Source organism: Melospiza georgiana, chromosome 19, assembly GCF_028018845.1.
Source record: "Melospiza georgiana isolate bMelGeo1 chromosome 19, bMelGeo1.pri, whole genome shotgun sequence".
In the NCBI taxonomy this organism is placed as follows: domain Eukaryota; kingdom Metazoa; phylum Chordata; class Aves; order Passeriformes; family Passerellidae; genus Melospiza; species Melospiza georgiana.
This window is the reverse complement of record NC_080448.1, coordinates 8,142,731-8,263,259: the sequence shown is the minus strand read 5'-3', so window position 1 is coordinate 8,263,259 and position 120,529 is coordinate 8,142,731. Positions and strand designations below refer to the sequence as shown.

Sequence of the window (120,529 nt, the reverse complement as noted above, 5' to 3'; positions counted from 1 at the left end):
CAAATCCTTATGAGCATCAGCAGATGCGAGGGTGAGCCGGTACAAAAGGGAGCTCTGGAGTTTTCCCAAGGAAAGCAGCAGGACAAAGCACAATGGCAGCATTCATCCTGCCTGCAGTGCCATCCTGCCCTCATTGTTCTGCAAAACAAAACAAACCCAAGAGGGACGCGGTCACAAAATGACTTCAAGCGTCAAGAATCGCCCTGCCAGCAGAAAAAAAAAAAAAAAAGAGTGAAAATTGAGAACTATTAATTAAAGAGCATTGAGAAAACCACTCATTAAGAAACGAGTTGCTTGAACTCTAGAAAAGCAAAATTATTGCTCAATTATTGCTCTCAGAGATGGAGAGAGGCCAAGAGGCAGGGAGGAGAAGCTGTCCTGCAGCAACACCAGTGGTCTGAGCTTCTGCAGATGTCCCTGTTCTGAGCGTAGTTTATCATTTATATTTATCTCCTGATAATTCTCTCGTCAGCAACTGCTTTTCTGAGCTCTACTTCTGCTCTATAAACTCACAATGTTAGCACTTCTTTCATCAGGCAACAGTTACATCCCCTGATGTAAAAGATGTTGAAATGTCTGGTCTTTCACCTCCTTTTTAAGTGAAGAAACTGCCAACAAGCAAATTTTTTATCGTAAATTATCATAACTGTTGACTGTGGTATGCCTTATCATTGCTGCTGAGTGTAGAAATAGCTTCATTAACACAATAATTCATAAATTAATTTAAAAATTAATTTCTCCAAGTAGACAGTGTCTCTAAAGCAAGGTGACTCAGCCCAAGGGTGGGGATGAGCGGGCAGGAGGGACTCTGGCTTCTCTTTTGGGGTGAAAATCACAGAATCACAGAATGGTTGGGAGATCATTCAAGGCAGGGTCACCTGGAGCAGGTGACACAGGAACACATCCAGGTGGGGTTGGAATGTCTCCAGAGAGGAAAACTGCAGGTTCAGAGCTCTACCACCCCAACATAAGAAAATTCTTTCTCATATTGAGGTGAAACTTGTTGTGTTTTAGTTTATTCCTCCTCGTCCTGTTGCTGGGCATCACTAAAAAGAATCCAGGATCATCCCCTTGGTGATGTTTCTATGGATTGATGGGATCTCCTCTTTGCTCCAGAGGAGCCCATGAATCCACAGAAATAAAACCAAATCCGTAACTCTACCGAAGGGCTGAATTCTGAGAAACTTTTGGAGACTCCTTTTCCTCAGAAAACGATTCCCTGAAGGCTGGAACTCTTTCCGTGGCAATTTAGGTGTTTATTGTGCCTCAGGGTGCCACAGGTGCAGGTTTATTGTGCTTTAGGTGTTTATTGTGACCGACCGTCCCTCACAGATTTAGGTGTTTATTGTGACCGATTGTCCCTCACAGATTTAGGTGTTTATTGTGACCGATGGTCCCTCACAGATTTAGATATTTATGATTGTGACCGATTGTCCCTCACAGATTTAAGTGTTTATTGTGACCGATGCTCCCTCACTGGTTTAGGAGTTTATTGCGGCTCAGGATCCCACAAGAGCAAATTTATCGCTATTTAGGTGTTTATTGTCGCTGAAAGTCCCACAAAGACGAGGGTTTAACACTATTTAGGTGTTTATTATGACCGAGGACCCTACAAAGGCGCGCTTAACGCGATTTAAGTATTTATTGTGACCGAGGATCCTACACGCGCGTATTTATCACAATTTAGGTGCTTATTGCGGCTGAAGGTCCGGCAGACGCAGGTCTATCGCTATTTAGACGTTTACTACTACGAACGGACACTAAGCTCGGGTTTAACCGCACTTTAGGTGTTTATTTATTTACTCCCACCGCCGCCATCGCGGCCGCTCCCGCGCGTCGCCTCAGGCGGGCGGAGGGGGCGTGGCCTCCACTCAGGCCCGCCCCGGAAGTGACGCACCCGCGGTGACCTTCAGAGGCGGCGTGCCGGTATCGGACCAGGCCGTGCCGCTCGGGGCTCCCTCCGCTTCCCTCCGCGCCGCCCGGGGCTCCCTCCGCCTCCCGCCGCCATGCCCAGGGGCAGCCGCAGCCGCACGTCCCGCGTGCCGCCCCCCGCCAGGTGAGGACGGCCGGGGGTCCCTCTCCTTCTCCCCTCTCCCCCGCGCAGGCCGCAGTGGCCTGGCCGCCATTGTGGGGGTGGGTGACGCGCCGGGGTGGTGGCAGCGCCCGGCTGGTTTGAGTTGGGCTGGCCGTGGGTTAGCGGAGCGGGGTTGGGCGATTTGGGGGTGGAATTGGGTCTGCTCGGCCGCAGGGACAGGACACCAGCACCGTGGCGATCAACCGCTTTTGGGTCGTGTTGTATTTTTCCCCAAAACAGCCGTGTGAGCAGAAAGACGCCTGTAACCCTGACCACGTCTTGCATAAGACGCTTACCAGAACAGCGAGTTCACTCCTTCAGTGTGTAACAGGGGTGTGTGTAATCCCAGCGTGATCCTTGGGGCCTCCTGTGCAGCACGCTCTCTGACACTGTGTGTCCCTTCCAGCTGGGGATATTCCGTGCCTCACAGGAGGAGCAGCGGGCTCCAGACCCTGCAGCCGTGTGGCCCCTGCCCGGCATGGTTTGGGATCACCATGATGATGATGATGATGATGGAGTGACGTTTCTCTTTGTGTCCCTGCAGCCGTGTGGCCCCTGCCCGGCATGGTTTGGGATCACCACGATGATGATGGAGTGATGTTTCTCTTTGTGTCCCCGCAGCCGGGCGCCCCCGAGGAGAGTCCCGTCTCCAGCTCCGGCTCCTCGGGCCTCTGTCCCCGCAGCGGCTCCGCCTTCGGCCGTGGCGTCCCCGGCCCCGAAGCAGCCGGGGCTGATGGCCCAGATGGCCTCAACTGCGGCCGGGGTGGCCGTGGGCTCGGCTGTGGGACACACCATCGGCCATGCCATCACCGGAGGATTTAGTGGAGGGGGCAGCTCTGAAGCTGCCAGGCCTGATGTCACTTACCAGGTGAGGGGAAGCACGGCTGGACACTGATGGCAGCTCAGCTCTGTGCTGAGGGACTTAATGGAGCCTTATGAGTCACAGCTGGGATGCTTACAGTCTTTATATAATCTCTCTATATATATATAAAACTATATTATATAGAGTATAACTACAGACTGAATCTCCAAGGTAACTCACCATGAGTCATCTTATAAAGAATTCAGAGGGATGTGTGGCAAAGGTGTTGGTGTTATTTTCTACTCTATTCCTCTGATTCAGGCAGGACTTTCATATTTCAGCTCTGATGTTGGGGAGGCCTTTGCTCAGGTGCCATCCAGAGTTACTCAAATGTATCAAAACCACTCAAGTGTTTGTAATTTAAAAAACTGCTCTGAATGTGGCATTCCTCTGCTGGAAAATTGTTTTGTACTTTAGCCCTTCACTTGTTTTCCATTAAAAAAATGAAGGTTTTGACTGAAATGCAGGCAAGAACCCTCAGCAAGCAGTGTGGGGGTGCTTTGGCTTTGTTGGAAGTGTCCTTATGGAGCCATTTGGTGTTTCAGGAGCCCCAGGGTGCTCAGGCTGCCCAGCAGCAAGGTCCTTGCCAGTATGAGATGAAACAATTCCTGGAGTGTGCCCAGAAGCAGACCGACCTCAAGCTGTGTGAGGGCTTCAGTGAGGTGCTCAAGCAGTGCAGGATTTCCAATGGTAAGTACACAGAGCTGGCAGGCAGCTCTTCAATGGGACAATCAGTAAAAATGTCATGGGAATGATGTCCTGGGGCTTTGATGCAGCTGGGGAGTGATGGAGGTGCTCTGAAGTCTGGTAAAGCAGCTGCTGTTCTCTTGGGCTTCATGTTTGGGTCCTGTGGGGTGGAGAGGGGTGAATTCCTGATGCTTGGATTGAAAATGACTGGAAAAGTGGCAGCAGCACATTTGGGGCATTAGCAGAGCTCTGAGGATAACAAAACCATCCTGTCCCAGGAGGAAGGAGGCAGCTGTGCACTAGTGCTGATGTCTGCAGCTCAGCATATCCCAGCAAATGGAACACCCTGACAAATCTGGCCTGTGGCAGGGAAAACACCTTCCATTCAGGAATCCAGAATTTACTGAGATACCTCCTTACCCTTCCATTCAGGAGTCCAAAACTCACTGAGAAAACTGTTTATCCTTCCATTCAGGGATCCAAAACTCACTGAGAAAACTGTTTATCCTTCCATTCAAGAATCCAAAACTCACTGACATTAACTCCTTCCCTTTCAGGTTTGTCCTAAGCCTGTACAAGGCAGCTGCTGGAGATCATCTTGCAAGAACTGACCTATGAATGAAAAACAAAAAGCTTCAGTAATAAAGTTTAAAGCTGCCTGGTATCTTGTTAGTTCATATATTCACACTGTCATCTCTGTGGCTTGACTCCTGCCATAGCTGCCTCTGATGTGATCCAACTTCACAGCCGCAATTTAATTTAGCACAAAATGGAAGAGTGAATAGTTAAGCAGAATGAGCTAACGTGGGCTTTACTGATTGTTGTGTTGAATGTATGTAATGTCTATAAATAAACTTCTCTCTCTAGAAGTACCTTGCTTTGGTTGAGTTTGAGTGCTGGAGTAGAAGGGTGAGGAGGTGAGAATTGATTTTGGCAGGGTGTTCTGCAGGTGTTTCTTTTTGTGCTGTAATAGGGCTGAACCATGAGATGATGGTCCTGTAACCTTCCCTTCTGCCTGGCTCAGGCAAGTTACAAAGCCATGGCAGCTACATGAAAATAATAATTATTTTAAAAGTATTTACTAATGCAAAGTGCAAACCCTCCTTTTCCCATCGGAGGGAGCTGCCACGTCATGCCTTACTCAAATCCTTGGGGCTGATAAATTAAACACCCTCCTGGACATCACTGGAAAAGCCTGGATAAGGAACTGTGGTGGGGAATAACCCTGCTCTGAACAGTGCAGTTGCTGTTAAAAATACTTTCCCTAGCATTACCTGTTTTCCTTGAAATGCTGTTATGCTGATGGATATTCTGCCCATTCCTCAAGCACTTCACATCTTGCTTGCTGTTCTGAAAGTGAAAAGATTTAATCAGTGTTCAGAAGGGAGAGGAGTCACCGCCCACAGTGGGGATGAGGACAGAACTGACAGGAGCAGCTTTTGTGTGCTGATCAAGCTCCCATCTCGTTTCTGGGGTGTTTCACCGTCCTGGTGAAACTGAAATAAAACCAGTGGGTGGTTTGGGCCACTCTGTGATAAGAGGAAATAGCCTGAAGCTGATACAGGGGAAATTCGGTTAGATATTAGGAGGAAAAAAAAAAAAGAGTACTGTTTGGGTGGTCAGGCATTGGAACAGTTTCCCGGAGGAATTGTGGAGGTGTCCCATCCCTGGAGGTGTCCAAGAGGAGCCCGGCCGTGGCGGTGGGTGAGCATAGAGCGGCTCGGTGCTCAGGGTGGCGGCGCTGGGAGAGCACAGAGCGGCTCGGTGCTCAGGCTGGGACCGGCTGCTCTCCAAGCTCCCTCCCGCCGTTCCCATTCCCCGCTCTTCGCTCCCCGGCCGAGCCTCCCCGTGCCCGGGGCGGCCGCAGCTCCCGGCGGCCGCTCAGCAACGCCCCCGGGGAGGAGGAGCCGGGGCCGGCCGTGCTCGGCGGCGGAAGGGTTAAACCGGGGAAGCTCCGGGGCGGCCCCCGGCCCCCCCTTGCCCGTTGCCCGGCCATGCCCGCCCGGCTCCCGCCGCTGCCAAGTCGCGCTGCGCTTTCTCCGGGGCCGGGCGGCGGCGGCCGGCCCTGAGCGCTCGGCTCCCGGCGGCTCCCAGGCCCGGGCCCGGCCCGGCGCTGCCCTCAGCGAGGTGAGGAGCGGGCGGCGCTGAGGGAGGGTTGTGAGGGGGTCCTGCCCCGGGAATCTCCCGTGCTCAGCGTTCTTTGGCTCCGGGTCAGCGCCAGAGGGTCGGGGCTGGGGGAGAGGGGCCGCGTTTCTGCCGGCATGAAAGCTTGCTTTTTCTTGGGCTTTGCGGGTTTATTCCAACTGATATTTGAATATCTTTGTTGTGCTTAGAGATCCTCCCGGCTGCGGGCGGGGGGCGATGCCCAGCGCCTCACCCTCAGCGTTCCTCCCGGCAGAAAATCCCCTCACGACCCCCCTTGCACTCTGCTGATGAACCCAGAGTGTCCCATTAGAGCCCTGCACCTGCTGCTTTTATAATTCCAGGGTATTTTAAACAAATTCCCGGGTTCAGCACACAGATTCCAGGCTTCTCCCGGTAGTGCTCCGTGGATGCTCCCCAGCCCTTCCCCACAACCCCCAGGACCTGGATTTTCAAAAAATAATCAGATTTTGCTTACCCCCCCTTCTCCATCTCAGAGATATTTATTTTCCCTCCTTCCTGGTCCTGCCTCTCCTTTGTGTTTTCAGCTCGGTTTGGCATTACTCACAGTATTTCCAACAACTAAAATTCTGTAAGTTAAGGTTGTGGTTGTTTAGAAATGCTCCAGCCCATGTTAGACATCCCTGGCAGCAGCAGCCAGTCGCCCAAAACACACTTTGGTCCTTAAAACCAGGTCAGGACAGATAACACATTGCTAATGAGATTTAAATGTATTTAGAGCTGCCAGTGCCCTGGCAGAGCTATTGAGAGGAGGGCAAAGGGAAACTCACAGTGCTGGGGATCTCCTGCCCACCTCTGTCCCCTCCCCAGCAACAAACTGTCACCCCAAAGGGACAGTTTTGCTGCCCAGGCTTGTAAAGAACTGCTTTCCATCCCAACTGCCTGGACTCCGTGTATGGGCACAGAAACAAGCTGTATAAAAATCCTTCCAAGCCTGAAATAGGAAAAAGAAATGGGACAAGAGCCTTTCAGGAGTTGTGGAGGCTGCTGGCAGCTGCACAGGAGTGGCTGAGGGAACTCTTTGAGCTGCTGTCCTCAGGCTGGCTCAGCTCCCACTGTCCCCAGTCCCTCTGTCCCCACCTGCACCCTGACCCACCCACCCCCTCTACTGCTTAAAAATAATAAGGAAAAGAAAGAGAAAAACAACAGGGGCAGATTCCAGCTTCCATATTCCACTTGGGTGGTGTTGGTGTGGGGTGCTGTTTCTGGAGGTTGCTGCTGTGAGCTGGGCACAGGGAAGGGGTGAGGTTTTGGGGTGCTGCAGCATTTCCCAAAGCCTTGGCCCCAGCCAGGCTATGAGGGAATCCAGTGGGGTTTCTCCTGTTCCCAGTGGGATGTCTGCAGCATCCCAAGGGCAAAGCTTGGCTTTTCCAAGCAGCAAAACACCTCCTTTGCTTGGTCCAGGATCTTCCTTCTCTTCCTTCCTCCTCAATGTTTTTTCTTCCATAAGGGATTGATGATCCCAGTTCTGGGAGCAGTGTGTGCCCATCCTGGCTTTTTTCCTTGCAGCTCCTTTCTGCCCTTAGACAAGCCCAGAGTGCTGCCCTGACAGGAGCCAGAGATGACCAAGGAAGAAGATCTACCAGACTGGAACTCATCCAAGGAGTTTTATGAAAAATATGAGCCAAAGGAGGTTTTGGGCAGGTAAAGCTTTCTTTTTGGTGAGCGGCTTGTTTTGGTTTCACGTCCCCCAGTGCCACATAGGAACAGTGTTCCCTGGGAATCTGATACAAACAGGGCCCACAGCAGCATGGGGCTAAAAATAGCATGGAACAGCACTTTCCATCAGCTCAAAACCTTCTGTCCCACCGAGACAGGGTGACAGAGCGAGACCCGCTGGTGCATGAAAATCCCAGCCAGCCCAGGTGCCGGTGGCTGGGCAGGCAGGGATGGAACCCCCCTTTTGTCCCTGTTGTCCCTGGCAGGGGGGTGAGCAGCGTGGTCCGGAGGTGCATCCACAAGACCACGAGGCAGGAATATGCTGTGAAGATCATCGACATCACGGCGGGGAACATCTCCCCCAAGGAGGTGCAGGAGCTGCGCGAAGCCACCACCAAGGAGATCGACATCCTCCGCAAGGTCTCGGGCCACCCCAACGTCAGTAAGTCAGGCCTTGAGCATCCCTCAAGGGCAATTTCTGCCCTCTTTGTTCCTCAGGGCAGAGGGGACCCCAAAACCAACCCCCAGGAAGGGATTTTGGGGTGGAATGCCAGGCAACTGCTCAGAGCGTTGTTTGCTGTCCCACCACACACACACCCCAGCAGTGCCCCCCATGTTGTCTCCCAAGCATAACACTTGTGAAGATCAGCTCCTCATTAACTCAATTAGCAATTTCTGCCCTCTTTGTTCCTCAGGGCAGAGGGGGACCCCAAAACCAGTCCCCCGGAAGGATTTTTGGGGTGAAATACCAGGCACCTGCTCAGAGCACTGTTTGCTCTCCTGCCACACATACACCCCAGCAGTGCCCCCCATATTGTCTCCCAAGCACAACGCTTGTGAAGATCAGCTCCTCATTAACTCAATTAGCAGTTTAATCAGATTTTTAGTCCATTGATGGACTCACACTGTGCTCACAGCCCCTGTGCTTTATTACAGTCCAGCTGAAGGACAGCTATGAATCCAGCACCTTCTTCTTCTTGGTGTTTGACCTGTAAGTACCAGCTGGCTCAGCACCCTGGGCCCACTCCCTCTCTGCAGATTTGTCCCAGCTTTTTATGGGGCAAAAATGGCAAGCAGTGGAGGGACAAGCAGCCCTTAAGGTAGAATCAAGCCCCAATTAGTGCAAGCTCATTGCAGCTCTGTTGCCAGCACTGTTTTCCCTCTGTCAGCGGCTCAGCACTGCTCGGGTTTCCCTGTAACCTTTGGTGGGAGCTGTCAGGCATCCCTGAGGGTTATTTATATGCTCAGTGGGACCAGGGTGTCTGCAAAGTCACAATTCCCAATGCCAGGACAGTGCAGTGGATGTCAGAGGAGTGGGATGGCACGGGGAGAGCCCCATCCCTGCCCCATCTTTGATGGTTGGACTTGGTGATCTTAAAGGTCTTTTTCAACCTTAACAGTTGTGTTTCTATCCAAAACTGCCCTCTCCAGGCACAGCCTCTCCTTCTAGCTGATATTGTACTAAAGTATATAAAGGCACTTTTACCCCTTGTTATGAAAGTTCTTTTGGGCTGTTAAGGGTTATAAACCCCTGACTGATCATCCCCAGGGACTCAGGGCCGGTTTGCTGTTGCAGCTCAGCCTCTGCCTGACTCTGTCCCCTCCCTCATGTAGGATGAAGAGAGGGGAGCTCTTTGACTACCTCACTGAGAAAGTCACCTTGAGCGAGAAAGAAACCAGGTAAGGCCAGGTGTGAAAATCACCTTGCAAGAGCAGAGTGTGGTTAGATGGGAGAGCCCAGCACCCTGGGCTGTGTCCCTGTGCACTGTCCCTGTCCCCTCCCCGGGGATGGTGGTGCCAGTGGGTGTTTGGGACAGGGGGTGAGCTGTCCCCATCCCCAGGAAGATCATGCGAGCGCTGCTGGAAGTGATCCAGTACCTGCACTCCATCAACATCGTCCACCGCGACCTGAAGCCGGAGAACATCCTGCTGGATGATGACATGAACATCAAGCTGACAGATTTTGGCTTCTCCTGCCAGCTGAATGAGAATGAGAAGCTCAAAGGTGAGGTGGGGGGATGCTGGGCTGGTGAGTTTTTCCAGCCCCACTCACTCCTTGTCACCAGTCTCACCTGGGGGTGCAGATTGGTGCTGTTTGGCTGCTTTTGCTGTCCTCACACCCAAGTTCTGCCTGCACACAGCCTCCACGCCTCTCTCCTTGCCATGGAAAAGTTGCTGCTCTTTAGGAAAACCTAATCCTAATCCATTCCACTTCTTTTCTCCTCCAGATGATCCCCATTACTTCATCCACTTACTGACCTATTGCTTCCCCCAATTCCTACATGCAAAGAGCCACACACCCATCAACAGGCATCCCCTCCCACAAGCATCTATATAATTTTTTTCCTCACTTTTTAGCCACAATAATTCACAAAAAAAAGTCACCAGTGAGATGCACACAGGTTGCAGTTCCTCCCTGTGAGCACCATCCCTGCAAAGATGCCACCATGGGCTGCCTGGAGGTGTGTGGGAATGGCACCTGGGTTGATGCTCTGCCCTGTGTCCCTGTCCCCACAGAGATCTGTGGCACTCCTGGCTACCTGGCCCCCGAGATCCTGCAGTGCTCCATGGATGATGAGCACCAAGGCTACGGGAAGGAGGTGGATATGTGAGTGAGAAGCTGTTCCTAAACACACACATGTGGTGTTTGAGTGTTTGGAAAGAATGAAATGATGCACCAAAAGCCAATATTGGTGGCTGTGAGGGGCTGTCTGGGTCACCTGGGGGTTCTGGCACAGAGCAGGGAGTGAAGCAGCCTGGGGACAAACCCATCTCCTCACTTTGGGAGAGAAAGCAATACTCTCTGTTCATGGAAGTCAGCTTAGGCTGAGCTCCAAGACATGGGGGTTTTAAACACCTTGTGCAGCCCCTGGGAGAGCAGCCAGCTCAGGGCAGCTCACCAGAGCTCTGCAGGGACTTTGCCACCACCTCTGGTGGCTTCAGGCTGCAATGCACACACCAGGGCATTTCATCCCCTCTCCAGTCTGAGCCACAACACCTGAGCTGTGCATCACCAAACCCCACTCCCTTCCCTAAAAACCTCTGCAAGGGCCAAATTCTCCATCTCAAGGCATCCTCCTGCAGCATCCAGGGAACAACTCCCCACCAGCTCAGCTCAAAGTCCCCTGCAGCTCAGCTCAGCCCCTCAGGCACACGCAGGGCAGTTCCGTGCTGGTTTTCCAGCTGTTTCCAGGTGATGCCAGTTTCCCTGCTGGGATGCAGAACCAGCTGGGTGCCTGGGGAGTGGCACAGGGGGTGCTGGAGGCTCCACAGGTGGAGCACGGGGGTGACCATGTACACCCTGCTGCCCACAGGTGAAGCATGGGGTGATCATGTACACCCTGCTGCCCACAGGTGGAGCTTAGGGTGATCATGTACACCCTGCTGCCCACAGGTGGAGCATGGGGTGATCATGTACACCCTGCTGCCCACAAGTGATCATGTACACCCTGCTGCCCACAGGTGGAGCTTAGGGTGATCATGTACACCCTGCTGCCCACAGGTGGAGCTTAGGGGTGACCCTGCTGCCCACAGGTGGAGCACGGGGGTGATAATGTACACCCTGCTGCCCACAGGTGGAGCTTAGGAGTGATCATGTACACCCTGCTGGCCACAAATGCAGCATGGGGGTGATCATGTACACCCTGCTGCCCACAGGTGGAGCATGGGGTGATCATGTACACCCTGCTGCCCACAAATGGAGCATGGGGGTGATCATGTACACCCTGCTGCCCACAGGTGATCATGTACACCCTGCTGCCCACAGGTGGAGCATGGGGTGATCATGTACACCCTGCTGCCCACAGGTGGAACATGGGGTGATCATGTACACCCTGCTGCCCACAAATGGAGCATGGGGGTGATCATGTACACCCTGCTGCCCACAGGTGATCATGTACACCCTGCTGCCCACAGGTGGAGCATGGGGTGATCATGTACACCCTGCTGCCCACAGGTGGAACATGGGGTGATCATGTACACCCTGCTGCCCACAAATGGAGCATGGGGTGATCATGTACACCCTGCTGCCCACAGGTGGAGCACGGGGGTGATCATGTACACCCTGCTGGCCGGCTCGCCGCCCTTCTGGCACCGCAAGCAGATGCTGATGCTGCGCATGATCATGAACGGCGATTACCAGTTCGGCTCCCCAGAGTGGGATGACCGCTCTGACACCGTCAAGGACTTGGTAGGTGCTGGGGTTGGGAAATCCTGGAGCGCAGGGGGCGTTGCAGAGCCCTGCGATAGCTCAGAGCGAGCGGCTCCCCCTGCAGATCTCGCGGTTCCTGGTGGTGGACCCGCGGCAGCGGTACACGGCGGGCGAGGCGCTGGCACACCCCTTCTTCCAGCAGTACGACGTGGAGGAGGTCCGGCACTTCAGCCCCTTCCGCAAGTTCAAGGTGGGGATGGGGCTGGGAGCTGCAGGAGCCGGCAGTGGGATGGGTTTGGGAGAAACTGGGGGTTGGGTTTTGGGAGGATGCCTGGGCATTCCCTCGCAGGAAGGAGTTAAGGGAGAAGGGAGAAACTGCCTCTCACCTCCAAAAAAAAAACATTGAAAGAGCTGGAGAGTTCGGCCTGGAGAAGAGAAGGCACCAGGGAGACCTTAGAGCCCCTTCCATTGCTTCCAAGAGAGCTGGAGAGGGACTTTGGACAGGAGATGGAGTGACAGGGCAAGGGAGAATGGCTTCAAGAGGGCAGGGTCAGATGGGATAGTGGGGAGAAATTCTTGGCTGTGAGGGTGCTGAGGCCCTGGCAGAGGTTTCCCAGAGAAGCTGTGGCTGCCCCATCCATGGAAGTGTCCAAGGCCAGGCTGGACAGGGCTTGGAGCAACCTGGGATAGGCAAAGACATCCCTGCCCATGGCAGGGAGTGAAATGGGCTTTAAATTCCCTTTTAACTCAAACCATGCTGTGATTCTGTGATTCCCTGGCATGAACTCCTGCCCTTTGCCAGCCCTGCAGGAATTAAACTGTGCCAGGCACTGAGCTCCCTCCTGATTCCCCCACATGAGGTGATGCACTGGGACCACCCCATTGAGGGAATTCCTCTGAATCCCAGGCTGTTGTGGGAGAATTCCCAAAAATCCCAGGCTGCTGTGGGAGAATTTCCCTGAATGCCAGCCTGTTGTGGTAATTCTCTTGAATGCCAGGCTGTTGTGGGAGAAATGCCCTGACTGCCAGGCTGTTGTGGGAATTCCTGGCTGTTGTGGGAGAATTCCTCTGAATCCCAGGCTGTTGTGGGAATTCCCTTGAATCCCACACTGCTCTGGGAGGATTCCCCTGAATCCCAAGCTGCTCTGGGAGGATTCCCCTGAATCCCAAGCTGTTCTGGGAGGATTCCCCTGAATCCCAAGCTGCTCTGGGAGGATTCCTCTGACTGCCAGGCTGTTCTGGGAGGATTCCCCTGAATCCCAAGCTGCTCTGGGAGGATTCCCCTGAATCCCAAGCTGTTCTGGGAGGATTCCCCTGAATTCCAAGCTGTTCTGGGAGGATTCCCCTGAATCCCAAGCTGTTCTGGGAGGATTCCCCTGAATCCCAAGCTGTTCTGGGAGGATTCCCCTGAATCCCAAGCTGCTCTGGGAGGATTCCTCTGACTGCCAGGCTGTTCCCTGTGCCCCAGGTGATCTGCCTGACCGTGCTGGCCTCGGTGAGGATTTACTACCAGTACAGGCAGGTGAAGTCAGTGACCAGGGAGTTGGTGGTCAGGGACCCCTACGCCCTCAAGCCCGTCCGCAAGCTCATCGACGCCTGCGCCTTCCGCACCTACCGCCACTGGGTGAAGAAGGGGGAGGCCCAGAACAGAGCTGCCCTCTTTGAGAACACCTGCAAGGCCATCCTGCTCACCCTGGCCACCGAGGAGGGGCTCTTCTGATCCCTGCCCAGCCCCTGGTTTGGCTCACTGTAAGGCGAGTAAAATCTTGGAAAACAACATGGTGATTTCTGGGGTTTTTAAGTTTTTTTTTCACTTTGCTCACGACTGGTGCAAATACAAACCCGGGAAATAATTTGCTCCTGAGGTGTGTCTCACTGGAGGAATGGGTTTGGAGAAGCCACATTTAACAGAGCCAGAACCAGCTGCAGCTCCCCATGGGGAAGGCTCAGCCCTCAGGCACCTGCAGTGCCTGTTTTGGGACAGTTTGAGGTGGATCCCTGAGCAATGTTCTTGCCCACCCTTGTGGTCGAGGTTCCTGGTCAGGTTTGGTGCAGAGAGAGTTTGTGCTTGTTACAACTCCTGGGAGAGGTGGGGCACTGGTTTGTCACACACATCATTTTGTCAAATGCCAATGAAGGTGCCTTGTTTTGCTTCTGAGAAGGCTCAGCACTGCTCCAGAGCTGGGACTTCCCAAGGGAATGGGGACTGATTATGACTCCCCTTTCCAGGGATGTGCCCCCATCACTTCCCCCCTGGCAGCCCCACCCTGATGGTCACAGAGGGCTCTGGGTGTCTCCTCACTGGGGCTGGAGGTCAGAGCAGCTCTGGCCCAGTCCCACACCTGCACCCCTCTGCTTTACAACAACAGGAGAGCTGCAGCATCTCCCACACCAGAAGGACACTAAAGACAGACCCCCCTTCCTGCCTTCCCAATCACTGCTCCCATCCACACATGCCAGCACTGAAAAGGTTGAAATTATTTTTAATTTTAGAAACAATTGGGGTTTAATGGAAGTGACAGCTGGGGGTTACTGTTCATCTCCACAGGAGAAAATGCCTCAGGTGTTCCCAGGGAGCCCTCAGAGCTCAGCTTTGCTCTGGCTTTTCCAGGCTGGCACAGGAGGGATGTCGGCAGCACAGCGGAAGCTGAGGTTGTCAGAGGCAGAGTCTGGTGTGTTCCCCATCCTCACAGGGAAAAAGAGACCCAAAATCAGGGATCCTTCCTCATTACACATATCCCCAATGTTACAACACTCACAACCCTAACTGACCTGCTAGAACAGCCTAAAAACATCTTCCAATTCCCCTGAATTACTTAGAGAAAAGCATTTAGTTATTAATACCTGCTGGAAAACACATGATTTGAGAAGCATTTAGGAATGGATTTATAGCAGGGGTGGTTTTAGCCATATTTGTAGTGTGCTCTGCCAACTGCTTCTCAAAAAAAATTGTGTAGGAACAAACAAACATCTTTTAAAATAAAACCAACCCAGAGAAAATCCTTGTGCAGCAGCAGCTGGGCTTTGGCCAGACCTACCTGGTGGTAACACGAGCTCTGTGGTTGGCAGAGCCATCTGCAGTGTCAATCCACGAGGCCCCTCTCAGCACCTGCATCTTCTGAGCCCTGGGTGCCCTTCCTGGAGCTGGGAATTCTGATGCTGTCCATTCCCAGGTGTTTCCCAGCAGGTCATAGAGCCCTGAGATGGTTTTGTGTCAGAATTAGAACAGAATTAGGTATACAAGAAATGTAAATTTGGTGTATGGGAGGGGGAACAACGTTCAAAGGATCATTCAAGAGTGTGGTTTAATGGTGAGGCTGAAGAAATTCCTCACTGTATTTCAAACAGTGCACAAGGACAGGGCAGCCAGAAATGTCCTTGGAATTTTTGTTACACCCCACTGAGTTGCAAAGCAACCCAGTTTTAATTAAAAGGAGCTGGTTTGGTGCCTGAAGTGCAGCAGGTGCACCTCAGCCAACTCCAGCCCCAACCATCGATGCTTTCCCTCTACTCCAGACCCCACACATCTAAACTCTGCCCAGCTGCAGGATTTGATAATCAGCATTAACTGAGGGAGCAGCTGCCATCCCCAGAGCAGGGTGAGGGTGCTGTGTACCGTAGCTGTTCTGGGCAGGGAAGGCTGTCACCGGGGAGACGCCGTGGTAGCCGTCCTCAGCCGTGTCCTCCCGAGGGAAATCACCCTGGGGGAACAGAGGTCACTCCCAGCAAAGAACCACCCCAGAAAAACCCCAAACCCTGCTCCTCACAGGGCTGTGCCACACTCCAAGTAAGCAAATAACTCTCTGGTGGCAATTTATGTTGGTCAAGAGAGATCAGCTACCTGAAGTTGTCCCAAGTTCCCTCTTCAAACAAATCTATGTGTGAATTTTTGGAAGCAGTAAAATCCTGCTTTCCCAGGGAGGATGGGCTGAGCCTGCTCCCTCTGAGGGTATTGTTACACCCCCCCAGAAGCTCAGTTTCAGTACCCCCACTGTTTCCCAGGACACCCTCACTCAGTAGCTGAGTGAAACCCCCCCTGAGGACAGCCCAGCATGGACGGGATGATTTTTAGCCCAGCATGGATGGGATGATTTTTAGCCCAGCATAGATGGGATGATTTTTAGCCCAGCATAGATGGGATGATTTTTAGCCCAGCATGGACAGGATGATTTTTAGCCCAGCATGGACGGGATGATTTTTAGCCCAGCATGGACGGGATGATTTTTAGCCCAGCATGGACGGGATGATTTTTAGCCCAGCATGGACGGGATGATTTTTAGCCCAGCATGGATGGGATGATTTTTAGCCCAGCATGGACGGGATGATTTTTAGCCCAGCATAGATGGATGGGATGATTTTTAGCCCAGCATGGACGGGATGATTTTTAGCCCAGCATAGATGGGATGATTTTTAGCCCAGCATGGATGGGATGATTTTTAGGACCTTACCTGCCACAGGTTTGTACGGTTTGCCTGGAACTTGTTTCCCCAGGGGTACATCCTTTCTGCCAGGGAGGAAAAGACACTTGTTAGCCCTGGGTCACTCCAGCCAGGCTTTCAGGATTGTCCTCTTCTACTCAGCTTCAGCTACTGAAGTTTTAATTATTTATTTTATGAATTATTAATATTACCACCCTCTCAGACCAAAAGAGGTGGTTCAAACCCCCTTCAAATCAACATCTGACAACATCCCTGGAGGGAGGGTTGGATCTGGTGGAACCAACAGCACTCCATGCCTGCTTTGGGAAGAGCTCAGAGCTTGTGCTACGTACGCTGCAGTCCTCCCCTGGCAGCAAACTCCCACTCCTCCTCCGACGGGAGCCGCTTCCCCTGCCAGGCACAGAAGGCCTGAGCATCGTTCCAGCTCACGTGCAGCACGGGGTAATCCAGCCTGTCCTTGATGCTGGAGCCAGGGCCTGAGGGCTGGCAGGGATTGAAGCAGACTGGAATTAATTTTATACAGTTTTCATTACAAAGGGAATGAGGGGTGGAAGAGACGAAAGGATGGAAAATGGTTTTTCACTTATTTTTAGTCAATAAGGTTCAGCACACACAACACACGAACTACCAGCATGGGGAGGAGTCACCACACCAGGATTTTACCACACCAGGATTTTACCACAGCAGGATTTTATTACATCCAGATTTTACTACACCAGGATTTTACCATACCAGGATTTTACTCACACCAGGATTTTATCACATCAGGGTTTTACCATACCAGGATTTTACCACACCAGGATTTTATTACATCAAGATTTTACCACACCAGGATTTTACCACACTAGAATTTTTTATTACATCAAGATTTTACCACACCAGGATTTTACCACACCAGGATTTTATCACACCAGGATTTTACCTTTACAAAAGGGCTGCAGAAGGGAAATCACCTTACTACACCAGGATTTTATCACACCAGAATTTTACCATACCAGGATTTTATCACATCAGGATTTTACTCACCTGTCTCCAAAAAGCCTTCTCGATGGGCAGCCACCACGGGGCTGACTGGGGAAAGAAATGACACCAGGATTAAAGGTGAACTGGTGACACCTGGACTGGTGACACCGTCCCACAGCAGGGTGTGTTAGTCAGGAAATGCTGCAGTTTGAGCTGGGCTATCACAGACATTTGGATGGTGCTTTCCCACAGAGCAGAGGCTTTTAAAAGTGAAAACAGATCAAGAGGCTCATGCTGTTCAGTTTTTCTATATTAAAGTTGGATTATTGAAGTACTTTGAAACACATTTTACTTCCTCCCAGCTCCCTGGAGCCCAGACAGACAGCTCACAGAGCATGGAAATAGAGGAGCACATGAATCAACCCCAGCTCAATCCTGCTGAGGTTCAAAAGCAAAACAACCCCAGATTAAAGAAAAACCTCTGAGAACAGCAGGCTCTGCAAAGAGGCAGCTGCTCCTCAGTGGAAAAGCAACACCAAACTCATCATAGGATTCACATTTACCTCCAATTTTTGGGTGACTTTTTTTTTCAGCTCTTCAGATACGAAATCCTCAAAGACAAAGCTCCAGCCAAATGCTTCTGCTTCTGTTTTGTATTTCTTTTCTCTAACAAACTCCCTGGCATAAACACAACATGCTCTGGGTAAGAGTTCTTCAAGCTCTGCCTCACAAATCTGTTCATGCAACGAGTTCGGAGCAAGGCAAAATGTACAAAACTTACAGACCCCCCAGCTCCAGATGGTTTAATTTAGATTTAACAGATAAAACAGTCCAGGGAGCAGCTTTGCACAGATTTGTTAATTTTTATGTCACCTGTGCAGGTAAACTCAGCCTGCACTCAGGTTTCTGTAATTGTGGAGAGAAAAAATCCCTTAAAAGCCAATAAAAGCTGTGGCTGCTGTTGGTGGAATAGAAGAGGGAGAGGGAGAGGGAGAGGGAGAGGGAGAGGGAGAGGGAGAGGGAGAGGGAGAGGGAGAGGAGAGGAGAGGAGAGGAGAGGAGAAGAGAAGAGAAGAGAAGAGAAGAGAAGAGAAGAGAAGAGAAGAGAAGAGAAGAGAAGGACAGGAGGAGGAGGAGAAGAAAAAAGGAAGAGAGGAGGAGAAGAGGAGAAAAAAAGGAAGAGGAGGAGATGAAAAAAAAGAAGAAAAAAAAGAGGAAAGAGAAGGGGGAAAAGGACAAAAAAAAGGAAATAAAAGTGTGCTTGCAAGCTACACCACCACGATGGCTCAGCTTGCACCTGTGACAGTGATTTCCTATTAACAGACACATTTTTTTTCCAATGAGCACCCAAGCATTGGCTTTCAGATTGCCAGGAACCACCTCCAGAACAGCTCGCACCACATCTGGCCCTGCCCTCCCCACAGCCACCCGAGCTCACCTGAAGTCCCTGTTTGTCACCGGGTGTTTGTCCAGAGCAAAGGGCTTCACTGTCACCTCCCTGGCGGGCTCCTCCTCGCCGCTCCTCTGCAGGGACCCCATCTGGAAGGTGCCCCCGGGCAGCTGCACCATGCTCCCATCCTCTGCGAGCGCTGGAAAGGCACAAATTCAGCACAAACTTCATTTTAAAACGCTGGCCAGGCGCAGATACTGACGGGATGTCCCTGCGTGTGCTGGAAGGGGTGCCAGCGATCGATGTCCGCATTTAAAATCCCATTGTCGGGAGGGGAGCGATCCCAGCCTGGGGCAGCAGCAGGGGCTCCGGGAGGCGCTGCCAGGGGGGATTTCGGGGGTGCCATGGGAGGATTTTAGGGGTGTCGGGGGGATGTCGGGGCTCTCACCGCGCTGAGCCCCCAGCACCCCGCAGCACAGCAGCAGCAGCGCCGCCGCTCCCATCCCGGAGCCGCGGAGGAGCCGGGCCCGACCCGGAGGCGCTGCGGGCTCGGGAAGCGCTTCCGGGGCAGCGCTTCTGCAAGAACGGGGATTGCTGTCCCTCCCCGGAGCTAAAACTGCCGAGCACCGGAGCCACAGCAGCCCGTCCATACAAGGGAGGCGTTTTTTGGGTGTTTGAAAGGGTTTTTTTTAAGGTTTTGTGTGTGACAGAGGAAGGAGATTCCTCTTAACACAAAGCACCGCTGGTTTTAGGGAAAATCATTCCATTCCCCTGCCACGAACCCACCGGAAGCTCTGCCCAGACCTCCTCTGGCACTGATTATCCATAAATAACGTAGAAGCATCACTATTAAAAACCCAACCCTTAAAACAGGCCCTTCAGCCCCCCCCCAAGCCATTCTGCAGTGAACTCAGTTTTATTCATAAGCAAGTACAAAACTAGTTAGTGATTGCCTTAATCCAGTTTTTAAAATTTACTGAACAAATTCCAGATCTGATCCCACCCTGTTCCCACAGCAGCAGTAGCAGTAATTTCCCAAGTGCTGAGTAGTAATTTCACAAAATTGCCAAGGGTGGGACTCAGGAGTGCAGCCCCCACTGCAGAAGGTTTAAAAACAGACACCCAAAGCACAGAACAGAACAGTTTATTGGGTAAAAATGGAAAGCAACTGCAGCCACACAGTTCAGTGAAATCAAAAATAAATAACTCCTTTTTAGAGCCAAATCTTTGATTAAGTTGCTGAGATTTTGGGTGGCCGTGTTTTCAAGGGGGCTGCCCCTCATGGCAGAGTGACTCCACCACAGCCAGGACAGGGCCCTGGGCTGGATTCCCTGGAGAAATTCCACAGGGAGCAGCTCCAGCTCAGCCCTTCAGGGAGGACATCCCAGCTCTCATGATTTCATCCACCAGGAGAATGTTGCTGGCAATCACCGTGCTGGAAACAGGGAAACAGCAAAGAAATATTGTTACAATTGCCAAACTCAGCTTCATTTTTGTGCTTCAAGAGATCTTCCTGTACATGGGATCCCCAGTTTTACATCACCTGAACACACACACACAGAGTAATGTCACAAGTGAAATCCTGCCAGCCTTACCATGAATGGAGCAGCTGCTTTTTGACATTGTAATTATCCCAGATTCCAGCTGCTGCAGCCACCATGGGCTCCCCTGCAAGGGAAGTGAAGAGCCTTTAAAAATCTGCTCACACAGAGACTTTCTGCTGGCTGACATCTGATATCCCTCACTGTATCCAACAGTGTGGTTCATCCTCTAAAAACCTCAAATCAGCACACACTGAACTACAGCAGCCTGACTGCCAAGGCTTCTGTGCAGCTTTTTATCAATAAAGATAAATCTTTCTGCACTCAGAGCCCTCTGTGCTTCAGAGCTGAGCCAGGTTCTTACTGGAGCATCAGCCTGTGGCTGAGGGAGTCCTTACCAGTGTTGAGATCAACCCCAGTGAGCTGCCCTGACTCCACGTGCTCTGCCTGGACCTTCACCAGTGTCTCCTGGGGATCATAGCCCGAGTTCTGGGCAAGCACCTGGCACAGAACAGAGGGATTGGTTTCATTTTGCTGATTACAGAGCCCTGCAGCAGAAAAAGCACTGAGTCTGTGTGTGCTTTAAAGCCAATTTATCACCCAGAACTCCTTTTACCTTAGGAATGATGAGCAGAGCATCAGCAAAAGCCTGAACTCCCAGCTGGGCTCTTCCTTTCACGTTGGGTTTGTGTTTCACAAGAGCATTGGCTACTGCCACCTCCAGTGCCCCTGCTCCTGGCACCACACATCCTGCAAGGGAACATCACCTGTTTCAGTTTAAACTGCTCATTTTTAGTGCAGTTTGGTCTCTTCCCTCCATACCCTGCACCTGAACAGGTGAGTAATCAACCACAGAACTATAAAATCACCTCACCCTGAGCTCAGGCTTGGATTGGAGCAGGAACCAAGGGGGCTGATACATAATTCCCTAATTTTGGGATGAGTTTCTACACACCTTCATGCTGATGAACAGGGAGGGCACTCACCATCCTCAATGGCATTTTTGACAGCCCGCAGCCCGTCCCTCACTGCATCCTTGATCTGGGTCAGCGTGTGCTTGTTGGGGCCCCTGATGAGCAGGGTCACCGAGCGGGGGTTCTCACACTTCTCAATGAAGGTGTACTTCTCCTCCCCCTGGGGAAAACAGCATCAGGTTTGCCTGTCAGCCACTTGCTTCACCAATTTGTGTACACAAATTAATCAACTGGATGCTGTCAGGCTGGGTTCTGCATTGACAGCACTTCAAGAAGTGATGAGAAGCAGCAGAACTTTATTTCTGTTTTCTCAGCCTATGACAGGAGCAAACACCCAGGCAGATGTTCACATCCAAGTGGATTTTAAGTGTTTTATTTCACTACTCCAGCTTTACCCTTCCAACCCTTGGTCACTCACCAGGGTGTACTCATAGACAAGCCCTGCGTGTCCCAGGCAGTCAGGAGTGAGATCCTCCACAGAGTTCATGGCAGTGCCACCACAGGCCAGGGTCAGTCTGACAGAGAACAGGCACAGCTCAGCTTTATGTTCAATAAAACCCAAAATCACTGCAGTATTTCAGCATGCAGATCCTAGCTTTGCAACAGTTTGGTTTTGTTCATGGAAGAGCTCTTTAAAAAACTGACTTGTAGAATTAAGGCTCCTCTGTAGGTGTCTGCATTTAAAGCATCCTGAGAGCTCAAACTGCCCTTTCTGCACTTTGTCCAAACTGCCCTGAGTTACACCAGAAGAGCTGCACAGATTGAAGTGGAATTTTTAGTCAAGCCTTTAAAGATGGATTTAAGCCAGACTTGACTGACTGTCTCAGTTTGGAAGAGCAGATTATTGTATCCTCTCCTCTCCCCAAAACTGACCTTTCCATGTTCCTCCTTTTAGCTCTCCTCAAAGCAACAATTCCTTCTTTGGCAAGGGCATCCAAGGAAAATGGGTCAATTCCCTGCAAACAGAAAGGGACCATCAGCATAAGGACAAAGCTAAAATCACCTCCTCTCTCTCTGACACAAGATCTTCCTCAAGGCTCAGAGAAGATCTCAAGTAGGAACTGTACATTATATTCAGAATTATCAGCCTAAATTTAGCTAATTCTGGCATTTCAAATAATTTTTAGTTATTCTCTTCACCTCACCTTCTGGTTGATCACAACAAATCCTTTGTCTGAGTCGCCACAGACTTTTCTTTTCAACTCTATGATTTTGTTGACTCTGTCTTCAATGAACTTTCTTTCTGCTTTCACCAACTTCTCCCTCTCCTCAGCACTTTTGTAGAAGAATCCAGAGCTCACCTCCCTGAAGGGAAAAAAAAAAAAAACCCACAAAAATGCAGTGAGAAAATTTCCTCTCTGCTGTAGAAATAAACTGGAGCATAAGGAATGAGCATAATGAATGTTTCCTCAGTAACATTCTGAAGAAATCAACCCAGAACAAACCAGTCCCTCCAACCCACACTGATGTTCTGCTCTCTGGTTCAGAGCTTTTCCACTTCAAAAAATAAGGCAGATGCTTGAAACTGAGAGAACTGTATTAATGTATTAATGTGTTTGCTCTACAATATCAAACTGTGCCCAAGAAAGGAAGGACTTTCAACCTTTCTGTGATCATACAACAAAATAAAACCCACTGTGAAGCTCTGCCTCTCACAGATTTGCTCACCCTCCACCTTTCCCAAAAGGGCTGCAGAAGGGAAATCACGTTTCCCCTTCAGTCTTGGCTGGTATTTAAGCACATTTTAAATAAAAGTCCTCAGGACAGGAGCATGTGCTGGGTACTCACGTTTTCTCATACTCCAGAGACACATTACAGGTAAGGATAAAAGCATCTTCCACTCTTTTCTTCATGTCAGGATGGCGAGCTCCATGATCCAGCACCAGCCCCCTGATCAGCCTGCAAGGTTAAAAACCCCTCTGGGTGTCCATGGACACAAACACAGGGTTCCATGGAGTGTGAGAGTGGAACTGCCCCAGCCCAAACTGCCTGGGCACTGCTGGCTGATGTGTTCCCCTCCCAAGGGCATGCTCATCCCATCAAAAAGCACACCAGGCACAGTGGGAAAAAGGAATTTGCTCTGGCATGGTGTCTGACTGCACCAGCTATGAGGAAAGCTAGGGCAGAATTCATCCATGCACTGAGGGAAAGGGAAATCCTATGGAATACCCAATCCACAATCCAGTTGCCATTTATCAAATGCTGCTTTGTATTTAACAGATGCCAACCTAAAGCATGATCAAGCCACAGACACTAAGAAAAATGAGTATTTATCCAACATTGTTAAGCCAGCGAGGTTCTTTGCTATTTAATAATTTCATTAAGGAATCAATTCAGTGAGTGAGAAACTTCTGACAGATTTAAGCCAGACTTGACTGATTGTCTCAGTTTGGAAGAGCAGATTATTGTAACCTCTCCCTCATAAAGATATTTATGGCTGAAATTTGTATTTCAACTTTTCAGTGGTAGCTTTAGGACACCCTAAAAAGAAACCAAAACCCCTCAGGCTCCTCAAAGCTCAGGGTCCCATTAAATTGAAGCCCAAGGATCCTCCAGACTTACGTGGTGTCTGTCTCTGATTTGTGCTTCATCTCCATGATTTCCACCATGTACAGGTCAATGGGCTCCCCTGGTTTTCTGACTGTCAGGACAGAATCTACCACAGCCTGCAGAACAGGGGAGGGAAACATCCCAAAATCACCATCAGTCTTCCAAAGTGCAAGTTTACATCTTTCACACTTAAAATTATAATTGCAGCACTTCCACAGCTGGCTCTCTTCACCCACAGAGGCAGAGGTGACAGGGACACTCACCTCTGTCAGGATGTCAGCAAGCTCAGCATGCACTTTAGTCCTGAGGGATGTCCTGGCAACATCAATGAGGGTCTCCCTGTCCATCTCCTTGGACACTTTGACCTGATCCAAAACCTCAAGTGCTTTTTCCTTGGCAATCTCAAATCCTTCTGCTACTATCCTAGGGTGCAAACCCTAAGGCAAGGGAAGAGAGATCATTGGACAATGGAAGATAAAATGGTTCTTTTTGCACAAACAGAACCTGTGCTTTCAACATTCCAAGGAATGGCAAAGCACAGGGAATATGCTGCCCAGGCCATGTGTTCTGTCCTTCTGAATACATGTAAAAGGAATGGAAATCCTTCCAATGCAGAGGAAAAGCACAGATTAATTTAGCACAGACTGAAACCAAGGGAACTACAAAGCACACTTGGGTGTTCGCTGTGCAATATCCACGTTTACCTGCCCTCAGGGAGGAGCTCCTGTCAAACACTCCAGAAGTGTTTTCAGTCCCACAAAACAAAGTAACAGCAGGTATCACCCAAAACCTCAAAAGCTACAGTATCCACAATAAGTGGGTTTGATTTTGAACACGGTTTAAATCCTCTCCTCCAGCTTTTCCCCGTTTTTACAACTTCTCATTTTAAGCAGAACAATGCATTTACGCTCCACTCCTGTTAAACATTTAACAAAAAAAGCCCACTGAAGGTTTTAACTTGCCCACCTATGAAACACTGCACACACACCTCAGAAATATAAAGATCTGCCTGCTTTAGGAGCTCTCCAATGATGAGGACATTCGAGGTGGTGCCATCTCCAGTGATGTCATCTTGTGCTGTTGCTACTTTTGCTATCAAGGAGGCCGTGGGGTGTTGGATTTGCTAGACAAAAATAAGAAGATGAGCAGTTAAGTCGTACAGCAAACGAAAATCCGAGACCAGAAGAACTGAAGAAAGAACTAAGAAAGAACTGAAGGCGATGTTCTGAAGGTTTACCCTAACTGTTTTGCTACTCCTTTGGCTGATTATTTTACTCATTCCGTTTGTATTTTTAACATTATTTTCTTTGCAGTATTGCCTCAACCGGCATTTATTTCTCCACCCTCCTCCCAAGGCGCATTTTGCTTCAATGGATAGGGGTGGCTGGGGCAGGGGGGACGCGATTCCCCCTCACCCAAAGGCGCTCGTCCCTCCCTAAACCCCCTGCTCGGAGCAGCCCCAGCTCACCATTTCCTGCAGCAGCACGTTGCCATCTTTGGTCAGCTTGATGTCTCCGGAGCCCGACACGAGCCTGCGGGCGGCACGGGCGGGTGAGCAGCGCCAACACACGTGTGAGGCCGCGGGCCCGCCCCGCTCCTTCCCCATCCATTCATCCATCCCACCCCGGCCCCAAAACACGTGCGGGGCCGCCCGCTCCTTCCCCATCCCTCCATCCCTGAGCACGGACCCCTCCCGCCTCCGCCTTTGTTCCCCTCCCGGCCCCGCCGCTTCCCCTCACGCCTCCCCTCAGGCCGTGCTCCCCCCCAGCCCCACCCGCGGCGAGAGGCGCGGGGGCTCCCTCACATCTTCATGGTGCCCTTGGGGCCCAGGTTGGTCCTCAGCACGTCCTGCAGCCCGCGGGCCGCGCTGATGTTGACGGCCAGCGCGGCCTGGGCACGGGCCACCTCGGCCTTGGGGTTGAGCGCCTTCACCGCCATGACTGCGCTCCGCTCTGGGCCGCGCCGGCGGGGCGGGGCACTGCGGTCCCGCCTCTTGCCCGCCCCTTCTAGAACAGTCCGGGCTCGCCCATTGGCATTGGCAGCATTTCTATTGGTTAATATGCCTGTCGCTCATCCCGGCTGCTCCCGCCGCCGAGGCGTCCCGGTTTTCATTGGTTCGTTGGCGCGCTAGCCGCGCTCCCATTGGCTGCAGAGCCTGTCGCTCCGCCTGGTCCCGCCCCCCCGTGCGTCTGAGGCGCGGGCGTGGTACCGCCCTCAGAGAGAGTTATGAGGGGAGCGCGGGGCCGGTGTGGGGGTGTCTGAACGGGCGGGGATGGTCGGTGCTTAATCCGCCTTCTGATATCTCGGACACCCCCAGCAACTCCGCAGAACCGTCAGAATAAATAATTAAACCCAGTGATTTCACATTAGACCGATAAAATTAATAGTTAAGTGGCGTGGATTAATAATCAATGGTTCTTGGTTAAATTCGGGATTGAAGTTAATAAAAACGCATTTTCTCATAGCACACAAGCTGATGTATAGGGAGCCGAGCCCTCCATAGCCCCCAGTGCACACCCTCTGCCCGGGGCTTTCCTGGACTGAATCCCTCCGGGGGGTTCTGAGGATGGGGATGGTCCCTCCCAAGGCCATGCAGAGGTTTCTGTCTAGAATAAAACCAGCAATATTATTGCCAAGACAACCTCGGTGGGTGCTGAAACATTTTCCCTACGCAGGCTGTCAGGGCTCACTCCAATATTCGTGTCCTTGGAGTCTGAAATGGAAAGACAAGTGAGTTTCCCCGGAGAAGAGCTGAAGAAGCAGCTCCCGCCATGGTCCCTCACACCCTGCAGGCACCGATTGCACCAGGCTTGAATCCCAAATTGCTCCGTCTGGGCTTGTCCCCTCCAACACCCACACGGCAACACTGGGTGTGACACAACCTCTTCTGATTCCAGGTGTTGCATGAGGCCCCACAATAACCCCCAGGCAGTTCCCTGGGCTCTGCAGCCCAGCTGCTCCAGAGGCTGCTGACCACAGGCACAATAGCCCTGAGGTCAGAATTTTGTCAGAATTTGGTGCAGGGAAGGCAGAGACCTTCCCCAGCCCTCTCCCACCAGGTGTGAAGATGCCCAGAGAAGCTGGAAATGTCCAAGGCCAGGGTGGACCGGGCTTAGAGCAACCTGGGATAGTGGAAAGTGTTCCTGCCCATGGCAGGGGCTGAAACAAGATGCTCTTTAAGTTCCCTTCCAACCAAACCTATGGATTCTATAAAATCCTTCCCTCTCCATCCCACTTTTTGCAGCAGGGGGCTCTGGATGCAGCCCTGGATTGCTCCAGCAGTGCAGTGAGCTGGATGTATTTCCACACCATCTCCAGGAGTAAAGTCTGAGCCTGCTGCTGGGCCCAATTTTGCTGCTTTTGGGGGAGCTTGATGGGAAATGCCAGTGTCAGGTGTCAGGGCAGCCTGGCTGGGCTTGGCTGCAGGCTGTGCCACCTGCTTTGGGTGAGGATCTCAGGTTTCTGGGCAGAATGCCACGGTGTGCTCAAGAGGAGGACTCCCACATGGGGCCTGTCTGTCTCCCTGTGGAGTGGCTGGGCTTTCTCCTCCTCTGTGGTTGCAATCATTAGAAATAAACATTAAACATTGCAAAATGCAGGGAATCACAGTTGTCATTTCAATGTTAGCTCTGGAACTCTGTTAAAATGTTGTCTGCACTTCACTGGGATGCTGAAACCATAACAAAACAAACCACCAAACCTGGCCCAAGGCTGCTGTGCAAATAGCTAAAATGTAATGTCCAGTTAAAACACCCCGATCCCCTGCACTGCCCTGGATTCTGGAACTCCCAGATCAAATATTTTCTAGCTCTTGCTTCTCTGGTTTGTTATTTTTTTGCTTGTTCCTCTCAGGGCTGTTCTCAGCAGAGGGCAGCCTTGTCAAACCCATCCCAGGCTTGTTAAATTTCATGTTTTCCTTGCTGATGCCTATGGAAAGGCAGGAATTGCCCATCCTAAAACATTTGTGGGGGTAGCAGTGGTGTGGGCCAGATTCAGGTTTGTGAGAGGAATTATTTCTGCTGGAAAATAGAGAGAAAATTTAGTTTTGAGATTTTTTTTTTTTTAGGACCAGAAGGGGGAAAAGGGAAAAGCTGCTTTCAAAGACATCCTAATCCTCCATGCAGGTGGTTTCTGCTGGTTTCTTTTCTTTTTTTTTTTTTTTTTTTGTAAAAATGGAGAGGTTCTGTAGTGACATACCAGAGCTGGGTGCTGTGTTTGTATTTTCCTGAGCATCCACCTACAGCTCCCAGGCAGAGCTCTCTGTGTTTCCTTGCTGGCTCACATTCCTCAGGATAGTTATTTTGTGTTATAGTAACATTTCTCACGAGCATCTCCACATTAAAATCCCATTTTGCAGCATTTTTCAGCCATCAAGACAAGCTTTTTTCCCTTTTTTTTTCAGCCTTGGCTGTAGAATTGTTCTAGTTGTTTTTTATGTGTAATGAAAATAAAGGGCAAATGCTTACCAGACTTAAATTGCCCTATGAATTCAATGGATTACACCAGGTTAAAATCAAAATATTTAACTAAATTAAAGCCAACATGTCCATTAAACTAAGCCAAATAAAGGCAACATCCTTCATGAAATATTCAGCAGCAATTCTCTTAGTCAAGCCAGGCACTGCTTATCTTGGCAAAAACCCCTCTGAGATTCTCAGTAAAAGCCATTTTCTTTCATCTTTATCAAGATGGGTTTTCCTTTAACCTTATTCACAGAAATGATTTCTAAATCTGCTTTGAACAACATCCTGTCCTGCCACGATAAAGCTGACAAACAGCACTGGGCTGCTGATCCCTGGCACCAGTTGGGCAGCACAGGGGCTTGGTCCCATCTTCTCCTGACTCAAGAAGCTCCTGAGAGATGATCCTGTCATGTACTGAGAAATTCTGAAAAAGCATAAAGGGAGGAGGGGCACAAAAGGTGATGGGATTTAATTAATAAATGGAATTTTGAGGGGTGACACTGCCAGGATGGCAGGATAGGTCGTGCACAGAGCATGACTGGAGCACCCAGCGGTGCAGAACAGACGGGCAGCAGTCACAGGACTCCTGGCACAAGTGGACAAAAGCAGCTAAGTCAGCTAAATCAGCTTTTCTTGACCTTGAACCAAACAACTCCTGGCCTGGCACTGTCCCATTGTCCAAGCCACGGCAGTGAGCAAGGGAAGCTCTTCCGTGGGATGCCAAAACACAAGCACAGGCAGCTTTGGCAATTTTTCCACAGCTTTTGGGGACACAGCACAGAGCCTTTTCCCACGCCTTTCCCCTTTGCTGCCGAGCTTTTGCCAGCTTTGGATGGGATTTGTGTGTGTAACTTCACTCAGGGATGCACTAACAGCTCAAGCCAAGAGGAGATATTGGAATTTTAAATTCCTGAAAGGCAGCTGTAGTCAGGTGGGGTTGGTCTCTTTTCCCAGGCAGCACTGACAGAAGGAGAGGACACAAGCCTTAAGCTTTACCAAGGAAAATCTGGGTTGGATGTGAGGAAAAAGTTTTTTACAGAAAGGGTGATAATGTTCTGGAATTGCTGCCTGGGGAGGTGGTGGAGTGCCCATCCCTGGGTGTGTTTAAAACAAGCCTGGATGTGGCACTGGGTGCCAGGGTTTAGCTGAGGTGTTGGGGCTGGGTTGGACTCGATGATCTTGAAGGTCTCTTCCAACCTGGTCATTCTGTGAATTCTGGGAATTTTGGGACTGGGGAGGTGGTGGAGTCCCCATCTCTGGATGTGTTTAACAAAGCCTGGATGTGGCACTGGGTGCCAGGGTTTAACAAAGCCTGGATGTGGCACTGGGTGCCAGGGTTTAACAAAGCCTGGATGTGGCACTGGGTGCCAGGGTGTAGCTGAGGTGTTGAGGCTGGGTTGGACTCGATGATCTTGAAGGTCTCTTCCAACCTGGTGATTCTGTGATCGCAGCTCATAAATCCTCCCTTCTCTCCCGAAAACAGGAGATCTCGCTGATTTCAGCCAGGAGAAGCTCCCGATTGCCGCTGCCCTGAGCTGCCCGTGAGGGCCGAGCGAGCCCCCCGCGGCCGCCGCTCCCTGCCCGGCCCGGCCTGGCCGGCTCCTCCCCTGGCCCGGGGCGGTCACACCTCTGCCGCCCTCGCTGGCAGCGAACAGCTTGCCCTGCTCTGCTCCCATGTGTGCGAGCACCTCAAACAAACCCCCCGGGCCGCCTGACTCAGCGCTTTATCAGGGGCCGAGCGGCAAAATGCGGCTGTCGTCCAGCGCAGCCCGTGCGCGGGGTTTGTGCCGCTGAGGGCTCAGCTGATCCCTCCCTGCCAGGCGCAGCCCGGAGCCTCCCGGCGGCAGCAGCAGCCACGGCCGCTTCCCTTCTGTATCCTGTAAGTCACCGGGATCGTGCTTTTCTCGCAGCTCGGAAGGGGTTGGAGTTTGGCTCGCGGCTCCATAACACAAGGGGGGTTTTTCCAGCAGGGAAAACGAGGAGGATCTTGTGCCTTGTGCTGCCCGGCTGGTTTATAAGAGCAGCGTGAATGAATGATGCAATCGGGCACGGGGGGAGCAGCGGCGTTTTGGCAGCAGGGGCGAGAGGGGATTGGAGAGTTACGAGGTGGATGTCAACATCCTACAGGTTCCTTCTGCCCTTTTTCACCTGCTTTTCGCGAGGTGTTTGAATGAGTTCGCTGTGAGGCACTGCTGTGCAGAGAATCGTGCGGAGCTGCGAGCAGCTCATCTCTTGACTCGCAGGCAGCTTTGTGCCACTGCCTTTACAAACCGAGCAGGAGGTTAAAGCAAAACCCAAAATGAAATAGAAAATCCAGGAGGTTTAACAAAAAACCTAAAAAAATGAAGAAAACCCAGGAGATTAAGGACTGATTTTTCCTATTCTCAGCCTGCAAGCTACAGAAAGTTATGTGTGGATGAGTCGAACTTCTAAAACTTATATAAAACACAAACACAATTTGCTTAAATATAACTAATCTGCTTAAATGTATCAGCTTTCCTCTAAAGCTTTCAAGACGTTGCTCATTCTGAGGATGAAAGCTCAGCACAGAAAAGCTTTGCCACTGTATTATTCCCATTTTACAGACACAGGACTGGAAACAATGAGGATTAAGTGGTTTGTTTCAACTCATACCATGGAAACACTCCTGGGAATGTTCTTAGAAGCTGTAGGAGGAAAAGGTCCTGAAAAAAACTTTCAAGAACTATTTTCTCCAAATCCTTTGCTCTGAGCAGCAGTTTCCCTTCAAGGCAAAATAAACAGTTTAATGTGGTTGAACTTCTGTTAATGTTCAATGTTAAATGGGGAAGTGAATCAGAAATTGTTTGCAAACAAGGATATTCCTGAGTGATGGGTAATATTTCATTAAGATTCACTTAATCTTCATTTTTAACAGCAATAAATGTGATCATCATGCAAAGTGGCAGCGTGGCAGCACTTGTGAAAGCTGAAATATGACAACAAGGGAGGTTTAGTCACAATGAGGGGTTTGAGATCTCATCAGAACCTTGCAGCCCCAGAACACCTGCAGTTCTGAGCACCACTCACTGCTCCCATTTGCATTTCCACATTACCTATGGATACAGAGGATGGGGCAGCTTTTCCCCATGAGGCAAGTGCCCTTCTTTGAAGGGACAGCAAACAGAGAGGATTTCAGCTGTTTTCCTTTCCCATGTGCTCTTACATAATTCCCCTGTTTGTGACTCCACCCTGTCTATTATGAAAGAGAGTTATTTATTGTGAAAATATCTTTATTTTTTTTTAACAGCCTAATGAAACATTTCATAGTCTGGAGGCAAGGAGATCTCATGGGAATTCCCCTTTTCCCTTATAATTTTCTTTTTTCTCCATCTTTATCTCAAGTTTCACCCTACCTCTTTCTCTCTCACTCTTTTGTCTTCCTTAGTCACTTCTTTGCCCAGTGTTCTTCTCTTCCCCATATTCTTCTTTCTACCTTTTCCCCATGGTATTTTATATCAGACCTCTTGAAATGTTTGCTGCTTGGATGTTTTTCAGGCTAGGAATTGATTACCTACCTGAAATTCAGTGGCAGGAAGATCAGAGATTCTCTATCAGTGTTTTTCATGTGGAAACAGAACCCATTATTTTGTGGGAATTTCTTCCCATCTCATTAAAACATTTACACTTTAAAGCAATCAGATGCTCTGTATTTGGAATAATTAATATCTGCCACTTATACAGGCCTGGACCACTCTGGAATACAAAATTGCTTTTCCCTGACTGCAGCTGAGATTTGTCCATGGAAGGGTTTTACACAGCTTTAATTCTTTTTGCTGTGATGGTTTTTGCAATTCTTCCCTTCCAGTTTGTCATTTTTAGACAACATAAACCACAGTTTGAAACTATTTTCAAATAGGAATAAAGAGAGGACAGGGTTAATTCCAACTGTGACTCCACAGTAATTCTTCTTTATTTGTCCATCAAAGTGCAAAGTCCAGCACAGCATTCATGCCATCATTGTCAGGGAAAGGAACATGGGAAATGTGGATATCAGAGAGAGAAGGAAATGTGAACATTTCATCACTCCCAGCACACCTGTGGAGAGATAACCTTTTTCTGGGACAGATCAAAGCCTTGCATCCAGACCAAAATTACAGCTTGTCACTGAGCAATCACGTCACAGAGCAGTGTCCCTGTGGTCTTTGTGAGGTCCCCAGGACGAGGGAAGAGATGAATGTGACTCCATGTTCTCAGAGGGCTGATGTATTATTTTATGATATTATATTATTATAGTAAAGAATACAGAAAGGATACAGACAGAAGGCTTAACAAGAATGATAATAAAAACTCGTGACTCAGAGTGTGACACAGCTGGCTGTGATTGGTCATTAAGTAAAAACAATTCACATGAAACCAATCAAACATTGCACCTGTTGGTAAACAAAACAATTCACATGGAACCAATCAAACATGCACCTGTTGGTAAACAGTGTCCAAACCACATTCCAAAGCAGCCAACACAGGAGAAGCAAATCAGATAATGATTGTTTTCATTTTTCTCTGAGCCTTCTCATCTTCCCAGGAGAAGCAATCCTGGTGAAGGGATTTTTCAGAGAATGTGACAGTGACATGTCCCCACACGGTGCCATTGCCTCACAGGGTTACAGAGCAGCCCCAGGTGTGGCAATGGTGGCTTTGCATCAGCAGGGTGGCTGCTGGGACACACGTTGGTGACGCCAATGTCACAGCTGCCCTGGAACACGGCCCTGCTGCCTGGAAATCTGGGAGCTTTCACTGCAAACACCAGCACAGCTCTGCAGCCCAGGGCAAGTCAAGGCTAAAACAAACGTGCAATTCACGTGGCACCTGCCCAGCCAGTGCCAAGGCTGACCTCAGAGCTGGCCTCTGGCCACCAGGCCTCACCTCAGAGCTGGGTGCTGGCAGAGGGAGGTTCTGATGTCCATGAAGTTCTGATGTCCACAAAGTTCTGATGTCCATGAAGTTGTGATGTCCATGAAGTTGTGATGTCCACTTTTCTTTCACATGCTGTGTTGATATCTGATAACTCATTTAATTAATTGTGACTATTATATAACTATTATATATGAAGTTCTGATGTACATGAAGTTCAGATGTCCACTTTTCTTCTATGTGCTGTGCTGATGGCTGATAACTCATTTAACTAATTATGACTATTATATAACTATTATGACTATTATATAGCTATCAGTTACTCATGATAACGAATTTTTCTTACATGTCCGGTGCAGTCTTTGGAGAAAAAGATAAAACCCCACATGGCCTGCAGCAAATAATCCTTTAGTCATGGTCCTAAAGCTGGACTGGGGTTTTATGGTGTGCACCAAGGGCAGGGTTGTGCCAAACTGCAGTTCAGAGGGGCTCTGTAAAGCCCTTTTTTGGGATATCTCCTCTAGTGCCACCACCCCTCAAAGGCAGCAGAATAAAGCCCACAAATGTCCTGTCTGAGCCCCTCATGTCACTCATTGTCCCTTGCTCATTGACCTCTCCTGCTTGTCAGGCAGACACAGCTCCTGGCTGTTCACAGCAGGTTCCACCACTCAGGCTGGGTGGTTCCTTCACACAGATTTCCACCTCCCCACAACAGATTGGAGCATTCTCTTTTATTCCATGCAAAGAGCAGATAAGAGAGGTGTGTGCTCTACATTTGTAGTGATGATGGGAATTTTTCATAAAGCTTTTTGTGTATCCCAACATTCATCACGTCCTGGGAATAAACCCAAAGGTTCTTGTTCCTGCTTTGACCATTAGTGAGAGGAAAACAAAAGATTAAAGGTTATAAAGACACCCATAATTCTTAAGAATGTGCTGTTTGATGGTGTTTTTCCCCTGTCCCAGGAAAAGAACCTGCAGCCCAGATCAATCATACAAGACATGTCCTGAGAGATGTCTGAGAGATTGGAAAAAACAAAAACTTATACAAAAATCTGAGAAGTGAGATAAATAGGCAGGTGTTGTTTGTGTCTAAATTACAGATTAGTAAACAGTAACATCCACACTGAATGAATTCCCCTTTGAAAGCACAAGGAGAGTAGGGATGAGTAAGAAGATATTTAAATCCTTAAGCTTCTGATCTGCAGAAGTGCTCACCATGTTGAAGTGGACAGATCTAACAGGGCAGAAAAGAAACTTTTGTCATTAAAGGGGTAGAAAATGGGACTATTATGGAAAGGGATTAAAATTATTTGTTAGGGACTATTATGGAAAATGTAATGTGTCATAGACATCTTTTATGGAAAATCCTTTCCTTAGGATTTTTCCTCCTGAGAAGCTGAGAGGCCTCAGGAACAAAATGTAAACATTGATTATCTGCTGCTGTGGAATGCAACAGGTGCATCTGTGATTGGTCTCATGTGGTTGTTTGGAATTAATGGCCAATAACAGCTGGCTTGGACTCTCTGTCTGAGACACAAGCCCTTGTTATCATTCTTTCTTTTCCTATTCTTAGCCAGCCTTCTGATGAAATCCTTTCTTCTGTTCTTTTAGTATAGTTTTAATATAATATATATCATAAAATAATAAGTCAAGTCTTCTGAAACATGGAGTCAGATCCTCATCTCTTCCCTCATCCTCAGACCCCTGTGAGCATGGTCACAGTGATGTCTTGATGGTTGAGAGATGTTCTCAAGGGCCAAGGGTTTGATGGGTTTATAAAAGGCTAATCCCCAATGTTAATGGTCCAATCTTTTATTAATGAGGATGTAGGACAGGATCTAAACCTTCCTGATTTAGGGATAACCACTCATTGATAGGTTTAGGATAGTTTGTAATCAATCCTTAGGGCCTGGGTGTCCTGCAGCAACTGCTGTGAGAGATGAGAAACCAAGGTCCCCCTGATCTGAACCAGAGCCCTGCAACCCCACAGAGCTCTTGGCAGCCTGGCGCCTCAGGCAGTGCCAAGGACTGCAACCTTGAACCCACGAAGGGGCTGAGGCAGCAGACAACAAATCAGCAGCAGCCCAGGGCTCCACGGCCCACCTGGAGCACGAGCTGACCATCAGTAGGCAGCAACAGCAGGAGCAAATCAGCAGCTGGGGCAGACCTCCACCACCATTCCCCCCTCAGGGATAAAAGCCCTGAGCCGCCTGCGCTCGGCCCTTCTCGCCCACACCAGAGCAGCAGCACCAATGGCTCAGGAAACAGTGCACTACTCCCACTCAGACAAAGATTTCATCTTGTCCCCTCACAGTAAGAAGACTCCCAAAAGGATGGCATCCCTGATGGAGCTGAAGGAGATCTTCCGCAGCGCCGACGCCGTGTGCTTCGACGTGGACAGCACAGTCATCAGGGAGGAGGGCATCGACGAGCTGGCCAAGTTCTGCGGGGTCGGGGACGCCGTGGCAGAGATGTGAGTGGGGCTGGGGAGCTCAAACAGGGCCAGGCACCGTGAGCCATGGCAGAGATGTGAGTGGGGCTGGGGAGCTCAAACAGGGCCGGGCAGAGTGAGCCATGGCTGGGGAGCTCACACAGGGCCAGGCAGGCAGAGTGAGCCATGGCAGAGATGTGAGTGAGGCTGGGAAGCTCACACAGGGCCAGGCAGAATGAGCCATGGCAGAGATATGAGTAAGGCTGGGGAACTCAAACAGGGCCAGGCACCGTGAGCCATGGCTGGGGAGCTCTCACAGGTCAGGAAAGCAGACTGAGCCATGGCAGAGATGTGAGTAAGGCTGGGGAGATCAAACAGGGACAGGAAGAATGAGCCACGGCTGGGGAGCTCACACAGGGCCAGGCAGAATGAGCCAGGGGTGATGGAGCTGTGAGCATGGATTGGTCTGTGAGCATGGATTTGTCCTTTACAGTAATTTGGTTCTGTTGTAGATGGTTAAAGTTTGTAAAGGGGTGGGGGTAATAAGTGGATGAGGATGGGGTAACAAGTGGGGTAATAAGTGGATGAGGATGGGGTAATAAGTGGGGTAATAAGTGGATGAGGATTGGGGTGATAAGGATGAGGTGACTTGGTTTGCGAATTGTGAGGCTGCCCAACAAAAGTATCCTGGAATTAAATCTCTATTGGTAATTTTCAATTAAATCTCTAGTAGTAATTTTGAATTAAATCTCCATTGGTAATTTTGATAGACTAAGAGCAGCCCTCATCATTAAACTTGGCTAAGCACTACCAAACTTTATTCTGAATGAGAAAACCTTACCATGAGATGGAGGAGAGGGGACAGCACTCCCAACCCATGGCTGAGGCTGGGAAACAGCACAAGCTGAAGCTTTCAGCCAAAGCTCTGTTGGATTCAGCTCAGGAATATGAAGTGTCCCTGATTTGCTGTCTGTCTGTCCCCCAGGACCCGCAGAGCCATGGGTGGCACTGTGACATTCAAGGCAGCTCTCACAGCACGGTTAGGTCTCATCAGGCCCTCCTATGAACAAGTGCAGAAATTAATATCTGACAACCCACCTCAGCTAACTCCAGGAATAAGGTAAGAAGAATTGAATTTTTATTTTTTTTTTTAAGTGTTCAGGAAGCAGATGGAATAAATAAAGCAAATTCAGTGTCATTAGTGATGCTGTAAGGCCACAGGGCTGGTTTGTGTTGCCTTTCCTGCCCCATCTCCATGCTGGGTGTGTGCAGAGCTTGGATCAGGAGCCTGGCTCCATGGCTAGTGGTTAAACATCCATGGAAAAAGAAAAGATTCTTAGATATTAACTGGCACCTTGGCTGCCAAGCTCAGATCCTGGCTGGAGGATTAAATGGCCATGGAAAAGAATCTGTTCAACCTCTGGTTTTTCAGGGGTGATGGGACTGGGAGGAGATTTAATACCTCCCTAAATTTGGTCTATTCTGCAACTCTGTTACCTCTCTGTGACTCTGCTCAGTGCAGTTTGGGGGATCCATTGCTTAGAGCAACCCATTCTGCAGTCCCTCAAAACATTAAAATTAAAGCAAACACACATAAATATGTGTGTATACACATAAATATGTGTATTCATTCATCCTGAGGTTTGGAATGAACATAAACTACTTAAACTGAAAAGCTCTGGGGATTTTTTTCCCTATTCAAATTGTTTCTATCAATTGAAAAGAATTCCTTTACTACAAAATTTGACCATAGCTTCAAGTCTGAAATATTTTTAGCATATAAAAAGAGTTTTTTATGATGCTGTGCTTGTATTTTATCTTTTTTTCTGTAGAAGACAGCTAGAGGTAGCTACAAAGAGAACATTGTTTCCTCAGGATCATGTGATTTTCCTTTTCATTCCTTCTCTTTCTTCCTCCTTTTCATTCCTTCTCTTTCTTCCTCCTTTTCTGTGTCCTGCTTTAAGGCTCTGCTTTGCTTTTCAGTCTTTATTGTTTCTGCTGGTCCTGCCACCCCTTCTCCTTGCTGCAGGCTGATCTTCTGCCTCCAGAGCCAAATCCCAAAACTCTGCACTGCCTTCAAGTCCTGCTGGCATTACTGGAGTCACAAACTTCTTTTTTTCATTCCTTTTCTCTAGCTGCTGCCTTCTTCTAAAGATGGCATTGATGTCCAGCATCTGGTGAACCAACTCTGAGCTAGAAAACATTTGCATTTTGCACTTTTCAGTCCACTTAGCATTTTGGAGCACTGGCTTTGTCTCATCCCCTGCTTTTTGCTGCATTCCAGATGAGAAAAAAAAATAATTGAACTGGATCTGCTCTCACTTGTTCAAGGGAATTAATGTGAAAGTGGAAAGAAAACAGTTTTAGGGAGTGTTTGTTTTTGAGGAATGAAGTGATGGTTTTGTGCAGCTCTTGCCAAACACAGACAGAGAGGGAAAAGCTTTGGGCAGCAGAGATGGAAGGAGCACAGCCCAAACGAAGCTGGAATAGCACAAACACCCCAAATGAAGCTGGAATAGCACAAAGCCTGGCTCAGGGAGGATTTATTTCACCTTTGTCTGTCTGTCCCCAGGGAGCTGGTGAGCAGACTCCACCAACGAGGGGTTCAGGTGTTCCTGGTCTCGGGGGGCTTTCAGAGCATTGTGGAACACGTGGCCCTGCAGCTGAACATCCCCACAGCAAACGTCTTTGCCAACAGGCTCAAGTTCTACTTCAACGGTGAGAGCCCCCTCCAAACTCCTCCCTCTGCTGATCAATGGCACTTTCCTGCTCCAGCTCTCAGATACTGGGCTGCAGGCACTGTCCTGTTACCAATCCATGGAGGAAAATCACAGAACCTTATCAAAAACCAGCTCAGGGCATCTCAGTGTAAGGAATAGAGCCGGAGTTACTTTTTAATTGCAAGCTGTGCCAAAGGTAAAACTGTGCAGCTGCTGAGAGCAGAGTTTCATTTTCTCCTCTCCTCCAAGTTAAAGAGTCCATGACCTGAGGTGCTCTCCCAGCCCTGCCTTTCAGGGGCTTTGGGCCCTGGAGCTGCTCTGGGTGTGAAGCTATGTCCCAGCAGAGCTGGAGGTGCTGAGGTTGTTCTTACTCAGGCTTTCCTACACTCTGCATCATCCTGGGGGCTGCTCTGGGATGTTCACACCAGAGTGGCTGGGAATGGATTGGTAGCACTGCCCACACTGGTTTTCCCTGAAATTGTCTCTATTTTTCTTTGAAACACTTGGGTGAAATCTCAGCCTTAAACTTACTGATTTGGGATGCTGTGAGTTTTACAGGGCTGCATGCACTGAAATCAAGACCACAGGCAGAGATTTTTCCTTCATTTACCAGAAAATATCTGTATTTCCAACTTGTCCCTCCTTTGTTTTCTAGGAGAATATGCAGGATTTGATGAAACACAACCAACAGCTGAATCAGGGGGGAAAGGAAAGGTTATCACTCATCTGAAAGAACAGTTCCATTTCAAGAAGGTGGTTATGATTGGGGATGGAGCTACAGACATGGAAGCCTGCCCTCCTGGAGTGAGTATTGCAGAAATCCTGAATTCCTTCTGAGCAAATCCTTGGGGCAAAGAGAAGAGTGGGGTTTGGATTCTTTAATTAAAAATTAACAGAAAGACAACTTTTATAAATGCTCATGTCTTAGGAGAGATTTTAATTCCAGCTCTCCTTCAGCTCCTTTCCCTACACAAAAGTCTCCCAATACCCCAAAACTGCTCAGGATTTGTTTAATTCTTCCCACCTCAAGGCAAAAAAAAAAAAAAAAAAAAAAAAGGAAAAAAGAGAAAAAAAAAAAAAGTTGCAGTGGAAATTTTAAACCCTGCACTTTCACTGCAGGGGGTTTTGTGAGATGTAGAAATGATGATTGCTCTGGTTAATGATTGAGGACAGGGTTAAAGTTTGCTTTTGGTATCTCTGGGATGAGGCAAACAGAGGTAAGACAAACAGGAGAGGGGTAATTGTGGGATGCTCATGCATAAGCCAATGTTTACCTGCTCTTGAATGCAATTGCATCACATTTACATCAGATTGTTCAGATTTTACTGAGAATCTGGAAGCTACAAGGCACTGAGGAAAATCCCAATAACCAAAATGCTGCAGAATGAATTGTTAATAAATCTGAAAAATGAACATGCAAAGGAAAACAGGGTGGAGATTTTAAAAGCCAATCTTAAAAGCAAATTTAATTACTGAGAGCTCCCTCTTTCCATGCAATAACCCATGTGCCCATCCCTTGTGTTTCTCCAGGATTGCTTCATTGGATTTGGAGGCAATGTGGTCAGAAAGCAAGTGAAGGAGAAAGCCAAGTGGTACATCACCCACTTTGATGAACTGCTAAAGGAGCTGGAAGAGCGATAAATCCTCCTGTAAAATAATCTATTTAACACCTGTAAATCCATTATACAATGCCATTAAACATTTATTTGTTTGCAAACTTGTGGGCTGGAGTTTTTTAATGATTCTGGGGGTTGGGGACCTTCCACTCTGGCACCATGCTGCTCAGATAGGTTGGAATGAAAATGGGGAATATTTTTAATAAAACTTTCCTATGGTGGAAGAAATAAATTATTTACTTCCAAGGGAAGACTAAACATAGAAAATAAAAAGTTAAAAATACCTGAAGAGATTATCTCTTGGTCAATATTGGACATCTGTTGTTTCATCAGTAATGCTTTGTTTATTTTGGGTAACCAAAAAAGAACAAGGTCACAAACAAAAACTTTGCCTAATCAAGAAGAATAACATTATTATTATTATTATTATTATTATTATTATTATTATTATTATTATTATTATTATTATTATTATTATTATTATTATTATTATTATTATTATTTCAGGCTGCAGTAACTTTTACTGCCACAAAAAGAACTTTGCCTAATCAATAATAACAATAATAATGATTATGATTTTAATAATGTAATTCAGGCTGCAGTTTGCAAGTACCTTTCACTGCACAGAATCCCAGCTGCAGGTGAGCAGTGAACAGGTGGAAAACATCCCTAAATATCTCTGATTTCATTAAAATTATGGCCACAGAGAACCTGTGGTGTCATCTGTTACTCAACATCAGTTACTCAACCTGTCTGGGGCAGGAGCTGCAGGGAAATCTGAGATGCAATGTTCACCCCTGGCCAAGAAATATTTTCAGGTGAGGGACTGAGTAGTTCCCATTCTTCATCAAAATGTTCCAATCAAACTCCAAAGTGCTGATTTTGGGAAGTGGTCTCAGTGTTTGTGGAGTGTTTTATTCATTTCCAGCCCACCCCCAGCAGCTATAATGGGATGGGAACGAATTAATCAACATTTAAAGGAAATTCTGGGAGACTTCATTCCCTTCCTCTGCCTCCAGTGTGGATTAACCACCCCTAAACTCTGCTAGAGTTAAGCCTGACCTGTTCTAAGAACTCCTCTGAGCTCCAGCTGATGGATCCTGGTTTTTTCAGGAGTTTCTTCAGTGTCTGATCCAGGAGAACACACCTGGTAAATGCTGACAGCTCTCCTGAGTGTTTTTCACATTGTGGGATTTTCATTTCCCTGACTTGTAAGAATCTCACCTGTGAGGATGTGAAAAGCTTTAGCAATGTTAAAATCCATCACACCTGCCCCTTCCTTCCATCCCCACCACACACAGGAGAAAGATGGGTAAATATGATAGGATTTAATGTAAAAAACATTTAATATCTGCTGAGGTTTTTATCTTCTAAGTCCTTATAAAGAGCCCCAGCATTTTTCCAGAAACTGAAGTGTGGCAATTCACTTTCACCCCACCACAAATTTCAGAAACAGAAACAAGTGATGTCCCTACCCTCCAAAATTTCAGAGTTTTATAATAATCACTGCTTTTCACAATTAGCACTGAATTTCTTTAAGTTATGATGATTAAACCACGAGACAGCTGCTGTCCAGTCATTAAAGCAGCAGCAGCAATTAAAGCAAACACTGGTTCTGTTCATTCTGTGAGGAGATGGGGACAGAGGAGTCACCACAGCCCAGGGTGAGGGCTGCAGCTCTCAGAGATGCTGAAAAATCTTTTTGGCTTGAGGTTACAACAGCATTTAAACAGCAGAGAAGTAGAAGGGTTAAAAGAAAACAAATCCAGAAGCAGACTTGGGATGGTTTTGGAGCAAGGCAGTCATGTAAGAGCCCAAAGAATCTGCAGAGGCTTCAGCAAACCCCACAAAAGCCAAGCAGACAATGCTGGCAGGGCTGCCCACAACTTCTGGGAGTGTTGAAGATGGAAATCCTTCCTGAGGGAAATCCCAGCCAGCTCCCAGGGCAGCTCCTGGACAATCCTGCCTCTGTTCATGCAGGGCTGCACCAGCAGGGCACATCTGAGGAGTTTCTGCTCCCACTTTTCCCCTGTGCAGTCCCACAGTTAGGAAGTGAAGGAGTTTATTTGCTGTTTTTTTTTTTTAATGGAATTAAAACCAGCAAATAAATAAGGAAATAAAAAGGAAAATAAACAAGGAAATAAAAAGGAAATAAGTCTGCCATGGAGCTGATCAGCTGGAGGGCACTGGGGCATGGCTCAGGGCTCAGACAGAGCCCTGGAAATGAAGTTTAACATTCACAGCAGGAGCTGCTGCCACTCGGGGCTCTATGGAAACGTGGGGCAGTGCCAGGGATTTCTCAACAGCTCTTTAGGTCACACTGCCTTGGAAAAAACACCAAACTGCCCCCCTCCCCTTTCACTGGAGGCTGACCTCTAGCCCAGGAGGCAGCAGGAGCATTGCTGAGCTCAGGAGAGGCTCAGCTGTTTTGTCTGTGAAATAGTGGAAAATTCCCAGCAGGGAATAGAGCAGGGGGAGGCAAAGTTTCAGTGTCACAGATTTGCCTGGACACATCCCAGCACAGAGGGGCAAAGTCTGGGGAGCAGCACAGGGCACACAGGCAGGAGCTGGGCTCCAGGTGGGTCTTCTGACCATCACCCTTTATAAAAAAGCTTTTAATGTGATTATTCAATGAGGCAGAATTGCTTTAAATTATGTATTTGCATGGGGGACAGTCTGCAGCCTTCTCCAGGACAATTAAACCTGAGTTTTAATTGTGTCATTGCAGTGGAATAAGAGTTGAGATTTGCCAGAAGCTTTTCCAAGCACTGTCCCCACTTTTCAACCTTTGGGAAGTGATTTCAGCTCTGAACTGCAGCAGCTGTGCTGTAAGAGATGCTGAGGGATTGTTCTGTGAGAAATGCTGAGGGATTGCTGATCAGCTGAATCAAGACAGCAGAGAGAGATTTTCCTTCATTTACCAGAAAATATCTGTATTTCCAACTTGTCCTTCCATTGTTTCCTAGGAGAATATGCAGGATTTGATGAAACACAACCAACAGCTGAATCAGGGAGGAAAGGAAAGGTTATCACTCATCTGAAAGAACAGCTCCAAAACTTGAACTCAGCCATGGAACCAAGAGGGAAAATCCCAACAGAGTTCACAGAACCAGGGAAAACCCAGCTCAGGCAAAGAGAAGCCAAGGAAAGATTGGCATTGCCCATTTCCATTGGAGCTGACACTGTTATCTGCAAGGAAAACAGCAGGAACTGCTTTAGCTGCAGGTAAAACAAGGAGTTTTATCAGTTTTATCTGTTTTTTCTGTCCCTGAGGGCAGCCACAGCAGAGCAGGAAGCTCAGAATGAGGGGAGGCTCATCCATAACACATCAGGGCTGGGGAATTCAGAATTCCAGGGGGAATTCAGATCCTGGCAGTGGGTGAGGGACCTGCAGTCTCTGATTTCACCCCACAGGACACCCAGTTACTCCTCTGGTTCCTTATCCAGGCAAAACTTTGTGGTCTTTGGACAACAAGAGCTGTGCCAGGCAGCACTGAATTCCTGGTGAAGGTATAAAACGTGGAGTGCATCAGAACACAAAAAATCCTGTGGCTCCAAAACTTTTTTGCTGCTTGTTTCTGGCTGAGTTTGCTGGGTGGGAGTTACAAGGACAATTCTCCAGGGAAAAGAAATCTGGGAGAGATAAAAGGACTGGAAGGTGATATTGGCATCCCCTTTTTCCTTCTGCAGCTGCAGAGTAGCCCCAAAAATCAGATAAAATGGTATCCCCAGGGGATATCAGTGCTCAGGGCTGACTTACAAGGAGGATCAGCTCAAATGATTTCCTTGGCCCACTGAGCAACTTCAAGCTGATCCAGCACAGAATGTGCCTCAGTAAAACCCCATCATCACTTGGCAACAGGAGGAAAATATAAAACCAGGCAAGAACCAGATCAAATATTGACTTTGTTCAAGGGGAAAATCACGGGGAGGCACCAGTGCAAGTAGGAAAGAAACCACACCTGAAAAATGAAGAATCATTTGCGGAGAAAAATCAAAAGGAAAAGTGGTTTGTATTTATCTTCACAGAACACTCAGCAGAATGGGATGTGATGGAGAAATTGTAAATTCACTTTGGAGAAGGAGAGCAGAAAATGGGAAATGCTGTCCCCAATCCAGAGAAGTGACATTGGTTAATGAAGCTGAAATATTCTCAATTTTCCATACTAAACACTGCAAGATGAGAGAAAACACAAGTGGTGCAATACACAGGAGATTCCAGCAAAAAGTGAAAATTAAAAGGTTTTTATTGACTGATATGGTCTTCCTGAAAACTTCTTGAAATGTACAAACTGGACATTCAGAACTGATTTGTACATTCAGTATGTTACACTGATTCTTGGAGCCACTTGAGAGAGAGAGAGAGAATATTATTGTCACTTACAGGATGTTCACATCGTTGCAGACACCAAAAAAGTGTGGATACATTCTAGCCTAAAAGTGAAACCAAAACAGAACTGGACACCATGGGACACAGAAATGCCAAGCCCAGCTTCACACACCAACCCAGCCCCCCTGTGAGGCTGAACCAGCTCTGCTTATTAAATTCAACCCCTTTTCCCAGAGTTTGGAGCTGTTTGGGGAGGGCAATGCTTCGGGGTGGGTTGATTCCCTGCAGGGTGTTCAGGCAGTGTCTGTGGGGGAAGTGTGGCTCACCCTGCCTGGGATCCATTCCAGGGGGAGGCTGCACACAGATGTGTGCTCAGAGACCCTGCAGTGCCCCTTCTGTCCCCAGCCCATCCCCTGCCACACAGCACTGTCCCACATTAATGACTGCCAGCCTGCTTGCAAATGGAGATTTGCTCCTTTCAGGCCTGCTCCACCAGCCAGGGGTGATTTCACAGCAACCCCAGAGCTGCTGCTTTCACAACTTGAAATGAAATTCTCATTTCTCCAGAGCCTCTCATTTCACTGCCACGTTTGTTGTGGAGAGCTGCAGTCATTAAATGCTCACAGCAATGCTGCTCCTGAGCTCTGGGCACTGCCTGTGGAGCAGGAGATTTCAATTCCTGCAGGTCACATGTTCCCTGGGGACCTGGCCCACAGATCTGCACTTGTTTTCAATTCACCAACCTTTTAATCACAGTCTTGTTGTTGTTTGTTTTTTTTTTCCCCTAAGAGCAGAAGGTGGTGGGTTCTGAAGAAAAGAGGTCTCTTTTATAAGCTCAATACAGTACTTTTATATTTCAGACTATGATATACAGTGTATACCATAAATTAAGACAAATACTTGTCACTTCATCTATGTAGGCACAAGAAAATCAGTGACTTTACTGAAGTGGAGAAATCTTCAAGGGTATCATGATTCTGGACTCCATCTCCTGAATAAGGGGCACTGAAAAACATGGAGAGAGGTTTGAATTTCATTGACAGAGTTCAGCACATTCAGTAATCATCCCTCTAGCACAGTGGTTGTGGGAAAAAATGATTTTAATATCATCTCTCTGTTTGTTTGAAGACAAATATTTCCATTTTTTCCACCAAAATGGAAGTGATCCTACATTTTTGTGGTGTAACTTCCTTTGAAATGTGCCCTGTGGAGCCCAAATCTGACATGCTTGGCACATTCTGGGAGTTCTGCTGTGACAGCTTTCTTTGATCTCAAAGATCTCCTGGCTCTTTGTTCCAAAGTCTAAATTCCCTTTTCCCAGCAATGCATTTAACAAGGCTCCTGTATTTCATTAAATATCAGAAGTAATCATTTAATATCAAGGTAAATTTCACTCCTGGCTCCTTAAATCTTTGGACAAGCATTTACATAAATCTGTTCTCTCACATTCCACAAAAATGCTGCTATAAAAATTCAGTATTAATGCAGCAATTTTTTAGCACTTGGGCAACTTTTCCATGTACAACCAGCTGCAAAATTCACTTTTACAGCTCAGTGCAATGTCCCTCTGCTCCTTTACAGACTAAAAACTGACACAGAAACAAATTTCCCCCTGAGATACAAAACTTTTCCTGCCAGTGGGATGTGCTGAGGAGCAGAGAGGGTGGCACAAAGCCCAAAGTCTGCCCCCAGCATTCCAGAGAAGTTAATGGGTTACCTGTGTAATAAACCAGTTCATCCCAGCCAGGTTTATGCCACGCTGCATTCCTTATATCTTCCCTGGTTTGCAGGTCTTTGTAAGCTGGGAAAACAAGCAAAAAGTGATTCCTTTCCCTCCTGAACAGGAAGAGATCCCTTAAAAGAATTCCAAGGAGGAATTGGGAAAAGCAGGAAGGAAAAAAAAATCAGGACTTCTCTGGCAGAAGGAAAAGCTCAAAAAGGAGGAGCTGGGGAAGACAGAAAATACCTGGGCACAGGTAAGATAAAGCAGGGGCACAGCTCTACATGAGGGCTGCCAGATTGCTGAAATCTAGAATTCTGGATTGTTGGGATAAGAAAAAAAACCTGAATTATTTCTAACAAATAATTGTTTTTCAAGCTGAACCAATCCTAAGGTGTTTATGAATATGAATGTACAGAGAGAGGCAAAACAGCTCCATGCAGGAATGGAAATAAATGCCTGATTTTCCTTTCTGCAGGTGTGGGGAATGTGAGGTTTGAAATGAAACTGTAAAAAAACTGATTTCAGCATGAGCTGGGACAGCAGGGTCATGGCTGTGGGACTGAGAGCAAACACTGAGCTCCTAATGAGAAAGGGACAGCAGAAACTGGGGGAAAAACAGAATAAACAGGAAATATTCATTTCTTGTTTGGTGAAGAATAAATTTATTTACACAAAACATATTTTAAAAATCAGCAAATTAAAAAATTTAAAAAATGGGAAATTAAAAAAAATTAAACCCCAACTTTTAAGACATTTCCTTTGCCTTTTGTAAAACTATTTGTAAAAATTTTATAAAACTAAACTCCTGGGCAAAGTGATTGGGTTGGCTGAGTGGGAGAAGAAAGCAGAAAGAGGAATTTACCCCAGAGGTGATGGACCATGTAGAGCTGTCCAATCTGGGAGAAAAATCCCCCAACTGCTTCATTGTTGTCCTGTCTGAACCGAATGGCTCGGGCCCTGCAGGGGAGCAAAGAGAAAGTGGGGAAAAATCAGGGAAAATGGGGAAAAAACACGGAAAAATGGGAAAAAAACAGACTGGATGGGAAGCTGGAATGTTAAACTGATTTTGCTGTGCATTTCAGCAATTAAAAGTGAGAAAAAAGCTGCAGCATGCTCGTTTTCAGCAGTAAGTAAAATTAAAATTGGAGGCTACATTTTCACTAAATTTTGTATTCATCGTTGTTCAATCAAAGTCAGGATAAAGATAATTGTTGGGATATCAGGGAAAATGGGGAAAAACCATTGGAAAATGGGAAAAAAACATTGGAAACTAGGAAAAAAACAGACTTGAAGAGAAGCTGGAATGTTAAACTGCATTTGCTGTGCACTGCAGCATGCTCGTTTTCAGCACCAAGTAATTAAGATTCACCTCTGTGTCTTGTTAGGATGCATTAAAATTGGAGGCCACATTTCACTAAATTTTGTATTAATCATTTTTTCAACCAAAGTTAGGATAAAGATAATTGTTGGGACATCAGGAAATTGGGGGAAAACCATTGGAAAATGGGGAAAAAACAGACTGGAAGGGAAGCTGCAATGTTAAATTGCATTTGCTGTGCATTTCAGCAATTAAAAGTGAGAAAAAAGCTGCAGCATGCTCGTTTTCAGCACTAAGTAAAATTGGAGGCTACGTTTTCACTAAATCTTGTATTAATCATCTTTCAACCAAAGTCGGGATAAAGATAATTTCTGGAATATCAGGAAAAATGGGGGAAAACCATTGGAAAACGGGGAAAAACCATTGGAAAATAGGAAAAAAACAGACTTAAAGAGAAACTGGAATGTTAAACTACATCTGCTGTGCACTGCAGCATACTCACTGTCAGCACCAAATAATCAAGATTTACCTCTGTGTCTTTTCAGGATGCATTAAAATTGAAGGCTACATTTCACTAAATTTTGTCTTAATCATTTTTTCAACCAAATTCAGGATAAAGAGAATTGCTGGGACAGTTAAACCCAGCAGTTAACCTTTACAGTTAACCAGTTAACTTTTATAGAAGGTTTTATTACTAAATCTCAAAGTTTTAGTCATGTCAGCTTTGCCACATTAATTTTCCACAGATTTTGTGGTAGTGGAATACAACCTTTTATTCATGCAGATCTTTGCATAAATTAAGATAAATATTCCTCTTGTTTTATGTTATAAAACAGATTTTCTACCAGTAGAGATGTGTCTATTTTATTTAAAAAATTCTAAATTAAATTTTTTCAAATGATTGTAATTGAAAAAATTATATTAATGACAGGTCTGAAGATCTAAGTCCTCACTTTTGTCCAAATAATTGAAAATATTTCAAATTGTTTAACTCTCAACCACTAGAACAGGGAATGTAAATTGAAATAAGCTTACACTGGTTAAAAATGTGAGTGTAAATTGAAATAAGCTTACACTGGTTAAAAATAAGACAAACCCACAAGCACGAAATCAATAGAAAACTGTCTCAAATACTTCTAACCCATATATCAAAATACAAATGTGCTGCTCAGCAGATTTTCAGAAGTAACCTGACTTTGAAAGCTTAAAGAGCCAAGATTTCAGCTGGAAGTGCTTTGGGAAAGATGAACCAAGCTTCCCAGGAGTGCCACTCTTCCCAAGCAGCTTTCTGCTGGAATTCCAGGTTTTTGTAGCAAACTAAAAGGGTTTTGGGAAGCAAAGCCAAACCACAGAGGGTTGTTTGTGCACAAATTTGCTTTTTTCCCCTCAGAGGGTCACAGGACTGTCTGAGCAGGGCCCTGGACTGGGGTTTGGTGGCTTTGGTGCCACCCTGGCACCTCCTGTCCTGCTTTTTCCAACCAGGAGCATCCCAGGGCTGAAGGCAACACTTACCTTAATTAATTAACACTTACCAGTAATTGCCCCATTCAATCATTGTTCCAGGCTGCAGAAACAAAACCCACTGTTAAAACTAGAATTTAAAACAAAATATCATACAATTTTCCACACCATTTCTGTATGGAAACCACCCTGCATTGACACAATCCCTTCCTGGGAGTGATAAGAATATTTAAATAATCTTTAATTGCTCTGTTTACCACTTCTTAGTCATCTCTGAAGCATCCCTCAAAGCAAGCACAGGGTTTCAGATCAGGATCTTGTTGGAGCCTGCCTTCACCTCAGACCCCACACTGAGAGCAGCCCTGACTCAGAAACCACCCCAGATAAAAATCAGATTTTTCAGATAAGCTCTGCTTGCCATAAAAACCTGCCAAAGGTTTTAGGACAGCACAAAACTGAAAAAAATCAGAAAGAAATCAAATCTGGACTTACTCTGAGTTGGTAGGACCTCAGTTCATAAATATTAGGGCCATCTCTGGGAACAGGTTCATTCCAGAAGCTGAACTCCAGCAGGAGCTGGTTCTTACGGGACAGGAGCATGTTACCCCTCTCCTTCCGGAATTCTGTGAATTCCTAAAAAATAATGGGGCAAAATGGGGCAAATTCTGCAACAACAAACAGCAGGACACCACATCTGCCTTAACTTTTTTTTTTTTTTTTTTTAATGCTCTCAGGGTTGTGGGACAGTGAAATCCTGAAAGGAATCTGAATTCTCTCTGGTGAATCTGAGAATTCCAAGGATTTATAGGGGAAATAATCAGGAATGAAACATTAATGTGACAATAAATCCTTTCTCCAAGAGCTTTCTGGGCTTGTACAGGAAGGGAGGAGACACTTTGGTATCTAAATCTGCATTTTTAAATTTGCTCTGCCTGTTCTTTGTTCTTTTCTGAGTAACAAAATCAGTATTTTTTACCTTATTTTGACGAAGTTTGCTCATGACCTCATTGAGAGCTGGGTAACCTCCCTCATATCTCCACAAATGAACTGAAACAGAGAAAATTTCACTTTTTTCAGGCATGTCCCAGACCAGTGGTAAATCTCATGGAAAAATCACACTACAGAATGTTCTTCACACTATAAAATTACACAAAAATAGAAACCAAGCAGCAGATTTGAAAATAGATTTTCATTAATGAAAATCACATTGGATTATTTTAAGGATAATGGAATCATCTCCTTTTTGAAAGGGATTCTCTTGGAAAATTTTACAATTCACTCTGAGGGTAACAGAGGAATTTCTGAAAGGACTTTTTGTTGCCATGCTAGTAAGATGTGATGACTTGTCATGACTGTTATTGAAATTAAGATTCAGCTGAAGAGGATGACTTAGTTCCAAAAATTGCTTTGTACCAATTTCATCTAAGAGCAGCAGAGGGGCAGATTATCAGTTCAGTAAACTACTCCAGCACACAAGCAAGACACTTTCTGTAGGACATGAAAAATGATGCAAATGTTATTTCTGAGCTCAACATGAATAAAAGCAGAAGAAAACTGAATATTTGCTGGGATTTCCCCTATAAAAATAATCCCAGTATCTATGGTTGTATCTAAATATTTTTCAAAGCATTCCCTCTTTAATAAATCAGAATAAAGCCCTTTAATAAATCACAGAAAGATGTATTTACAAGCATTTAGTATAGAAAGGCAATAATTTCACCTCACAGAAAAATAAAACTTATTTCCTGCCCTCTGAAGCAGCTCTGTGAGTTTTCCACAGGCTGATGGAGAGCAGATTTCTCCTCCTGCCCCTGCTGCCTCACCCCCAGGGCAGATTTGATGGCTCCACCTGATATTAACCCAGCACTGATCACTAATAATTCATTATTATTGTTAATTATCTCATTATGTTGATATTTTCTCAATATGCTAACAAGTCCAACCCCACAATCTGCTTTATTCCAGTGCTGCAAGAACATTTCCAAGGCAGGCTGGGGATGCAGTGACAGACCCAGGCTGTGTTCATCTGTTCCAAAAGCAGCCACTGGGACTTGCCTGAGGAATTCCCATTTCAATTGTCCTCATTCCCCAACTCCCCTTCAACTTCCAGGGTTGCTCTCAGACATTGTTTGGTTCATCTGCTGTTAATTCCCTGCATTTGTTCAGTGTCAATACTGCAATATGCTGGCACTGCAGGGAGAATTGCTGTGTGCAGGAGTTGATTTTTTAATTAGGAAGCCCCAGCACTGAGCCTCTCACAGAACCTCTATGGGTTTGGATCTGTGGCTTCTCATTCCTTCCAATTCCCAGGGCATTTTTCAGGTTTTCTCTCTGCACTGGGCTCTTTGGAGTTACCTCTGTAGCAGCTCTTCAGCCATGTCTAGCTCCAGTTTGTTTTCATAGTTAGGCAGTATCCTTGTATGAACATGAACAGAAAGATTTTTATTTTCCCCCAGTAAAGTTTAATGTGAAGTTTACAATGCAGATGGGTCGGAATGATTTGAAATTCATTATTATCATACAGCCTGAAAGGCTGAGCAAAGCTTTTACAGTGCCCAAGGAGGGACAAACTCTGCCTTTGCAAGAGTCACCCATAAATATTCAGTGTATTTTACAAATATATCCCCAAAACATCTTCATTTTACCAACCATCACCACCTGGAAAACACGAAAACACACCAACAACGAGACAAAACTGAAGGGATTTTGAAGGGATGAATGCCCTGCTGTCCAACCAGCACAAAAAGCAAGCAGTGCACATTTATTTAAGACAGCTGAGGAGTGATGCACAAACCCCCCTCAGTGCACACAGGGGAGATGATTTCAAAAGAAGAAAACCTGCCAAGCACATGGGTGTACATTGTACTTCTATCTCCTACCAGCCTGATCCTGCTCTCCGTACCACGTGTTCCAAGTCCCCACCAGAGCACAAGGGTAGTGTTTTTCTTCATGAATCTTTGGCAGCACCTCTTGACTTGAAAACAAGGAACACACAGACACTGGGTTGCATTGCCTTCAGGGAGGCCACACTTGATCAATGTATAACACAGCATCATGCTAGGAACATTCACAAGGTTTATTTTGCAGAGGAGAAAGCTGAAATGGCAAATTCTGTTATGCAGGGGGAAGGTGGCTGCACCCCCATGGAGAATTAAGGTGAGTGTAACCATTTTTGAGAAATTTATAACAAAGATCTATAACATTTCTATAATATATAACATTTACTGCATCTTTGGATGCAGTAAATGAAGTGTATCTAAACAATTAAGTCTATCTAAAAGGTTATCCAACACATCAGGAAAACACCTATCAGGATATCTCAGTGACAACTCAGCCTCCATGGGTGATTGGTTTGAGGAAAAGCTTTTCTTTGCTTGAGGAAAAGCCTCCCTCAAGGCAGAAGAACTCAGAAATATGAAAGCACACTCTTCTAAACCAGTTACAGCTGCTGGGCTGAATGAATAAAAATAATCTGATAAATGAAATAGTGGCTGTAGCTCACAGTATTGATTTTTGATTTCAGAAAGTGCTCCCACTTTGAGGCAACTCACCCTCTAATGAACAGTGGGACAGCCTTAAAAATACCTCCAACTCAAAATTCCTGTCTGATTTTTCCCAGGATTTCTAACACTCTTTCAAACTTTAGCAGTGGCCCATATTAGCATGAGGAAATTAAGTTTTGCTGATTGCTGACTCAGTCAAGACAGCTTTCCCTGCACTGATGAATAAGTCAATTAGTCTGGTTGAACTCTGCCTTTTTTCTATTTTTCCCTCCATAATTACCCTTCTTCCTCAGTTTGCAGTTTGGCTCACAGGCAGAGTCTCTGCACAGTATCAAGGAATAAAAAGTAGGCTGGGCTGGGGTGGGAGTCATTAGGGATGAGTTTTCCTCTGGATTCTGCCACTGACTTTCCAGACAACCTTGAGCAAATCTCATTACCAATTTGTACCTCGACATTTTCTCACTAGCCAGTGTAAATAATATGATAAAATGACTCTCCAAGGATATTCTCAAGGATAGTTCATTTTTTTGCAAAGCAGAATGAGATCCTGGAAAGGCAGCTTTGAAGAGGAATGGGAAAATATTGCATAATTCTACCATATATTGTTGAAAATTAGAGAAAAAAATGCCCACAGAACATCTTTTAAAAAAACCTGTCTCTAATTTTTCAGCTCTTAAATCACAGTGATTCATGAAATAATCTTGTAATTGTCTTCATTACATTATTTATGAATACCTGATGATGATGATGACTAATCCTCACTTTGATATGATACAGAATTAACCTGTTCTTTTCTTTCTTTCTTTAGGAAGAGGCAGGAGGGAAGTTCAGAGAGGCTTAATTTTGTTTATTACTTTATTCCAGTTTGTCTCCTTGCCTGAAATGCTTCAATTTGCTCAGGAAAGAAAGAATCAATCCAACCACAGATATTTCATCTGACTGCTGTCAGCAGTTTCTTTCTTTGCTGTTTGTCTCTTTCCTTGCAAAGAGAAATCTCTGCTCTCACTCAACATTCAGGCAGCTCATGAAATTCTGCAGAGAAGTGATTCCCTGGCTTGCATCATTGGACATGTTTATATTCAGCTTTTAAACAGCAAGCTGGCTGAATGCTAATAGTCCTTTAGTGTGTGTCTATTTTTTAAACAAAAAAAAAAGCTAAAAATACCTTGATTGAATGTTATTCTAGTGGCTTTTTATGCTTCTACAGCAGGGAGAACAGTTCTGGGTTATCCAGACTAACACAGAGGTGAGAGATGAGCTGAGGACATGAACTGGGAGCTGGGATTTCCTCCCCTCCCTGCAGCCCAGCTGCTGTGCTCACACCTCCAAGTTGGTTGCAGGAAGGTGTCATTATTGTCACTATTGTCATTGTGCTGAGAATGTTTGTATTGGCAGTGAGAAAAGCACTGCTGGCTGCCAGGCTCAGCCCCAAATTTAAACTCACAGCTCTTTCAGGGCTCCAGAGGGGGGATTGTGGAGGCAGAAAGGAGTAATAGTTCTGCAGTTTTATTCTTAAAGCAAAATGTCAGTAATTCCTAAAGCTGTAGCTGTTTGGGAAAGCTGTCTCAGTACTGCTCCCTCTGGAGGGAATCACCCCAAAGCACAAACCCCATCCAAGGGTTTCTGTAACTCCTTGAGCTCAGCAGCAGGATTTGTGCAGAGGGATAAAAATGAGCTGAGAGGAAATCAACCCCTGAGTTTCAACATCTGAGTTTAACATTGGTAAAGTTTAATTTAACATTGGTAAAGTTTTATTTAACACTGGTCTCTCTTTCCTTCCAGTGTGCACACAAAGCCCAGCTGCAGTGGGAATGCCAAAACTCCACCCCTCCCTGCAGGGATCAGAACTTTAACATCACTCAGGGTAGGGGGGAGCTGCTCCAGGAAATGTCACCAGAGCTCTCAGGACAGGAATCACCCTCAACTACAGCTCAGGAAATGGCAATGCCAAGAGAGAGGTGGGGTGAACTGAGTGCAGGGCATTTTGCTCTTTCATAGATTCTATTTAATACCAAATCCTAAAAAAGCAGATTTTTTGTCACCTCCCCTCTACATAATTCAAATATAACTATGATATGTGCCAAATCAACATGGCAAAAAGGTGAAAATAGAACTCACACACTTACCAGAGCTTGTTGTAGGCCTCTAGACATTCAGGTTTGACATTGTGAACTGCAACAACAACAAGAGAGCCATGAGACAGGCAGGGACAGGGGGAGGAATGGGGCTGGGGGCACAGAGCCATCACTCACTGCAGTTTGTGCAGGCAGGGACAGGGACAAGAATGGGGCTGGGGCACAGAGCCATCACTCACTGCAGTTTGTACAGGGAGGGACAGGGACAGGGACAGGAGCACAGAGCCATCACTCACACTGCAGTTTGTGCAGGGAGGGACAGGGACAGGAGTGATAGGGACAGGGACAGGGTGCAGTGCACAGAGCCATCACTCACACTGCAGTTTGTGCAGGCAGGGACACAGGGACAGGAGCACAGAGCCATCACTCACTGCAGTTTGTATAGGCAGGGACACAGGGACAGGAGCACAGAGCCATCACTCACACTGCAGTTTGTACAGGCAGGGACACAGGGACAGGGACAGGAGCACAGAGCCATCACTCACACTGCAGTTTGTACAGGCAGGGACAGGAGCACAGAGCCATCACTCACACTGCAGTTTGTACAGGCAGGGACAGGAGCACAGAGCCATCACTCACACTGCAGTTTGTACAGGCAGGGACACAGGGACAGGGACAGGAGCACAGAGCCATCACTCACACTGCAGTTTGTACAGGCAGGGACAGGAGCACAGAGCCATCACTCACACTGCAGTTTGGGCAGACAGGGACAGGGTGCAGTGCACAGAGCCATCACTCACACTGCAGTTTGTGCAGGCAGGGACAGGGACAGGGACAGGAGCACAGAGCCATCACTCACACTGCAGTTTGTGCAGGCAGGGACAGGGACAGGGTGCAGTGCACTCAGCCATCACTCACACTGCAGTTTGTACAGGCTGCTGGTCTCTCTTTTGGCCAGGAGGTTGGAGTGGGCATCTTTCCTGGGGTCCACCTTGCGCACAAAGAGGGATTTCAGCCAGCTGTCCTCACGGGCACTGCGGGCTGAGGAGCCCAGACCCCTGCAGGGAACAAGCACAGCCCTGAGCACCAGGCAGGGAACCCAGGTCACTGCATGGGAATAGCACAGCATAACCAGAAACTGTGAGGGCACAAGGGACACTCACACACTGCTGAAACCTCCCTGCCAGGCTCTACCAGCAAGGCAGAGGTGGCTCACCCACACTGAGATTGATAATTTCATTATATTATATTATATTATATTATATTATATTATATTATATTATATTATATTATATTATATTATATTATATTCATATAAAATAATATACTACATATGACAATATAATATAATATAATATAATTATAGACTTTATTATAATTATAATTAATTATCAATATTTTTATCATGATATAATCAATTAATAATACAATAATGTATTAATTGTATCACAGTAATATAATATAATATAATATAATATAATATAATATAATATAATATAATATAATATAATACAATATAATACAATATAATACAATATAATACAATATACCACAATATACCACAATATACCACAATATACCACAATATACCATAATATAATATAATATAATATAATATAATATAATATAATATAATATAATATAATATAATATAATATAATTAGACATAATATAATTAGACATAATTATATTATTTCACTAGACATTAGAGATTACCATTTCACAGAGATTATCATCCCATAGTTATCCACTGTGGGATTATGCTCTTTTTTGACCCAGAGATGTTTTAAACCTTTTTTTTAATTTTCTGTCTCATGTGAAGGGTGAGACAGATATTATAATATGATGTTATAATTAACTATATTAAATGTATAATTAATATATTATAATATTATGCTATAATGTGTTACAATTCACACTACCACAATCAGAAGCTAAATATTTTTAATCACAATACATTATAAGCTTAATTACATTATAATTATAATTACATATAAGTATTATAAAATTATTATTACATTAAAAATTGCTTGGCCTATCAGCTTTAGCCACAAAATGCTGTAAATGCCTTAAAGCCAATAATCTAAAATTACCTCTCTTGGGTGCCACTACAGTGCATCTTTTATAGTTCTATTTCTCCAAAGTATCCAGTCTGATTTGCAAGGCCATCCTTTCAAACTTGTTTCTAGTTCCATTTCTCTCTCAACAATGTCTCTTCTGTTTTATGGCATTTCTAAGTCAGCATTTCTTATCTCCAGGTTTGCACACAGATGCACTCACTGTGTGAGCCTTCTGCCAGGCTCTGAGAATTCTCTCCAAATCCATTTCCCACATTTCCCCCTCTCTCTTGATAAGAAAAAAACTTTTTGGATGGCTTTGTTCATCATTTGCTGTGTGACATACACAAGGTATTAACATTGCACTGTAACAATTAATGTATATAAAATATTCAGCGAAACTTTAAAAATTCTCTACAAATCCATTCCCACAATGCACATTATCCATGGTTATTCCCTGTGTAATGTCTGTTTCTTCTGCTATTTCTCCTCTTTTTAACCCACTGCCTTTGCCCAGGGCTGGGTCTGGCCTGGTGCAAACAGTCAGGAGTGAAAAAGAGCAAAAAAGGTGCAGAAGGGAAAGTGCAGAGTGTAAAAGGGAAAGGAACTGCCATATGTTCCTGTGCTGCTTAAAGGCAGCTCTACAAAAGGGGAAGGGAAATGCCTTTCAAGAGGAACAACAATTAGCATGAAAGGCTAATTTGGGGAAAAGATGGGTGGTCGGAAACAACCAGCCAGGAAATATTTCAATTCCAGATTCCAGCAACATTTAGGGACACAGAGCCAGGCTCTCTGCACAACATCCATGTTTCCTTGCCTCAAAACACAAAATTTTCACTCTCTTTTCTTATCTAATCTTTATTCAGCTTCTCCAAGTACACTTTCAGAATAGTGGCACCTCCTTTACATCAGAGCACACAGACCAAGAGATAACTGTGCTGTTTAAAGTGATGTGTGAAAGGAATTATTCCTCTTTTCCAGATGAGCAGGACAAGGCATCTGATGCATTTCACTGATCCTCTACAATGTCTGAGAAGCTCAAATGGTTTTGCTTCTTTCTCTTCCTTCCATTTGCCTTATTTTGACAGACTCATAGTAGCCACAGTGAAGAAAATTAATTCTGTCACAAATACTAAAATATTAAATGTGGTATTTATATTTACAACATATATTTACTTCTAAGCTGGAAATTTCAGCCTTTTCCTATCTCAGATGTCAACTTTTCACCCTTAATTACTGATTTGGGGATCCAGAAGACAGCTGGACCTCCAGCCCAAAGCTTTCTACCAGGAAAAATAAAAAAAAGGGAAATAAAATCTCAATTTCCTTTGGAAAAACATCCCCCTGGACACACCTGTGTTACACAAAACCATTTTTTTACAACAATTCCACCTTTTAATCCCAGTGTCAGAAAAGAACATAATGACCTGGTTCTGCCCATGAGAGCAGGATGGAGGAGAGGGAAAAGTATTTCACAGCAGAGAAACAACAAGCACAGCTGAGATGACCTTCAGCAGGAAGAAATAATGTCTAAATCTTGGTGTGTTTATTGGAAATGGTGCCTCCCTTGCTCTGGGCACACACACACAGACATGTGGCTGTGCTGGAAGCCAAGCAGATATTCCTGAGGGCAGGCATTTGAAGGGCATTCCATGATAAGGCTGCTGCTGGAGTGGAGTTTTCTGTGAGCACCGGGGTGAATCTCATCTCAGAAATTCAAGAAATTCAATTTTGTTTTAAAAAGCTCCCTCAAGTGAAGCCCTCACTGGCTCCAGGAGGCAGAAGTCAAGCCCACTCCTGCAATACTCATATCTGTAAATTCTCATTTTAAACCATTCCTTCCCCTTTATTAAACAAAGTTAGCAAAGTAATATTTAGAAAACTCATCCACAAGGATCATTGTTTGCAGCAAACTTTGAAGAGAAATAATCCTGATGCTTTTTTGTGAACTTCAGCAGCAGCAGGAGTAAACTGGAGCTACAGGGATAAAAAAGCAAATTTCTCTGCTATTAGGAGAATCTCATGATTTGAATGTTCAACTGCACTTAAAACTGGAGATATGGTTAATTTTCAAAACAATGTCATGAATAATATTTTACTTTTATGGAAAATCTTCTCCCCAGCAGCTGTAAAGCTCCTCATGAGCACTGATTAACAAATCACAACTAAATATACACCTCACACAGAACTAAGATAACAGGCTGAGTTTATTAAAGCAGATGCTCACTGCATCCAAACTGAGATTCAAGGGCCTGATTTTTAATCAATATCCTAAAATATCACTGAACCAAGAAGCCCTGGACTGATCATTGGTTCAGTTTTTTGGGCAATCTGTACCCAAAATTATCTCTGGAGGAACAGGAACTGAATTTAGGTCTTCCAACAGCTGTGAGCATCAGCTTGTCTTTGGCAGCAAGTTCTCAAGCTGCAAATATTAACTGTGGGCTTTGCTTTCTTGCTGCAAAGGTTGGGCTCTGAACACAGAGGCTAACACTGAATAACTTGATTAGATTAAATTAAGAATGTAAGGGAAATCACTTCTTTACACTTAGCTCCTGCTTTAGCACAAAATATAACCAGGGTGGGACACACCAGGTCAATACTTAGATTTTGCACAAATCCAAATCTGCCTGGAAGAGTAAGAAAAACAACTTGTCTACCTTTGACAGTTTTTAATCTGTGGTCTAAACAAAGTTTATTCGAAACTAAAATAACTCTAAAACACGCAGGTAAAATCTCAAAACACATTCCCTGAACAGCTGCTTGCAGGCATGCTTTTAGTTTTGCCTTTTCTGAGGTTGAAGCAGCAGCTTTCCCTGTTTAAAGAAAGGGAGGAAAAACTGTGTAGAGCCATCGCAGCTTGGGAATTCCCGTGTTTCCATCACCCTGTGCCTGCTTCCTCCGCTCTGTGTGTGTGTGTGTGTGTCACCCCTGCACACAGAAATGCCAATCTTTACACCCCAAAACTTGCGGGATGCGCCTCTCTGTGTGCCCTGGTAGCGGGGTGCAGATCCCAGCTCCCTGGGGACATGGAAACCCCAGCCGTGAGTCCCAAGGGGATGCTACGAGTGGCACGAAGATGTCGGGATGTGCAGCCAGGCAGCCCAGCCCCGGGGGAACGCAGATTTCGGGCTGTGCACCCTGTTGCTCGGAGGAGTTGGGATCGCGGAGGGCCAGCGAGCATCCAGGTACTGAAATGCCGGCAATTCACGTGTGGGTGCCCGGTTCCGTGTGTGCCGTGCGGGGGTGTCCGTGCAGGGCTGAGGCGGCGGTGCAGGAGCGGCTCTCGCTGCCCCCCGAGCCCGGGCACCGGCCCGGCCACAGCCACACTCCCAGCCAGGGGCGGGCTGGGAGGAGGGAAGGAAGGGGCCGGCCTTGCGGCCCGTGACCTTGAGGGACACCCCGGCGCCTCCTCGCACTCCCCGCCCCAGGCCCGGCCGCTGCCCCGCCAGCGGGGCGCCATTTCCAGCCTGGCAAGGGGACGCTCTGCGCGGCGGGGCTCCGGGTGGCTCGGGCGGCGCCGGCTCCGCGTGCGGCTTCCCCCGGGCGGCCCCGTCCCGCCCGCCTCGCCCCCTCAGGGCTCACCTGAGGGTCAGCCCGGCGCCGGGCTGCAGGCGCGGCACGGCGGGCGCTCCCGCCAGGCTCCCCCGCAGCAGCACTCGCGCCGCCATCTTGCTCCCGCCGCCTCCCTCCTGGGCCGGGGGCTGCGGCCACGCCCCCTGGCGGGCAGCGCCGCCTGCGCATGCGCGGCTCTGCCGGCTCCGGGACCCCCTCACGGGCCCTCAGCCCCCCAGGGCTCGGTTTTGGGGGACGAAGTTGGGTTTAGGGGGACCCTGCTCAGCTTTGGGGACCGCTACTCATATATAGGCGACCTAGCTCTAGTTTTGGGGTCCCCCAGTATAGGTTTTGACGAACCAAGTGGGTTTTGGGGGACCGCTACTCAGATATAGGGGACCGAGCTCTAGTTTTGGGGTCCTAAGTCGGGTTTAGGGGGACCCTGCTCAGCTTTGGGGACAGCTACTCAGATATAGGGGACCTAGCTCTAGTTTTGGGGTTCCCTAGCCTCGGTTTGGGGGGACCAAGTCGGATTTAGGAGGACCCTGCCCTGGTTTAGGAACACCTAGTCAGACATAGAGGAACCCCAGCCCCAGTTTGGGAAAACTCTGTCAAATTTAGCCTGGTTTGGGGGGGGTCTAGCTGCATTTGGGGGGACCCCAGCCACAGTTTTGGAGGATCTGCTGGTTTAGGGGTTTGTGAAGGTTTTGTGAAGGACCCACTTGGATTTAGTGAGATCCCCAAGCCCTGGTTTTTAGAGACTGCAGCCCCAGTTTGGGGCCCTCCAGTCAGATTTAGGGGGATCATAGCCCCAATTTTGGGAATCCCAGCCCTGGTTTTAGGGGACCCAGCTGAATTTAGGGACCCCCAGCCCTGGGTTGTTGCTCTCCTGGTACATTTTTCACTCGCTGGCAGCAGAAGGGTTTGCCTCATGCTGCTCTGCTGTACTCAGAGAAATTTTGGCTGAGGAGGAGGAGGTGTGTGCTGGAATCGAATCCTTAAATCACTCCAAATTGAGGATAAAGTGATAATTAGGGTAATAATTAAAGGGCAGTTCTAAAAGCAACAAGCCAATAAACACAGAAAGCAGTCAGTGACTAATCCTTATCATTCCACATAACACCTATAATGATTCTATCTTGGCCCTATAAACTTTCCTTTCCCATTTTATGATTTTTCTATCAGCACTCTCAGACTAATGCAGAAGATAACACATATGATGTGCTTTAACATCACAAAAGCACAATCTTCGTACTTTAAAACAATTTAACCTGCAATTGCCATCACTCTATTAAATAACACAGTCTGATATGTAATTTGGTTTTAGTCACATTTTGATCTGACAGTGTGACAAGTTCTTGAGCAACCCTCCCAGAGCCTACACTGGAAAAATTATAACCTTCTGTGATGAATCAATCATATAGAAAAAAAATGGCATTTTCACAGCTACTCAAGGGGAATTACAAGAAAAGAAAATATTCACTCCCCTAATTAGATGTAGATACAATCTTTTAAGCAAACAGGAAATCTTTTCTATTTTTTATAATTATGTAGCATTAGAATATTTATATCCCATATATTAAGGGTCAAGTTCTGCTTGGATACAATTTGAGTGCATTTCCTACAGCCCAGGGCCAAACTCTACCCTGTATCCAAGTTCTCCCAATCTCTGCTTGGATGAAGTTTCACATTTTGCATTCACCTGGGCAGGGATCAGAGCTCAGGTTTTTTCTTTCCTTTGATCAGCCAGCTCCAGTTCCTGAGGAATTTACATAAACCCAAACCTCTGCCACAAACAACAAGAAAAAACCCTACAGCCACATGTTTAAGGCACTTCCTCAACTTCAGAGTGCCCACAAAATTTTACACAGAGGCATTTCAGGGAAAGTTTCTTGACATCCACATGAACATTCAAAGAGCAGCATTTTTTGCTTTGAAGCACTAAAGGAACTTCAAGTTTTGAATTTTTGCTGTCCCAAATAATTAGCTGAGTTCAGTCACGCTTTTTAGGCAGCCAGAACTGATTTTGTGCACAAAGTTAAAGGGCAAATGATCTTTAATACTGTGACAACAGCAGAAAACACAACTGGAAGCTACTCAGTTGCTTAAAATAAGATCTTTTGGGTCAGAGGAGAAGATTTTAGGTCTGATACACCTTGTTTTGCTTCTGAACCTAAAGACCAACAGACATTTTCTTTGGCAAGGATTTCTCACAGCTCTCCTATGCCACTGTCCCCTCCCACATGTACAAATTTTGAGGCAGGTGCCCTTCTAGATCCAAAGTCAGAAACTTGAGGCTGCTGCAACAGCTGCAGGCTCTCAGCTTGCTGCATGCCCTGGAGGAGAGGACATGAGATCCCCAGAGCTGAACCAGGATAAAATCATCTTTCATCACTAACTGCTCTGGCCTTTAGCTCCACATGCAGCACACCAGCCCCTCTAGCTCCCCAAAATGAGTTATTTTAATTAGCTTTTCTGATGAGAATAAATCTAATCACTTTTAGGATTTGTATTCTCATCAGCTCAAAGAGATCCAGCTCTCCCAGAATGAAATCCTGCCTTTGGACAGGGACAGAGGCACCCTCACTCAGCTGCCCAAAGCTTTGATTCTCACCTCTCTGCCACTATAAGGCAAAGTTCTGTGTTTTTGTTAGAGTTTGGAAGGCAGAAGGCACTGGAAGAGGAAATAAGGACACAAGCATGCAGCTGGTTTTAAAATTCTACACTTCCTTTCAAAAGCTTTAATAGCATCATCTCCAGTAACCCTACAAACCACAAGAGACTGCCTGAAATACAGAACAACCAAATAATATAATGATATCACGACCCTCCCACCAAAATGAAACATCACACAGGTGCAGTCTTGTCTGAACACAGAGAGGTCATTCCAGGAGGGCAGCTGCCTCTGGGAACTGTCACTGGGGCAGAACTACAGGCAACAAAATGAAGTGTCAACACTAAACTTGCATTTTTCTCTGCATTTTCATTCAAAGCTCCAGATGCCCATCAATCTGCAACATCTCTTTGCATAAGCAACTACATTTACTATTTATTTTGACTACAAATTTCACTGAAACATTAAACATATCACAGCAGGGCCTCAAACATCCCTGACAGAGAGACACAAAAGCTGGAAGCCCTCTGCTTAAAATACTTCCCCCACTATTTGTCTGTTGAACAAACTTTAAGTTCCTGAAGTTTCTCACTTAGATAGGTGGTGTCTGCCTCGGTGAGATTTTCTGAATCTGACAGGTTTTCCAGGAATCTGGTTCCTGCACAGGGCTTTCCTGTGATGGGATCTATGACATTGCCAACCTTGAACACAATTTCAGCCAGTTCGTGTTTCACGTGTTTGCTCCTTCTCTCAGGCAGAGCTTTCAGAAGGACAATGTCTCCAACAACACACTGCTGCAGTGGGTCATGGGCAAAATAGGTTTTTCTTTTGTTAAAGAACTGTAAAAAGAACAAAAATGAAAAAAGAAAAGAAACCTTGGTATTATATTTCAAATTATGCAATGGGTAAATATATAATTATTATCAAATAAATAAATTTCTCTGAAGTTTTATGTATGTTTTAAAGTGAGATTCAGTTTGGATCATGAGGAGAAATGCAACTGTGCACTCTACAGGTTCTCCACAGACAGCACAGCACTGCCCTTCCCAATTTCTTGCCAGGATTGCCAACTGAGCCTGGAGGAAAGGAGATGGGGAAGAGAAAGCTCTGAAATCTGCATTTTGATGTTTTTTATGTGAGAGAGTTTTCTTGCTGAAATAATTTTTTTCACATAAAGTATTTTTTTTCCTTATTAGAATGGCAGAATTCAGAATCCTTTACGAAATAAATTAGGTTAAGAGATAAGTAAAGGTTCTTCTACTGGATAAAATATTGAAATGGGTTCCACAAGACCCATTTTCCAATAATGACTCTATCCTTAACCTTTTGGTCACCAAAAGCAATTTATTCTACCTCTATGTACCACTGTTTCCCTATTTAAAATGGAGAAAATTCAATTTTTAACTTTCTTGTTTGAAGAGCATCCATAAGGGATAAATCCAAGATCACAGTAATGCTACAATTACACATACAGAAAAAAAAGCTATAAAATTTATTGTACAAGTGACTAATAAACTATCAAGTCTCCAAAGCATGCTCCACATCGACATGAAAAATTCAGTCTAAGCGTGAAACAACAAAAGCTTACCTTCCCAAAAAGATCAAATGAAGTGCATTAACAAGGCACTTCAAAGAAATACATTTAGCAGGTAATTTGTAAGTCCTCACCACTCACTGCTTTTCATCCTCTGCAGTCATCCCCACAGCCAGATCCTTGAGGAGTTTGATTTGTAAAGAGTCATCAAAACTTTTAAGAGTTGAATCAGCAGAACATTTCTGCACAAAACACAAAACCCAGCAGGCAGGAGAGGTTGTTCACTGGTGTTACCTTTAGCAAGTAGGGATCCAGCACGAGCCTTGTCACTCTCACTTTGGCAGTTTTCTGCATTTTGGTCCCAATTACTTTCCCCACTATCCATTTTGCATGGACAGCTCCACGTGGGACAGACATTGTGCAGTTATGGTCATGCAGTGCCTGGCAGCAAGGAGAGCAGATGTGTTATTGCAACAAAGTAAAAAACATAAATGCTTTAGGATCTATACCAAAAATTTCCTTATTTTGGAGTAACAGTTTCATTAGGTCATTTTGTAGGAAGAACAGCTCAAAACTCCATTTATTACTGCAATTTTGACAATACAGAAAGGATGTCACTATGTCCTTGTTATCAGTAAGAGTTCCTTCAGGACAGCAGCAAAACTGTTCAGAATAGCACAAGGAGGAGACATTACCCCACAAAAAACAAATCATCCCAATTGTCACAAACACAACAGAGAAAAACGTAGCTGTGGAAATTATTCATTTAATAATGAATTACACAAGCTCCAGCAGCTGTTTGGGCTGGAAACCTGTTCATCAGGACAGAGTGCACCAAACAAGGGAGCAGCCTACAGCTTTTGTTCAAAGCCATTTGCTACTGTGCCTCTCATTATCAGCAGAGCTGATGGAACCTAAAGGAAGGTAATGAGCTTCCCAAGCCATAAATGACACATCAAAGAGCTGTCTGACCCATACTACATGTGTTTGCTTTTCAGCTCTTTCCTGCAAGTAAATTCTATTCCATTACCTTATTTGGTTTAATTAGGGAGAGCTTTCTGCACCGCTCTTGCAAGAATCAGGGGAAAAGCCACCAGAAGCCTTGAATCAATATTAAAGCTAATGGAGATTAATGACCATTTTCTCTCCTACTTAGATTGGTTAAGCACAACCAACACCTGTGAACTCTCCATGCCCCCCAATTTGTGAGACACTCGCTTTGATGTCCCAACACATCAAAAGCAGAGTTTAGGGACACAGAGAGAGGATGAAACATTTCAGAAAACACTCGGGGGCTGCTTTGCCCACGCCGGGCTCAGCTGTGGGCGCTCAGGGCTGCAAGGAATCAGCATGGGGGACCCTTCTGCACCCCACGGCTAAACACCCCACGCAGCCAGGCGTGTACAGCACTGGTAATACCCACGGAGCACCATAAGGCAGGGAAAAAAGAAGAAATTGAAGAGAAGGAGCCCTAAGCCCCCCCCCCACGGCATCTCCCCACAGCGCTCCGCACCAGGCCCTGCCCCGGCCCCTCCGTGCCAGCAGGGCCGCGCAGGCAGCGGAGCTCAGCCGGGCGGGTCACACAGCACCCAGAGCGCAGTTACGGCACGAGGGGAAGCCGCAGAAGCGAGCTCGAACCCCGGGCAGCCCCGTCCCCTCTCACCGCCGCTGCCGCCGCCGCGCCTCGGGGGCCTTAAAGAGACGGGCCCGGAACGGGCGGCGCCGAGCACGGAAGCGCCGCGCGGCGGGAAGGGGCGGGGCCTGGGCGGGGCCTCAGGGGGCGGGGCTTACCGGCGGTATTTAAAGGCGCAGGCCGCCCCCCCGTCCCCTCAGGAGCGGTGAGGCAGATGTGCGTGATGGTTATGTCTGCAGAGATTGATTAAAGTTGGAAACGATCCTTAAGAACTCTTCAAAAATGCTTTAAGGATGGTGGAGGGGAAGCCTTAAGGGGGAGTGGCTGAGATCACCTCATTTGTTCAGCTTGGAGATGATGAGCCTGAGGTCGCACCTCATTGTGGTCCTCAATATTCTCATGGTGGGAAGAGGTGGAGCAGGTTCTGATCCCTTCCATCTCATGTGTTACAAGGCTTGAGGAAATGGCTAGAGCTGAATCAGAGGAGGTTTATGTTGGATATCAGGGCAAGTTTTTTCACCCAGAGTGTGGTGGAGCGTTAGGATAGGCTCACCACTTGGTGCAGTGGTGATGGCACCAAACCTGACAGAGCTCAAGAACTCTGATATGTGGTGGGATGCAGTGTCTGTGTTCTGTGCACTGTCTGGAGTTGGACTTGATCTCCCTGATGGGTCCCTTCTAACTCAGGATATTCTGTGATGCTTTGATTGTCAAGTCCCAACTGTGTATTCAGCACTGCCACCAGAACCCCAAACCCAGCACTCAATCCAGACATTTCCAGGGATGGTAACCCCACCATGGCAACCTATTGCCATGACCACCCAAACAGTGAAAATACTTTTCCCTAATATCTAATCTGAATCTCCCATCTCAGTTTAAAGCTGTTTTTCTTGTCTTCCCACTGCAGTAGAAAAAAATGACCCTACCTCACCACAATCTCCCCTCAGGTAATTCTGGGGAGTGATGAGGTTCTTCCCTGATCCTTCTCTTCCAAACAAATGCAGGCTGTGGGTGCTGATGGATCCTTTACATGGAATTTTGGGGATGGAGCTGACTCTCAGTGCAGTCACTTTGAGATTTCTGCATATCAACAAATGCTGTGCTCTTCCCCCTGCTGATAAGTGATGGACATGAGACAAATCTTGAAGGTATTCCACATAAATCTGGAATAATTATAGTAGATATGGAGTGAGAGCGGGCCTGTCCTTGCCATCCATAACCTGGATATATATCCATTACCTGACAGATATTTCAGTTTCTGTAAATCTATATATAAAATGGAGGGTTAGCAAAAAACCCCTAAACCACTTAGAAACTGGATAATGGCAAAATTATTGGACTTTGAGGTATCGTGCTCCTGGTTTTTCCGGTGACTTCAGGCTGAGACCATACTTTTTTTTTTTTTTTTTTTTTTTTTTTTTTTTTTTTTTTTTTTAATTTAAATGTACTCACTCACTCCTTTCTGCTTGTATTTTGGCTGCTGCCCAGTTTAGAGCCTTGTTCTCTTTTTGCTGTGGGTGTCCCATCATCTCTCACGGCAGGAAGAGGACAGGTAGGGAATTATATTTAATTAACAGCACAACTCCAGGCAGTTTCCCTTCTTAAGGTGGCTGATACGGGCAGAACAGGAAACACCATTGAAATGATTCGATCAGATACCATCCAAGGAATTATTCAGCGCTTCATTATCAATTTTTACAGCTATCCAAGCCAAAACTCGTGGGTTTCTCTTATTTTAGTGCCTGGTTGTTTGAATTACAGAGCAGGGAAGTGGGGAGGAGCCCTGGTGCAGGCAGGAAATGGTTAAAGAGTTCCTATCACCTGGGAAAGCAATCCTTTGATTTTTCAGAGGGCGCTAACATGCTGCAGTTCATGGAAACAAAGGGAAGGGGATCAAGTGGAAAAGTTGTTCTTGGATTTTATTCTCAGTGGCAAAACTTGTGAGGGCTGCATATTGATGTCTGCGGGGAAAATACGCAGTTTTTGGATTAAAAGGGATTTTTTTTTTCCCCCCTTTCTTATCATCATTCAAAAAAAGCATCTGTGAGGTAAGTCTTGATCCAGCTGGTGACTTTAGATAACTTCTTTTAAGAGTGAGGGGTGTAAAAAAAAACCACCCTTTATCTTGCTGACCCATTTTAAAACAATGAATTCTTTGCTGAAATCGCTCCTGGGGCAGGGAGCAGAGGCAGGAGCGTGAGTCAACAGCAGCGCGGAGCCCACGACGCTCGCTCGCCTGTGCTGTCTGCATTCAAATCCTTTGCATTTCATTCCCGAGCCGGAGTATGGAAATTCAGGAACCGGGAGAAACGTAATGAGTCAGGGGAATTCGCCACTCGGAGTTGCAGTAAATATTTCAGCGCTGACACTCTTTCAAGCTGCAATAGTGGCTGTGCTAATGTGATTTTGCAGTGGGGTGCTTCAAGCATCTTCTGCTGGTGGCTCTTAAGTCATTCCCAAGCCTTGTCTCTTGAATCCTCGTTGCTGTCCCGAAGGTTTTGTGTTTGTAAGGACCATGCTGATCCTTTCAAGGCTGATTCATTATGAAGGTGTAAGAGGGGTCTTGATCACCATTAATTCTTTGCCTCTCTGCACCTGAGTTCTCACCTTAAACGGTGCTGCTGGGTTTTGTGTGTATGTGTGAAAACATGATTTTTCACCCCAGTGTGATGGATGGTCATGACTGTCACTGAGAGCCAGTGCCACCTGAAGGGAAGGTTTTACACCCCTGTGGAGAGCTCTACAAAACCCATCCATTCACCTTGAGCACAAATTGCTCCCAAAACTCACTGAGCATAAATTGCACTTTCAACTCTTGGGCAGCTCGGGGTTTTTGCCTGCAAGGCGCTGAGTTCTGGTGGATTTCTGGAGCCTGGTGAGTGTGCGGTGCTGCTGGTTTGGCTTTTCCCTCTCTCACAGCCTGTGAGTGGGTGCCGGGTGCTCTGTGCGTGCCTCCCCACACGGATCAAAGTGCAGGGCTGTGCTGGGACACACCAACCTGGCCAGTTCTTCCTGCTCTTCCCCCGCGCTTTGCTGCTGCTTTCTCATCCTCCAGCAGGGAGAACACTCAAACCCAGAGCTGCTGGATGTCCCTCCTTTCATCTTGGGCACCCACAGAGTCTTTGGGCTCATTTGTTCCTCCCCATTTTATTCCCCATCTCTGCCCCGCTGTTCCCCTCACCACGCCAGGCTTTTATCACTGCATCTCCCTCTGCTCGTTCCCATTCCCAGCTCCTGAGCCCTCTGTTCCCAGCTTCTGGTTGGGCAGGAATCTTTCATCACCCTGCCCTGCTTTGCATTCACGCTCTGATCCATCACACTTTGCTCCTTCTGGATTCCCTGTGGCACCTGCAGGAATAAATCACCGGAGCTGGGTGTCAGGAGCCTTGGAGCACTTGATTTCCTGTTGTTAGAAGGAATTGCTTTTACATTTACACAAAAAAAATTGCAAACCCTTCTTATTTTTCTTTTTTTCCTTGTCTTTTTTTTTTTTTTTCCCCAGCAAGATTTCTCTTACTTGAGAAAGTTGTTTCTCTAAAATCTTGTCTGCTAAGTGCTCTTGCTTCTGTTGTCAGGATCTGACATTCATTTCAGCTATTCAGCGTGAAAACCCTTTCCAATTTCTTTACCAGTGCTATTGATTAAAATGCAGTTTACTTTTCTGGGGAAAATTTGATATTCAAAAATGTCTTTTTGCTGTGAGTCAGAATGTACTTTTCCATGGAATAAAAATTCTGGAAAGAACAAAAAAAATATGCTATTGGAAATGTTGAACAAATTATATTGTCGTTTCAACCTGGTTATATAAGAAAAAAAGAAATAACTTCAAAGTCCAAATGAAAAGCTCTGGTATTTTTCTCATATTTTGAGAAAATGAGTACATTTTTCTCCAGCTGTTCAATTTTATCTGTTCAGACTTTTCCATATGAAACTCTGAGAATGTTCTGTACTGGCCTTAACTCCCAGTTCCCGTTTAACTCAGCTGGCTGTTTCAGGTTACACATTAAAAATGAATTATGAAGCTTTTTTTCTCCTTAGTTTTCAACCATTGATGTTTCTTCTAGAAACTAATAAAACTATTTCCATTTTTGTGTAGAAGTCTGTGGTTCTCAGGCTATAAATGCTGTATGGTACGATTATTTACAGTTTTGAAAAAAAAAACTGATGGAAAAGATCTTTGGAATGCAACAGGTTAAAATTTAATTTTGCAGATTAAAGATCAGAAGATGTCTGTGATAATTTTCTGCTGGTTTGGATGCCCTCACATGATGCTCTCCCTGTCAATATTGCCGTGGTCATTTGGAGGTTTTCAATATTCACTTTTTCCTTAATTGAAAACTCTTTGCTGTGCTAAGTAGAAAAGACCTGAGCTCTGCACTGAGCTGCCTAAATTGTAGAGGAAAGTTTGGTTTTCACTCTAAAATATAATCCTGGAGGAGAAAGGTGCCCTGGGGATGATGGGATTTGGGCTCTGGGTGTGCTCTTCTTTATTTATTGTGCATTTCACTGGTTTTGGGTGGTGTGGCCTCTCATGGCTACTGCCAGAAGTCCTTTGAGGGTTTAGGTGCCTCCAGGACAATGCTGTCACATTGTTCTGGGGGGAGGTTCTGAAAGAAAAATGCCTCCCTGTGCTTTTCCAGCGCCATAATATCCTGATTATTCTTGAATTTTCCTCAGTCTGCAACTTCATGAACCCCATTATTCCTTGTCCTGAAGAGCAGCCATGCCTCACCACTCATCCTTTCTCTGTTCTAACCTGTGCTTTCATCTCCCCACAGATGATTTTCTAGCCCTGGGGCCTCTCCTTTGGACTCCAGTTGTCTTCCCAGCTCCAGAAGTGGTGCCCCAAACCCAAAAAAAGACTTCAGAGAAGCTCCACCAGTGCCAGAGAGACTCCCCAGCTCCCCAGTGGTGTCAGAAGGATGAATTTCCTCCTGAGCTCCTCTTCCCCGCTCTGAGTTGTCTCCATCACTTGTTCTCAGCTCTGCCTCTGATATCCCTATGATTTGGTAACTATTTTATCTATTCCCTGCCTCTACTTCCCTATAATCTCTAAAGAAAATATTCCATACCTGTTTCACCTCAAGAAAAATTTCCATATATGTTTCACCTCAAAAAAAAAAAACCTTCTATATCTATTTCCCCTCCTGTTTAACCCCTCAAAATTTGTAGGGTAAGTGGAAAAACCAATACATTTGCAAGCCAATTTAGAGCTCAGCAGAAAAAGAAAAAAGGAGCAAAATATTTTATGAAATCCTGGAAGGTGCAGGCAAATGGAAATTTTCAGTTTCAGCTAGAGCTTTATTTTGGAATTCCTCAAGGGGAGGTTGGAATTCTGCCACACTGTAATAGTTTTGTGTTGCAGAAAACCAGGAATGCCTCAGTCTCTTGCCCTGTACAGTTCACAGATTCTCACTACATTATGCAAGACTGACCTGTTAATTTTATAAAGTAAAAAGAAGCAAAAAACCTTTACAGGCTGATTTCCTGTGCTCAGAAAGAAATGCCTGAGAACTGCCTGGAGCAGATTCACACCATCATTTAACTCCAGATTTCAATATTTGGCTTTCACAAGACTCTTGTGCCTGTGGAAGCAGCATCTCCTCAATTCTTTGGGTGGCATGGAGGTGATTACATTTAGAATAGAAGATTTCTGATGGAATTTTCTGTCAGCTTCTGCAAAATTAAATTAATTTCACGAGAACTTCACTGGGAAAATTCTTGTTCTAAAAACCTTTTATCATTGTGAGTGAGTAACACATGGGAATGTGGTAAATTCAGCTGAATTTTATTGCGTAAATTCTTGGCATTTGTATAATTTCAGGGAGTTAAAACCTCATGTTGTAAGGAAATCCAATAGTTTAGTTGCTGAAGGAGCCATAACTGATGGGAAAGGATTGTGTTGGATTTGAAATAATAAAGTTTAACTGCATTTTCTACTGAGTGGAGATGTTGCAGAGAAAGAATTTTATTTATAATAGCCAAAACCTGAGAAAAGACAGCAATAACATTTTTCTGAGCAACTTCCTTTAAGCAGCAAACTAATTTACAAGGTTTTTCTTTCAACATCCTTATTAGCCACAAAAAATGCATCTCTAACGGTGAATTTATTCTGCATGTTTGGACTCATCCTGGTTTGGAATCTAACCAAGAAAATGCTGCTGAATTTCCATCCCTCAATGTTTAATTTCAGGTGTGGCTGCTCTCATCAGCTGAAAAATATGTCCATCAGAGGCCTGAAGAAGAAACAACCAAAGACTTTTAAAGTCAGAATTATAACAGTGGATGCTGAGATGGAGTTCAGCTGTGAGGTGAGAGTGTCAGCTGGGGAGTGCCCTTTGTGTTAGCAAGAAATCGGAAAAAATTTCAGATTATCAGCTCGTGGTTGGTCTTAAAACTGATCTGTTATTTTTATAAATAATGGATTATTTGATCTCAGGTGTGTTTTTCTCTTAACTCTGTTCAGAATTAAAGCTGTTTGCATGAAATCCATTTGACTGACACAGCTGAATTAATACTAAAACTGCTTTCTTCATTCCAATTGTTTGTAAGGATTCCTATTTCCTCATAAAATTCTTTTTTTTTTTTTTTTTTTTTTTTTTTTTTTTTTTTTTTTTTTGGAACTGACACAGTTGTTTAAGACACATCCAGCTTGGATGAACTGGTCAGAGCCGGTGCTAAGATGTTGATAAAATAATTTATAAACTGGTACTTTTGTTGAGCAATTTTCCATTTATAAACTCCAGTTCTTTACCTGGTGTTTGGATCTCGGGGCAGAAGAGAAAAAAGGATTGATGAAAAAGCTGGCAGTTCTATTAATAATGGCTGATAAATTAATTAGGGAAATCATGGCTGGGGAAAAATAAATGATCAATTTCTAAATAAATTGGGCTGCACTATTGAAGGGACAGAACTGTCCCTGATTAATTAATTCCTAATCATCCAGCAAAAGCAAAACAAGACACAGAGGTGTTTTGGGGAGTTAGAAAACTCAGTTCCAGTGGGACTGGCAGTTTTAGTGGGACCTGACTGCTCTGTGAGCCATTTAATGTAATTTATTAGGTCCTTCAGAAACAGGATAGATTAATCTTGGATGACTTACTGCTCTGCAGTACTTGCAGGCAGGATTGTGAAAATAAAGGATTTGGAAAATCTGATTTAGAGCTCAGAGTCCTTGTTAACAAATAGTGTGTTCCTTCCTTTGCTACCTGTCCTTTCTCCCCAGACCTTGCTCTTTTGCTGGGATGATTTCCAGCTTTCCACTCCAATACTGCCTAAAAGTTCCCCCTTTTTTTTTTGCCATTCAGTTTTTAGTTTTAGCAATTAGCTAAAATCATCTTTCTGAGCTGTGGTGAAACAGAGGAGCAGCCCCTTTGGTGAGGGGAACAAGGCATCAGACTTGTGTGGATTTGGGACCTTGAATGAAAGTTTGCTCTCTGTGGCTGCTAAATTGAAATGAAAATATTGAAGAAGACTCATTTAAATCAGAGCAGGATAAAGGCTTGGCCTGGTGCCACTGAAATACCTGAGGGGTGTGAAAGGTGGATCTGTTCTCATTGTTCAGCATTCCTACCCCGTGCCCTGATTTGATTTCCCCCTGGCTTTCTCTCAGTCTCTCAAATTTGTATGAAGCATTGAGTGAAAATTTTGGACAAATTATTAATAAAGACTTGCCACATCCCAGGGAATCAATAATACAATCCTCATTCCCTCAAGTGCTTGGTGGGGAAATGACTCCAGCTGCTCTCTGGATGTGTCTGGAGAGGGAGAGGAGGGGGAACACAGCAACTCTGACACAGCAGCAAGAATATTTCATTAAAAACCTAAAGATGAAATAAGATTTCATAGGAGAAAAGGCTCAAATGGAGCAAATTCATTCAGGATATACATGTTTTTCTTGATTTTTCTCTCTCTCTCAGATGAAGTGGAAGGGAAAGGATTTGTTTGACCTGGTGTGCCGAGCCCTTGGTTTAAGGGAGACCTGGTTCTTTGGCTTGCAGTACACAATTAAAGGAATGTGCACCTGGTTAAAGATGGACAAAAAGGTACAGGAGACAACATGGGTGGCAATTAATTATTTACTTCTATAAATATTGACTTTCTGGAGCGTGGGAGCTAAAGGGATGGGTTCCATGACAACTCAGAATTTGACATGGTGGCTTTCTTTAAGGTGAAAATAGGATTATTTGCTCTGATTGCTTCTATCCCATTTGATCTGCAGCATCCCACACTAATCACCACTGATTGCTGTTAGATTAAAGCTCAGAATTACCCTTCCCTCTAAAATATGGGGAGGCTTTAAGTGGAATATTGGCTGCTTTCTGATTTTCCTTGGGAATATTATCTTCAGACACTCATGTATCCTTTTTGCTGCTGATTTTATTTTATCTGTAAACAGGTTTTAGATCAAGAAATCCCCAAAGAAGATCCCATTAGCTTTCATTTTTTGGCTAAATTCTACCCAGAGAAGGTAGAAGAGGAGCTCTTACAGGAAATTACCCAGCATTTATTCTTCCTTCAGGTCAGGAAAAGTTTTGAACCATGAATTCCTTCTGTATTTCCCCCAGTCCTTTTGCATTGTCTTTGATCTTGTTGGCTGCTCAGGATAATTTTGCTTGCTTCAGCTGTATCAAGAACTTTGTAGACATTATTTTTATGAAATACAAACATTTCTCCTGCCTGCTGTGGGTTTGTGTCCAGGTAAGCTGAATGTTTCATCTTCTGCAGGTTTTTTGTGACAACACCCAGCAGTTTGGGGGATAATTCCAAACCTGAATATTCCAGGCTTGTTTTGCTCTTTAATATGTGTTAAAAAAATTAAAATTCCATGCAAAGCTGGGATTTAAAAATTCCTTCCGAAGCTGGAACTGCTGGAAGAACTGTGAGGATTTTAGAGAAATTTTGTGCTGGAGAGCAAAACCTCTAGAAAACAAGGACTCCCTAAACCTTCATTTTGGATTGTAGGGATAAAAGATCATGGAATTTGATAGGCATTCTGAAATCCAGGTTTGTTCACATGGCAAGGTTTGAGAGGAGCAGAGCAGCAAACACCATTTGAGCTCCATCAAAAATCAGACGAAGGAGCAAATTCTTGGAGCTTTATCAAAAATAAAGATGGATCAGCCAGGAAAAGCTGAGTTTGGGATGGTCAATTCCCATATCTGGGACATCCAGCTTCTCTTCTGAGTTGCTCTGGAATCCCTCTGGAAGTTTCAGGCCCTGGAGTGTTGCTTTGTTCCAGCAGGATGAGTCTGTGCAGGTAGCTGGGATAAATTCAGTCTGCAGCTGGAAATAAACCCAGTAAATCCCCTTGTTCCTTGAGGAGGATGTGCTGATGAAATATTGGGGAAATGCTGCAGCTCTGAGGGTTCACAAACCCACCAGAACCTCATCCAGAACCTTCAAGCACTTGGCAATTTATTTCTTCAGCTAATTTTGGAAAGGAATGAGGACAGCAGAACTCTTTTAATCCTGATTTTTCCACTTTTTTTTTTTTTTTTTTTTTGCTTTTCTGCTTGAACCTGCCTTAGCTAGCAGATATGCAATTAGCAAATTCTTCTCATTCCAAAGTAGGAAAACAAGGCTGAAACAAATTGGAACTTGCAAAGTTTCCTGAGTGTAAGAACTTCAGCTCACACCTGGATGCTAATAGGAAAAACATGTTCAGACATCTGGATGCCTGAAGATTTCAGCTCTCCTGACTCTTCAGGAGTTTGCAAATTAATGTGGCATAAATGCCTGAATAAATGTCAATGACTAAAGCTAAATATTGTCTGCTTAAAGATGAGGTAATTCATTGCTTCTTCATGAAGTTCAACAAAAAGTCCTTGTAAAAACTGATCAGAAAAAACAAACAAACAAACAAAACAACCCAGACGCTTACAGGGGATTTATCCACATTGTTCTGAATTCTGGAGCATGATTTGCACTCTGGAGAGTGAAAGCTGGAGCTTTCCAAATTGGAAGAAAAAATCTTTCCATTCTTTCCATTTTAACAGCTTAGAAAGAATGTTCCCTGTACTGTAACTCAGCCTCACAGATTGTGCTCACCAGGGACTAAATTTAAAAGCAAAAAACTTTCTTGGTGGCTCATTTCAGTTCCCAGCACCTACAGAGATGTGTTTGTAAACAGAACTTGTGCTAGCTCAAGTAATTTTTCCATTTGGAAATGTTGAAGACTGTGAGCTATGCAAAATTTTGTTGTGCTTGTTCCTAAGCTAAATACACCTGAGAGGAGGATTTGGGAAGATTAATTTCCCCTTCCCTCTTTAGGTTTTCAAACAGAAATTGCACAACTGATTTAAAATCAAACAACACCTCACAAACTATAACACCTCTGCTCCTGGTAGCACCACAGGTTATTAAAATGAAAAGAATGTTGAAAGACTCTTTAGCATTGTCTGATTGTGCTTAGACCATTGAAAATGAATAAATGAAGTGCTTTATTATTCAGCTGCTCTTTTGAGGATCTCCTTTATTCTCTCATTCTGGAAAGCTGGAGAACATTTCTTGTGGATTTTTTTATGGCAGCTGCACAGCCCTGAGTCTGCTCTGCTTGGACCTGACCTCCAGAGCTCCCTCCCAACCTAAAATCTGATGGCTGATGTGATGCAAAGCTGACTTTTCCAAAGGCAGGAAAAAGAAAAAAAAGAAGGATTGTTAAAAGAAATGAAGCACAGACAATAAAATTGATGTTTTATAGGATTTTCTTTTATAGGACTCCTTATGTTAGTGTGTGCAGAGAGCTGACTGGCATTTTTGGTCTCGTTAAATGCAATGCTAACTAAAGGCTTCCTGTGTTCCTGAATGCCAATTTCTTGTTGCTGTTATTAACTCCTAAAGGTGATATCTGGTGCCAAGTTCTAGTCTGGGCATGTCTGCTTTCATTTCAAGCCTGACTTAAGTCCTGACTTTGAATTTGTTCCCTTTTTCTGTTGGTTTAGGTGAAGAAGCAGATCCTGGATGAGGAAATCTATTGCTCACCAGAAGCTACAGTTTTACTGGCTTCTTATGCTGTTCAGGCTAAGGTTTGTGCATAGAAAATCTCTTTTTTAATTGACTTTTTTCTGGTTTAACCCAACACATCTACGTGGTGGTGTGTAAAACACAGCAGGGTTAAAATTTGCTGGTAAAGTTGGTCATCGTAGGAGGTACAAGCACAGCTAGGAAAAAAAAGAACAATATTAAATGCCACAACAAGGATTTTTTTCTATGCTTCTGCAATTTAAGGGATTTATTTGGTCCTAACATTTTAGTGTAATCTCTCTGGAAGGATCTTCCATGGACTGCTCAGATGAGGGGATGTGTGCAGGGGAACCAAAATAAAATCTGCATTAAGCTTTCACTTCAAACTATGCAAGGAACAACTCCCTCAGCATTCTGCCTCTAACAAACTGAAATAACTTCTTTTTTTGGGACAGTATGGTGACTACGACCCAAATTTCCACGAGCCAGGCTTTCTAGCCCATGATGAGCTGCTGCCCAAAAGGGTGAGTCTTAATTTCATACAAAACCAAATATTTGAATCTCCTTTTTTGCAAATATTTGAATCTCCTCTTTTGCAGTGCAAAATATTTGAATCTCCTTTTTTGCAGTGCAAAATGTTTGAATCTCTTCTTTTTGCAGTGCAAAATCTTTGAATCTCCTTTTTGCAGTGCAAAACTTTTCAATCTCCTTTTTGCAGTGCAGCTATTGCTGGGGATTAATTTAAAAACATTTAAAACATTAATCAATGTTAAATTAATTGAAAACTCTGCAAAATGCCCAAGCTGTGAGCTGCACCTCTGCATTCACTTTGCTTGGGAGAGGCAGAACTGGAATTTGGATTTTCCCAGGGATCCAAGCTCCCTCCTTGTCCTGCAGGTGCTCAGGCAGTACCAGCTGACAGCAGAGATGTGGGAAGAGAAGATCACAGCTTGGTATGCAGAGCACAGGGGTATTGCCAGGTAGGGAACCTTTGCATTTCTTGGAAAATTTCTTTATTTGTTGTTCTCAGTGTAATTCAGCCTGTCTGGAAATCCAATTAAACAATAAATAAGATCTGTTAGCACCCAGAGGCAGCTTTTCCTAATATTTGGTTTCTGTTTCTCTCTGTTGTGGAGGCTTTTTAGCATTATTTTTATTGAATATTTTCCTCAAGATTTACTGATTTACTTTGATGGGAGGAGAAAAGTGGGTGGTGAGATTCTCCCTCTTCCTTGGCCTTGGCCAACAGCTCTGTCCAAGACTCATTTCTCAATGAACTCTATTTCCTGAAAGAAATATATTCATGGAAAACAATGGAAGGATGGTTTTCCAAGACATGGAGTGGCAAAACTAACACAAGGATAAGACTTTTAATGAATTTTAATGAAGATTACACTATCCATGAGTCACCTTTTGAAATAGTTGCAACTTTTATTCCTTATTATTCTTTATTTTATTCTTTATTCTGTCCAGATGCTGTTTTTATTATATTTTTTTTTTCTATTATTGAGAGCAAGATGGCAAAACTAAGTTTGTACAAAGGGTCAGATTGCCTGTTCTTTTCTGAGTGGGAAATGGAGAGTCAGCCAGGAGAGAAAGGCTGGAAAGGCATTTCATAATCATGGCTTTATTCTCCAGGGATGAAGCTGAGATGAACTATCTGAAAATTGCCCAAGACTTGGAAATGTATGGTGTCAATTATTTCCCAATTGCTGTAAGTGCCTTATTTTAGCAGTTTTTACTGGCTGCAGATAATGGTGCTGTCCTTTTGAAGTCCTCCAGGGAGTTTGGAACTGGGACTCCTGACTTCTGGTTGTGTTCTGACTTGGTTTTCTTGCCTGCTAAATAAGCAGGTGAATAAAACAGTTCAGATTAATATTTTACAACCTGACAGAAGTTTTGAGTAACTCCAGGTAGGGAATAGCAAGGAGAAATAGTTTGAGCTGCTATAAGCAGCCTAGAGGACTGAGTTTTATACTTCCAGTGACAGCACTCATAATATTTTATATAAACACCAATTGCCTAAATACAGGCAAATATCAATATATTAAAAGAGGTGGTTGTTTAATGTCATTATGACCAAAAATGCCATTTACTCATCTCTCTTGTTTTTTAGCAAAACAAAAACCACACAGATCTCCTGCTTGGAGTTGATGCCAAAGGTATTCACATCTACAGCATTAATAACAGGTTCTCCCCCAATAAATCCTTTGAGTGGAGCTCTATCAGAAACATTTCCTGTAGTGAGAAAGAGGTATGATGGCTTTGATGTATTATTCTTTTTCCATGGGCATGGGTGTGGACTGGGATTCTTGGAACAGGCTGAAAGCTTCCTCTGTTGAAATAATTTTGGGGGAGAAGGGGAAAATCCTGGGGAGCTTTGTTACAAAACTAAAAATAACAGCCCTGCCTTGCAGATGAGCTCTGAACCTCAGTTCCCTGAGCTCTGACTCTGTTCTGGCTCCTTCCCTGCTGCTTGGCCTTTGCAAAACAAGTGTGTTGATCTCTGAAAAAGACAGGTATTATGAATGCCACCGTGCCTGCCTTCCTCAGTTATCCCAGCAGGAATTCCATGATCCATAAAAACCTAAATGCTGCTTGCACACACAGAAGTCCTTGCAGCTGAGCTTTGGAGCCCGGTGGCAAGAGCAGACATGCAGGGAGGTATTAATGGTTTTCTGCCCGACTTCTGCCAGTTTGCTGGGACATGATTTCACTCCCCAGCACTGCAATTTCACTGTGAAGCCCAGCTTTTGCTTCTAGGAAGGGAAATTTATTCTCAGTCCAAATCATGGGCTGTGTGGAAGGCTATAATCAGAAAAAAACAAACCCAGGGAAACGACAGTGGTGCTGGAATACCTGGAATTTGTCAGCCAAAGGACAGCACAGCCTGTTCCATTTTCTGTGGGGCTTTTGGAAAACAGCCCACAGAAACTGAGATCTAAAATTGAGATGAGGTTTTAGATTCATATCCATTAAATCAGAGGGGACTGCAGGTTTGCTGTCTCCAAAACAGTTTTGGTCTCTGATATCATCAAACTGCCCCTGAGATGTGTGAATAAACTGCTTTAACTCCCTACTGGGGGGAAATTTTGTGTTTAAAGTTCACTTTATTCAGTGACACATCACAGCCTTGCTCCTCAAAAGGCAGCCAGGCATTACCTAGAGGGTGAAAGGAGCTCCAGGACATGATCCTGGTGACTCAGATGCTCTGGAATTACACAGGAATTACCTTGTAAATGAATTAGAGGAATTAAATGCCAGGGAACCTGTGAGGAACAGAAAACAGGGCCTTAAAAAAAATATAAAGGGCCATATTTTGTTCTGTAGCCAAACAGAGCACAAGGTATGGAGTGAAGCACTGAGCTGGCAGCAGGAAATCCCTGCCTGGCCTCTGGGAGCAGCTTGGGACTGAAAAAGTGAGGAAGTCTGCAGAACTTTGACCTGCTGCTCTCAAGAACAAGCCCTTAGGCCCTTGACAAATTTGTTTATCCCTTCAATTGCTGCTGCTCTGAGAGGTTTGACATTTCCCTGGCTTTAAGGCCAGGTTCTAGGAGTTGCTTCTAGGGATTGCTGCTGTGTCCTGTCCTCCTGATAACCAGGGCTTGTTCCAGAGCTCTGGGGACAGTGCACAGGTGGCATCAGGAAAATCCCCATCCACACTGGCACTGGGCTGGGCCTGATTCTATGAACAAAACCAGTTTTACATCACTCTGCCCCTATTTGTGGCATAAATCACTGCTTCCCCTGACAGAAGTGGAGATGAGCTCAAGTTTGCATTGGTTTTAATAGTTTTAAACTTCTTTCCTCCTCACTGTGCTTCCTTTCTTTTTATTTTTTCTCCTTTTGCCTGTGTAGTTAACTATTAAACCCCTTGACAAAAAAGCAGAAGTCTTCAAGTTCTTCTCCTCTCAGCTCAAAGTGAACAAACTGGTGAGTGAACTGCTTTCCTGCTTTAAAGCTGAGCCTGGTGATACTGACTGAGAAATATTGTTTGTGAACAAAATGGTGATCTTGGGATCTCAGCCTGTGTAATTCAGGAAAATGGGATCAGAGGGAGATGTGGGACAGGAGGAATCTCTATCCTGTTACAAATTTACCTGAATTGTGTGCCTGGCTGTGAGCCTGCTCTGGGTGCTGATTTTCTTGGAGCTGCCAGCACTTGTGCTGAAATCAGAATTGTGCTGTGAGGCCAGTGTGGGCCTTTTGTCCCTCTGGCAGGGGCACAAATCCATCCAAACCCCATTTGCTTTGCCTTCCCCATCCAGATTTTCCAGTTGTGCATTGGAAACCACGACCTATTTATGAGGAGGAGAAAAGTGGACTCCATAGAGATCCAGCAAATGAAAGCACAAGCCAGGGAAGAAAAAGCTAGAAAAAAGGTAGAATTTCCCTGCTCCTCTGTTGTTGAAGACAGTGATTATTATTGCAGCTCTGTATTCCACCAGTGTGTGTGTGTGGGAGGTGAGGAAGTGCAGCAGGACTGAATGTGGGAACAGCTCTGGCATCTGAGGAGGTCAGAGGTGTTTGTGTGGAGAGATGATCCCAAAGATTCGGGATCAAACCAGATCAATCCAAGGGCTCTCCCAGCAGCCTGAAACAACCAGGAGTGCCTGGCTGGGGTGTTCAGTGCTGCCAAGTTCAGGGAGCTTCAGCATCTCTGCTGAGCTGGAGAGCAGCCCCTTCTCCATTTGGTGCATTTCACTCAGGCCCAGGTGAGATTCTGCTGCAATCCCACTGTTACCATCACATTTTCTGAAAAATCCCTTTGCCCAAGATTTCTCCTGGGAAGCTGAGAAGCCTCAGAGAAAAATGAAAACAATAATTATCTGATTTGCTTTTCCTGTGTTTTGCTGCTTTGGAATGTGTTTGGACATTGTTTACCAACAGGTGGTTGTTTTATGTCGATTGGTTTCATGTCAATTGTTTTAACTTAATGATCAATCACTGTCAGGCTGTGTTGGGATTCTGCAAGGAGTCACAAGTTTTCATTAGTATCTTTTAGCCTTCTGTCAGTATCCTTCCTGTATTCTTTAGTATAATAGAACATAATATAATATAATACAATACAAATACTAAGAATAAATTATATTATAAATAATGTGCTAAATAATAATATAAAATTAAATAAATACAATAATAAATAATATAATTAATCATAATCCTAAAATAGCAAATAATGAATTGTTTACCAACAGGTGGTTGTTTCATTGGTTTCATGTAAATTGTTTTAACTTAATGATCAATCGCTGTCAAGCTGTGTCAGGACTCTCGAAGGAGTCACAAGTTTTCATTATTATCTTATTAACCTTCTATAAATATCCTTTCAATATAATATAATATAATATAATATAATATAATATAATATAATATAATATAATATAATATAATATAATATAATATAATATAATATAATATAATATAATATAATATAATATAATATGATATAATATAATATGATATAATATAATATGATATAATAATAAATTAGCCTTCTGAGAACATGGTGTCAGATTCATCATTCCTCCTTTCCTTGGTGGTCCCTGAAAATACAACATCCCACCAACTATTGCTCTCCTGCTTCCAGATGGAGAACCAGAGGCTGGCCAGGGAGAAGCAGCTCAGGGAAGAAGCTGAGAGAGCCAAAGAGGAGCTGGAGAGGCGCCTTTTCCAGCTGGAAGATGAAGCCAGGCAGGCCAACGAGGCCCTGGTGAATATTCTTGTGCTTGATGGGTTTTTTTGGGTTGGAAGCAGGGGTTTTTTTTGACAGCAGGAGTTGTAGCTCAGACGAGGCTGGAAAGTTTCTGATCACTGGTGGAAAGGGCACGCAGGAATCCCTGGGAAAAGCCTGATCTGCCATAATCTGTGAGCCATTCCCTGTGTTTGGCTCACAGTGCTCTCTTCAGGCTAAGAGGAGGGGAAAGGAAATAATCTTAGAGCTGAAATTGGGAGAAAGAGGCAGCTGAAGGGGTTGGCTTCAGCTTTGTCCAGCTCTAAGATTTTTCTCCTTTGCTTTGTAGAGGTGAGACACAGGAAATTCTGGAGCAGAGGAGGAACATCAGACCCTTAAATTGTCTAGTTTTCATTTAAGAAATAATATTTTATCACTTGGTAAAAGATGTCTTCTGCCTGCAGGGGTGATTTTGGAGGTTCTAGATAAGGAGAAAAAAATTAAGAAAAATTCTTTCTCCCCAGCTGCGATCCCAGGAAGCAGCAGAGCTGCTGGCTGAGAAAGCCCAGATTGCAGAAGAAGAGGCCAAGCTGCTGGCCCAGAACGCTGCAGAGGCCGAGCAGGAGCGCCAGAGGCTGGAGATCACAGCCCTGAAGAGCAAGGAGGAGAAGCGGCTGATGGAGCAGAAGATGCGGGAGGCGGAGCTGATCGCCGCGAAGCTGGTGAAGGAGTCAGACAGGAGGTGGGGCTTGCTTCCCCGGCTCTGTGTGCTCCCAGCTGGGCTGCAGGGAGTGCTGCTTGCCCCAGAGCCCAGCCCAGGAAGGGGGAATTTACTCCTGAAGTGACATTTCAGAGGGACTAAGCCTCCTTGGGCTGTGTTTGTTCCACCGGGATGCTGTTGTTGGATTGCAGGTCAGGTTTACAGAGGATCGAATGCAAAGCTTGTTTAGCAAGAAAGAGAATGCTTGGCAAGAATGTTTAGCAGGAAAGAGATGTTTAACAAGAAAGAGAATGTTTAGCAAGAAAGATCCAGAATGCTGAAGCATCTTCTATTTAGTGTTATCAAATAAGCACTGGCTCCCTATCTAAATTTACTCCTTATACCCTGTGAGATATGAGGCTGTTTTCATTCATTAGTACCAAGTGAATGGTCTCTTGTTTCCCTTTCAGATCTTTAAGAAGTGTAAAGCCAGGTAAACTCATGTGGAATATAAACAGCTCGGAGTGTTTGCATGTTCCCTGAACGTGCAGAGCAGGCCAGAGTTGACAGAGGATTTTTAACCCTGTTATTAAGAAATCCTTCTACTTGCTTTAGGAAGCTTGCCAAAATAAAGAGCAACCTCTCCCCACCTCAGGGAGGATCTGATGGCCTGGAGAGAATCTGTATCAGCAGGTTGTGACTGAGCCCATGGAAATTAGGAGCAGGAAAATCATGGTAATTCAGCCACTATGTGCAGGAGTGTGTCTGTCCTGCTGTGCCCAGTCAGGAGCATCCTCCATGAGTACCTTAGTGTAAAGATAACACAGTAATGGACTTCTCTGGAAGGCAGTGAGCCCTGAAATCCCTGTGTTGGTTGGAAACCATCAGAATTGCCCTCAGGATGTTTCTCTTGCAGAGCCAAGGAAGCAGAGCACCTGAAGCAAGACCTGCACGACGCCCGCGAGGCCGAACGCAAAGCCAAGCAGAAGCTCTTAGACATAACCAGGCTTAATTATCCTGTGAGTTCTGCTCCTCTGGGCACCACTTCATCCTCAGGGATAGTTAGGTGTTGATGGCATTTTTATAGCCCCCATCAAGCTGAGTAGTGGCATGGCTGCATCCAGCTGGGGACCAAACTTGTGTGGAAAAAGCAGAACAGTGAGGGTGGGAGCTGGATTTGTTCAGGGTGGTCAGAAAGGCAAGGCAAGAGTTAAAACCAGAACTGGTGATGCACTTAGGGAGCAGAGGCTGTCTTGCCTTCATGCCTAACTCATGGTGCCACTCAGCCAGGCAGCTTTTGTGGACAGGGCTGGGCTGAGCCAGCTGTGTCATCCTGGCACATCCAGGATGTGAAGCAGGTGAGGTTATCCCCTGCAAGAAGGCAGTGCTGAAAGTCTGTGCCCCAACTCTCTCTTCTGTCCCAGCCCTGCTGAGGCTGGGTTTTCATTCTCTGCTGAAATAGAAGCACTGCAGCCAGGATAATAAATCTCTGCTCTTGGATCTGTGGGTTGTAGACTTCAGCTGGGTGCAAGGGAAGGGCTGCAGGAACATCTGCTCTGTGTGTCTCAGAAAATAGCTCAACGTGGCACTCTTGAAAAACTGAGGAGAGAAATCCCAAATCCATCAGATCTGACTGACAGTGCTTGTGTTGCCTCTTCCAGCACATGGCCAAGTACCCCCAGTACTCCCCAGGTGACAGCAGAGATGCCAACTTTGACAAAGGCTCCATCAAGCTGGATTTGAAGGACATCGACCTCAAGAGACTCTCCTTTGAGATAGAGAGAGAGAGGTATCAGCATGCCTGTGGTGCAAATGGATGAGAAAGGCAATGAAATCTTTGGACATCAGTTAATTTTAAAATAATTTGGGATGTGCATGTGGCTGGAGGCCTTTTACTGAGCTGATGTCTGTGTCACACTGGCTTTTCACACAGGGGAAGGGTTTTTTGGTGGCATCAAGCCATAAATAAATCCAGAACCTTCTGTCTTGGGGAGGGACAAAGCACCTTGCTGAACTAACAGCATGTAGAAGTTTCCCTCTAGTGCTAAAGGGTGGAATTGCTGGGGGCTGATCCATCAGCCATCCCTAAATCTGGAAGGAAATGCTTGGTGCAAAGTTAGGAAACAAAAAGGAAAGAAATGAACTTGTCACTGGGTCAGGGGAGCCAGGCTGGCATTGCCAGAGTTCATTTTACTTATAAAAGGTAAAATTAAACAAAAACCAACTCTCCTCCTTCCACAAACACCTGTTCTTGAGTTAAATTGTGCCACCCTAAACCTTTTGCCTCCAATGTGTGGGCTCAGGCTGGACTACTTAGAAAACAGCAGGAAATTCGAAGATCGGCTGAAAGAACTGAAATCTGAAATTCATGCTCTGAAGCTGGAGGAAAAACAGGCTGGCCTTTACAGTCACTGGAATGAAGTCCTGGGCTCCTTGGATCGCTCCTTAGGAAGTGTAAGAACCCCAAATCCCTGCCCCTTTCTCCAGCATGAACCCCAAAATGGAACAGTGTGGGTGTGCCAAAGGGAGCTGCTCTATTCCAGTCTAAGCTTCACTACCCTTGATGATAAAATATTAGAATCATGAGCACTTCTAGAGGAAAATGATTGTCAAAACAAAATCTTAAGGCCTTTTTTCCTGCACTGAATACACCAGGAGCATCAGCAGAAAAGAATAATCTCATTTTTCATGATTATGAAATCACAATCAGGGTTTAAGGTCTTGGAGCAAATGAAATTGTTGTGACTAACACATTTAAATGTGGTTTTTTACAGTTTGCTTCACATTCTCATTCATGTGCTTTGTGGTTGCTGAAAGTCATAAAAGCCTTGGTGTATTTTTTTTTTTTTGAAGGCAATGAGGAACTAGACCCAGATTTTTGTCATAAGTTGCTTTTTATTTAAATAAACTCTTTGGCTTCTTCCTGCAGCAGGGCAGGAATAGGGCTGGCTTTGTCTGCAGGTTGTTCCTCATGTAGCAAAAATGGCTCTGAGTCAATGGTTTTTTAGAGACAGAAGGGAGGCTTGAAAAATGATGAGGAAAGATGGTCTTTATTTTCTGACTACTCATCTGATGTTCTTTTTGGCTTGATGAGTGTTGATATAGAGAGGGCATTAAATTTCCATGTGCTCCGTTCTTTTAAAGGCCCCATCATGGATGAAAACCTTGGAAACTGGAGATGCAGTGGATGTAAATTTTCAAAGACCTTTCCCTGCTTACTTGTTAAACACTGCAAGCAGCTGGCCCTGCACCAACAAAATTCAGCACATGGTGCCAGTGGAAAAGTCATCTTCCCAAGCCAATTCCCTGGCTGCCAACAGTGTGGGCACAGGAACCAGAAAACAGATCATAAAGGTAATCAGATTCATAAATAAATTCCTAAATGTTGCCTAAAAGTTGGGAGTTCAGAGAGGGTGGCTGGTTTGTCCTGCTCTGTCCCAGCCTCACAGCTGACAAGGATTTTGCAGGATTTTGGAGCCCCTGGTGCTGGCACATCATTTGGGAATGTTTATAACTCGAGGCTGCCTGTTTTTTCTCACTTCTGATCTAAGCTGGAGTGCAAAGCTGTAAGCCTTGGTAAATGAAGCAGAGATGTCTGCACACAGTAGGAGGATCTGTGTTAAATTTTATTTGTACCAGCCAGACTTGGAAATGAGAAATGTGCTCCCAGGTATAGAGAGCTTAAAACATACTGTGCCTGTCTCCTGCTTTTAAAAGGCAGGGAGGGAGAGACCAATAAATCCCCAGGCTCCCAACAGCTCAGTTCTCTTCCATGTGCTCCCTGTCAAAGAGGCATGAAGAGCAATGAGCTGGGTGGCAGGAGAAAACAACCTGCTTTGAAATGTCACTGGGCTGGGGAATGAGGAAGAGCTGGAAGGAAATGTGCTCGGGAGCAGCGGGAAGGAAATCAGCTGTCTGTGGGCAATGCTAATTGGGCAAGGTGTTGGGAATGGGGAAAGCCTGATGGATTTGTTGTGGTTTAGCTGAACAAAACTGGAGGGGGGTTTAGGATCAATTAAAAGCTCCTGAATATAACATTCAATACCTCCTTCAGGGTTGGTGTGCTTAGAACTAAAGGACACAGCTGAGTGCAGCAGCAGCTGAGGGAGCAGCAACAGAAACAACTTTTAAGATTAAACTCAGGGGTGAGGCAAATTTGTTTAAAGAAGGAAGAAAAAACGATTGCAGAGCGTCTTGCAAAAGGCTCCAGAGTGGGAGGAGAGGAAGACCCAGAGCAAAGGGAGTTACTTTCAGCCCCAGCACTAATTCTCCCTCTTTGATTTGCCTGCAGGTTCAGCAGCATGACTCAGATGTGATCTACATTTGAAGCCCTTCATTTCCTTGCCAGCCTGGTGGGACTGGTGGCCTTTTTACCTCTGTGGGGACACTTGGGCAGCTCTGGCTGCTGCCACCTGTGAGGGACAAGGCACTGTGGATCCAGAGCTGCCATCCAGCTCCCAGGCAGGTGCCATCAGCTGGGAATGCCACAGGTGCCCCCAGTGTGGCTGGGAGCGGTGCAAAGCCAGAGGAAATGTTGTTTATTGCCTGTGCACTTTGGAAAGGACTCTTCACACTTTGCTGAAACCCTTCCTCCCCAGGTGTTTCAGCTTTGCTGCTGGAGGAAGGATGTGAGGCAGCAAGTGCCCAGGAGGTGTTTGGGATGAGAAAACAGAACACAAGCTTGGTGTTTATCTCCACAACAGACTAATTATGGTTTTGGTCCAGTCCCTGGGACATGACTCCCACAGAGCTGCTTAACGTTTCAATGTTTGCCTGCCAAGTATTTTCCTTCTCCTCCCCAAACATTTCTTGGTTCACTTAATTGATTTGCATTTCTCTGTGAGAAATCTCAGCTTTTAATTCCAGATGCACAAGTGGACATCTTCAAGTACCTCCCATTCCTGGGGGAATCCTTTGTTTGGAATGCAAAGCTTCTGTTCTTCCAGTCCCTGACCAGATCAAGCATTTTCTGCTCGAGCAAACTGTGCATACATTAACTGCCTTTCCACTTGTGTGCAGCACAGCTCCCAAATTAGACAAAGACAAAAGATGCTGTTGGTGTCTGCTAGAGTGGGACTTGTTTCTGGTGGAGAGAGGTGCATGCAGCAAAGTGCCTGCCTCATTAGTAAAGCCCACTTGCATTTTCTGGCTTTGTGTGTGTTTAAGTGTCTGCTTCTCCATAAATCTTCGCTCTGAGGACTTCTGGGGAAGCAGACAACATTCAGCTGCAGCTGAAGCAGGGGCCCAGCTGAACTTGTGACATGTGACTTAAAAATGAATGGTAATGTTGTTAAATGTCTTGTTCTAAAAGCTGAGATTAAAGAATAAACCAGGGTTCAACAAAAAGCTTCAATTTCCACTTGCTTCCAAGGGAGCGCTGTGTCAATATTCCTCCAGCATTAACAAGGCAGCTTTGGAGAACAAACACCCAAATCTGCTCTGCACACATCTGCAGCAGGCTGAGCACACAGGGGGATGGCAGCTGCCTGTGGAGAGGGACAGGAGTGCTCTGCAGGGCTGCCCTGCCTTGCCTGGGTGCCTTGGGCTGTGTCCGTTCTCTGCCAGCCCAGTCTGGCACGAGATGTTTGCAGAATATTGGCTGGTACACACAATTCCTGAGCTGTCTGCAGAAACCTGGTGTGTGAAGCTGTCAGAAATGCCAGAATGATGAGGCAGATGCTGTCATGGTCCCAGAGCTGGGGAGGGGGCATGGGCCAGTGTGATGGTGTTCACAGGGGTTTTCAGGTGAGGGAAGAGACGAGAATGTTGACTCCATGTTCAGAAGGCTGGATTTAATATTTTATGATATACATTACATTAAAACTATACTAAAAGAATAGAAGGAAAAGTTTCATCTCAGAAGGCTAGCTAAGCTAAGAATAGAAAGGAATGAATAAAAAAGGTTTGTGTCTCAGACAGAGAGTCCAAGGTAATGGGCTGTGATTGGCCATTAATTATAAACATCCAAGATGGGCCAATCACAGATGCACCTGTTGCATTCCACAGCAGCAGATAACCATTGTTTACAGTTTGTTCCTGAGGCCTCTCAGCTTCTCAGAAAGAAAAATCCCAAGCAAATGATTTTCATAAAAAGATGTCTGCGACAGGCCAGGATTTGGGACAGTGAACCATCTCCTGTATTAGCCAGGAAATGCTGCAGCAGCTTTGAGTGTGGCATTCTCGGATTTGAGGGTGAGGAGAAATACTGGGATTCCCCTGGTTCTTCTTTTCCTGTTCCCTCTTTTATTCTGGCATGTGCCTTACCACAGCCAAGGCAGCTTGTGCCTCATCCTCCACACGTGCTCATTCTTCCTTCTGCTCTTGGGTCTGAGCTGTGGCCCGGAGGAGGAGACATGCTCCATGTGCACCTTTGATTTATTTCTTTGGACTTAGTCCTGTAAATCCCAGTGAAGAAAAGGGCAAGGTCACACTCCTGCCAGCTCAAATACAAACCCTGCCTTCGCATGCTGTTCTCAGCCTGCTGTGGCCTTGCTGGGCATCGCTGCTGTGCAGCACCGCCTTCCTGCAGGCTGGGATGGGTGTTTGGGCTCTGAGGTGGGCCAGGAGGAGCTGGGATCTCTTGTGAGGCTTTTAGATGGGCCAGGAGGAGCTGGAGTCTCCTGTGAACCTCTTAGATGGAGAAGAAGGAGCTGAAATTGCCTGTGAGCAATTTTTAGATGGGCAAGGAGGAGATGGGATCTGCTGTGAACCTTTTGGATGGAGAAGGAGGAGCTGAGAACTGCTGTGAGGCTTTTAGGTGGAGAAAGAGGAGCTGGAATCTCCTGTGAACCTTTTAGATGGAGAAAGGGGAGCTGGGAACTGCTGTGAACATTTTAGATGTGTCAGGAGGATCTGGAATCTGCTGTGAACGTTTCAGATGGGCCAGGAGGAGCTGGGATCTCCTATGAGCCTTTTAGGTGAAGAAATAGGACCTGGAATCTCCTGTGAACTTTTTAGATGGGCAAGGAGGAGCTGGGAACTGCTGTGAGCCTTTTAGATGGATAAAGAGGAGCTGGAATCTTCTATGAACCTTTTAGGAAAGAAGAGTTGGGAACTGCTGTGAGTCTTTTAGATGTCAGGAGGATCTGGAATCTGCTGTGAGCTTTTTAGACGAAGAAAGAGGACCTGAGATCTCCTGTGAGCCTTTCAGATGAGGCAAGAGGATCTGGAATTTGCTGTGAACCTTTCAGATGGGGCAGGAGGAGCTGAGATTTGCTGTGAACCTTTTAGATGCCAGGAGGAGCTGGGATCAGCTTGAGCAATGCCCAGCCACACATGGAGTCAGGTGTGCTGTGCCCTCACAGGGAGGCAGCTGCAAACAGAAGTGCCAGCAGGGTGTTCATTTGCTGAAACCCTGGGTAAATATTTGCGGCAATTAAACTCTGTGAGTCGCTGCTTCTGCTGCTCACACTCACCTGCAGCATTGACCACAGGATCTGAGACTGAGGGAGCTCTGAGGAGCCTGAGCCCTCGTTTCCCCCAAGAAGAGAACACAGATCCACTTTCTCATCAGTGACTGCAGGATGTGTCACCCTGAGGGGTGAGTGAGGCATTTCTCAGCTGCCTGCTGGGGAGCTGGGGAGCAGCAGGCAGCAGATGGTGCTGCAATGCTGCTCTGCAGCAGCCTGGGAAGAGCTGCCTGGGAAATCCTTGGGAATCTGTGTTCCCACACCAGCAGGCTCCTGCTCTTCTCCTGGAGTTTAACCTGACGTCATTTTTTGACAGGGATTCAAAATCTGGGAGTGCTGTGCTCTGGGAAGGGATTATTGCATGAGCAGCTCGGTGCTGTGCAGCTCCCCCAAATTGCAAAAAAATAAATCCCCTAATGCTTCTGACACCTCATTGTCATTGTCAGCGTGTGGAAATGGGCTGGGTGGGTTTCACCCCTGGCTGCCACAGCTCTGCTGCTATGTGATATTTTTATTAATGCTGCTTAAAACAAGCGTGGATTTGTCAAATTGGCAGAGCGTGGAAGAATAGTGGTGTGCAGTGCAAGGAGGGTGAGAGAGGCCTGAGAATGGGCCACAGGGGTCACTGAACAATTTCATCCTTTGTTTTCCTGCTGGAAAGGACACGATATTCTGGTCTCAAATAGCAAAAAAAAAAATAATGGGAGAAAAATTCCTGCAGCAGTGAGGAGGTGCTGGGAGATCACCTGGGGAGAGGGGAAGTCTGTTCCTAGAGTGACACAGCGAGTGGAAGTTGTGTTTCCTCAGCCCTGCTTGCTCTGCTTCTCTGAAAAACCACGTGCTGTAACCCCAAGGGCCTCTCCCTTCCCTCAGAAGCCCTGGGATGGGGAACTGGCACAGACATCTTTCATGAAAAATCCTTTCCTTAGGATTTTTCCTTCTGAGAAGCTGGAGGCCTCAGGAACAAAATGTAAACAATGGTTATCTGCTGCTGTGGAATGCAACAGGTGCTTCTGTGATTGGTCTCATGTAGTTGTTTCTAATTAATGGCCAATCACAGGCAGCTGGCTCAAACTCTCTGTCCGAGACACAGCCTTTGTTCTCATTCTTTGCTATCCTATGCTTAGCCAGCCTTCTGATGAAACCTTTTCTTCTATTCTTTTAGTATAGTTTTAATGTACTATATATCATAAAATAATAAATCAAGCCTTCTGAAACATGGAGTCAGATCCTCATCTCTTCCCTCAAGCTGAGCCCCCTGTGAACACGGTCACACAGGGAACTGTGCACATGGGGAGCTCCTCAGGGTACCCCCAAGCTGTGGAAGGCAGCAAATGTTCAATCCTTGGAGACAGCACATCCTCTGCTGGGACCTATCTCTCAAAAACCAATTTATTTTACCTCCTGGATGATCCAGGGTTGACCTGGCCCTGGAATTTGGGCACCACCACACATTTGGCTGAGCCCTGAGTCATCCTGACCCTTTCCTGCCCGTGCTGCTGCTCTGGAGCCACTTCCCAGCAGCAGGATGAGTTCACATCTTGCCTCTTGCAGAATCACACCCAGAGCAAATTCCTTCCTCTTTCTCCTTGCAGACATCCCCGTGTCTGCCTTGTGCCCTCTGAGCCACCAAGGTCTGCTGCCTCTTGTACCCAAGGTGTTTGCTGGGTCCTTCCCAGAGCATCCCTGCCACTTGTGCCCCAACCTCAGGGGTGTGCATGGAGCTCCAGGCTGGCACCTGTCCTTTGTCATTGTCACCTGAGCTCCCAGCCTGCTGCTCTTGGTGACTCACAGTCCTGCTGTGCTGAGTCCTTGCTTCCAAAATCACCTTTTTTTTTTTCACTCAGCTTTATAGATAAAAGGTAGGCCCAGATGCAAAACTTGGCTGTGTTTTGTTAATTTTGGTTCTCTGCACTCTCTGGACTCTTCCCCACCTTCCTGCAAGGCATTTTTGGGGGTAGCAGGGTCAGCTTTTTGGAAGGACACAGGGGATCCCACCCTGGGGCTGCTCTGAGGCATTTAGCCCAGGGTAAAAAGCAGATTTCACACCAAAAAGCACTTTGAATCAGGAGTGATGCCTCTCTGGGAGGAGGAAGAGGCTTTGTCATGCTGAATTACACCCAGCAGGGTCCAGGCATGGAGGCTGCAGGAAAAAAATGGCTCTGAAAAGGATGGTAAAGGGCTGATGGGTGCCATTACTCCTGGCTTGGAGTAAAAGCAAAGAAAAGGTTTCACAGCTGGGGAATTTACAGAAGGAAAATTCAGGAGAGAGTGTGACCATGTTCACAGGGGTCTGAGGATGAGGGGAGAGATGAGGATCTGACTCCATGTTTCAGAAGGCTTGATTTATTATTTTATGATATATATTAAATTAAAACTGTGCTAAAAGAATAGGAGAAAAGGTTTTATCAGAAGTTTAGCTAAGAATAGAATAGCAAAAAATGATAACAAAGGCTTGTGGCTCGGACTCTGTCTGAGCCAGCTGACTGTGATTGGCCATTAATTAGAAACAACCAACATGAGACCAATCACAGATGCACCTGTTGCATTCCACAGCAGCATATAATCAATGTTTACATTTTGTTCCTGAGGCCTTCAGCTTCACAGGAGGAGAAATCCTAAGGAAAGGATTTTCCATGAAAGATGTCTGCGACAAGAGAGTGTCCAGAGTGACAGCTTTGGCTGGCATTTGGGAGTGGAGGGATGCTGTGGGTGCTGGGATTCACAGATCAGGGGGGATAGAAGTAATTCTCCCTAATATGTGACTCAGTCCCACATCCTGTGGTTGAAAAGGAAAGGGATCCAAGCAGAACCCAGGATTAGTCCTGTCCCAGTTAATTCGAAAGAGAAATTCCAGAGAAAGAGGAAGTCAACAGAAAAAGCCTGAAAATTTCAAATAGTGCTATAAAAATCTTTCAGCTCAGCAGTGAGGTGGCCCAGGAAGCTGTGAGGGATTTGGTCAGAGATGAGGATGTGGAGGAAACCAAAAGGAGAGAAATAAAGAAACAGAAACCCCTGATGATCCCAGAGGAGATTTGGTGTCCTGAAGTACTGCAGAGATGGGGACACGTCCCAAGGACAGTGAGATGGGATGGGCAAACACAGGGAATGTGGAGAGTGAAAGGTTGGAACCACAAAATGAATCCAGCCCTGAGGAGTAGCAAGGGGTGAGCTTAGGAAATGGGGGTGTCTGCACCCAGGCTGCCTCAGCTCTGCTCCTTCAGGGCACAGAACGATGGGTGTTGGAGGTGGGAGTGTCCAAAAAGGATATTCTGGAGGAAATTGGGCAGAAGTGCTGTTATTCTGCTGCTCCAGGTGCTTGGACAGCCTTGGGGAACATTGGATTCCACAGCAACACTGCTTTGAGGGACACCTTGGGCTCTGAAAGGCAGTTCTGGGAATTGGCCCTTGTGAAGAAAGGGCAGCTCACCTGGGAAGGAATCTCAGCTGCAGGATGGTTGTGGAATGTGCTGGTGGTGATGCCTTGAGAAGGCTGAGCTACAACAGAGACCAGACAGAGCTAAAGAATAAAGCAAGAATTTATTAAAAGCATCTCCTCCATGGATCCACCTTGGGCAGCGCAAGAACCCAGCCAGGGCTGCACCCAAGATGAACAAAAATGGTCACAAGATGGACCCAAAATGGTCACAAAATGAACCCAAGATGAACCCAAAATGGTCACAAAATGAACCCAAGATGGACCCAAAATGGTCACACAATGAACCCAAGATGGACCTAAAATGGTTCCAAGATGGACCCAAGATGAACCAAAATGGTTCCAAGATGGACCCAAGATGAACCAAAATGAACCCAAGATGGACCCAAAATGTCCCAAAATGAACCCAAGATGAACCAAAATGGTCTCAAAATGAGCCCCAAATGGACCCCAAATGGTCCCCAAATGAGCCCAAAATGAATCAAAATGGTCCCAAAATGTACAACTGCTCACAGGGCCTCTTACTTTGATCAGTTCGGCTCCATTTGCATCTTGCAGTTTATTGTCCAATTCCAGCTTTAGATTATGCTTGTTTTTCTTTCTTCAGTTCACTGTTGCTTGTGCTCTTGGGCCTGAGGTTTGGCTCATTTGTCCTTGGTCCCCAGCTGGAGCAGGAATGGTTTTGTCTCCCTGCTCAGTGCAGAGCTCACCATCCTCTGATGTGAACCCAGACCCACACACTAAATCAGCACAGAATCTGAAAAATAGAAAAGCTCAAACCTGAGCCATCAGTGGGACTGGTGTCCATGGGAGCAGTGCTTGGTTTTTATCTTTGGTCAGAAACCTGCATGAGAACCTTACAACATCCCTGTGCAAACCTGTTTTCCTCTCTGTTGGTTTCCAGCCTGGCCTCACACCAGCAGCGCCTCCTTCCTACCTTCACATGGACCAGTCCCTCACTTTTCAACCCAAACCTTTTGCATTTAGCTCTTTTCATGGTAACATCAATCCTGTGCTGTGTGCCAAGGGCTTTTCCCTGCCCCAGCCATTTCCAGCTCCCAAACTGGAGTTCCTATTCCTGTTATCCCTGTCCCCACAGCAGGATCCTGCTCTGCACTGCTGCCTTGGATCCTCCTCCACCCCTCAAGGTCGTTGGAATCCCTCTGTGTGTGATGTCCTGGCCTGCTCCAGATTGATGAGCCCATCTCGTTTTGCCTCATCAGCACATTTCCTCTGCCTTCTCCTGCTTTGTGTGCCAAGGTCATTAATGCAAATGTCAAGCAGGATATTTTTTGAGGCAGAAACTCAAGGAACAGTGTGGGTAAGCCCCTGTGAGTGTGACACAGCCCCTTCCAGCTGAAGCAATTACCATGCCCCTTTCAGGCAGCTCTTGACCAAATTTACTTTTCACATGCCAGTCACATCTCCTCTGCCTTTGCTCATAATTTACTATCTGGCCTTAATTCAAGTGTCTTCCTGGAGCCCAGATGAGTGAAATCTACTGCATTTCCTTCAGCACAAATACCTCTGAACTTACAAAAGGCAGCTATTAGGTGTGGTATTTCAAATATGTCAGGATAATAAGTTCACACAAAAATAGTTTCCATTACATCAATGTGCCTGTAGATGAAGAATTGGGTGGCAAAGAAATTTGGGTCTGCTGTCCCCATGTCCTGTGTCCTGTTACCAGTGGTGTGGGACAATGGATCTGCAGCTCAATTTTATTATTTTTTCAGCTATTTGCTGATGGATTCAGCAAATGAGAATGATGTTGATGTTTTAGCTGTTCCTAAGTGGTGTTTTCCTTCATCAAGGACTCAGGAGCTGCTGTAAAGGGGGCAGAGCCAGGCCAGGTGATCCAAGCTGATTTTCCATCCCATAGAAAATCATACCCCAGCTCTCCTGTGGCACCACAGGTGCTTCCAGAACATTCCCCAAACAAGAGCCACCACTGGCAGCCCCAGGTGAGACACATGTGTCACCTGTGGGGACAAACTGGGTGGCACCAGAGCTGGCAACAGCAAACCCAGGGGTCCCCCATGGTCCCTTATCCCACCTTGGTGCAAGGAGGCATCAAAACTGACCCTTCATTAACAGACACGTGGATATGATTGAAATGTTCTTTATTTTAGTGTATTATTCTGACATAATTTAAATAATTTTTAGAAATTATTTTAAAAATAATGCTTAGAAAAAACAATATTTAGTTTAACTTAAATAAGTTAAATAAAATAATTTTCTCCTCTGAAGAAGGCTGGGGGTCAAATCCTCTCTGTTGTGCCCGAGTCTGGAGGCTGTGCAGGGTTGGAGTTGTGGCTGTCAGCAGGGAAGGCTCAGTTTTCTGCGTTCTGGAAGTGCTTCTGGAGCTTCTGCACCCAGTTTTCCTTTGGATCTGCACACAGCTCCTTCTTCCTCAGGGTGACCAGACTGCCAGGACAAAACCTGCCTTGAGCTGCTGGGCTGGGGCAGCGGGGTCTGAGTGCCAGCAGCAGCACCCCGAGTGTCCCATGTGTGTCCCCTGGCACCCCTGGCACTGCTGGGCACTCACATCAATCCCATGTGTGTCCCCAGGTCCCCCCTGGCACCTCTGGCATTGCTGGGCACTCACATCACACCCCAGTGTGTCCCCTGGCACTGCTGGGCACTCACATCACACCCATGTGTGTCCCCAGGTCCCCCTGTCACCCCTGGCACCCCAGGTCCCCCCTGGCACCCCTGGGTACTCACATCACTCCCGGCTGGCTGCAGGAGCTGCTGGTGTCAAACACGGAGCTGACGAGGCGCTGAGGGATGGGCTTCGTCTGGTAGGTGAAGCAGCACTTGGTGGGGACACCATCTGTGAGGGCAGGGGACACACACATGGCTCTGGTGAGAGCCCAGCACGGCCCCTGCCCCGTCCAGGGATTTCCACATCCCCTGGCAGAACCCCTTCTGGGCAACCCCCATCTCCAAACCTGCATCCCCCAATGTGACGCAGACCCCCCCAAACCCTCCCCAGAGCCACCCTGCCAGGGCTGGGACTCACCAAGGTGACCTTCAGCTGGGGAGCAGGTGGCCAGGAGCAGCAGAGTGGCCAGGGTGGCTGCCAGGACCTTCATGGTGCTGTGGGCTCTGAGAGAGGAGCTGGAGATGGAGCTGAGGAGGCTGCAGGACTCTGTCTGTGGCCCTGGGGCTGTGCTCCCTTTTTATCCCCATCCCCAGGGGCGGGTGCATGGTTTCACAGAAGGAAAGTGAGGACATCATACTAGGAAATTGTGCCTAAAAATTATGTTGGGATCATTAATTTTTGCTGAGCTGGAAAAGGCAACAAAACCACAGAAGGGGAAGCGCCGGCCACGAGGCTGCAGCTTCCGAGGTTCTCCTTGGGTGCCTGGTGCTCCCAAACCATGTCAGGGCTCTGCAGCAGCTCTGGGGGTGCTGGCAGAAAAGCCCTGCAAGGAGAAAGATGCCAAATTCTCCCTGGGTTTGCCACTTTTCACCCTGCTCCACCACGGGGATCCAGAGTGAGGTCTACAACCACTGCACACACGTTTGTCCCCACTGATAACACAACTCCTGCTTGGACAGGGAAAATCATGAGGGAATGAGGTTGTGTCGAGCTAGAAGTCACTGTGGGCCTCACATTTGTCCCTTTTTGCTGGTGGTTGGTCAAAAGAGCAATTTCCTTACTGGAAAGGCTGTAGAGACACGGAGTCCCTGCAGGTGCAGGTGCAGGGCCTGGACTCTGGTGCCCTGCTCCAGGCCTGCAGCTCACCCTGCCACCTTCCTCTATCCCCTGGCTGAATTTATACTTCTATAAGGGTTTAATTTTTGGCTGCAGCCCACCCTGCCACCCTCCCCTGTCCCCTGGCTGAATTTACACTTCTCTAAGGGTTTCATTTTGGCTGCAGCTGACCCTTTCCTCTGACTGAATTTACACTGAAGAGTTTCAGTTTTAGCTGCAGCCTCTCAAGGCTGAAGTTGTTGCAATAACTGCATGACCACTTCTTCAAGCAGGATCATTTAATCCAATTTAATCTCTCCTGATTTAGCCCCAACAAGCAGAGACTCCCATGGCAGGACACAGCATGGAGGGAGGAGAGGGTCCTGCTGGTACCCACTGGGATCAGCTCATTGCACATAAAATCTCCAGGAAACTGCAAAATGACTGAAAAAGGGCAGCATTTGCAATTCCAGAGGGTAATTCCCCAAACACCCCCCTCTGCTGCACATCCAAACAAAGTGAGCTGTCAAAATCACTCCTTCCTCCAGGTTTTTATTGCCTTTTCCAGCCTTTTCCTGATGCTGCCACAGTGAGTTTGCGGTTACCATGCAAAGCCCAGCTTCCCCTGGCCCTGCTGCTGACCCTGCCTGGGGTGTATGACTAATTCCTGACTGATTCAAGGGAAAAGTCCAAGTGCCCAAAATGCTGAGCTATGGCAATGTCTGTTCTTGTCCAGAAAAACTTTCCCCAGCCATCAGGTCCTGCCTGGTGTCAGCAGGACAGGGAATGGCTGCAAATCATCTCCTGGAGCTGCTCAGGATTAGCTGATCTGGCCTTGAGGTGGTGGAAGAACAGGTCCAGCTGTTCCAGCTGTTCCAGCTCTTTCTCCAACTCCCAATTTTCAGCTCTGTCTGTTTCAGCCACTCTTTGCATGGAGCTACCAATGAATAAATAAATTTAGAAATCCTTTGGGTTTGCCAATAACCATTTGGGGTGGTTGAGGGAAGGCTTGGAAAATTCACCTGCTGTAAAGGCACCTGCTCGTCACATGTCCCTGGGTGCACAAAGGCAAAAAGAAGGGGCTCAGTTCCCCAGAGTAATGCAGATCTGCATTAATTTATTCTATTTTTCTGCTCTGCTGATTGCAAAGACTCCAAGAGGTTTCTCCAGAGCTCAAAGCATCTTCTGTGTGCAGAGAAGACCCAAATTCAGGGCAAGCCAGTGGAAGACTTTTGTGTTTTCATGACCCTCTCTGCCTGTAAACCCACAGAGATTTCCCCACAGTTCTGCCCTCCAGCCCCTCTGGAATTCTGGCACCTCTCCTGCCTCAGAGGGCCAGCTGGGTTTGTGCGTGGGGGAGAAGTGGGAGAGGGACAGACAGGAGGAAAGAAACCAGGAATTGCCGTCTGCGTCCACCACAGGAATGAGATCCTGAGCTATCCAAAGCCTGGATGGGATTTTTTCTGGAGCCAGGGATGAGCTGAGCTCAGCTTGGGTGCCCAAACAGAGGGAAAAGGGGCAGGATGGGCAAGAGAGCAGCACTGGGAGCCAACAAACGCCAGGAGCATGGTGAGGAATAAATATCCCACAACCAGAAAAGCCTGGAAACTGAGATCAGGGCTCTGTGGGCACCACAGTTTCCACAGGATGAATTCTCATCCGGCAGGAACCACAGAAAATCTCACAATTAATAGTTTATTTCTGATGGAAAAAGCAAAAAAAAATATAAATATTTCCTTTTTGCTGAAGAAGTGACTGGCCAAACTTTCAGTTCTCCATTCAGCTGAGGGCCGGATGGGACTTCTTACTGGATGCTGATGAAATACTTTCCATTGTGACTGGAATCGAGGATATTACAGAGAATTGCACAAAAGTGCAGTTCAGCATGAGCAGGCAGTTGGTGTTTAATTCTGTTTAAGGAATTAGATATCAGGAACTGATGTAAAGGGAGAGTAAAGCAATGAGTTGTGGTTTTATTTCCCCTGCCGTGGAAGATCTCTGTGAGCAGGTGACAACAGAGGAACAAGAATCTGGAGGGGAGGAAACACAGGGAAAGAGAAACTTCAGCTTTACAAATGCAAATTTGAAAAATTAAAGAAAGAAAAAGCCCATTAGTTAATGGGGTGAGTAAAGAGCCAAAGATGCCACTTCTTTTTTGGGTTGTCTGGTTATGGTTGAGTTCTCAGTACCACCAGAATTTTGTGCACACAGGAGAGAAGAAAGAACAAATATTAAATAAGGAATAATAAATGAGGAATAAATAAGGAAGGAAGAGGAAAATAATAAAGAGAACAAATAATAAATAAGGAATAAATAAGGAAGGAAGAGGCAGTTGAGGAAGGTGCAGCCAAAACAAAAGGGCTACAAAGATTCCCATAAATTGCTCCTGAGCCAGGCTGTGGCCATCTCATCACCAGACAAACTCCCATTGGATGGGAGAGCAAATGTGGCACTGGTCTCACAAAATCTGATGATTTTGGCACTGCCTTGCATGAGTATCCCAAAGAAAAGGAGAGAATTAAGTCTGAGACCCCCTCACCCCCTGGGGCTGGGCAGAGGGACCATCCCTGACTGAGGGCAGGACAGGGGGATCAGCAGGGACAGTGTGGGGCCAGAGCAGACCCCAAATTTGCTCTGTCCCAGGGTGAGGAACCTTTCCCTTAGGGCTCTTATCCCAGAAATAAGGGATAAGAGAGAATCACAGAATATTATTGAGCTGGAAGGGATCCACAAGGATGACCAAGTCCAGCTGTGGCCCTGAGGGAGAGGGATGCTCTGGGGAGCGCCAAAGGGATCAAAGCAACCTCTGCCTTCCCCAAGGCAGGAACCCACAGCAGGAAGAAATGAAAGTCGCAGCCAGCACCCCGATCCCGTGCAAGGGCAGAGGAAGCCACAGGGCTTATGCAACATCCCCCTGGAAGTGACACTCATTGATAAAAATGCTGCAAATGTGGCTCGGGGTTCCGGGGAGAGCACGGGGCGGCCGCATGAGCTGGCCCTGACCCTGCTCTGTGGGCTTTTCTGGGAATAGCTCTGCTTTCAAAGCACAGCGCCTACAGCAGGCCCTGCTGGTGGGTTTGTAGCTCACATTTCCAAATGTTCCTTCCCTCCCTGAGGATCCTGTTGTAAGGCCCCTGCCACATTCACGTTTTCTGAAAAGTCCCCTTGCCCAGGATTCTTCTCCGGGGAAGCCTCAGAGAAAAAGGAAAGTTTGCTTCTCATTTGCTTCTCCTGTGTTTTGCTGCTTTGGAATGTGGCTGGAGATTGTTTATCCAGCTGGTCATTGTTTCATTGGTTTCATGTGAATTGTTTTTACTTAATGACCAATCACAGCCAGCTGTGTCAGGACTCTGGAAGAGTCACGAGTTTTTCATTATTATCTTTTAGCCTTCTGTCTGGATCCTTTCTCTATTTTTTAGTATAGTTTTAGTATAGTATAGTTTTATTATAATATAATATAATATAATATAATATAATATAATATAATATAATATAATATAATATAATATAATATAATATAATATAATATAATATAATATAATATAATATAATATAATATAATATAATATAATATAATATAATATAATATAATATAATATAATATAATATAATATTGTATTGTGTTATATTATATTGTGTTATATATTATATTATATTATAATAATATAATATTGTGTTATATTATATTATAATAATATAATATTGTGTTATATTATATTATAATAATATAATATTGTGTTGTGTTATATTATATTGTGTTATATATTATATTATATTATATTATATTATATTATATTATATTATATTATATTACATCTCATTACATTACATTACATTACATTACATTACATTACATTCACCACTATTTAAGAGTATTATTTATGCTCTTGGGCCTGAGATCTGGATCATTTGTGCTTGGTCCCCAGCTACAGAAGGAATTGTTTTGTCTCCCTGCTCTGTGCACAGAGCTCACCATCCCCTGATATGAAGCTCAGAAATACACAGTAAAGCAGCACAGAATCTGAAAAATATAAAGGCCAAGACCTGAGCTACCCTTTTGCCACCCTGCTGCCACCCAGCAGCACCAGAGGCACTGGGACACTGAGCTGGTGCCCTCAGCCCCACCCTTGGCAATCTTTCATCTCCAAGGGGTTCAGTTCTTCATCATCTGGCACCTCTGTGTGGGCTCCAGCTCTGAGTCACATTCTCGGGGTGAATGTGGCATTTGGGTGGGTGGGATCCCCACCCCTGGGGGTGTTCCAAAGATGTGTCACCCCTGGCAATGTGGTTTGGTGCTGGGTTAGTGCTTGGACTTGACCTTAAAGGTCTTTTCTTTTATGCTTCTATGGTTTAGAGAACCAATTCCTGCCCTGTCCTTCACACATCCCACATATTCTGCTGGATCCTGGGATTCCCAACACCAAAGACTGAAAAGTCTGGTTAACTCTCATTTTTGCTGCAAAAATTGAGAATTGCAGTTGCACAGTCCTAGTCCTATTCCTTCTAATTCCAGACCAATTCCAGGTGATGTAGTCCTGTGGGCATTGTGGCAGATTAATTGTCCAATGGTCATTGATTGTACAAAATTGGACATTGATTTGTAAAAATTGGTGACTGATTTATACAAAAAATGCCCTAAATGGGGGCAGATAAATGGCAACAAATCTGGCAATGTGTGTAAAGGTGTCTTTAAGAGTGAGGCATGTCCTAGCTCATCAAAAAAGATGACTCAAGTGAGTCACAAACTAACAGGAAAGTGAACAATGCAGCGTTTTTCTGCAGAAACTGCCTGCCCATGGCTGGGACGGGTGCCCTGTTTGGGTGACAAGCTGGGGAGGGCAGTGACACCCAGAGCTGGGGCTGTCTCCAGTGCTGCTCCCCAGGGACTGAGCCAATCCCTAAACACCCTCAAACAACCCAAAGGGAATTTTTCTCCCATTTATCCCCATCCCATGGGCATCCTTAAACCCCACAGCTGGGCAAGGCTAGTGGAGCTGGACCCTTTGGGTTTCCTGGACTATTCCTGGCAAGGTTGACCCTGGATATGATCCATTTTCTGCCCAGCATTGACATCTCACTCCCTGCAGGTTTATTTACAAGAGGGTTTATTGAGTGCAGGGGAAGGGGACAGAGCCAGCTCTGTATATTAATGACACAAAAACACACACACAGAGAACTATGGGGTACAATTAAATAGAAGTTTGGGGAAGGCAGCTTCACATGGAGGTGCTGTTTGGATTCTTCTGCTTCCTCAGGTACTCCTGAAACCATTTCTTGTCTGGGTCCACACAGACCATCCCTTTCAGCAGCTTCACACTTGGGGAGGAAAAAGAATATCCTGGGAGTCAGTCTGGGGGTTCCTGCAGCATCCTGTCCCCCTTTTCCCTGCCAGGGCTGACTCTTGGCCTGCTGGCAGCACAAATGGGGCCATTTGGGTCTGTTTGGCTCAAGCAGGGAGGGAGGTGAGTGTGAAGAGCCAGGTAAGGACAGTCCCACCCGCAGCACCTTGTGCAAGGGTGTCACAGACATGTTTTTATGAAAACCTTTTCTTTTTTCCCTTCTGAGAAGCTGAGAGGCCTCAGGGACAAAGTGTAAACAGTGGTTTTCTGCTGCTGTGGAATGCAACAGGTGGATCTGTGATTGGTCTCCTGTAGATGTTTGGAATTAGTGACCACTCACGGCAGAGCTGGCTGCCTCTCTCTCTGTCTGAGCCACAAACCTTTGTTTCTCATTCCTTTCTATTCTTAGCTTAGCCTTCTGAGATGGAACCTTTCCTTCTATTATTTTAGTATAGTTATCATGTTAATATATAATAAAATAATAAATCAAGCCTTCTGAAATATAGAGTCAGATCCACGTCTCTCCCCTCATCCCCTGTGACCACCGTCACACAAGGGACTCATTCTGGGGAGTCCCCAGCAATGGGGATTGGTGGGGAAGGAGGGTGAGTGAGGTGAGGATGGGCTGGAGGGGAGGAAGGCTGGCTGGGAGCTGGGGTTACTCACAAGACAGCCCTGTGGGTGCAGGTGGAAGGTGTTTCCAGGTAGCCCACGATCCTGGACTCTTGGATTTTCCGGTGGTAGAACATTTCCTTGGAGCAGCACTTGGCTCTGAGGCTGCGGACTGAGAGCAGGAGGGAGGGTTCAGTGCTCTCCCCATCCTGGCATGAGGGCTGTGGGCTCTGCTCCTGCTCCCTCATCCCACAAAGCGAGCATCTTGCAGCCCCAGGGGTGATGCTCTGCCCCAGGGTGTGAGCACCCTGTTCTTAGAGCTCCCCAGCTGGGACTCTGGGCCTGAACCAACCCCATTTTAAGCCCATTTTTACTCCATTTTTTCCCCATTTTTACCCCATTTTTACTCCCTTTTAACCTGGATTTTGAACAAATCCAGGCCACCCCCATGCTCAGGCAGCTGCAGCATCTTGCAGCCCCAGGGGTGATGCTCTGCCCCAGGGTGTGAACACCCTGCCCGTAGAGTTCCCCAGCTGGGACTTTGGCGCTAAACCAACCCCATTTTTCCTCCATTTTTACCCCATTTTTACCCCATCTTTACCCCATTTTTACCCCATTTTTACTCCATTTTTACCTGGATTTTGAACAAATCCAGGCCACCCCCATGCTCAGGCAGCTGCAGCATCTTGCAGCCCCAGGGGTGATGCTCTGCCCCAGGGTGTGAGCAGCCTGTTCTTAGAGCTCCCCAACTGGCACTCTGGGGCTGAACCAACCCCATTTTTACCCCATTTTTTCTCCATTTTTACCTGGATTTTGAGCAAATCCAGGCCAGCCCCATGCTCAGGCAGCTGGTGATGCCCCGCAGCCTCACAACCCCATCAGGAGCTGAGCTCTCCTCCCCTTTCCCAGCCCCAAATCCCATCAGAGGAAAGTCTCAGAAGGGAAAATCTCCCTGCTGCAACTTACAGGACATCCCGTGGCTTCCAGTCCAGGCAGCTGCCAGCAGCAGGACGAGCAGGGCCAAGGAGATCCTCATGTCCACCCCGAGGTTCTGTCAGCACCAGCAGCTCTGGTTCTGCTCAGCCCACCAGGAGATGCCTGCCCTCCTGCCTGCAGCCCTGGGTGATTTATACCAACCCCTGCCAGGCTTTCCATGACATCTCTGAACCGTCCCCATGGAAAGAACCGCTTGGATCTCTCCATGAGGGGCGAGTGGTGAGGGGAAATTCCTCCTGGCAGCCACTTTGGCCACCGTGACAGCCCAGGGCTGCTGAGAGGTGTGGGAGAGGCTGGTGATGCTGGGCTGGGAGTCTATTTTGGGTTGGGTTGTGGCCACCAGCAAAGAGCACAGGATGATGCTCACACTTGTGAGTTCCTGTGCAAAAACCACTCCTTGCCATTGGCTCTGGGGCCTCTGCTTGCTCTGGGGTGGTGGCCGGGTTTGTTTCTCCATCTGTCACAGACATCTTTTATGAAAAATCCTTTCCTTAGGATTTTTCCTCCTGAGAAGCTGAGAGGCCTCAGGTACAAAATGTAAACATTGATTATCTGCTGCTGTGGAATGCAACAGGTGCATCTGTGATTGGTCTCATGTGGTTGTTTCTAATTAATGGCCACTCACAGTGAACTACCTTGGACAGAGAGTCCGAGCCACAAAGCTTTGTTATCATTCCTTCTTTTTCTATTCTTAGCTAGCCTTCTGATTAAATCCTTTCTTCTATTCTTTTAGTATAGTTTTAATATAATATATATCATAAAATAATTAATCAAGCCTTCTGAAACATGGAGTCAAATCCTCATCTCTTCCCTCATCCTCAGACCCCTGTGAACACCGTCACATCCATCACCCATCCTGGCTGGCTCTGCCACTGTCACAGCACCCATCACATTTCCTGGTGGCATTCCTGGCGTTTTGGGCTGCCTGAGATCCCCCTCTAAGTGAATTTAGGCTGTTAATTGGGATGGTGGCTGAGTAGCACAGGAGGCCTCCTCCTCGAGCCATGTTGTCCCTCTGGTTCTTCCCCAGAGCCCTCCTGGGTTTGGTTTGGCCCCATTCCCCCCTGGACACCCTCACAGAGACCTGGCTGAGGCTCCAGCTGCTCCTGACTCCCTGCTGGTCCCAACACCTGGGCAGGAAAGGCGGCAGCAGGACCTGCCCAGGCCCCAGAGACTCACACACACAGATGTTTGCACGTGGGAATCGCGTTTAATTCTGGTCAGAGTCGACAAAAAACAACTGAGGAGCTGCTCCCCCTTCACCCCCAGCCTGCTGCAGCCTCTCCATGGACCACAGAGGGTCTGGACTCTCCATCCTGGTGGGCTGGAAGAGGCTGGAAAAGGCTGGAAAAGGCCTCCTCCTGTGGTGAGGGTCATGGCGGTGGGGAGGATGTCCCTTGTGAGCTGCTCCGTGCAGAAGTGTCCCCTCTGCCGGCGTGGTGTCCCCCACAGGGCTGTCCCCAGCCACCCCCCTAGCTGGGGATGGAGAAGGAGCTGACTTGGAAGCTCTGCTGGTACCTCTTGACCCACGGCCTGCTGGCCTGCGTGCAGATCTCCTTCCCGTTCCTCACCCTGAAGCTGGGGCGCAGAGGGGCTGGGGTCAGTGGGGGACCCCAACCCTGAGCTCCTGAGGGGCTCAGGGGGTCAGGATGGACCCAGCAGAGCAGGGCAGGGGTGTGGCAGGAGGCAGGGGTGGGTTTGGGGTACTCACATCACAGCCTGGTGTGGGCACTCGGGGCTGGTGGGGTAGCAGGCCACCACGTTGTCCCTCTTGATCCTCCTGGTCTGGAAGTTGAAGCAGCACTTGTCTGGCATGGCTGGGGCTCCTGGGGGGGACAGCACAAGCCTGGCTCAGCCTGGAGACCCCCAGCCCCTCCTCAGCCCTCCTGCCATGGCAGTGGCAGCACTTTGGGAGGATCCCCTGCACTCTGTGCATGAAGCAAACCCGACCCCACAGCCCTCGGTTCTGTCCCTGTGCTCCATCCCTGGGTTCTGTCCCTGGGTTCTGTCCCTGTTCCTCCCATCCCAGGGTTCTGTCCCTGTTCCTCCCATTCCTGGGTTCTGTCCCTGTTCCTCCCATCCCAGGGTTCTGTCCCTGTTCCTCCTATTCCTGGGTTCTGTCCCCATTTCCCAGCCCTGAGTTCTGTCCCTGTCCCTGAGTTCTGTCCCCATCCCACAGCCCAGAATTCTGTCCCCAATTCCCCATCCCTGGGTTCTGTCCCCCTCTCCATCCCTGGGTTCTGTCCCTATCCCCATCCCAGGGTTCTGTCCCCATCCCAGGGTTCTGTCCCCATCCCCATTCCCGGGTCCTGTCCCCATCCCCAGCCCCTGGGCTGGGGGCAATGCTCACTCTGAGCCAGGCTGTGCCAGCACAGCGTGCAGAGGATGAGGAGGGCACAGAGCACCCTGGACGCTGTCCTCATGCCGGGCTGTGGCAGTGGCTGAGCCGCCTGTGCTGGGGCCAGCCTGCCCCGGCTGCTTTTATGGGGGATCCATGGGGGAGGGCCTGGCCCCTGCCACGTCCCAAAGCACAGAGGGAAAGTGATACTTCATCCCCTCATCCCCTCCCCAGCCCTGGGAAAGGAAGAATGTGCTCCCAGGCCGTGCTTCTGGCACTGATGTGCTTGGGATTTTTCCTGAGCTCCAGCCCCCAGCGCTGGGGCTGACGGACAGGCTGTTCCCAAAGCTTGGCTCTGCACCCTGAGCCCCTGGGCAGGCTGTGTCCAAACCTCGTGGAGGGGAGGTGAGTGGGTTTGGGGATGTCCTTTGGATGGGTCAAGGGACAGGCAGGGTCTCCCATTGTCCCTGTCCTCTCCCCGCCCTGCAGTTTTGTATCACGGCCCTTGGGACCACCAGCCAAAAAACTCCATTACTCCTCCACCACAAAATAAACAGCCATAGAGAAACCACAAATCATAGAGAAACAGCTTCTGCCTGGTTGCATCAGGCACACAAACCCCTCTGTGCATTTTTGGGGGTGTTTGGGGCCCAGGGGGAGGACGGGCAGGTGGCTGCGCTTCCCCACTCTCGGTGCCAAAGCAGCAGCTCATGTTCTTGGCTGTACTGGGCTGGGAAAGAGAGGCCAGAGAGGGAATCCCTGGTGGATTTGGCCTGGCTGCAGCTGTCAGAAAAGCCCCTTCTCCCCCCAGCCCTGCAGATCCCAGGGCGCTTCCCAGCTGCCTGCAGCTGGCGCAGGAAGGGGAGCAGCGGAAGAGGAGGAGATTGTGCTGGGAACGCTGAGGGATCCTGGGGTGATGGGGACACAACCCTGCCCAGAATCACAGATCCTCCAGGCTGGAAGAGACCTTAGAGATTGAGTTAAACTCAGCCCCAACACCTCAGCTAAACCCTGGCACCCAGTGCCACATCCAGGCTTTGTTAAACACACCCAGGGATGGGGACTCCACCACCTCCCTAGGCAGAACATTCCAGAACTTTATCACTCTTTCTGTAATTAACTTCTTCCTAATATCCAACCTGTATTTCCCTTCATGCAGCTTGAGACTCTGTCCTGGCCTTGGGGTGCTGCTCCTGGAATGGGAATGTGTGACCATGTTCACAGGGGTCTTAGGATGAGGGAGGAGATGAGGATCTGACGCCATGTGTCAGAAGGCTTGATTTATTATTTTATTACATATATTGTATTAAAACTATACTAAAAGAATAGAAGAAAGGATTTCATCAGAAGGCTAGCAAAGAATAGAAAAAGAAGGAATGAATAACAAAGGCTTCTGTCCAGGACAGAGAGTCTGAGCCAGCTGACTGTGATTGGCATTAATTAGAAGCAACCACATGAGACCAATCACAGATGCACCTGTTGCATTCCACAGCAGCAGATAATCATTGTTTACATTTTGTTCTTGAAGCCTGTCAGCTTCTCAGGAGGAAAAATCCTAAGGAAAGGATTTTCAATAAAAGATGTCTGTGATAGGAATGGGAATTCGCTCTTCTCCAAAGCCACTTCCCAGAAACCAGCCTCAGTTTTTTTGGGATGACAGTGAGGTGCCAGGGGACGCCCCAAGGGTGGTGGGAGCAGATAATTGGGGTTTGTGTGTGTCTGGCAGAGCTGAGCACCTTTTGTCATCCCCCAAATCCCCAATTCATCCCTCCTGGGGGAGCAGAGACGTCTCTGGCTCGGCCCTGGCCCAGCCCTTGGCTCGCCTTTCCCTGTCTGGATCCATCTTTTCCCTCATCCCTTTTCCTGCCCCCACGCACCGCAGAGCTCCTGCTGCAGCTGGGGCAAACACGGCCCTCTAAGGGTAGAAAATGTTCCCTGGAAAACAAAAGGAAGGGGAACAGACAGGGTTTATCGGCCTGGGAAAACCCCTTTTGGTGATTCCAAGGTAAAATTCCGAATGCAGCAGGCAAAGACGGCCGGGAATGACATTCCCAGCTCATCAGTGTTTGATGCAGAGAAGAGCAGGGGCATGGGCAGAATCTCTGCTCTGGGGTGATCCCAAAAGTCCTCTGATCCCACAAATTAACTGGGCTGAAAAACATCATTTTCCTCCCTTTATTCCCCTATTTCTGTTGCTATAGGACACGAAATAAAACAACACAGACATCCAGCTCTCTAAAGTAAAAAAGAAAGTTTAATTTCTAGCTTTAATATTTACAGATTTCCAAAAGTGACAGTAGATTAGGAGATGACAGTGCTACCTCTCCAATGACACTAAACAAATTAACAGCTTATTAAAATAATTATCAAATTTTAATATTATTAAAATTTATATTAAATTATCATTAAATTTTTCTTCCTCCACAAAAGAATACAAAACAATGAGCTGTTTACGTACAGTGCGTAAAAAAATTCGTTACAGAAATATAAACATCAGAAGGCTTAGGAAAAAAAATTGAAGATAAAAACAAAACAATATTGTTTCCTGGGGGCTCTGTGCTTGCACTCCTAGCTCTGGGTGTGAGACTGGGACAACCTGGGACAACCCGGGACAGCCCAGGAATGCTGCCACCCCCGGGGCAGAGCTGCTTTTCCACCCTGATGCTTTATCAATGCTTTATTTCCCTCTCAGCTGATCAATAGCCCCCGGGGCAGCTGCTGCAGCTGGGGCAGCCAAAGGGATCAGAGCTGCTTTGTCAGGTCAGGGCTGTTTCTAACAAGGATTTGTTTGATTTCTTCTTCTTCTTCCCTCTTTTTGGTTTCTTCTTCTTCTCCCTTTTCAAGCGTGGTCGGGTCAGCTTTTCCATCTGACGCTGAGGTAACCACTGAATTCACACCCCGTTGGGGCTATTTCCTTTTTTAAAAGTCCTTGTCCGGCCTCAGCCACGCAGGACTTCCCCAGCTGCTGCAGAGATGGTTTCTGTCACCAAAAAAATGTCCCCGAAAATAGGTGTCCCCTTTGTCCACTTGTTAAAAACGCCGGTCAGTTGTTTTTAAAATTTTAAAAGTTTAATAGTAATAAAATGGTTATAAAAATAGTAATACAATTAGAGTAATAATAATTTTGACAATTTGAATTAGGACAAATGTGACACAACAAATAGAGCACGAACCTGAAAAAGGACCCGCGTTAACAAAGGATTAACCCTTAAAAGCAATAGCTTGTTGCATATTCATACACTTCATACATAATGCATAAATTCCATTCAAATACAGGATTCTGTCTGGTCATCGTGAACTACTTCCTCCGAATCCTAACAGCGCCTTTGAGGTGGGAAGAAGTTCCTTTCTTCTGATAAGAGAGCAATAAATTCATTTTCTCTGAAAGATTTAGGTGTCCTGTGGTTGATATCTCGCTGGGAATCCTTTCTTTAAAAAAAGCATCCTACATAGCATCGTTTCTATTTTAACAAATTTTATAACCTAAAACTATGTTTAACACAGTGCTTAAGATAATTAATACAGCATTACTTTCTAAAACAACACATATAATATTAATTTTAATATTTACGAAAAGCCAATCATAAAATACATGCATTTTTCACACCACCCACATCCCTGCAGAGCCCAGCTGGATTCTGCTCCCAGACAGCAGAAAGTGGAGATGTTTTGGGGTATTTTGTTTTTGTCCAAGGCATTGCCTGGCACCCAGCTGCCCTGAGACTCCTTCCTCCTATGGGATTGAGATGGAATGGGTGCTGCCATCCTTTTCCAGGGGAGATTTCACCAGGAAAAATCACAGCTAAATCCAATTTTAGATGTCAGTCCTATGGGAGGAATGCTGAGCATGCCACAGGTGTTGCTGGAAGAAGCTGCTCCAGGCTTGGACCAGCCCATGTCACCCTCACCTCCCTAATTCAGGATCAAGGAAAGGTTGGGAGTGATGTTCCCGCCTGTGGGAAGTGGAAACACAGTGAAAAACATGGCATTGTGTGGCTTTGGTGTCAATCTCTGGGGGTTTGGGATCCTCTCTTGATTTTCGAGCTGTGTCCCCACATCCTGCTGGCCTAGAGGGAGAGCAGACCCAAAAGGAAAGGGTTTGAGCCCAAAACAGTGGTGAGGACCTCAGAGAGGTGAAAAATTCCCATTTGGGATGACAATTGCTGTCCCAATCTTCTGAGGGAAGGGGTTTTGTGGTTGCTCCTTTGTCCCTGGGCACAGGGAAAGGATTTTGTGGCTATGCCCTTGTCCCTGAGCATGGGGCAGGGATTTTGTGGTTGCTCCCTTGTCCCTGGGCACATGGAAGGGGTTTCTGGGGTTGTCCCCTTGTCCCTGGGCACAGCACAGTGGTTTTGTATTTGCCCCCTTATCCCTGGGCACAGGACGGAGGGTTTGGGGTTGTCCCCTCATTCCTGGGCACAAAATGGGGGTTTTGTGGTTGTCCCCTTGTCCCTGGGCACAGCACAGGGGTTTGGTGGCTGTCCTGTTGTCCCTGGGCACAGCACAGGGGTTTGGTGTCTGTCCTGTTGTCCCTGGGCACAGGGCAGGGGTTTGGTGGCTGTCCCCTTGTCCCTGGCCATTCCACCCTCTCTCGGCTGTCCCGAGCTGAACTCTCCCCGTTCCCCGCACATCTCCGGGTGCTCGCTGACTCATTTCCCGTGTCCTTTGGCCCCGGCATCCTGGCTGCCCCCGCAGGGGCGGCCCCGGCTCCTCCAACGCTGATTTCACACCCAACTCCTCTGCCTGAGATTGCCATCAGGGCTGGGCTGCTCGGGCTGAGCAACCCTGGCCTTTGAAAACCCCGAGTTCAGAGCTCAGATAAACCCAAAGCCTCCTCTGACTCCTGATCTGCAGCCCCTTTCCTGATCTGCACCCCAGTTCCTGACCTGCACCCCTATTCCTGATCTACACCCCCATTCCTGGTTTGCACCCCAATTCCTGATCTGCAGCCCCATTCCTGATCTGCACCCCTATTCTTGACCTGCGCCCCCATTCCTGCAGTTTCCACTCTCCTCATCATTTCCCAGCAACCCGAAAGGCACAAAACAAGAAAAAGAAGGATAAATCCCAAAAACCAGCAAGGAAGATGCTCGTAAAATCCTCTTCACCCAGATGCTGGGATCAAAACTAATCCCAACTATCCACACTGGAGCTCTCTGGGTTTCCTCCAGGCTCCAGCCCCAGGGCTGGGCAGTGCCCATGGGATGCAGGTGATGGCTCAGGGGGATCAGCATCCCCAGGGTTTGGGGAATTTTGTTTCAGCCCACCCGAGCTGGCCCCGGCTCCCCGCGGTGCTTTCCCAGCTATCAGCAGCTCCGATCTGCCTTTGTGGCCTCGGTGACCTTTTTCACACGTATTTTCTGCCACCGCCTGACCAGGGAGGAAAAGACACCCCAAGGGAGATGAATTCATTTCCTCCAGGCCCACCCCGGGGTGTTTTCCTCGAGAATCTTCCCCTGGCATCGCTCCGAGCAGGTGGGGTGGGGTGGGTGTAGCCCCGGTGGGGACTCCCCTTCCCCCGGGCTGGAAATTCCCCCAAAATCCTTCCAGAAATATTTTCCTGGGCTGGGAGTGGGGAAGGACCTTCCTGATGTCCCCAGGAGTTTGCTGCAGGGAGAAATCCAGGTGGGAAGGGTTGGAATGGGACAGCTCAGAGGGGATGAGGGAGATGGTGGCGGCGAGGATGGGGATGAAGATGGAGATGATGAAGGGGATGAAGATGGGGATGAAGCTGAGGATGATGGAGATGATGATGGTCATGGTGAAGGGGATGATGTAGGGGATGAAGATGGGGATGAAAATGAGGGTGAAGATGGGGATAATGATGGGGATGATGAAAGGGATGAAGATGGGGATGAAGATGATGAAAGGGATGAAGAAGGGGATGATGATGGGGATGATGATGGGGACGGTGAAGGGGATGATGGGGATGATGGGGATGAAAATGAGGGTGAAGGTGGGGATAATGATGGGGATGATGAAAGGGATGAAGATGGGGATGAAGGTAGGGATGAAGGGGATGAAGATGGAGAAGAAGATGGGGATGATGATGGGGATGATGAAGGGGATGAAGACAGGGGTGAAGACGGAGATGATGAAGGGGATGAAGCTGGGGATGATGATGGAGATGAAGATGGGGATGATGAAGAGGATGAAGATGAAGAGGAAGATGAAGATGAAGATGGGAATGATGGGGATGAAGATAGATGGGGATGAAGATGGGGACGAAGCTGGAGATGAGGCTGGGGATGATGGAGGAGATGATGAAGGGGATAAGCACCAGCTGTGCAGGGCTGGGTGAGCCCTGTGTCCCTCTGCCATTTTTGGCCCCTCAGGGCGTTCATGGCAGCAGCCCAGCCCTGATCTGGGTGCGGTGCCAGCCCCGGCTGGGCACGGGCAGGGTTTGGGGCGCAGCAGCAGCAGCAGCCGTGCAGGAGCTCCTGCATCCATCCCAGCCATCCCTGGATGTTGTTTTCCCGGCGTCTGGCACAAGATGTCAGTGCTGCCCCATGAACGGCTCTCGGTGCTGTTCTCCGCACGGCCTGGCCGGGTCACGGTGCTCATTGGGGTCCCTAAATCGGGGTGCAGCACCCCAGGGTCCGGATGTACCCGTGGGGACCCACCAGAACCTCTCCCTGCTGGTGGAGAGGCTCCTAGAACAGCGGGTGATGCTCAACCTCCCCTTTGGAGGCACCCAGACACCTCCAGAACCACGGGAATCATCTGGGGAGAGATCCAGGAGGAAAGAGGATAAAAAGGGAAAAGAAGCTGGGGATGAAAGAGCCCCAACTCTCTCCCAGCAACACGTGGCAAAAAGGGGGGGAAAAACTCCCTCAAAAGAGTGTTGACAAGTCTGGAGGCTTCTGGGACCTTGTGTGACCAGGAAAATAACACATCAAAGACCCCACGTCCGCCTGAAGACAGATAAAAACTCCGAGCCAAATGTTCTATGAATATTTAACTACCATCAATATTTAATGAGCAGATAGAGGGAGATTAAGAGCAGAGGGATCCATTCTCCCTGTTTGCTCCAGCCCCGCTCTCGGGGTGTTGGGGGGCTCTTGGGGTCACACTCAGTGCCAAAATCGGGGTGCAGGGACCCCAAAGGAAGGGAGGAAGCCCCTCCAAAAAGGAAAGGTTTTGTTTTCCAAGCCTCACTCAGAGAGAACTCTTGACCTGGGTGTTGTAAAGCCAAACCAGCCAGCCAAGGAAAGAGCTAAAAGTCTTTTTGGAGAGTCAGGATCCAAAAAAGCATCACTGCCCATCAATGGATTGGCTGCTGAGGGCAGCAAACGCAGCTGGAGAGTGCAGAGGCTGGGTCAGGATCCAAGCTCCAGCTTTTCCAGGGGGAAGGGAAAGCTTTGTGGGATGGTGGTGCTGCTGGGAGTGCTCAGTTTGGGATGCTCTGTGAGGCTGGCCTCGGTGGGGGTGAGCTGGAGGTGACTTCTCCTCTTGCTCTGCATCCATCATGGATACATCCATGCTCTGGATCCATCCAGGTCCATGGATTCATTCTGCTCTGGATCCATCCAGGTCCATCCTGGGTCCATCCATGCTCTGGATCCATCCAGGTCCATCATGGATCTATCCAGGTCCATGAATCCACCCACTCTGGTTCCTACCAGGTCCATCATGGATCCATCCTGCTCTGGATCCATCCAGGTCCATCCGGGGTCCATCCATGCTCTGGATCTGTCCAGGTCCATCATGGATCTATCCAGGTCCATGAATCCACCCACTCTGGTTCCTACCAGGTCCATCATGGATCCATCCTGCTCTGGATCCATCCTGGTCCATCCTGGGTCCATCCATGCTCTGGATCTGTCCAGGTCCATCATGGATCTATCCAGGTCCATGAATCCACCCACTCTGGTTCCTACCAGGTCCATCATGGATCCGTCCTGCTCTGGATCCATCCAAATCCATCATGGATCCATCCAAGTCCATCGATCCATCGTGCTCTGGATCTATCCAGGTCCATCATGGATCCATCGTGCTCTGGATATATCCAGGTCCATCATGGATCCCTCCATGCTCTGAATCTATCCAGGTTCATCCTGGGTTCACCCTGCTCTGGATCCATCCTGCTCTGGATCCATCCAGGTCCATATTTGTCCCTTTTTGGGCTTCAAATCCCCCTCTTGCCCCAGTGCCCAGGGACCCCTCCAGCTCTTGGCCACAGCCATGGGGACAGGGAGGTGCCTGCCTGTCCCCATGCCTGTGTCTGAGAGCTGGAGGGGTTCCCATCTCTCATCTCTCACCTGCTCAGCCTGGATTTAGAGCCCATTTTTTATGGGATTTCCCTCTTTGGGAGCTGCCTTGGCTGGAGGGGGCTGGAGAGGGCAGTGAGAGCCAAGCTGGGATGGGTTTTCCCTGTGCTGTGGCCGGGACATGAGGGATGATGTTGTCATCTTATTGCAGGTGTTCCACACTGTTGTCTCCTTATCAGAAAAGTTTCACACCTTGGTGTTCCTCGTGGGCAGCTCCTCAGGGCACTGACTCTTTCTTCTTCCAGGGATGTTCCAAGGAATATTCCAAGGGATATTGCAAAGGATGTTCCAAGGGATGTTCCAAGGGATGTTCCAAGGGATATTCCATGGGATATTTCAAGGATGTTCCAAGGGATGTTCCAAGGGATATCCCAAGGGGTATTCCAAGGATGTTCCAAGGGATGTTCAAAGGGACGTTCCACTGGATATTCCAAAGGATATACCAAGGGATATTCCAAGGGATGTTCCAAGGGATGTTCCAAGGGATATTCCAAGGATATTCCAAGGGATATCCCAAGGGATGTTCCAAAGGATATTCCAAGAGATGTTCTAAGGTTGTCCCAAGGAATATTCCGAGGGATATCCAAGGAATATTCCAATGGATAGTCCAAGGATGTTCCAAGGGATATTCCAAGGGATATTCCAAGGGACGTTCCAAAGGATACTCCAAAGGATGTTCAGCTGGCTGCTGAAACCCCTGCACCAGCTGCTTTGCCACCAGCCCAGGCTGGGCTTTATTTCCCCCTCTTGCTTTCCATGGATTTCATTTTGATTTTGATGGAAATGGATTTATTTTTTTCCCCCCTACCACAGCACACAGATCTGGCTGAGCAGTGGGGATGATCCTGGGGGGGACCCTCACCCTTCACAGTGAATCCAGCCATCCCCAAATCTCCTTTAACACCAAACCCAGCCCATTCCCGGTCGTGCCCTGGGGAGTTGGGCATTTCTCGGGATCACTGGGGTATAAAATCTCTCCTGGGTCGGGAGGGGAGCGGGGCTGAGCGTGCAGGACCTGCTGAGCCCTGCCCCGCTCCCAGATCTGGGCCATTCACCACCACTCGAGACTTTTAGCGCCCCGAGCAACGGCGTGTTCTGCTGATGAGTTCTTTCTGCTCCAGTAATTACAGTGAGGAATTTGTCAGAACGAGCTTTCGAAAAGCCTCCTCGTCTTGTTCTGATTTTACCTGGAGTGTAAAAAGTCATTAGTACAGTAAAACAGAGGCTGGGCTCGGGCGGAGAGCGTGGCACACTCAATATGCACTGAAAAAAAAAAATTAAAAAAAAAATTAAATTATTGTTTTTCTCTTCTCCTCAGATGGAGTTTTCTTTCATTGGAGTTAGCAGGATGAGGAGGTGGGGCCGGAAGGTGGCTGGGCATGCTGGGATGTGCTTTGTCTTTCCTGGGGTCTGCTGGTCCCCTCTGTTAGGAAAATTAATCCACAAACACCAGAGGTTTACGTCCAAAAAGGAGACAGAGGAGTCTTTTACTTTACTTGAATAAAGGGAGAGGCCGTGGGGCATTCTCCTGGGATCTCTCCAATTTTTGGAGGATGCAGCCTCCTTTTTATCCCAATTTCCCGGCCACATTTCCCTTCTCTCTTTCCCCATTGCCTGAGGTACTTGAGAGGTTCAGACTTCCCAAAACACCTGATAATAAAGATTTCCTAAAGATTCCCCTCTAATGTATAACCTTCCCATTTATTTTTTAATTCTTACTCAATTTAGGGGTTTTTCTTCCCCATTGTTTCTTTCCTTTTTCAATGTCCAATTTCATTTATCAGGCAAACCTAAGGTTTATTTGTAAAAGCAAATATCTTTTTCCATTCATCAATCAGTGGAATTATTCCCATTGTTTATCTCCCAGTGCTGGTTTTATCTCCCAGCAGACCCATAGCTTGTTTGTAAAGACAAATCCGCCATTTCTCTCACCTCTGTCCCCACTACTGGGGACGATTTTGGTTTCACCCTCTCCCAGCAGCTTCTCTGCCTTCTCTGGAGCCTGTGCAGTCCCTGGAGAGCAAATCCAGTGGAAAACTCAGCGGGTTGATGTCCTGGATGGCCTGGGGCTGCCGGCGAGCCCAGGGTGGGGAAAACCCCTCCTGATCCCAGCATGGCCTGGAAATAGCAGCAGTCGTGGTTTCAGAGCCTTGGGGCTTGGGTTTCAGGATATTAACAGATGTCAGCCGGAGTCTGGGGAGCTCAGGCTTGAAATGAGCCAGGAGACAGAAAAAAAAATCATATCAATAGCACAAAAAAAAAAAAGTGGAGCTGAGGACGGGAGGAGTCGGGGAGTGGGTGTCAGCAGCCTCCCTATTTTCGGCTGGGAGATGCAGCCCTCTGGGAAGGTGTTAAAAAACAGGGTTTTTAAAACTTTATCGTCGAAAAATAATCAAAATCTAGCAGAGTATAGGTGGGGTAAAGAGGATTTCTCATCCAGAGCTCTCCTCCATCTGCCTCTGTGACACCACATCCATTCCTGGTGCTGCTTTGTCCCTGTTCTGCCTAAAAATGATGGGAACTGCCACCCCCATGGCTTTTGGGGTTTTTAATTTTTTAATAGGTTTGAAAAAAGAGGCATATCAGTCTTGGGCCCCAATCAAAGCATTTTGGGTTGTATTTAATTAAATGATAACTTTGAGGGCTGAAAGGAAGGGATGTGAGGGGGCCTGCTTGAATTTCAGGGCATTTCCAGCATCCCTGAAGGCAACTTGGAAAGTGGAGAAGGGATTTCAGGACAAAATCTCTTCCTCTGCCAGTGTGAAACCCAAACTTGTCAGATTTCCTCTTTCTTTATTTCATGAACAACTGGGCCAAGTTTGATGGTTTTGGTGTCCTCAAATCTGGTTTTAGGGCCCAGAAATCCTGGGGACTGGCAGAACACTCCCTGGAGACTCCCAGGTGCCAGGCTGGAGTTTTGGGTGCTTAGGGAAGTAGTTTAAATTTTTAATTAAAATAATTTTTAAAATTAAGAAATATAATATAATATAATATAATATAATATAATATAATATAATATAATATAATATAACATAACATAACATAACATAACATAACATAACATAATATAATATAATATAATATAATATAATATAATATAATATAATTTTCCTATTCTATTTATAATATAATTTTAAAATAACTCGGTAATTATTTTTATTTTTTGTTAATTTTTATTATTTTATATTAATATGATTTTTTATTAATTTTGATTTTTTTATTAATCTGATTAATCCACATGCACAACAAACCCCAATTTCTGCTTTTCCATTTCCTTTCTTGAGGAATTTTGGAGTGCCAGGACCCATTTTCCCCTTTGCTGCACCCCAACTCCACACACCTGGAATTGCCCTGCTCTTCAATTTGCAGCACCCCTGGTAAACACTGATTATTCCCTCTGCTAAGCAATGCCGTCCCATTGATAACTATTGATTATTCCCCCTAATTAGCAACGTGCTCCCCCATATCTGTGCGTGCTGGGAAGGCAGGGCTGCCTCGTGCTCTGCTCCTGGGGTAAATGGCAGGTGAATGAGATTAGGAGCTGGGAGTGAGCCCTGCCTGAGAGCCTTAACTGGCAATTCCCAGAAAAAGGCAGGGAAATAATTCAATATCCCCCGTGTGACGCCGCCGCGGTGGAGTCAGGCTCGGCCCGTGGGGCAGGGAGCCTCCAGAGGCATCCTTGATTCCATCAGCACCATGATTGGGCTGCAAACGGGGAATTAGGAGCGTTAATTGGGAGATTTGGGGCTGTCAGGGGCTGTTTGCTTCCCCTCCCCTTTCACTGCTGCTGGGAGCCCCCCAAAATTCACCTGCAAACCCCACTGAAGGCTGGCAGGCACCCTGAGGTCATTTGGGGTGTTTGGGGCGCCAGCCAGGGCTGGGCAGGAGCAGCTCTCACCCAGCTCCTGATTTCGTTTTGCTGGAAACCTGGCAGGAGGGAACCAGACACTGGTTCAAGGTCAAATCCAGCATCTTTGGCCAAAAAGCAGGAAAATAACCCCATTTGGACGATCCAGAGCATCCCAGCCCGCAGTCCCAGAGGGGGATTTTCTTTCCTGTCTTTGCCCAAAGCCAGGGCCAGAATTCAGCTGCAGTCATGGAGGAGCTGCCACCCCTCACTCCTCAATTTCCACAGCCCTCTCCTGGATTTTCCAACCCTTTTCCCAGCCCTCTCCTGGATTTTCCAACCCTTTTCCCCAGCATTTTGGCCATTTCCCCACTCTCCATCCTCCTGCTCCTCCCTCCATCACCAGGATGAGGAGAGGCTGAGGATCCCTCAGGAATTTCCCATATTTTATTCCCAAAAAGAGGAACAAATGTCCCCCTTCAGGCACAGAAGCAGGAATTCTGTCCTGAGGAAAGGGAATTCAGGGATTTTTCTCAGGATAATCCCTTGCAGCAGCTGCCCTGGTGGGATGAGCCCATCCCAATCCATCCCATCCCAAACCTGTGCCCACAAATCCTCACCAGTGCATCCCATCCACCTGCCCACTGGTTTTACTGGGATTCTGCACCTTCCCATCCCTTTCCCAGATCCTGCAGCATTCCTGGATGAAGCAGCAGTGATGGGAGAAGCGAGAGGTGACTAAAAAAACACTTTTAAGGACCCTAAAAGCCACTCGGAATCCTCACATTTTTCCCAGCAATAAAGCTGGGATATTACCAAAATCTCTTGCTATCAAAAGCTGCTGGTAAAACTCCCGTCCATCAGTTATGAAATTCAATATTCCTGCCAGGAATCGCTCCCTGTGTGGATCCAGGCTCTTCTCTGCCATCCTCCACTGGGCAGATGCTCTGGGATTTGATGGTTCGTCCATTCCAGGGGGTTTGGCTTTGAATTTGTGGGATTTTGGTCAAAAATCCCAGGGTGTTTGGCTTCAAAAGTTTTTTTTTGAGTGAAGGCAGGTGGCAAAGGACACCCAGGACAGCACCTCAGTCCTTTTGCAGAGCCCTCCAAGGCTGTTGGATTTTACAAATCCTAATCCCAGAATGCAGATATGGGGACTCTGCACTCCCAGCTCCATGGGAGGAAGATGAGGCTGAGGAAGGATGGGATAACCCAGCAGCTGCTCCCTCTGCTCCCAGAGGGTCTGAAAGGCTTGGAAACATCAGCAAATCCCTCCCCACAGCCGGCCCCATTATCAGGTCGATGGAAAGGATCGATCAGACGCTCCCCAGAGGCCCTGGGGGCTTTAATTGAGCTGTGCCCACCTGTAGCCAAACCCTGAATCATTTTTGGCCAGACACCACTGAGGGCAGGGGAGTTTTGCTGAAAAACCTCAGAGAGAAATCATTGCTAGAAACCTTCAACAGCAGAGCTGGCCAGAAAATGCTGATTCTTTCCCCAAAGACAGCCCAGCCATTATCCCACTGGAGAACCCTCCCTCTCTCCTGGCTGTTCTCCACCCTTCCCTTGTGTGGATTTTTGGGGGGCTTTTTAAATTTTATTTTAAACAGCTGCTGCCTATTGAACAGGGAAAAAAACACCAAAAAACGATGTTGCAGGAGGCTCTTTTGACCCTGCTGCTATAATTATTCCAGACTCCAGCACTGGCTGTGCTTCAAATGCAATTTTCCCCGACGCCTCCCAGTCCTGCCGGTGGCTCCTTCCCGTCGGGTCCGCGTTTGCAAATCCCTCTGCACGGATTTCCCGGCAGGTTTTGCCCCTCCTGAAGGGTTTTCCCTGCTTGTTTCAGGGATATTTTGAGTAATACCCAATTCCTGCTGCCAT

General features: G+C 46.8%; 11 protein-coding genes and 2 non-coding genes across 15 annotated transcripts; 4 read left to right on the top strand and 9 right to left on the bottom strand.

The window, feature by feature from the left end:
• The first annotated feature begins 1,915 nt into the window (after positions 1-1,915).
• CHCHD2 (coiled-coil-helix-coiled-coil-helix domain containing 2) lies at positions 1,916-4,492 on the top strand. The gene is made up of 4 exons (XM_058037516.1): positions 1,916-2,056; positions 2,696-2,942; positions 3,482-3,626; positions 4,181-4,492. Exons 1-4 carry the CDS (start codon positions 2,007-2,009, stop codon positions 4,189-4,191), a joined length of 453 nt encoding a protein of 150 aa, XP_057893499.1. The 5' UTR covers positions 1,916-2,006; the 3' UTR covers positions 4,192-4,492.
• Positions 4,493-5,674: 1,182 nt separating this feature from the next.
• PHKG1 (phosphorylase kinase catalytic subunit gamma 1) lies at positions 5,675-13,374 on the top strand. Its single transcript, XM_058037519.1, has 10 exons — positions 5,675-5,750; positions 7,296-7,430; positions 7,712-7,887; positions 8,382-8,436; positions 9,060-9,125; positions 9,287-9,450; positions 9,963-10,053; positions 11,481-11,634; positions 11,720-11,845; positions 13,064-13,374. Exons 2-10 carry the CDS (start codon positions 7,348-7,350, stop codon positions 13,313-13,315), a joined length of 1,167 nt encoding a protein of 388 aa, XP_057893502.1. The 5' UTR covers positions 5,675-5,750; positions 7,296-7,347; the 3' UTR covers positions 13,316-13,374.
• Positions 13,375-14,061: 687 nt separating this feature from the next.
• SUMF2 (sulfatase modifying factor 2) lies at positions 14,062-18,925 on the bottom strand. Of its 2 annotated transcripts, XM_058037489.1 has the most exons (9): positions 18,835-18,925; positions 18,435-18,585; positions 17,561-17,675; positions 17,061-17,105; positions 16,367-16,517; positions 16,044-16,099; positions 15,212-15,296; positions 14,634-14,793; positions 14,062-14,281 (listed from the first exon to the last, which is right to left on the bottom strand). In XM_058037489.1, the coding sequence occupies exons 1-9, from the start codon at positions 18,887-18,889 to the stop codon at positions 14,176-14,178; spliced, it is 924 nt and encodes a 307-aa protein (XP_057893472.1). In that variant the 5' UTR covers positions 18,890-18,925; the 3' UTR covers positions 14,062-14,175. The 2 variants fall into 2 exon arrangements, with proteins under 2 accessions (XP_057893472.1, XP_057893473.1); XM_058037490.1 differs by lacking the exons at positions 17,561-17,675; positions 18,835-18,925 and having other exon boundaries at positions 18,435-18,811.
• A 589-nt stretch (positions 18,926-19,514) lies between these two features.
• On the bottom strand, positions 19,515-25,414 carry CCT6A (chaperonin containing TCP1 subunit 6A). Its single transcript, XM_058037796.1, has 14 exons — positions 25,256-25,414; positions 24,920-24,983; positions 24,440-24,574; positions 23,715-23,888; positions 23,464-23,567; positions 22,690-22,800; positions 22,047-22,206; positions 21,775-21,857; positions 21,320-21,416; positions 20,914-21,061; positions 20,544-20,677; positions 20,326-20,428; positions 19,982-20,054; positions 19,515-19,821 (listed from the first exon to the last, which is right to left on the bottom strand). The coding sequence occupies exons 1-14, from the start codon at positions 25,387-25,389 to the stop codon at positions 19,749-19,751; spliced, it is 1,593 nt and encodes a 530-aa protein (XP_057893779.1). The 5' UTR covers positions 25,390-25,414; the 3' UTR covers positions 19,515-19,748.
• LOC131091702 (small nucleolar RNA SNORA15) lies at positions 22,906-23,040 on the bottom strand. Its single transcript, XR_009115417.1, has one exon. It is a non-coding gene; the product is annotated as a small nucleolar RNA SNORA15 (small nucleolar RNA).
• Positions 24,012-24,142, bottom strand: LOC131091703 (small nucleolar RNA SNORA22). Its single transcript, XR_009115418.1, has one exon. It is a non-coding gene; the product is annotated as a small nucleolar RNA SNORA22 (small nucleolar RNA).
• A 4,132-nt stretch (positions 25,415-29,546) lies between the features above and the next one.
• Positions 29,547-39,657, top strand: PSPH (phosphoserine phosphatase). Of its 2 annotated transcripts, XM_058037509.1 has the most exons (6): positions 29,547-29,793; positions 35,104-35,262; positions 36,206-36,340; positions 37,793-37,938; positions 38,596-38,744; positions 39,471-39,657. In XM_058037509.1, exons 2-6 carry the CDS (start codon positions 35,123-35,125, stop codon positions 39,579-39,581), a joined length of 681 nt encoding a protein of 226 aa, XP_057893492.1. In that variant the 5' UTR covers positions 29,547-29,793; positions 35,104-35,122; the 3' UTR covers positions 39,582-39,657. The 2 variants fall into 2 exon arrangements, with proteins under 2 accessions (XP_057893492.1, XP_057893491.1); XM_058037508.1 differs by lacking the exon at positions 29,547-29,793 and having other exon boundaries at positions 35,091-35,262.
• A 4,128-nt stretch (positions 39,658-43,785) lies between these two features.
• On the bottom strand, positions 43,786-59,719 carry NIPSNAP2 (nipsnap homolog 2). Its single transcript, XM_058037591.1, has 10 exons — positions 59,609-59,719; positions 54,885-55,024; positions 54,018-54,063; positions 51,268-51,362; positions 49,365-49,435; positions 48,881-49,021; positions 48,460-48,491; positions 46,472-46,566; positions 45,604-45,687; positions 43,786-44,891 (listed from the first exon to the last, which is right to left on the bottom strand). Exons 1-10 carry the CDS (start codon positions 59,692-59,694, stop codon positions 44,827-44,829), a joined length of 855 nt encoding a protein of 284 aa, XP_057893574.1. The 5' UTR covers positions 59,695-59,719; the 3' UTR covers positions 43,786-44,826.
• A 2,569-nt stretch (positions 59,720-62,288) lies between these two features.
• Positions 62,289-65,468, bottom strand: MRPS17 (mitochondrial ribosomal protein S17). Its single transcript, XM_058037540.1, has 3 exons — positions 65,390-65,468; positions 64,021-64,167; positions 62,289-63,031 (listed from the first exon to the last, which is right to left on the bottom strand). The coding sequence occupies exons 2-3, from the start codon at positions 64,141-64,143 to the stop codon at positions 62,741-62,743; spliced, it is 414 nt and encodes a 137-aa protein (XP_057893523.1). The 5' UTR covers positions 64,144-64,167; positions 65,390-65,468; the 3' UTR covers positions 62,289-62,740.
• A 4,892-nt stretch (positions 65,469-70,360) lies between these two features.
• LOC131091481 (merlin-like) lies at positions 70,361-88,041 on the top strand. Its single transcript, XM_058037580.1, has 18 exons — positions 70,361-70,368; positions 71,553-71,670; positions 73,279-73,404; positions 73,758-73,880; positions 76,303-76,386; positions 76,780-76,848; positions 77,222-77,304; positions 77,963-78,038; positions 78,441-78,578; positions 80,183-80,257; positions 80,593-80,706; positions 81,912-82,034; positions 82,520-82,737; positions 83,612-83,714; positions 84,357-84,484; positions 84,999-85,149; positions 85,840-86,049; positions 86,987-88,041. The coding sequence occupies exons 1-18, from the start codon at positions 70,361-70,363 to the stop codon at positions 87,020-87,022; spliced, it is 1,983 nt and encodes a 660-aa protein (XP_057893563.1). The 3' UTR covers positions 87,023-88,041.
• Positions 88,042-95,646: 7,605 nt separating this feature from the next.
• Positions 95,647-96,674, bottom strand: LOC131091574 (C-C motif chemokine 3-like). The gene is made up of 3 exons (XM_058037724.1): positions 96,566-96,674; positions 96,268-96,376; positions 95,647-95,967 (listed from the first exon to the last, which is right to left on the bottom strand). Exons 1-3 carry the CDS (start codon positions 96,636-96,638, stop codon positions 95,874-95,876), a joined length of 276 nt encoding a protein of 91 aa, XP_057893707.1. The 5' UTR covers positions 96,639-96,674; the 3' UTR covers positions 95,647-95,873.
• A 5,785-nt stretch (positions 96,675-102,459) lies between these two features.
• Positions 102,460-104,230, bottom strand: LOC131091683 (C-C motif chemokine 13-like). The gene is made up of 3 exons (XM_058037868.1): positions 104,161-104,230; positions 103,249-103,366; positions 102,460-102,559 (listed from the first exon to the last, which is right to left on the bottom strand). The coding sequence occupies exons 1-3, from the start codon at positions 104,228-104,230 to the stop codon at positions 102,460-102,462; spliced, it is 288 nt and encodes a 95-aa protein (XP_057893851.1).
• A 1,150-nt stretch (positions 104,231-105,380) lies between these two features.
• On the bottom strand, positions 105,381-106,641 carry LOC131091592 (C-C motif chemokine 4-like). Its single transcript, XM_058037754.1, has 3 exons — positions 106,541-106,641; positions 105,902-106,016; positions 105,381-105,768 (listed from the first exon to the last, which is right to left on the bottom strand). Exons 1-3 carry the CDS (start codon positions 106,611-106,613, stop codon positions 105,663-105,665), a joined length of 294 nt encoding a protein of 97 aa, XP_057893737.1. The 5' UTR covers positions 106,614-106,641; the 3' UTR covers positions 105,381-105,662.
• Positions 106,642-120,529: the final 13,888 nt, after the last annotated feature.

Bases quoted from the DNA above. Each gene is read 5' to 3' on its own strand.
- CCT6A (XM_058037796.1), bottom strand. From the start codon at position 25,389: ATGGCGGTGAAGGCGCTCAACCCCAAGGCCGAGGTGGCCCGTGCCCAG. The intron at 24,984-25,255 runs GTGAGGGAGCCC...TGCCGCCCGCAG, and splicing joins CCCAAGGGCACCATGAAGAT to GCTCGTGTCGGGCTCCGGAG. The intron at 21,062-21,319 runs GTGAGTGACCAA...TGTTTTCCCCAG, and splicing joins TTGTCTATGAGTACACCCTG to GGGGAGGAGAAGTACACCTT.
- SUMF2 (XM_058037489.1), bottom strand. From the start codon at position 18,889: ATGGGAGCGGCGGCGCTGCTGCTGCTGTGCTGCGGGGTGCTGGGGGCT. The intron at 17,106-17,560 runs GTAAATGTGAAT...TTCTTTCCCCAG, and splicing joins AAGTCACCCAAAAATTGGAG to TCAGCCCCGTGGTGGCTGCC. The intron at 14,794-15,211 runs GTACACAGCACC...AAACCATCTCAG, and splicing joins CCCTGCCCAGAACAGCTACG to GGCTCTATGACCTGCTGGGA.
- LOC131091592 (XM_058037754.1), bottom strand. From the start codon at position 106,613: ATGAGGACAGCGTCCAGGGTGCTCTGTGCCCTCCTCATCCTCTGCACG. The intron at 106,017-106,540 runs GTGAGCATTGCC...TGTCCCCCCCAG, and splicing joins CTGGCACAGCCTGGCTCAGA to GAGCCCCAGCCATGCCAGAC. The intron at 105,769-105,901 runs GTGAGTACCCCA...TCTGCGCCCCAG, and splicing joins TGCCCACACCAGGCTGTGAT to CTTCAGGGTGAGGAACGGGA.
- PHKG1 (XM_058037519.1), top strand. From the start codon at position 7,348: ATGACCAAGGAAGAAGATCTACCAGACTGGAACTCATCCAAGGAGTTT. The intron at 7,888-8,381 runs GTAAGTCAGGCC...GCTTTATTACAG, and splicing joins CTCGGGCCACCCCAACGTCA to TCCAGCTGAAGGACAGCTAT. The intron at 9,451-9,962 runs GTGAGGTGGGGG...CTGTCCCCACAG, and splicing joins TGAGAATGAGAAGCTCAAAG to AGATCTGTGGCACTCCTGGC.
- LOC131091574 (XM_058037724.1), bottom strand. From the start codon at position 96,638: ATGAAGGTCCTGGCAGCCACCCTGGCCACTCTGCTGCTCCTGGCCACC. The intron at 96,377-96,565 runs GTGAGTCCCAGC...CTGCCCTCACAG, and splicing joins CCCAGCTGAAGGTCACCTTG to ATGGTGTCCCCACCAAGTGC. The intron at 95,968-96,267 runs GTGAGTACCCAG...TTGTCCTGGCAG, and splicing joins TGCAGCCAGCCGGGAGTGAT to TCTGGTCACCCTGAGGAAGA.
- MRPS17 (XM_058037540.1), bottom strand. From the start codon at position 64,143: ATGTCTGTCCCACGTGGAGCTGTCCATGCAAAATGGATAGTGGGGAAA. The intron at 63,032-64,020 runs GTAACACCAGTG...TTCTTTTTACAG, and splicing joins TGGATCCCTACTTGCTAAAG to TTCTTTAACAAAAGAAAAAC.
- NIPSNAP2 (XM_058037591.1), bottom strand. From the start codon at position 59,694: ATGGCGGCGCGAGTGCTGCTGCGGGGGAGCCTGGCGGGAGCGCCCGCC. The intron at 48,492-48,880 runs GTAAGTCCAGAT...TTGTTTCTGCAG, and splicing joins TGAGGTCCTACCAACTCAGA to CCTGGAACAATGATTGAATG. The intron at 45,688-46,471 runs GTAAATTCCTCT...TTGTTTTCCCAG, and splicing joins CATGGTCCATCACCTCTGGG to CTTACAAAGACCTGCAAACC.
- CHCHD2 (XM_058037516.1), top strand. From the start codon at position 2,007: ATGCCCAGGGGCAGCCGCAGCCGCACGTCCCGCGTGCCGCCCCCCGCC. The intron at 2,057-2,695 runs GTGAGGACGGCC...GTGTCCCCGCAG, and splicing joins CGCGTGCCGCCCCCCGCCAG to CCGGGCGCCCCCGAGGAGAG. The intron at 2,943-3,481 runs GTGAGGGGAAGC...TTGGTGTTTCAG, and splicing joins GGCCTGATGTCACTTACCAG to GAGCCCCAGGGTGCTCAGGC.
- LOC131091481 (XM_058037580.1), top strand. The intron at 73,405-73,757 runs GTACAGGAGACA...ATCTGTAAACAG, and splicing joins GGTTAAAGATGGACAAAAAG to GTTTTAGATCAAGAAATCCC. The intron at 78,039-78,440 runs GTAAGTGCCTTA...CTTGTTTTTTAG, and splicing joins TCAATTATTTCCCAATTGCT to CAAAACAAAAACCACACAGA.
- PSPH (XM_058037509.1), top strand. From the start codon at position 35,123: ATGGCATCCCTGATGGAGCTGAAGGAGATCTTCCGCAGCGCCGACGCC. The intron at 37,939-38,595 runs GTGAGAGCCCCC...TTTGTTTTCTAG, and splicing joins GCTCAAGTTCTACTTCAACG to GAGAATATGCAGGATTTGAT. The intron at 38,745-39,470 runs GTGAGTATTGCA...GTGTTTCTCCAG, and splicing joins TGGAAGCCTGCCCTCCTGGA to GATTGCTTCATTGGATTTGG.
- LOC131091683 (XM_058037868.1), bottom strand. From the start codon at position 104,230: ATGAGGATCTCCTTGGCCCTGCTCGTCCTGCTGCTGGCAGCTGCCTGG. The intron at 103,367-104,160 runs GTAAGTTGCAGC...TCCTGCTCTCAG, and splicing joins TGGAAGCCACGGGATGTCCT to TCCGCAGCCTCAGAGCCAAG. The intron at 102,560-103,248 runs GTGAGTAACCCC...TTCCTCCCCAAG, and splicing joins TGCACCCACAGGGCTGTCTT to TGTGAAGCTGCTGAAAGGGA.